At 41.0% G+C, this 137,643-nt stretch overlaps 2 protein-coding genes across 2 annotated transcripts; both read left to right on the top strand.

The window, feature by feature from the left end:
• Positions 1-29,843: 29,843 nt before the first annotated feature.
• Positions 29,844-47,911, top strand: LOC307122430 (uncharacterized protein). Its single transcript, XM_079846415.1, has 3 exons — positions 29,844-29,909; positions 33,840-34,062; positions 45,959-47,911. The coding sequence occupies exons 2-3, from the start codon at positions 33,903-33,905 to the stop codon at positions 46,786-46,788; spliced, it is 990 nt and encodes a 329-aa protein (XP_079702541.1). The 5' UTR covers positions 29,844-29,909; positions 33,840-33,902; the 3' UTR covers positions 46,789-47,911.
• Positions 47,912-70,979: 23,068 nt separating this feature from the next.
• Positions 70,980-98,684, top strand: LOC307122429 (uncharacterized protein). Its single transcript, XM_079846414.1, has 10 exons — positions 70,980-71,081; positions 82,373-82,448; positions 84,115-84,239; positions 84,350-84,440; positions 84,652-84,755; positions 85,394-85,477; positions 85,557-85,624; positions 85,740-85,823; positions 86,020-86,074; positions 96,952-98,684. Exons 2-10 carry the CDS (start codon positions 82,373-82,375, stop codon positions 98,011-98,013), a joined length of 1,749 nt encoding a protein of 582 aa, XP_079702540.1. The 5' UTR covers positions 70,980-71,081; the 3' UTR covers positions 98,014-98,684.
• Positions 98,685-137,643: the final 38,959 nt, after the last annotated feature.

The following is a 137,643-nucleotide window of genomic DNA, read 5'->3' on the forward strand; positions in this document are numbered from 1 at the left end:
GCTCTTCGGCTTGTTAAAGACCACTCTTTCTGCAGCATACTGGATCAGTTGCTGAAGTCTGACAGTGATGCTGAAAGGCCTGCCAAGAGAGCATTACAATAGTCCAGTCTGGATAGAAGAGAAGCTTGTACAAGGAGTTGTGTAGAATGCTCTGATAGGAAGGGCCTGATTGTTGTAAGATTGTTGTAAGTACAACTGAAAGTTGTAAAGGGAAATCTGATGGACCTGGCAGTTCTAGCAATGTGGTCTGTGAAGTTCAACTGATCATCAATCACAACTCCAAGGTTCATGGCTGTTCATTATGCTTGATGAACCTAGTTTCGGGTTGGTCGAGACCACAAGGTCTTTGCAAGGTTGAGTTGATTCAGCAAGAAATGTCTGTCAGGCAGGCTGAGATGCATGCAGTTACCGTTGGATCATCTGATTGGAATGAGAATTAGAGTTGAGTGTCATCAGCATAGCAGTGATAGGAAAAAACATGTTTCTGAATGAGAGATTCTAGTAATGACATGTAGATGGAGAAGAGAAGTGGTCCAAGCACTGAGCCCTGAGGCACCCCAGTATCTAGATGTTGCAACTTAGACACCTCACCCCTCCACGACACCCTGAACGACCCACCTGAGAGGTAACCACTAGTGTGGTTAACAAATAATATTTTGGTCTAAACATTAAAACATTTAAAATGAATAATATTTAGAGGTTTAAAGTGCTGGAAAAGTGTGAAGCATTTAAAAATTGCTTGAATTTAAATCTAAGAACCCTGAAATGAATAATGTAAAAACATTTGACTATTTCCACCAAAATACCATGGTTACAGTTATCGTTTTGTTATTAAATCCATGGTGAATGTTGGTGAAAACTTGCATTTTATACTTCTTATACCTTACATATTTCTTATACCTCTTCATAGGCTCAACATTTCATTCAGTAACGTAAAACAGCTTTGCTGCATAATGTTTGAGGATTGCGGGAAAGATAAACACCTCAATCGGAATAAAAATGCCCAAACCGAATGAAACCGTAATCGGCTTGAGAGGGGTGGGATAAACCTTTCCATGAACTGATCAAACGAAAATGGCGGGAAAGCATTGTGTCATTAATGATAGAAAATGTCAGGAAAAGGCAGGAGTTAATCACTTCTCCTAGGTAATATAGATTTTTGATTAAAATTTTAAAAATTGATTTTTAAATTTAAAAAATAAAACAAAAATACGATCTGAAGTGTGCCTTTTGACTGGTTCATGTCTGGTTTATTTGATTAGTGTGATCACTCCATAACATGCCCTGGCCCGCATGTAGAGGTGGGACGGTTCGCTTGTGCGATATCGCCTCAAAATGATATCACAGCATTTCAAGAATATTTGCGATAACAATATTTATGACGATATAGAAAAAAATATATGGAACAAAGTTTTATTGGTTATTGCAGCTGTAATTCCACCATGTAAACGACCTGATCCAATTACTTTGAGTGTACGACTTTCTGTGATATGATATACAGTACACGCCTCCACCACTGAAGAGTGCACACTGCACTTCCAGTAGGCTATAATGTTGACTGAAGTGTTAAACTTTTTATTTCGTAACAAGTTATGAAGATAATGTTGGATCTCATCTGAAAGCGTTTGTCCAAGGCACTTTCTACTTCACTTTACTACTGCGCCTGACAGAAGAATTTAGTTTTCTGAGGTGTTTCTTACAGCAACACCAGATCAGTTTAGATAACGACTCATGTAAACTGCCCACAGAATCGTTCAATCAGAATGATTTTAATCGGAATGACATAAAAGTGTGCATGTTAACAGGGCTTTTGAAGCGCACACTCATACACGCGTCACTCGCATACAGAGAGCGGAGATCGCGTTGCACATTCAGGAGCACAGAAACTTATTATCAACGCCGCCCCACGACTTTTAGCAATAAAAAAGCTAAGTTACTGGATCACTTCATTATATTTCTCAGCAACGATGGGGTTAAGGCTGATTTATACTTCTGCGTCGGACCTACGCCGTATTCGCTATGCCGTTAGTTACGCGTTGGTTTTGATTTATACTTCTGCGTTTTTGTCCGCAACAATGTGCAATTACACATGCAGACCGCTAGGAGGCAGTGTCCACGGGCATGTTGATGGTGACCCACAGTATCAATGTAAAAGCTGAAGAAGAAGCGGCTTGTTTACATTGTCATTGCATGCGTCTCAATCAGCTTCCTGGTTCAGTAGTCAGGGCACTGATCAGGACACAAGTCAATGGGCTGACTCCCTGATCAGTGCCCTGTCTACTGAACCAGGGAGCTGATTGAGACGCACCCGAAGTATCAGCAGCAGTGATGGCGGCAGATAGCGGCTTTTCTTGAGTCTTGAGTTGTTGTATGTAATACAAATTAAGCATCTCTAACGTTAGTTGATTAGTAGAGTAACATAAGAGGTGATCTGGCGCAGGAATGCGTTTGTGAAATCATGAGTGCTTGTGGCGCTGTTTTCAGTTTCGGTAGCTTGTGCACAGACTAGCGCTTCAATCGATTGCTGTTGCGGAGACTATTTGTTCCGTTGAAATCACAAAACGAAATGCACCCATTGTGATGTGTCCCTGTTCTTGATATACAATCACTGATTAACATCTTTGGTTTTAATGAGAAAATAAACTATACACAGCGGTTCTATGTTTTTATTCACTAACATAAAGAATCTCTGCACTACAAAATATTGTGTTATATAGCAGATGTAAGGATTAAACTATCATCCCATTTCTGGACACACTCCTATCGCAGATTTTTTTATTTATTTATTGATCTGAGGGAGGGTTCTGGCAGACCAATCACAGCACTTGTGGTTCGTGTAGAATTGACGTGTTGTTACATTTTTGGAGAGGTGCGCATCAGGGTACGTTGTAGGGTACGCGCGCATCACAGCCTACGGCGTAGCTACGGCGTACACTTGACGCAGAAGTATAAATTGGCTTGGCATTGAACTTTGAGCTTTATAATTTTACAGGTATAAATTATGCTCTAACAGCAACATTAGACACTAACTAAAGTTTGAAAAATGGGATCAGGAAGAACAGGACCTTTAAATAATTTTAGAGTTATTAACGTAGGAAACCCAATTGTAACAATTCAACAAGTCTCCTTTCACTGCACCACAGCTGCGCCACATAAGTCATATAACAGAAGCATCGATCCGCTCCGGGTTTTTGTAGTAGGCTAACGTTACCTTTTGTGTTCTTCGACCACGGAAAGCAAATTGTGCGTTTTTTTTGTGCATATTTTACACGAAAGAAAACGCAACAGCCTAAATGGTTCTCGAAAAAACTTACCAACAGTATGACAAATTTATTTCAGGTGAGGTTCAAAGATAATACAAAGTTGTTTTACATTTAAACCCCACAAAACTATATTTTAATAGTATGAAAATGTTGTAAATAATATATTAATAACGAAAATAATAATAATGAAAAAAAATCGATCATAAATTTACAAGAAAAAATAAATCACATTCATCACAGATAAAAACGGGGCACGGATTAGCCAGCCCAGGGTTGACTGTAGGATATAAAAAAATAAAATAAAATGTATTATAGCTTAACTTACTCACCAAAATAGGCTATGATTTTTACACAAAACATGCCAATGTGTGCAGTGAATTTACTGCTATTACCCATCCTCACAAATAAATCAAGATTCGCTGGACTTCAAAATCAGCTGGTATACATTACAGTCCGTTCGTTTTTACCCGGGACAGATCGAGTAGCGTTCCGTGACTGTGCGTTAAGCTGGAGAAGGCAGTATGCGGGAATTTTGAGAATGGCTTTTTTTGTAAGTATGTCAATTAATGCATTAATTTCTTCTCCTCTGTCAGCCATTTGGGTTTGAAAAAACGCTATTAAAACTACAGATGCGGTTTGCTGGTTATTTTGACTAGGCTACTAGTACGCTCTCTGTTCATCCAATCAAAGGATGTGAAAATGCAGACGTTATTGTACGCCAGCTAGATGGCCCCGCTGTCGCCAACCCGAAATCTGATTGGCTGATTAAATCGGAGTGATTATCTGATTGGTTAAAGTGCACAGTTTCATTGCCATTCATTTAAGCTAGCGGTGCCCGCGATATTGATTCTGAAGGCCTCAAGGCAGATTTATTTGACCTGGCAACACATGATGACTGAATTATGATTGGATAAAAGCTCTAGGATAAAGCAGTGCAACCAAGAGTAAAGCGATGAAGTTTTATAAAATAGACTATTGGGAATAATTTAACACATATTCATGGAAAAATAAGTCTGTGATTCTGATTTAGCCAGCAGAGAAGGCCCTGACAGCCCACCACAGTATGTAGATGTTTAGTGATTGGAAATGGATTGTTTCTGAATGTCCGTTTGCTCTTTTGTGTCCACATTACGTTGTCTGTTGAAGCGTGTCTTCTCAGGTCACTGATACACTTGCAGTTTTATGCACTTTTGTTACCTAATTTTCCTTACATGCTCATTAATGAAAATTATATTTTATTTAATAACAATTGTTTAAAAAAAGTTAATGCACTGTAAAAAGTGAATGTCATTTAATTTCAATAAAATATGCGATGCTTGATTTGGTTTACATTTGCTTGTTGCGCTCGCTTGCACCCTCTTGTGGCCATAGGAGACAATACAGTACATTTTCCATCTAACATTTAAAAATTGCCTTTAGAATTCGAATATAATTCGAATTTTGCTAATATTTATGAAAGAATTTCGAATTTAGCTTTTCAGACATTTTAACAGCCCTAAAGAGCCACAGTAAAAAAATATATAAAATGATTATTAAAAAGCTTTTTTTTTTTTCAATAAAATGTCAACAGTAGTAAATATTAGGTCCATAACTAAAAACAAACAATTATGCTGCAAACAATAAATAAGATGCAATATGGAATTAATTGTGCAGGGCTTTCATTGTGAGGTTGACCATTGATGAGAATAAATCATCTTTGTGTTTGTGAACGCACACAGTGCTTACATCTACTATGTTTATGTGAATACTCGACTTGGCATTTTGATATATTTCTGTGTTTATTTGGCCATTTAGGTGCGCAACCGAAGACGAAGGCTAGTATATTTGTCCGTGTTGCGCTCGAAGCTTGTGCACCGCATCCTGTCAGTAATTTAGTTCTCTTTCATGAATTATCATGCTTTTATTATTTATTTTATCGTGACACTCACGAACAACACTGAACACACAACTTGAATATTATTATCATAAACTTGTCATTAACTTCGGTAGGCTGTACAACAAGGGAATTGTAATTGGCTGCTTTTTTCTACAGAAAACGGATCTCTGTTGATGTGTGTCTAATCTTTTTATCGATCATGTTAGTAAATGTTAGATTTGTTGGTAAAGTGTGAGAGACCTGGCGAGCCATAGGTTCCCGACCGCTGCTCTAGCCGTTCATGGATTTCCATGGTAACTCACTGTTAGAATTGTGACGGTTTTACCTTAATGGCTGTGGACACGGTGCTGAACCTGAGAACGCAGTGATTAATGGTAAATGGTAAATGGACTGCATTTATATAGTGCTTTTAACAGACCTACGGCCATCCAAAGCGCTTTACATTTTTGCCTCACATTCACCCATTCACACATTCATTCATACACCGACGGCGGTGTCAGCCATGCAAGGCGCCATCCAGCTCGTCGGGAGCAGCTGGGGTTAGGTGTCTTGCTCATGGACACCTCGACACTTGGTCAGGTGGAACCGGGGATCGAACCACCAACCTTCCGGTTTGTAGACAACCTACATGAACCACTGAGCCACTGCCGCCCCCATTATTATTTATCAGACTATTATTATTAACCCATTATTAATTATCAGACGTCATAATGCATTATGACGTCTGATAATTCCATGTAGCCTGTATTTGCCAGGAGACGAACAATAATTAAAGTCTAATAACAATATTTTGTGCTGAAGAAGACCAAGCTGAGCTCCAGCAGGGTGTGTTATGGACCTGAGGAGGCGGAGCTGCGCTCCGGCCCAATTTAACCTCTGGGGCTGACCTCTTGTAACCAAGTAGCTCCCTTTTTAGGTACTAAATCGTAATCGGAGGCTGACATGCTGCTCTCAGACAGGTGTTGTTGTTGTTGTGCGCGCTAGGGAACGTAAATGCGCCAACTAGGATGGGTTATATATCATACTACCCTATACCCTGCTATTGATGCTTTAAATGTCTAAATTGTTTTATGTCTGTTTCTGCCTTAGATCTCATGGCATTGAAAGAGACAAGTCATGAACTCAATGAAAGGGAAGAAGAGAAAGACCATTATGATAAACATCATTTCATGACTGGAGAAAGATCAACACAGGCTAAAAAGACAGGAACTAAAAGTAATTTCCCCTGCCAACAGTGTGGAAAGGGTTTCAGAAATAAAGGAAACCTTAACGTCCACATGAGAACTCACACTGAAGAGAAGCCTTACACCTGCCAACAGTGTGGAACGAGTTTCAGACGTAAAGAAAACCTTGAAGTCCACATGAGAATTCACACTGGAGAGAAGCCTTACACCTGCACTCTGTGTGGAAAGAGTTTCAGACGTAAAGGAAACCTTGACAGTCACATGAGAATTCACACTGGAGAGAAGCCTTACACCTGCCAACAGTGTGGAACGAGTTTCACTCAAACAGGAAACCTTGAAGTCCACATGAGAATTCACACTGGAGAGAAGCCTTACACCTGCCAACAGTGTGGAACGAGTTTCAGACGTAAAGAAAACCTTGAAGTCCACATGAGAATTCATACTGGAGAGAAGCCTTACACCTGCACTCTGTGTGGAAAGAGTTTCAGACGTAAAGGAAACCTTGACAGTCACATGAGAATTCACACTGGAGAGAAGCCTTACACCTGCCAACAGTGTGGAAAGAGTTTTGCTCCAGGTATAAGCCTTAAAAGACACATGAGAGTTCACACTGGAGAGAAGTCTTACACCTGCCAACAGTGTGGAAAGAGTTTTGCTCCAGGTATAAGCCTTAAAAGACACATGAGAGTTCACACTGGAGAGAAGTCTTACACCTGCCAACAGTGTGGAAAGAGTTTCAGACGTAAAGAAAACCTTGAAGTCCACATGAGGATTCACACTCGAGAGAAGCCTTACACCTGCACTCTGTGTGGAAAGAGTTTCAGACATAAAGGAAACCTTGACAGTCACATGAGAGTTCACACTGGAGAGAAACCCTACACTTGCCAACAGTGTGGAAAGAGTTTCAATGAAAAAGGAAACCTTAAAGTCCACATGAGAGTTCACACTGGAGAGAAACCTTACACCTGCCAACAGTGTGGAAAGAGTTTTGCTCTTGGTGAAAGCCTTAAAAGACACATGAGAGTTCACACTGGAGAGAAGTCTTACACCTGCACTCTGTGTGGAAAGAGTTTCAGACGTAAAGGAAACCTTGACAGTCACGTGAAAGTTCACACTGGAGAGAAGCCGTACACCTGCACTCTGTGTGGGAATGGCTTCACACGGAAAGTAAGCCTTAGGGAACACATGAATATTCACACTGGAAAAAAGCCGTTGACGTGATCAATTTTGAATTTTTTGGGAAAGAGTTTCAGATTTAAAGAGAACCTTAATGTGGAGGTCAGACTACACGATTTTCAAACTGGTCGGATCACTGCTCTTTTCACACTGTGGTAGCATTTAGTCTCTGCTGTGTTCACACTGCACATTGGATCTGCGACAGGAGGTTTCACGCTAGAACACTGTTTCATGACTAGAAACAATATCACCTATTAGAACATGCAGAAACCAAGACATTATTTTTTCTAGGAAAATGACTGGAAAAGGGTAAGGAATTAAAAAACGTGAAGTTTTTGTTTGTTTCAAAAAACCCTTATGCAGAAAATAAAAACAAGGACCGTGACGTCGACCGGTACGGCGAAGCCGGGGCCCCACCCTGGAGCCAGGCCTGGGGTTGGGGCTCGTATACGAGCGCCTGGTGGCCGGGCCTTCCCCCACGGGGTCCAAAAGAGCGACGTGGGGACACCACTCACCACCACCCCCGTGGGCCCACCACTCACGGGAGGGACCGTAAGAGGCCGGTGCCAGTGAATCGGGCCTAGACGACCCGATCCCTGGACACGGAAACTGGCTCTTGGGACATGGAATGTCACCTCGCTGGCGGGGAGAGAGCCTGAGATTGTGCGTGAGGTTGAGAGGTTCCGACTAGAGATAGTCGGAATCACCTCCACGCACGGCTTGGGCTCTGGAACCACACTCCTCGAGAGAGGATGGACTCTTCACCACTCTGGAGTTGCCCATGGTGAGAGGCGGCGGGCTGGTGTGGGTTTGCTTATAGCCCCCCAGCTGTGCCCGCGATATTGATTCTGAAGGCCTCAAGGCAGATTTATTTGACCTGGCAACACATGATGACTGAAATATGATTGGATAAAAGCTCTAACATAAAGCAGCGCAACCAAGAGTAAAGCGATGAAGTTAATAAAATAGACTATTGGGAATAATTTAACACATATTCATGGAAAAATAAGTCTGTGATTCTGATTTAGCCAGCAGAGAAGGCCCTGACAGCCCACCACTGGTATCCACATACGCTCAGCACTCGCTGCAGGTCAAGTTGACTGTTTGGTGTTTTTCACCAACAATATGTAGATGTTTAGTGATTGGAAATGGATTGTTTCTGAATGTCCGTTTGCTCTTTTGTGTCCACATTACGTTGTCTGTTGAAGCGTGTCTTCTCAGGTCACTTGATGCTCTTGCAGTTTTATGCACTTTTGTTACCTAATTTTCCTTACATGCTCATGAATGAAATTAAATATTATTTAATAACAATTGTTTAAAAAAAGTTAATGCACTGTAAAAAGTGAATGTCATTTCAATAAAATATGCGATGCTTGATTTGGTTTACATTTGCTTGTTGCGCTTGCTTGCACCCTCTTGTGGCCATAGGAGACAATACAGTACATTTTCCATCTAACATTTAAAAATTTCCTTTAGAATTCAAATATAATTCGAATTTTGCTAATATTTATAAAAGAATTTCGAATTTAGCTTTTCAGACATTTTAACAGCCCTAAAAAGCCACAGTAAAAAAAAAAAAAAAAAAGATTATTAAAAAGCTTTTTTTTCAATAAAATGTCAACAGTAGTAAATATTAGGTCCATAACTAAAAACAAACAATTATGCAGCAAACAATAAATAAGATGCAATATGGAATTATGGAGTTGCCCATGGTGAGAGGTGGCGGGCTGGTGTGGGTTTGCTTATAGCCCCCCAGCTCTGCCGCCATGTGTTGGAGTTTACCCCGGTGAACGAGAGGGTTGTTTCCCTGCGCCTTTGTCTCAGGGATAGGGCCAAACGGCAGTGTAGAGTACCCGGCCTTCGTGGTGTCCCTGGGAGGGGTGCTGGAAAGTGCTCCGACTGGGGACTCCGTCGTTCTACGAGTAGACTCGCCCATCACCCAAGCTGAAGTTACCGAGGTGGTCAAGAAACTCCTCGGTGGCAAGGCACCGGGGGTGGATGAGATCTCGACCATCACCCATCACCCAAGCTGAAGTTACCGAGGTGGTCAAGAAGCTCCTCGGTGGCAAGGCACCGGGGGTGGATGAGATCTCGCCCATCACCCATCACCCAAGCTGAAGTTACCGAGGTGGTCAAGAAACTCCTCGGTGGCAAGGCACCGGGGGTGGATGAGATCTCGACCATCACCCATCACCCATCACCCAAGCTGAAGTTACCGAGGTGGTCAAGAAACTCCTCGGTGGCAAGGCACCGGGGGTGGATGAGATCCGCCCTGAGTACCTCTAGTCTCTGGATGTTGTGGGGCTGTCTTGGCTGACATGCCTCTGCAGCATCGCGTGGCGGTCGGGGACAGTGACTCTGGGATGGCAGACCGGGGTGGTGGTCCCTCTTTTTAAGAAGGGGGACCGGAGAGTGTATTCCAACTATAGGGGGATCACACTTCTCAGCCTCCCCGGGAAAGTCTATGCCAGGGTACTGGAGAGGAGAATTCGGCCGATAGTGGAACCTCGGATTCAGGAGGAACAGTGTGGTTTTCGCCCCGGTCGTGGAACACTGGACCAGCTCTATACGCTCTACAGGGTGCTGGAGGGGTTCATGGGAGTTTGCCCAACCAGTCCACATTTGTTTTGTGGATTTGGAGAAAGCATTCGACTATGTCCCTCGCGGCGTCCTGTGGAGGGTGCTCGGGGAGTATGGGGTCCGGGGTCCTTTGCTGAGGGCTGTCCGGTCCCTGTATGACCGAAGCAGGAGTTTGGTCCGCATTGCCGGCAGTAAGTCAGACTTGTTCCCGGTGCATGTTGGACTCCGGCAGGGCTGCCCTTTGTCGCCGGTTCTGTTCATAATTTTTATGGACATAATTTCTAGGCGCAGCCAGGGGCTGGAGGGTGTCAGGTTTGGGGACCACACGGTTTCGTCTCTGCTCTTTGCGGATGACGTTGTCGTGTTGGCCCCTTCTAACCAGGACCTTCAGCATGCACTGGGACGGTTGGGATGGGGATCAGCACCTCCAAATCCGAGGCCATGGTCCTCAGTTGGAAAAGGGTGGCTTGCCCACTTCAGGTTGGTGGAGAGTTCCTGCCTCAAGTGGAGGAGTTCAAGTATCTAGGGGTCTTGTTCACGAGTGAGGGGAGGATGGAACGGGAGATTGACAGACGGATCGGTGCAGCTTCTGCAGTAATGCGGTCGATATACCGGTGTGTCGTGGTGAAGAAAGAGCTAAGCCGTAAGGCGAATCTCTCGATTTACCGGTCAATCTACGTTCCTACTCTCACCTATGGTCATGAGCTTTGGGTCATGACCGAAAGTACAAGATCCCGGATACAGGCGGCCGAAATTAGCTTTCTCCGCAGGGTGGCTGGGCGCTCCCTTAGAGATAGGGTGAGAAGCTCAGTCACTCGGGAGGAACTCGGAGTAGAGCCGCAGCTCCTCCACAACGAGAGGGGACAGCTGAGGTGGCTTGGGCATCTGTTCCGGATGCTTCCTGTACGCCTTCCCGGGAAGGTGTTTCAGGCATGTCCTACCGGGAGGAGGCCCCGGGGAAGACCAAGGACTCGCTGGAGGGTGTCTCCCGGGTGGCCTGGGAACGCCTCGGTGTCCCCCCGGAAGAGCTAGAGGAAGTTTCTAGGGAGAGGGAAGTCTGGGCATCTCTGCTTAGACTGCTGCCCCCGCGACCCAGCCCCGGATAAAGCGGAAGAAGATGGATGGATGGATGGATGGATGAAATAAGTTTTTGTCATGCTCTAACAATAAAGGGACCCACTTTATATTAGGTGGCCTTAACTACTATGTACTAACATTTTAATTAATAATTTTATACATTGCACTTATTGTGTACATACATGTTTTTACATTGTAATTACATTTGAAAAAATACCTGCATGTAATTACATCTGTAATTAATTTCTGTAGTTACATTTGTAATTACTCAGTTGGCACTTCCCTTACACCTAACCCTACCCTTAAACTTACCCGTACCACCACACCTGTCCCTAACTCTACCCGTAAACTTACCCATACCACCACACCTATCCCTAACTCTACCCTTAAACTTACCCATACCACCACACCTGTTCCTAACTCTACCCGTATCCCACCTCAATAACAGCAAAGGTGTTTTGCAATACAATTTGAACACAGTAAGTACATTGTACTTATTTTTTTTATGTAAGTACATAGTAGTTAAGGCCACCTAATATAAAGTGGGGCCCAATAAGGAGTAGTTTAAAACCACAATTAACAGTCTGGTTTCTACAACTTTCACTTGGCAGGAAAAATCTGCCTTTAAATTTGAAATAAAATAAATATTTATATTTATCGTAATAATTATCGATATCGAATAATTTTATCGAGTTCACTTTTTGTCCATATCGCCCAGCCCTATCTTGAACATATGCATCAGTGGAAAACATAGAGAAACTTGTTCATGTTCAAAATGGATGTCTTGTTGAGAACTTGTTTTTCTTCTAATGCTAATGACACAAGTCACAACACGCTACACAAGTCTTCCTTACAGGGATCTTCTGTCACATGCGTAATTATGTGTTCAAAATGTTCTCCTCTCTGTCTCTCTCTCTCAATGTAATCCTCACACTCCTGTGTTCAGGCACACTCTGGCTGAATAATAATACAAATGATTATGAATATTAATACTGAAAATAATAAAATGTTAGTCTTCAAACTGTTTTAGTTTCCATAAGTGTGGAAAGAGTTTTACAGATAGGAAATTATAACTCACACAAGAGAGAAGTTCCCATGTCTTCAGTGTGAGAAGAGTTTCCCATATCAAAGAGACCAGAAACAGCATTTGCAAACTTATTCTGGAAAGAAACTGCAGTGTTTATCAGTGTGACAAGGTTTAAAGAAGCAGCCATTTCAAAAATCACATCACGCTTACAAATACACCTGAAAAGTCATGCAGATCTGAGGCTCTGCTATTTCAAATCGCACCAGAAAATATATATCTGTGTGAAATTAGGGCTATATTAAAGGTGCCCTAGAATGAAAAACTGAATTAACATTGGCATAGTTGAATAACAAGAGTTCAGTACATGGACATCACAGATACAAGATGGCGCCGCGGATGGCAGCCTCGGTACGGAGCTCTTCAGCTATTGTGTTGTTTTTGTTAGTTTGTTCTGTGTTTAGTCATTCTTTTCCGATCAGTTTCACCAAAGACAAACTACTAGACATTAGGAATCACACACCAGACAACATTTCTACAGTTTCTGACTATTCAGACGTTTTGTTTGATTTTCTTGTCGGAGCCGCAGCTGTGTGTTTACTACGCGCGGCCAGACGTAAACAGGGAAAGCAAGCCGGTGCGCTGGTTAAACTCCACGCATGCGGCCTCCGCTCTGCACTCCCTAGTATTCATCTTGCAAATCTCCGATCCCTTCCTAACAAACCGGACAAACTTCTTCTCCTCACCCACATTAACAAGGATTTTTCAAACTCTGCTGCACTGTGCTTCACTGAAACCTGGCTGAGTGAAGCCATCCCGGACAACGCACTATATCTGCCGGGCTTCCAGCTGTTCCGAGCTGATCGCATCGCGGAACTAAAAGGGAAAACGAGAGGTGATGGATTGTGTTTCTACATTAACGAAAGTTGGTGTTCAGATGTAAATAAGCTGAAGAAGATGTGCTCTCCTAAACATTCACAAGAATGAACAAGGAAAACTCCTGCGGCGAGTAGAAAGGTTTACAGTTTATGAAGGCGCACTTCATAAACTGTAAACCTTTCTACTCGCCGCAGGAGTTTTCCTTGTTCATTCTCGTGAATGTTTACATTCCTCCAGACGCGTGTGTGAGCGCGGCGCTACAACAGCTGGCTGAACAAATAGCTGAGACTGAACAAAGGTACCCAGACTCTCTTTTAATCATTCTTGGGGATTTTAACAGAGCAAATCTCTCCCGTGAACTGCCAAAATACAGACAGCACATTACATGTCCCACCAGAGACAGTAAAATACTGGACCACTGTTACACAACAATAAAGAATGCATATCACTCCGTCCCACAGGCAGCTTTGGGGCTCTCTGATCACTGTGTGGTTCATCTTATACCGACCTACAGGCAGACACTGAAATCAGCTAAACCTGTAATAAAGACTGTAAAAAGATGGACTAATGAAGCAGAGCTGGACTTACAAGCCTGCTTCGATTGCACTGATTGGACTGTTTTTGAAGCTGCTACCACTGATCTGGATGAGCTCACAGATACTGTAACATCATACATCAGTTTCTGTGAGGATACATGCATTCCTACCAGGACATTCTTATCATTCACTAATGTTAAACCATGGTTTACTCGGAAACTCAAACAGCTCCATCATGCCAAAGAGGATGCTTACATAAGTTGGGATAAAGTCTTGTATAACCAGGCCAGAAACAGACTGACAAAGGAGATCAGAGTTCAATTCAATTCAATTCAATTCAAATTTATTTGTATAGCGCTTTTCACAATACACATTGTTTCAAAGCAGCTTTACAGAAAGTACATTTCATAGATGAACAGTAAAAAAGTTAGAAAGACAATGTTAAAGAATAATGTTCCAAAAAGTTAATCAATCGTGTATTCACGAGTTCACACTTACATCAAATTAAATAGAGTAAATATTATGCGTATTTGGCGTGCTGTCCGGGGGAGGGCTCCGGGCTCGGAATTTTGCCCGAACCCAGAGTACCCCCCCGTGATGGAAATAGTCTAGAACTAGACTACATATATTAATTTGATGTCTTATGTGAGTTTAATTAAGTGAGGAGAAGGGGTGGTGGAGGGATGCTAAGAAACTGTCAACGACAGGAAGGTAAATCGGCAGTCTATATACACCTCCTATCGTTGATTTTTTAATGAGCTCCTCTTGTGTTCAATTAGGTTTAATTATCTGGGTCTGCTCCACTTAACAGTTTTAATTTCCTGAATGTGTTCCTCCCGAAATTTGTTTATAAAACATCAATTCACGAGTTCACACTTACATCAAATTAAATAGAGTAAATATTATGCGTATTTGGCGTGCTGTCCGGGGGAGGGCTCCGGGCTCGGAATTTTGCCCGAACCCAGAGTACCCCCCAAAATGCAAAAACAGAGGACAGCCACCAAATCCCCCCCCAAATACGCAGATAATTGGTAGGCTGGCGTTTTGATGAGCCTGGTTGCTTGGCCCGGAGGGCCTGTTGCTTCAGATGGGAGCTGCTCGCGGCATTGGGCAGGCGAGCCCTACTGGCTGATGGCTGGAAGCAGCCTTAGTTTTGAACGACTGGTCAGGAAGGCTCTTGCAACATCCGATGGGAGGCCAATGCTCACTGTATCAGATGGAAAGCTTTAGCGGCTGATAAATGAAAACAGCATGGTTGGAACTACAGTTTGGGAAGGCTCTTGCAACATCCAATGGGAGGCCAATGCTCACTGTATCAGATGGAAGAACCCTACCGGTAGATAAAATAGGAGCAGCAAGGTTTGGAGCGACTGGACGGGAAGGCTTTGCAACATCCAACGGGAGGCCAATGCTCACTGTGTCAGATGAAAAACCCTACCGGCCGATGATGAAAAGCAGTATAGCTTGGAACGACTGGTCGGGAAGGCTTTTACGACATCCAATGGGAGGCCAATGCTCACTGTATCAGATGGAAAAAACCCTACCGGCCGAAAATGAGGAGCAGCATGTTTTGGAACGACTGGTCGGGAAGGCTTTTACAACATCCAATGGGAGGCCAATGCTCACTGTATCAGATGGAAAAACCCTACCGGCCGATAATGAGGAGCGGCGACTGGTCGGGAAGGCTTTTACAACATCCAATGGGAGGCCAATGCTCGCTGTATCAGATGGAAAAACCCTACCGGCCGATAATGAGGAGCGGCAACTGGTCGGGAAGGCTTTTACAACATCCAATGGGAGGCCAATGCTCGCTGTATCAGATGGAAAAACCCTACCGGCCGATAAATGAGAAGCAGCATGTTCAGGAACTACCTGGCCGGGAGAACCCGTGTTGCCTCTGATGGGAACTCATAGCACCTGGCGGAACGGGCCCTACTGGCTGGTAAGTGTGGAGCAGACAGAATTTGGGGTGACCGATCGGGAAGGCCTTTGCGTCATCCAATGGGAGGCCAATGCTCGCTGTATTGGACGGGGAATAAAAGCCCTACCGGTCGAAAAAGAGGAGCACATGATTTATTCCGCCCAACCAGAGGGACACCCTACTGGCTGTAAACGGAGGGCGCGTTGTTTGAAACGGCCGGTCAGGAAGGCTCAGGCCACATCTGGCGGGGAGATCAATACTCGTGACGACAAACAGGTGAGCCCTACTGACCGATAGACGGGGCGACGCAATTTAAAAAGAAACGACTGACCGAGGGGGCCCACCCAGCCTCCACCAGGAGCATTTTCTGGCTTCAGGGGAGTGGGTCCTATCGGCTGACGGCACGGTAAAGGAGAATTGGAACACCCGGCCAGGAAGCTCTCGCCGACATCAGATGGGAGCACAATACTCGCTGTATCAGATGGGTAAGCTTCGCTGGCAGACAGGTGGAGGGTAAAGCATGCAAGTTCGCCCAGGAGAGCTTTTGCAGCATCCGAAAGGAGATCAATACTCGCGGTTTCGGGTAGCCTCGCTGGACGGCGGAAAGCAAAGTGGATAGACATAGACCTGGAGAGCTCTGTGGTGTCCGAAAGGAGATCAATACTCACGGTATCGGACAAGCAAGCCTCGTTGGATGGAAGAGAAAAAGATTGATAGCGACTTGGAGGGCCCTCGCGGCATCCGATGGGAGAACAATTCTCAAGGCATCGGAAAGGCACCCTCGCTAGTCAGGGAAAGAAAAGATGGAAGCTGGCCTGGAAGGCTTCCACGGCATCCGAGGGAAATCAGCTCGAGGTGTCGGATGAGTGGGCCTCGCCAGATGGAAAAATAGGGAAAAGGAAATAGCCACTATCAAGGAGAACTCTGCGGTGTTCGACAGGAGATCAAGACTCGCTGTATTGAACGGGTGAGCCTCGTTAGTTTGAAAAAAGAGAAAGAAAGGATAGGGCTTTTTATAAGGGTTGTTAATTAATAAGGGTTTGGTGAGCTTTCTTGATGTGGTATCGGTCGGTCCTAATGTAGCTTTGAAAAGCGTGAGAAGACCATCTCCCGAGAGCTTGGATCTGCTGCTGGGAGAGTCCTTTTTGCGCTGCAGTTGTTGCCGCCCCAATGCGGAAGGAGTGGCTAGAAAAGTTTTGCGCTGAGATGCCTGTTTGCTGGAGAACAGATTTGAGCTGTTTTTGGAACCAGAATCGTGTGATGGGTTTGTTAGAGGAGTCTACAAAGAGGGGTTCGGACAGAGATTTAGCCTGAAATCTCCTCATTTGGAGGTATGCAAGAACAGTTTGAAATGGTTGAATTGGGGAGGAGATGTTGAAAATGTAGACTAAATGGCCTTTTTTACTTTGGTCTGTCTTGCTTCGCTTGATTAAATATGATATGGTTTCATCGTCAAGTACTGATAAGTCTGAGACAGTGGGGTGGACTTTGTGGTCGAATTTGGAGGTGATTGCGATTTCTGAGCATCTAAGAAAGCCAAAGAAAGCCAAGATAAACATGGTATCCAGAGTGCGGGCTGTGTCAAGGGGTTGATATCCTGTACGAAGGGTATGAATGCATTTTGTGAGTAAATCTAGAGTTATGGGTTGTCTACTGTCAGGGCGGGTGGGTTGTGATCGCTGAATTCCTTTGATCAGGAGGGAGGTTTGGGAGTTTTTTATCTCCGGAGATGAAGTGCCGTGAATTAATTTGTGGAAAAATTGAAGACCGCTCAGGTAGCCTTTGATGGACCCAACTTGGAAACTCTTAATATTGTTGAGATAAGAGATAAAAGAGGTAATTGAGAGGAGAGAAAAATCAGGGAACTGCAAGCTATACGAGAAGTGGAAAGCTTTAAAACATCTCCAAGCTGTCACATATGATTGGATTGTTCTGGGGGAAACTGCTTGGAGGATACTGTTGAGCGATGCGTCCAAGAGGGGTTTTAGCGGGTGATTTATGGAAATATCAGTTCTGAATAGTGAGGTACTGGAGATGGGAAAATATCCGCCTCTGGAGCCAATGTCCTGAATTTCTGAAACAGAAAACGAGACAGAGAGTCAGCAATTAGGTTTTCGGACCCTGGGACATGTTTTGCAGTAAAAATAAATTGATCACAAGCAGAGATCCAGATGAGACGTCTTAGAAAGGGCATTAGAGCAGGTGAATGAGAGCGGCCTTTATTAATGCACTGGACTGTTGCCTCGTTATCGCAGTGCACAAATATGCTACTAGCCATCCATTCTTTCCCCCACAAAAAGCCGCGACTACAAGAGGGTAAAGCTCAAACAGAACTGAGGACTGTAGCATATCTTGGAACTGTGGTGGCCATGGAGACGCGAACCAGCGTCCTTGATAGAATCCCCCAAAGCCGATTGAAGAGGCTGCGTCTGTGAAAAGTTGGATGTCAACAGGGGAAGAAACGAGATTGTTATAGAAAAGACAAGCCGTTCCGCTGGTTTAGGAATGTTATCCATAGCCTAAGTTTGTCGCGACACGCCGTGGTTATTGGAATTTGGTCCTCCAGCGCGTGAACCGAAGATGCAAGTGAGAGAAGATGTGAGATGAAAGGGCGGCCTTGCGGAATGATGCGCATTGTGAAATTTAAGTGACCTAGCAGTGATAGGAGTTCGTGTTTAGAACGGTGGGAGTCATCTAGAAAAGTCGGTGCGATGAGAATTATCCTATCTATTTTCTCGATAGTATGTCGAAAATCTTGGGGCTGCTTTTACAACCGAACGGCGAAGTAGAATTTCTAACACATTGTGGAAATATGTTTTCATCATTTCAAGTTCATCTTATCACTGTATGAGGATGTGATTGACTATTTATGATTGAAGTATTTATTTATTTTATTTTTTTTTATTTAATGAGGACACATTCATAGTTCAAATAATACACACATATTAAAAAGAACAATTGCTGGAAAAGTGCACTTACACACTGTAATTGTCTTACACACTATATTTAACAGGTATTGCCTGTTGTTTGTAAATGAAAAAATTATAGTGCTTTATCCAAAATAATTAAATAATGATAGCAAAAACAAGGTGCAAAGCAGTTTTAGACAGAGGTTAAGTTACCATATGCAGCTTGACTGTCTCTTATAATAGGTTTGAATTTAGAAAAACACTCTGCCTAACTTTGTTAGGACTCCATTGTATTTAATTTGTAAACAAGGTGATAAAGATAAAAATGACGTAGCCTAATCAAACTACAGCAAAGGTGAAGCAAGCGACTCCTTTTGAATCGCTCTAGCGGTTCTCGAATCTCAATTTCGTTCTCGTTGTTGAGTCAAGAATCGGTTGCTGCGGTTTTCGGATCAGCAGTACACTGAACCGAGAACTGTTTATTTCGGACATGTCCGATTGAGAACCAATGAGCTGATGATACTGAGCGACTGACTGCACGGCGAGTCTCTCTGAACCGAACGAACATCAGCTGATATGAGCGCGTGTCTGTGAAACGACTCCGACATGAATGAGAAGAAAATCTGGCGAACCGTATTTATTTAATTACAAAAACATAGTAAGTGGATCGTGGTTTCTGCACTGATGAAAACTGATTTATTGATTTTATAACTGTAAAGATCGTTTGCAACACTGCATGTGTTTGGATGCTTTAGATGTAAAACTTTGTAATAAACTATCAGATTATTTTATCTGACTGATGTTATGATTACTGACTTTATATATTTTAATGTGTAAAGTGTGTTTATCCAGCCCGCAATAGACATGACGTAATTACGTCCTTGTGAAATGACGTAATTACGTTTGAGCGCAAAAGAACTGGTGAACCGATTTTGATCCGATTCATTGGACGAACTGTCCGAAAGAACCGGTTCGCGGAAAAGAACCAAACTTCCTATCACAACCGGGCAGGGAAGGGAAGGGTTAATCTTAGAACATAACACAGTAGCATGTGCTACAGACCTGCCGACTGCACGCGAAATATTCCTGCAGCCTCGAACATCCTGCTGTGGAGGTCCGTGTCGAGAGCGACCCAGTAAGCGCACTGGTTCCACTGGGTTAGCCGCACGGCACACTTCTCAGAGAAGAGTTTGTGGTATGTGTAAAAATGACCTCCCCCATAGGACAGCGCGAGCTCGGCTATGATTGCCAGATAATCATTCAGCTCGCGGCGCCTTTGGGGTAAAACTGAACAAATGATGTCCGTGAAACGGAAAAAAGCAATCGAAAATTCAGGAAAAGAAAGTAAGCGGGATGAATGTGGGTTGGGGTTTTTTAAAGTGACTGAAAAGTCCCCGCAGTCTATTTGACGGTTTATGTCTGCCACAGGAAACAGAGAGAGTGATGACAAATCAATGTCCAAACCTGCCAGGATCTGTGCCCTGTTTTGGGCCACTGGAGGCAGCTCAGAGGAAACAGCGTTAGCTGGGACAGGCATCAGTGTTGCTGTGAGGAGAGAGAATGAAGATTTAGTTTGCAGAAGGCGGTTGGAAGAGAGAGGAACCGGGGCTGCGTCTGGAGCTTGGAAGGAAAAAATGTTAGGGGCATGAGAAAGAGAAGGATGCATCTGAGACGTATGCTCTTGTGCTGCTGGTAGAGGTAGCCCTGCGTTTGCTGGAGCTGCAGGCCACTGAAAAGAATGAGTGTTAGTAAATTGTTGATAGCTTGGACCGCTAGCAAGCTCGCGCTAGCATCTGCGGTGGGAGCTGGAGGCCACTGAAAATGCAAAGGATTAGGAACTGGAGGAGGAATGAGCTGAGAGGCTGAGAGGAGACCGGTGGGCCCAGCCCCAAACATCTCTGAGCCTGTAGAAGTCCATGCTAAGAAACTGTCAACGACAGGAAGGTAAATCGGCAGTCTATATACACCTCCTATCGTTGATTTTTTTAATGAGCTCCTCTTGTGTTCAATTAGGTTTAATTATCTGGGTCTGCTCCACTTAACAGTTTTAATTTCCTGAATGTGTTCCTCCCGAAATTTGTTTATAAAACATCAATTAATTTAGGCCATAACAACGCTGGCGTTGAGTCGTCTCTTCACAGGCGTGGACTAGTGTCCCGAGATGATAACAGAAAAGCTGATGGGAAATAATTAGCGTAGCTGCTGTTCAGAATATTATATTTATGCTTTTGTTCCGATTTAACTGTAATATAAAGGGTAATTATAATGTGAATGCTTGGCTAAAGAGATGCGTCTTTAATCTAGTTTTAAACTGGGACAGCGAGTCTGAACCTCGAACAATATTAGGAAGACTATTCCAGAGTTTAGGAGCTAAATGTGAAAATGCCCTCCCTCCTTTAGTGGACTTAGATATCCTAGGAATGACCAGAAGCCTAGAGTTTAGTGATCTTAAAGAGCGCGATGGATTGTACGGCAATAGAAGATCCGTTAAATACACTGGAGCTAAACCATTTAGGGCTTTATAGGTCAGTAGCAATACTTTGTAATTGATACGGAACTTAATAGGTAACCAGTGTAGAGATGATAAAATTGGTGTTATATGATCATATTTTCTTGACCTAGTAAGCACTCTAGCAGCTGCGTTTTGGACTAACTGTAGCTTGTTTATTGACGATGCAGGACAACCAGCTAATAAAGCATTACAGTAATCTAATCTCGAGGTCATGAATGCATGAACTAACTTTTCTGCATCAGGAATAGATAGCATGTTGCGTAACTTAGCAATGTTTCTAAGGTGGAAAAATGCCGTTCTTGTAACATATGAAATATGATTTTCGAATGTCAGGTTGCGGTCTAGTATAACACCCAGGTCTTTTACTGTAGTGGATAAAGTGACAGGACATCCTTCCAAGGTAAAGTTGTATTGTGGGCAGTTTTTTTGACCAATAAGTAATACCTCCGTTTTATCTGAATTTAATAGCAGAAAATTACACGTCATCCAGTATTTAATATCTTCAACACACGCTGTCAGTTTAGATAATTTAGCGTTTTCGTCCGGTCGTGATGAAATATATAATTGAGTGTCATCAGCATAACAGTGGAAATTAATTCCATGTTTTCTTATAATATTACCAAGCGGTAGCATATATATTGAGAATAGCAGAGGGCCTAATACGGATCCTTGCGGCACCCCATAGTCTACTGACATCATCCTGGATTTTTTCCCATTTAGACAGACAAAATGGTAGCGGTCTGATAAGTACGATCTAAACCAGTTTAATGCCTGTCCCTGAACACCAGTATAATTTTGAAGTCGATCTATGAGTATTTTAAGATCTATAGTATCGAACGCAGCACTAAGATCAAGTAGAACTAGTATTGAGATACAGCCTTGGTCAGAAGCTAGAAGTAAATCATTTGTGATTTTAACGAGCGCAGTTTCTGTGCTGTGATGCGGCCTGAATCCTGATTGAAATTTTTCATAGATATCATTTTCTTGCAAGAAAGAGCACAATTGAGCGGACACAACTTTTTCTAGTATTTTAGACATAAATGGAAGATTTGAAATTGGTCTGTAATTTGCTAAGTTATTATGATCTAATTGTGGCTTCTTAATGAGAGGTTTTATGACTGCCAGCTTGAATATTCTTGGAACATGACCTAAAGATAAAGACGAGTTAATAATATTGAGAAGAGGCTCTTCCACTACAGGTAACAACTCTTTCAGTAGTTTAGTGGGTATTGGATCTAATAAACATGTTGTTGGTTTAGATGCAATGATAAGTTTATTTAGCTCTTCCTGTCCTATAGTTGTAAAGCGGTGTAGTAGTTCTTGAGGGGCGGTAGTTGTTGTTGAATCATAAGACATCATTAAAGATTGTACATTTACAATTTTGTTTCTGATGCTTTCTATTTTCTCAGTGAAGAAATTCATAAAATCATTACTACTAAACTGTAACGGAATATTTTGCTCAGGCGATGCTTGTTTATTTAGCCGCGTTTCCACCGAAATTACCCGGAACTATTTGTACCAGGAACTTTTTTCTCCCCCAGACCTGCTACTATCTGCGTTTCCACCACGGCCTAAAGTACCGGGAAGATTAGGCAAATTAGTCCGGTGACGTGGGAATGCGCGCGACTGCTCCTCCCAGTCACCAACGGACAGTAATCACTTTTGCGTGATACTGTCTGCAACAATAACAAGTGGAGGAGATGCAAGCAGCGCTGCTTTTGCTGGTTATGTATACACATTACCAACACTGCTTATTTAAACGTGCACTTTCACCTGGTTTGACCATTATAATGCAAAGTGGGATGATGGGCAATCCAAAATCTGAATGTGTTTATAATAGCTCAATTCCAAAACAAAAGATTTTCTATAAAAGGATAATGAGGTTTCAGTCATTCATGACAGATGTGTGAAAAGTTAATTGAATGAAAACAATTGACTGAATTAAGCGGTTGAAAGATTAGGTACTAGACTGCAAGTATTTTATATTTTATCACAATAACATCTCTTAGCATTCACAAAAAAAAATCCAAAAAAAAAAATCACATGACTAGTATTACAATATGCTTCATTAAATGTATAATTTTAGAGACTTCTTCCTCAAATTTGAAATGAAGCAGGACCACACTTATGGATTCACTTAAGTTGTGGTTATAAGTTATTATACTACATTCACATAGTTATACATTTAAAAATATAATATTTGGGTTTTCTAGATATGTTTATGTGCATATTCAGAAAGACTTGAGAGCAGCAGCTCTTTTATTTGCTTCCTACACTATATGAATACAATTAGAATGTGGTTATATAGTTAGAATGTGGAAATTAAAGACACAGTGACATTTTACACATTTGACTTTATTTTAGACAGATTAGTTCTTACAAAATTAAAATAAAAGTGTGCAAAGACAAATAAATTACTAGAACAATAAAATGAAGATATAAAATGTGAAAACAACAATATTAAAAAAAGTGTATTTTTCAGTAACCTGTCCAAGAGCTGTGCCAACACGTACAATATATAAAGTACAAATGCGGTAGTGCAAATGCTTCATTCAAGCGGCTGGTTGTTGTGGCTACTTCTTGAACAACTGGACAAACTGTCCAAGAACAGACAGAAACCCGGTCTGAAAGTCCCTCTGCTGCCGTCTGCTTTCTTCCGCTTCTGACTGGTGGAATGCCAACTCTTGCCTCCTCATCTCTCCTCGGTCTGGCTCTCAAGTAACAGCTGAATATATTGGTCACGCTGTTCTTGTCCATGCTGCAGGACGGCCCGGTTAGCATCCTCCATGTCCCTCAGTGCATCAAGAAAGTCACAGTCCCTTTTCCTTTTCCCTAAGTAGAAACATTGCACATAAACACATGGAAATTAATACACAAGGCAACCATGAAACAATAGAAACCATCAATTAATTATTTAAAGTGTTTTCACCACAAACAATGAACGATTGTTTGCCCAGCTTGAACAATGCCCAGTGTGCAATTTTTATCATGGGCAATTTAAGTTTACAATTAAAAACAACAAAACTACTCAAAACCATTAAGGATTACAAATCAGTTTTTAAATATATACACATTTTTGTCAGCTTTATACCTCGGCGTGTGTGCGGTTCGGCAGGAGACACGGGACGTGGGCTAACGTACTGGTGACCGCGGGGGAAAACACGCTGGTCTCCGTTGCCTGCGATTCATTGGGGCCACTCGTTACGTCTGGAAAACCATGTTGAAAAAAGTTACTGCAACGTGTTTAAACACTGCAACGAGTTTAATAGATGATACCAAGATGAGATATTTACCTTCAACCCACTCGAATTCCTGGATGGTTTCCAACAACGCACTAGCCGAGTCTTTCGTTACCGCTGCACCAGAAAAGGACGGTCTGTGTCCCAACAACGCGTCCAGGCAGTCATACCACTTGTTGATACGCCGTTCGGAACCGCTCCGGTTGTTATGATCCTTTAATTTCTTGTAATCTAGTCTTAATTTCTTAAACTTCTCTCTGCACTGTTTTCCAGTGTGACTGGAACCGAGTCGATATCTTCAGGCATACCTTTTCATTGCGGGTCGCCGTTTCCAGTTCCCGCTGGATGTCCTCCTCCGCATATATGCTCAATAAAGCCTGAACCTCGTCGTCAGTCCATCGGTCGAATTTTTTGTTGAACTCCATTGTTGCAAAGAAAATATTTACTGAACGCAGAACCCACCTCGCAAAAGACTTGTAAAAATGGCGGTTAAAAAAAAAATGCTGCGAGAGCTCAACCAATCATCATGTTCAGCGCCCAAGCCCCACCCCCGAAAGTTCCCGAACTTTAAAAAAGTACCACCTTGCAAGCAGGGCCGTTTGGAGGGGGAAATATTTACCCGGAACTTCATTTAGACCCTGGTTCCTGCGGTCGAAACACACAGAGTTCCACCCCAAAGTTCCTAGTTCCGGGGGAAAGTTTCTGCGGTGGAAACGCGGCTTTTGTTAGTCTAGCCACGGTGTTAAATAAAAACCTTGGATTATTTTGGTTATTTTCTATTCGTTTGCGGAGATGCTTAACCTGGCTGCTTTTAGGGCCTTTTTATAACGTGACATACTATCTTTCCACGCGATTCTAAAGACCTCTAAATTAGTTTGTTTCCATTTACGCTCTAAGTTACGAGTTTCTCTCTTAATAACATGTGTAGCACTGTTGTACCATGGTGCTTTAGTTTTCTCTCTAACCTTTTTTAATCTAATTGGTGCAACAATTTCTAATGTACTAGAGAAAATGGTGCTCATACTGCTAGTCATTTCCTCTAGTTCATCTGTTTGTTTGGGTTCACTGAGCAGCTGAGACAGATCAGGTAAGGTATTTGAGAATCTATCTATAGTGGTTGGAAGGATTGTTCTGCCTGGTCGATAACGTGGCGCAACATGACAGATTTCAGCAGTACGCAGTATGCAAGTTACCATGTAATGGTCAGTGACATCATCCCTTTGCGGTATAATATCTATATCGGTTGGGTTGGTTCCATGTGATATAATTAAATCTAGTGTGTGATTAAGACATTTTGCTTGACCCCAAAGGAGTTTAATAGATCTGTAAATGCAGCCCCTAACGCATAATTTGTGTTATCTACGTGTATGTTAAAATCTCCAACAATTAATGCTTTATCGACGTTGACCAATAGATCCGAGAGAAAGTCTGCAAACTCTTTTAGGAAATCAGCATAGGGCCCTGGAGGTCTATATACAGTAGCCAAGGCTAGAGACAATACGGATTTCTTTCTTACATCTAAGAGCGTAACATTTAGCACTAGTACTTCAAACGAATTAAAACTGTGACCTGTTTTATGAGTAACATTAAGAAGATCTCTATAGATTGTTGCAACACCGCCGCCACGACCAATCAGACGGGGCTCATGCTTATAACAGTATCCTGGTGGAGTAGACTCATTAAGAACGAAATAATCATTTGGCTTAAGCCAGTTTCAGTAAGGCAAAGTACATCGAAACTATTATCTGTGACTATTTCATTTACAATAACTGCCTTAGGTGTGAGCGATCTAATGTTTAGAAGACCTAGTTTTAGAAATTGTTTTTGTTCACTTATATTGAGATTTTCTGGTTTAATTACAATTAGATTTTTCCTAGATCCTACAGTAGATTTAATGTTTGACCTCACTAAACGAGGAATAGACACAGTTTCTATATAATGTTCTACATTGGTACTTATGTCAATTAAGTTAGGACAGCAAAGACTGTGATTTGGACTTTGACTTACTAGTCATATGGTGGTGTGTAACGCCCTGGAGATGTTGTCCGACAGAAGAGCCGCTCCGATTCTGCTGGGGTGAAGGCCATCAGGACGGAAGAGCCTAGGTCGCTCCCAGAACAGATTCCAATTATTTACAAAGAGCAGCTCCGATGCGCTCGTCACCGTTCAGGATCTCGGGAACCTGCGCAGCGACATCGAGAACACGAGCACCAGGAAAGCAGTGAGTGATAACCTTGCCTTTACCTGAGGTAGCGTGGACATGCCGGACGATGGAAGTACCGATGACCACAGCGCCGCGTTCCGTCTCGCGAAGAGGGGAGAAGCGGTTGCGGGGGGAGATCTCGAAGACCGGGAGGGGTGGAGAGGTCCTAACTCTGGTCCTGGCTCGCGTCTTCCACTGTGGAAACACCCAGGGTCCATGGTGCTGTGTCGGTGCCGGAGTGAACGAAACCAGGGATGATGATCGCGTCCTGGGTGCTTGGGTCCTGTGCAGAGAAACACGCGGAGTAGACGAAGTCGGAGTCAAAAGGTTACTAACCACTGACTTGAGAACATCGGTGCGTGATGTTTCAAGCGCTGTTCGCCGCTCTCTCAGCACAGCTTGTCTGTCTAGAAGGCCGCAAATCTGCTTCTCCAACGACTCCAACTCCAACTGCACCGAATGCAGCTCGAACGTGTCCTCACCTGCACTCAAAGGTAACATTAGACACACATCCGAGTTATTCGCCATTGTAGCAGATGTGCTACGATGGCGAATTGTAGGTTTCAGTGGTTACGGGTGTAAATAAGTTACCACGCGTGCAATGCTAGTGGGCTACGGCTAGTAGCGGAAGTTCGGATATAAGTAGCGATATCAAAGCAATCCGATTGTTTTTTATAGAGAATCGTATCGGAGATATGTTCACACGCTGTAAATAATAGAAAGTATTCGCTTGTGAGTGTTAAGAAGAAAATCAAGGATTATGAATCAATTCGACGGAGCTCCAAACACAAACAACGCGCTCACAACCTGTGCATGCGCCGTCATGGTGTTCACCCACGGGACTTGTCAATTTTCCCTGGAAGGCCCGATCTCCACCAACGTCTCTGGGTGATGTCAGACAGCACGATGATCATCTGAGGGAAACGCTGATGGAGATGTTGCAGATCCTGCTTCATTGCTGCGACGAGATCGATGCTCTTCCTGCATCCCAAGTCGTTCCCGCCGCAGTGATTCAGCAGGACATCCGGGGCTGCTCTTCCTCTAAGGGACCGGTAGAAGAAAGGATGGAGTCCATGCCATCGAAGTCCACCACAGCCAATCCAGTGAACCCTCTCTTCCCCATGACGAATGCAACTGCTGCCCATAATCCAAATCACTGGACCTGTTAATAGCATACAGCAATCACAATCAAAACATTGTTTAGTCAGTCAGTACACATATTTTAACACACACAAGTAACTTGTTTCTGGCCATTGATTTCTTTCTATCCAAACAAATCAGAAAAAAGTCTATGCAGATACACACAATAAAACACAAATTCATTGATAATAATATGACAATATAGGTATTACACAAGGTTCATTTATTATTTTATTCTCTCTTACGGTCAATGTGTTGCTTTCCATATTTGACTTTAATCTAAATGATACTATAGCTTCATGGCTTACCTTTGTTGTTATCCATGGTGTGCAGCTAACGTCGTTTCTGTTAGAGGTTTATTTTCATACCTATGAGGAAAAAAATTAAAAAGGGCAACCATTAGTTATAGATGTTATTGGGGACATTCGTTATTGTCCATTTATTATCTATATGTTATTTAACAGGCCAAAGCAGACATTTTTGTCCAGAGCGATTTACTGAATAACTTTTTTATATGACTGATTCGTCCATTTCTCTTGCGATGTAGATAACAGTTAACGGCATTTTTTGGTTATATTGGGCGACCATTAACATTATACAACATCCTGTGCATCAATTAACCATGTTAATTATGTGGCCAGCAAGCATATCTCCTTATTGGGTATGAATTCATATCACAAGTTCTTAAATATAATTTTACATAACTTCTTAAGATGGCGTACTGGCGTTCAATTTTAAAATAAATACTATGCAAAATGACAAAATAATTCATCAGAATACTTACCAAAAGTTGCCCTTGCTCACACTCTCCATCTCTGCAAGCAGATTCGGTCACTAAAAACTGTCAGACTGGTTTCTTACATCACATCTACGTGGTCAAGCTCAGTCTGAGGCTGCAGTACATCAGCCATCAGGAAGTGAGAGCTTCTAACTGACTTCACTTTCCTCCGTTGAAGTCTATGGGGTCGCTCTGTCCATTTCTTTTACTGTCTATGTTTTTACAATGGAGCGCGCAGACTCTATGACTGACACTTCTCATCAACTAAATGAGTTTTTTACACTTGGTAATTTATGTAAATAGTTGCTTTAGTTTTTCAGTAACTGTATATGCATTATAATTAGCAGTATATAGCAGATTTATTCTCTCTACTCTTTACAAATGTTCTGAAATAAATGGCCTTTTTGAAAGGACGCCTAGTCTTTTCTTGACATAAAAGCTCACAGAAGCTACATTTTTGACAGTATTATCCTCAAATTTGAATCAAAACATGATTAGACATTCAGTTTTATAAGTTATTTTCAGGCTAAAGAAATTAAATAAAGTCTTAGTCACTTACATTTATATTTACATGTAAATTACTCTGTTCTCATGCTACTTAGAGTTATTATGACTCTTGGGTAACAAAATATCAAGTGTCTAGTTTAAAATAAGACCAGATTTATGAATATAGATCATAGGGTTTAAGAGCTGTTGTTTTCAGAAAATTCTAAAAAATAGGGGTGCAGATTAAGAGGTTAATTAGGGGAAAAATGCCCTTTTATAAAGGTAAAACAAATGCCCTTGGGGTAAATATCACAAATATTCAGATTTAAATATGCTAAAGCTGACAGAACACTGATGAGAATATTTCTTCAGAATAAATTATATTTACACCACACACAAAACAATCTGGACAATAGCACAGGACAAGGCTTAATGACAGGCCCTGTATTTTGTATTTATATTCTCTCTTTTACTGGTTATATTATTCCTATATTTGATACTGTCACAAAGGAGAGAGCACAGAAACATTACTTTATAAAGTTTTAAATGTGGATATTCTTCTTACACAAACACGTCGATTCACTTCGGAAGGCCTTTATTAACCCCCAGAGATGTGTGGAGCAGTTATATGACTGACAGATGCATTTTTATTCACTTCAAAAACAGAGCAACTATTACTGCTATTATAAAGCTGATAAAGCTTGTATTAGCCAGGACTTTTTTAAATATAACTCTGATTTTATTCGTCTGAAAGAAGAATGTCATATACACCAAGGATGACTTTAGTGAGTAAATCATGGGATAGTTTTCATTTTTGGGTGAACTATCCCTTTAAGAAACACAAAAATGAAGTGGCTGCATTGTTATTGCTTTAACTCTTAACTCTTATTTTTTAAATTCTTAATATGAACTGTATTATTAACTTACTATTGTGTTCTTAAATGTATTTCACTAATACATTCAACTCTGAATTTTGTCATCTTTTTATTTTATTTTTTAATGAATTTTTGTGATTTTTTTTTTTATGCTGCTGCTGTAATCGGGACTTTTATTTTGGAGCGGTCGGTGAGGTGACGTCATAAGGTCGCGCCTGCTCCTGCATCTGTTCTGATTCGGCTGGAGAAAGGTTTGTGGTTTAAGCGTTTAAAGTGTTTAAATTAATTATGTATTATTATTATTATTAAATGCAACACTGCATTGCTTTATCTAACATTTATCAGCGCTGTGTGAGTAAAGTAACAGAATAAACTCATGAGTAACAGAAGGAGCTGCTCATTTCACTTTTTCAAACATGAATACTCGTGTTGTTCCGCTCGACAGGGTCCCTAAGCAGTAAGCACTGTTCGCTACTAAAGAACATCAAATAACTAAAACAAAAACCAAGCTTATTTAAAGAACAAACACTTGAAATGAAATCACTCACTCCTCCCACGCCTCTTGCTCGCCCACCAACAAATATTATTGATTTGTTTTTGTTATTAGGGAAATTTTATATTCAGGGCCGGCCCAAGCCCTTATGGGGCCCTAAGCAGAATTTTATTTGGGGGCCCCTCTGTGCCTCCAATACGATTGACTATTGTCAATTCTTGATCATTCGCACACCCAGTATCACTGACTACGTTTACATGGACAGCAGTAATCTAATTATTGACCTTACTCTGAATAAGGCAATAATCTGATTAAGGTGTTTACATGAGTTGCTTTTAGAATATTACGTTCATGTTCCCGTTTTACATGTTACAGAACATAGTTTGATTAATGGTACGTCATTACGTCCCCATGCCACGCTACGCTGTCCGGGGTCCAATCATAGCGCGACTTTCGTGGGTGTGTTCAAATCAATGGGCTCAGGCAACCCGCTGTAACTTTACCTGCGGGTGTCGCTGTTGGACAGTGTGACTTTATAAAAACGAGTGATTTTTATACTTTTTTTATGATATTCGGATATTATATATATATATATATATATATATATATATATATATATATATATATATATATATATATATATATATATATATATATATGTTTTATTTTGTGTAATATTAAATATTGTCTTTCAGGTTTTTTTAAGAGACACTGCCCATCTTGCCTCCTTCTTGACAGCCTACATTTCGAATAATAGTTTTGATAAATGATGAAAATGTGATGAAAAGGTTTCAAAATCGTGATTGTTTGGATTGTTTTTTTTCTGCCATCGAGCCACAAGCGTTCACTGAATGGCATATGGCTCGCAAGCCTAGAGGTTCCCGACCGCTGTTGTAAGCAGACAAATATGAATCTGGGATTACAGATACAAAACGATCGTATTTTACTTTTAAAATGAGCATTATTGCAACACAAAGAAAAAAAATATAGAGGAGGCCGTGTCCGAGTGAGCAGAGTTTTTACGGTCTATGAGCAAGACACGCAGTCACGCACCATAGCAACATCATGGCAACGACATTAACATTTCAGACTGAAAGATATTTAAACGGGAATTTAAGCGCATTGTTTTGTACGTGTGGTTATATTAATTATAATTCAAATTCTGTTTTATTTGTCACAATATTATTGATGATTGTTTAGAGGGGCACTTTATATACTTTTGATTCGAGCCCCCAAAGCCCTCCCCTCTGCACTTGCCTGGTGTGTGTGTGTGTGTGTGTGTGTGTGTGTGTGTGTGACCTGTCACAAAACGCGGCGGAAACTCCTTCACGACGTTAATAGTTAGATTAAGGTGTGTACATGTCTACAATGCACTTAGATAATGCGACTAAAACAGGCATACTCCACATGTCTTAATTCGATTTTTGTTTAATTCGAGTATGGCTTTAACCGGATTAAGGTAATTAGAAATCGCTGTTTACATGGTAGTTTCTTAATCAGAGTATGGTCTTAATCAGATTAATATCGGAGTATTGTTGTCCATGTAAACGTAGTGAATGTTAGTATTTGTAGCTGTGTTGCTTACATCATGTCTGCCTGTCATGTTTTTACCCTTACACAGTTTTCTTAATTGTAACAGTAGCAAACCCACAAGAGTGGTCAGGTGTTAATAATCAAAGCCTTATAGTTCAGACTGGGATATGTGGCGACTTTTTTTTTTTTTAAGTAGCCTCTTATGCTGAATATGCTCACTTTTCCCCAGGATTCTTTTATGAATAGAAGGTTCAAAAGGACAGCATTTCTCTAAAATAGAAAGCTTTCTAAGAATCCTAAAAATATTGTAATCTAAAAACTGATAATCTTAAATGTGTCTTGAGCATCAAATCCTCAAAAGAAAATTATTTGTGAAGGATCATGTGACACTGAAGACTAGTAATGATGATAAATTCAGCTTTGATCACAGGAAGACATTACACTTTACTATATATTCACAAAGAAAACAACTGTTTTACATTATAATAATATTTCACAATATTACTGTTTTTTTATCAAATAAATGCAGCCTTGATGAGCAGAAGAGACTTCTTTTGAAAACAAGAAATGTTGATTTCTTTCAAACATTAAACAGAGCTTTTATTTTGGCGAAAATACAATTGTATTTTTTGCATTCCATTCGATTGTGTAGAAAGATCCTTTTTATTTTCTAAATAAAAACTTCCGAAATGTAGGCTACACAACTTATAATTCCAAGGGGACGATATAGCAGAAAAACGTTTACTGAGAAACTGGAAGCTATGCTTTAGCCTACTCCAAGACATTCAGCACGTCAGACAAGATATTCGCACTAGGGGTGTAGTGATTCGATATTTATCTCGATACTGAACTCATGATACGATATGTATCCCAATATGTAGCCAAAATAAAGAGTGTTTTTTTAAATGTTGTACTTTTTTATTACTATTAAAATAATATTATTATTAGTGTATTGTTATCAGGACCCAACAAATATTTACCCATTGCTTTATTATACATTATATTCCACATTATATTTAGTTGTTTAATGTAATAATGTCACAGAAAACTTTTCATTTTTTCCCTCACGCATTAGGCTCTCCCCATGCTAGCTATGTCTCACCTCTCCCGCTACTAATGCACTATACATATAGAATAAACCTTCTAAAATGCTTTGAATAATCATGCTAGTGAAACTAAATGTGATCTGATGATTTAAACGCTTTCACTAAGGAGTGCCGCTTTAAATGGTGTTTCCGCTTTAGTAATGTTTGCACTCTCACGTTGAAGAGTGCCGTTCCGGCAGCGCGTGCACTTCAGATGATCAATGCAATCAGTCACAGTTCTCATCACAAGAAAGCGTGTCAAAATGACCACTCAAACTGTCAATGTTTAGCTCATCCAAGAATTTTAATTCTGCATTTACTCCCTCTCATGTTGTTTTCGCGCGATAAGCAATCATTTGAACGTCCCTGCTTACAGTGTTTACTACAGTCCGTGTTTACTAAATCCATCCATTCCATTCATAAAAAGGTTACCGGGTAAGTTAACTGACGAGTAGTATGTTTTAGCGCTGATTTTCTCGCACTTTGGACTTTCAACCCTGGCTAACAAGCAAATATAGTGTCCGGCCGATGGCGCCGCGAGCTCGTGCAGTGCTGTCAGAATCAATCCGTGCATATATTAGAAGACTTAACATTTAGCAGTTTATTTAGTAATTGTTTAAGGCCATTTAGTGATTTCAATAATCATAAAAATAACATACATCAAAAAGTCATTTAATGTGCTCTTGGTGGCCAAGGGGGCCCTAAGCAGCTGCTTAGTTCGCTTATGCCTTGGGCCGGCTCTGTTTATATTCATCAAACTAAACGGTGTAAAGTTAGCTCAAAAGCCAATTTTGCTCATTTTCAAAAAAGTGTGAAATGAATTTAACATGTTTGTGATGCCCTTTAAATTAAACTTTTTTTCATTTTATTTTAATTGTTATATTTCAATTATATTACAATTGTTTTAATACAAAATTTGAAAGCAACTTACCTGTTGAATTCTGTAATTTTGAAAGTTCAATAAAAATAAAACAAACTATCATTCCCTTGCTAGTACGCTGAACTACTAAACTAGGAGAGATTTAGTGTGGATTTATTTTTCTTTCTGTTATTATTCTCACCTTAAACAGGACAAACACACAGAAAAACTCCTGGAGAAGTGACTGAGATCCACGTGACACACTGATATAAATATGGAGTTTATTAAAGAAGAGAGTGAAGATGTGAAGATTAAAAATGGATTCAGTTTGAAACCGGAAGAATCTGAGGAACACACAGAGAAAGAGGAGAGTGAAGACGTGAAGATAGGAGACGAATTGAGAGTGAAAGATGAAGAAACAGAGGAACACACAGGTTGGTCTCATTCTCAAAGCTGAATTATGAGCTAATATTGTGTTGGTCCCCCTTTTTGCTGCCAAAACAGCCCTGACCCGTCTCTGATGGACTCCACTAGACCCCTGAAGGTGTGCTGTGATATCTGGCACCAATATGTTAGCAGCAGATCCTTTAAGTCCTGTAAGTTGCAAGGTGGGGCCTCCATGATTTGATGATCCAAGTGAAAACTTGAAGCTTAAAACAATGACGCTTCTCTTGTAAAATGCTTTAAATTGGCTAACAAACCTGCACTTAACAATAGCCATAGCCATTTACATGCGCACTTTTTTTTTCATTCCGATGAAAATCATTCCGATTCAAAGATTCGCTGGACTGTTTACATGAGACATTATCTAAACCGATCTGGTGTTCACATGTGCTGACTTTCAGTCGGACTCATTTTGTGACATGCACACACAGTTTGTCTGTCACATAGATTCGTAGCGTTGCCAGTTATAATAACTGCGACGTTCGTGGATCAATAGTTCTGTGTTGTTAATTTTTATATTTATTTATTTTTCTGTGGGCGGGGATGCAGTAGTTTAACCTAATTTATATCCTATACAATGGCTATTTCAACAGCTGTGAATGATGAATGCGGACTCTAAATGAATTCAATTAATTTAATTTGAAAAACACAAAATTAACAATAAAATGCACCCAAATTATTAATAAAAACATAGGATAATGGTGAAACATGAATGAAAGCATTCAAGACGTGCTCAGCGTCATTACTAACGTTAGGCTAGATGCATAAATATTTCAGATGATTAAGGAAAGATACCATAATCACAGAGGTATAAATATTAACAAAAGTAATTAAAGACTGTGGGTAATGTTACTTGACCAATTTGAAGCAGTTGTTGAACTTTTTATATAAGCTATATAACTTACAAGAAACAGAGAGAAATGTCGACACGTCCTTTCCAGCAGCTTGAATGTTCCCTGTTGCCATGGCAACTCTCAACGGCCCCCAGGACATAGCTACTTAGCTGTAGCCAGGCTATGTCTGTGTCATTATTCCAACATCATGTTCATAACTTATGAACTAAAACAAGTTTAATACCTCAGAAAAATGAACTTTCCTCTCTTGTCAACATTAGCCTGGTGTGAGCTCTTCAGTTGAGGAGGCGCGCGCTGTATATCACGTCACAGAAAGACGTGCACTCACAGTAATCGGATCAGGTCGTTTACATGGTGGAATTTTTCGTTTGACCGGTTCATGAAAAGGTTTATCCCACCCCTCTCAAACCCATTACAATTTCATTCGGTTTGGCCATTTTTATTCCGACTGAGGTGTTTATATGGAGCATTTTCATTCGGATTGGACTTTTAAACCGATTACAGTGCTCCATGTAAACCTAATGTATAATTTTTGGTAAAAGATGGACTACGGATGCGGAGGTGGCATAAAAATAATACTACGAGCGTAATATTGTTCATCAGGTTGTGGTTCAGCAGGTGCTGTCATTGGCGTGTAGCGACTATGAGTCAGATAAAATAATAACTCAACGGGGAACTGAATTAAAATGAAAGACTCGAATGACACTATATATTATAAATAATTCAGAATTAATGTTTACCCCTTAACTTATTCGTCCGCCGATATGTAAGAACTTAAAGGGGGCTCTGTTAAAGGGAAACATGTATATTTAGCTCAAATGAATGAATTTAATGAATTCATAGGGAATTTTGAGAGTCTATTTTACAGCCGAGCAAATGACTCTTCTAGCGTTCATTTGAACGGGCCGTAAATATCAACTCTGCAGCGGATATTAATATCCGAACAATAGTGAAACACTATTTAACAGCCAGGTAACTTAGATCGGCAGTTCAAGACATTAAATTGATAAGCACATAACACAAGAACAGTTATCTTTGAATACAAACGGAACTTTATTGATTAATCTAACACATCAAACTAATATCTAACATAAACACACACTCGCACATTCACACGTTGCAGAAAGGAAGAAGGTGAGGAAAGAATAAGTTCTAAGAGAGAGAAATTATGAAATCCTAAGCAATCTATGCATTTATGAAACATGACCTGAAGAAACCATTGATCAGTAATTTAACCTCCTATCGTTTTTTAGGCAGGGTTATTACATTTGATCTAATGCACCAGTTCAGCTTGGAATCAAAAAGGCGTTACTTGCGTTTGTGTTTCGCGTGTCGTCTGACAAGGGGGAATTCCCTTCTCCTGGCTGAACAGGGATTTTCCCGGATCTTTGATTCGCTGAAGGTCTGGTCGACGTCTGGGGAAGCCAACCACGTGGGGTGTTGGCGGCTGGGTGGGAGTCTTGTGGCCGTTGTTTGAAGTTGGAGCGCGCTGTTAGAAACTCGTTGTTGAGAGACTTTTGCGGCGAAACTTAACAGAACCCGAGACTTACGGCAATAAAATAAACTTTAAGTAAAAGAAAGGAAAGTGAGAGAAAAGCAGATGGCCTGAATGAAATCGTTGTTAACCCATTTTCTCTGTATTGGTCTGTCACGATCGTCAGATCGTCTCCTGGGAGCTCTGTTCAGAACTCACTCTGGTCAAACTGCTAGGACTTAGCTCATCTCTGAACTGCGAACAGGCCGCGAACCAGCTCGAACCGAACTGGAACCGAACTTGAGCTGGACTCTGCACTGCTTCTGGTCTGAACTGTACAGAACTGTAGACAGTAGACAGCAGACTGAACTTTTCGTTCGTGTTCTGAGATTAAACTCAAACATTTGCCCATCCCCTGGATGGGTTCTGGCCAATTAGGCTTCAGGGGTGACTGTGTCTCCACCCCTCCCACAAAATTGGGTTATCTATAGAATTTAGTTTCCTGCTCTTAGCAGAGAGTAAATTTAGACCTAATTTCTTACTATAAGGACATGATCAATTCTATAAAGATTTCATTCAGCTCATCTGTTGGATTATATCCATACGAACACACCGGTATCAAACACAATGCTTTTTCATCCACTCATTCAATAGTTACATAATTGCATGAATTGTGAGTAATATACATGCCTAATAGTCTAGCTAACGTGTATTAGTTGTAAACACACTAACAAGCTACGTCGAAGGCTATTTGAAATGGAAAAAGTCCAATAATCCGTGATTTGCTGCACTCCATATGTGACAGTTTCTGTGAGCTTACTTGGAGTTTTTAGCGGTGTCGTGGAGTTCATTTACCGGTCATTGCAAAGACAGAGGTCTGGTTGGTGGCGAGTCCATAGGAAGTCAGAACTAGTAGCTCCGGGGCAGAATCAAGCCCCCATCTCCCTCGTGATGATGATGATTTCCTGGAGCTGAATTGTGCTTTGTGAACGGGGATGTTCATTTGATCGAATCATTGGAAGATTCGTTAACTATGTCTGCACCCATAATTGCTACAGGCGCATGATCATTTGCTGTCGGGACTAGTGTTGCACGATTTACCGCTACTAGAAAAGTACAAGTACATTTTATTAGTACCGGTACTTTAAGAATGACAGCCCTCTAATAAAAGCAGTACTTCTTACATTTACATTTAGTCATTTAGCAGACGCTTTTATCCAAAGCGACTTACAAATGAGGGCAATAGAAGCAGCTAGAGCAGTCGAAGGGCAACAATATCAGCAATATGCAAGTGCTGTAACAAGTCTCAGTTAGTCTAGTACAGAACAAAGTTTTTTTTTTTTTTTTTTTAAATAAATTAGACAGACAGACAATGAATAGAATGATGAATAGAATGATAAGTGCTATTCTCGATCGGTCAGGTGTTGCTGGAAAAGATGTGTCTTTAGACGTTTTTTGAAAATGGCCACAGACTCGGCCGCACGAATTGAGATAGGCAGGTCATTCCACCAGGTGGGAACGGTCCAGGAAAAGGTCCGTGACAGCGATTTCATGCCTCTTTGGTATGGCACCACAAGGCGTCGTTCACTGGCAGAACGCAAGTTCCTGGAGGGTGTGTAAGTCTGAACGAGCGAGTTTAGGTATATTGGTGCAGAGCCAGTGGATGTTTTGAAGGCGAGCACCAGTGCCTTGAATTTAATGCGAGCGGCTATTGGTAGCCAGTGCAGACTGATGAAGAGAGGCGTGACGTGTGCTCTCTTCGGCTCACCAAAGACCAACCTCGCCGCTGCATTCTGGATCAGTTGCAAGGGTTTGGCAGTGCATGCCGGAAGGCCCGCAAGAAGAGCATTACAGTAGTCCAGTCTGGAGAGAACAAGAGCTTGGACCAGTAGTTGTGTGGCATGATCTGATAGGAAGGGTCTAACCTTCCTAATGTTGAATAGTGCAAATCTGCCGGACCGGGTTGTTGCAGTGATGTGGTCAGTGAATTTTAGCTGATCATCAATCACAACCCCAAGGTTCCTGGCTGTCCTGGACGGAGTTATGGTTGATGATCCTAGCTGAATGGAGAGATTGTGATGCAGTGCTGGTTTGGCTGAGACTACAAGCAGTTCTGTCTTTGCAAGGTTGAGTTGCAGGTGATGTTCCTTCATCCAGGCTGAAATGTCTGTTAGGCAGGCAGCGATACGAACACCAACCGATGGATCATCAGGTTGAAATGAGAAGTAGAGTTGAGTGTCGTCGGCATAGCAGTGATAGGAAAAGCCATGTTTCTGAATGACCGATCCCAATGATGACATGTAGATGGAGAAGAGAAGTGGTCCAAGCACTGATCCCTGGGGAACTCCAGTAGCTAGACGATGTGACTCAGACACTTCACCTCTCCATGACACCCTAAAGGACCTACCTGAGAGGTAAGACTTGAACCACTGGAGAGCAGTTCCTGAGATGCCCATCTTCATGAGAGTTGCCAGGAGGATCTGGTGATTAACTGTGTCAAAAGCAGCAGACAAATATTCTTAATTTGCGTTGATGTGTGACAGCAGGAGTCAGGACGTGAGTGTGTGTGAGCTCTGCTTCCCCCCCCTTCACTAAACATTGGAAGCAGAAGAGGAATATATATGCGCAGCGCATGACAGAGAAAGTAACAGAAACGCACGCAGGAGAAAATAAAGCTGCCAGACTCTGACCTGAAGGACACGCCTTTCACTCAGATAGCACGCGATCTCGACGTCAGTTTCACGGATTATTGGGTTTGAATGGTCAAAAAGATGTAAAAATGCACGTCTGGCGAATATTCGGCTAAACACAGTCGGATATGTCTTTAGTGAACATATACAGAGTTGAGTGAGAATTCGGATGTGTAACAATGAATTTGGCCCGTGCAGCTCTTAAAGGGCCGGACCTAATATTCTGTGTGATTAATGTTCATCCAACAACAAAAGAAAATAGAAAACCGCCCCATGCTTGACTGAATAACTTTAATATAATAATTAAGAATCAGTGTATAGTTAATTTACAGAGTGAAGACTATGAAGTTTTTTTTAAACATTTGATTATTTAATTTCTTTCTTGGATGCTCCAGTTAAATAGACCTACTGTAGCTTAAAGGCGGCATGAAATCAAATTTTACAATTTGTATTTTTATATTAATATTGTAGTGTTTACTATAACTGATTTATCTGTTCACTTAAAAATTCATTTACCCTTATAATCTTTAATCAAATATGTTAACTTTCCCTCCCCCATGAAACGACCTCTCTTCTCTCCCGGTCATGTGCTATGGCGCGAGGGTGGGGTTATCGCCCCGTCTCGTTTCTGCACCTCCTCTCAGAAACCTGTCACTGATCGTGGTTAGGTGCATTTTTCTCGGTATTAACACAATACCTTCTTCAAGAAGGACTTGAGGCAAAAAGAGAGAAATATATGAGAAATAAAAGCTTTTTTTTAATGTAAAAATTACTCAATATAGTCGGACGAACAGCTTATCGTGACGACTCGCACAGAGGAATGCAGCGTGTGAACGCGCTTACGGCGCGCCCCCCTTATAAGGGAGAGCTGAGATAAAAGCTTTACAGAAATAAAGCCAAAAAAGGCTTAAAATAAGTAAAATCTGTTGCATAAACCAGCGAAAAGTGAGGAAATATGCTCAGTAACATTATGTAGAAAAGATTTAGAAAGAAAATACATTTATTTAAGAGATAGATTGAGTTTTTCTCCACAACTGAGTGCAAACTTCAAATCTGCCTCCATTTTGTTAGCAACGCCCAACTTCCAAAGATCCAATCAATTCCCGAAGGACGAAATCAAGCCTCGCCCTACATTTTTTCTAATTTCAGAAGCCGTTTCACTCGGATATACGTCACAATAAGGAGAAAAAGACAATCTCAACTTCCGTTTCATGCCGACTTTAAAATAAAGCATGGTTTTGGTCATTGTTTGTAACTTACATTTTTTTAAAGATTTTTTTAATCTATATTGTAATTAAAAAATATAATTTAAAAATATTAAATTACTCATTAAACTTTATGTTGCGTTCACACCGGACGCTTGAACATTTTGAGTTTACTCGCTTCATTCGCGTGTGACATTCACTTCACAACAGACGCGAATTCGCCTCATGGGTGGGGCTTCTGCCAGCAGCTCATCTCGTTGAGAAATGGCTGACATGGGCTGTGTTTACACATCTTTTTTTGTTAAAATCTACTGTTAATGTGTGACAAAACGTCACACCAGATTTTCTCCTTATTGTTGTCACAACTAGAGCAAGCTCCTGATTGGTTAACGTGGCGCGAATATCCGCCAATGTTCAGATTTTTCAACTCAGGCGAATCACGCGTCAAACGCTCAATTCGTGCCATTCGCGTCACATAATGTCTATTCACGTCTTTGCATTGACTTAACATGTAAATCACTCGCGCAAATCGCGTCATTCGCGTCCAGTGTGAACGCACCATTACTGTCATGAAATAAGATTTTGGTCATCCCAACCTGTTCGGAATTGTGAAAGGTTAGTGAATGTTAAGATTGAAAATAATGTGATTGATGCAAACATCTCTGTAAGAATGTTCACACTGGCATGTAGTAGGGCTGTACGATTAATCGAAACTTTCGAAAATTAATCGAATTTCAGAACCTCTAACTGACGTATTTTTCCAAATGCCGGTTATTTCGGTTTTAGTCATGTGACTCCGCCCTGTCAGTCACATCAAGTGCAGTTTGCAGGCACACAGAGAGATGCAGGAGCAGTTTTCTGTGTTTATAGAAGCCCAGAATCACTTTAGTAACTGCATGTTTTACACAGTTTATAGAGGTAAGTTAATCGCCGTTCTTATAGCCTACGCGCTGACACACACAGACAGCGCACGCAAGTCCCGAAGCCAGATCGCTTTTGCTTGCGTCCTCATAAAATTTGTCAAATAAATGTGTTTAAAGGCTTGCCAGTTTGAACATTTAAAGCGATTGTGCACTATTCACAAACAACAATACAGAAAACTTCTCCGTTCTGTGCTCATGAGCTTTTTTCTGTGAGACAGAGAGCCGAGCCGTGTCGCGTCTCTCACAACACGCGCCCTGAAGGCAGATCACTTTCACCTGCGTCCTCACAAAGCTTTGTCATTTGTATGTGTTTTAAGGCCTGCCAGTTTGAACATTCAAGCGATTTTCGGCCATCAGATGTGTATTATGTTGAACTAATGCCTGATATATTGTGACAAATGAACACTCATACAGTAGCTCGCACATCACGTGAAGATCGCGTGCAGAAACACACTTTTTCATTAGAAACAAAAGCAAAATAATAATTCATTAATCGTAAGCGAGGTAAAAAATTAAATTAATCAAGGTTTTTATTTTTGGTCAAATTGTTACAGCCCTACTGCATAGCCTTGCCTATGGGCTGGGACTTGATGAACGAATGACTCAAACCTGAAGACTCGAGAGATGAACTAATTAATTCTGTTAGGCTGCATTAACTAGTTCAGCCACACACAACCGGGTCAGCAATCAGAAGAATGGCATCTACGCTAATGATAGTCTCTCTGTTAATCCCGAGGTTTACTGCAGTCAGCCGGATCCGGGCCGGATCCAGATCAGATGGTGGGCCTGCGGCTAGACATGACCAACACATGACCCTGAAGTGTCTGCAGAGACTGTGTCAATTAGACTCCCCCTGAAACTGCCTCATCGACACGGCATCCTCAATAAACCCGTCTCCGGCGTGATGACTCCGATCTTTTGAATATTCCAATCTATTATGACCTCTGACCTGTACAGTCGCCAGAATAAAAATCATACGCTGTTTGTTAATTGGCCATAGGAGAACTGGCCCCCCGACTGAGCCTGGTTTCTCCCAAGGTTTATTTTTCTCCATTAGGTCACCTGATGGGGTTTTGGTTTCCTTGCCACTGTTGCCTCTGGCTTGGCTTGCTCAGTTGGGGACACTACATTTTAAACTAAATATCCAAATAAATGTAATTACTAAATTAACTATATTAACTAAATTACTGATCTGCCACATTGTCACTGTATGATAGTTGAAATGAGCTGATGACATCACCGTTTTCTCCGGAGCGGCTGTACGGCCGAATCAAATTCTGTTGCATTATTTTCCTGTTTGAAGGCCTGTTCACACGGGACGATTTTCGCGCGCGTTTATCGCCGACGTTTAACGCCTCGTGACTAAACAATGGGCGCTAATGTGAGTGTTCACACCGACGCGTAAAACGCCAGGCGTAAAAGCGTCATTTAAAAAAAACGCCTCGGGTTCGTTTTTTTATTTTGCCGCGGCGCGTTAAAAACTGGCCGACCAATGAGATCAGCGCTTTTGTTCACGTGCCTGGAGCTGCTGAAGTGACAGTAAAACACGACTGGGTGGCGCTCAAGAACAAAATCGGTCTTGCCGAGCACACATTGATACGACGAAGAAGTAGTAAGTAGACAAAGAAGAAGATGGGCTGCTAATGCTGCTTGCCAGTTAGCAAAAAGTGTGTGAATGGTTTTGCCATAGACATAATATATCTGTGGTTTTGGCAAGCACGTAAATACTGTCTCTCCTCTTCTTCTGTGTGACAAGCGAGTGTCAGAAGCGTAAGTGCCGCAGCACCACCTTGTGTACCGGGAGCGCATTTACTGAATGTGCACGTTCACTCGGCGCATCGCCAGTGGAAATCGCTTGGGTGTGAACACTCAAGACGCGCCGAAAAAAGTCACGAAAAATGCTGGCGATAAGCGCGTGCGATATTCGTCCCGGTGTGTACAGGCCTTAACACTGTGAAGCTGCTTTGAAACAATCTGCATTGTAAAAAGCGCTATATAAATTAACTTGACTTGATCTGAAAAATTACACGTTAATTCGTACAAATAATTTTTTTTAAATTTAATTCAGCATTTCTTTGTGTGTGTGTGTGTCTGTGAAATGTGAAAACCTTTGGCCTAGGCTATTTCATTATATTTTATCCAGATAATGCATAATTTTAATTATTTGTTTTAGTTTTTCCCAGCCTATTATTTCCTTTTTCTTTCCTTCAGTATCAGAACTAATACTAAACAAGTGTCAGAATAGCTGCTACAATTAGCAGGGATTCAACTGGCTAGCTAGGCTAGTTCATGTACTTTTGTCAAACTGTAAGCTAACCTACCAGCTGCCTGGACACATATATTCCCCAGCAATGATGAGATGTCCAGGGCTGGACACATGCTTGTTCTTCGGACAAGTAAATCTGCCATGTACTTGTCCGAGTAAAACATTTGCTTGTGTGGGCAAAAAAAAAAATTGTTTTTGTATTGCAAATAAAATTTATTCTGAAGCAATATTCTCACCAGTGTTCGATCAGCTCTTACATACTTAAATCTGCATATTCGTGATATTTTTACCTTTTATGAAGGGCATTTTTCCATAATCTTATTGAATATCGGCTATGCTTCAGCTTTCATTGTATATGCTTAGATTTGATCAATAAATTAAATTAGAATAAGACACTATAGGACTGTTGCCAATCAATTTTTCATTCTAGAGTCCGCCTAGTGAATTTGGGCCATTTCCACCACTGTGAATATCTAAATCTTACCCGGATACAGCAATGCTATTTTCTGATTGGCTGTGTGTGGCAGGGCCCTCTGAACTGAATGGGGGACTCACTTAATTCCTCTAATAGGGGTTCAACTTGGTGGGCGTTATCCTATTAAATGCAAGGTGTGGCATGTGAGCAGGTTGAAATGCGCATCTCTCACACCCAATGCGTGAGACTTGAGAGCCCGGCGTGTGTTTGCTTGTGAAATGTAGTTTGCGCACCGGAGAGAGTTGTCGGGGATTGTTCCTCTTGTACAGTCATGCAGTGTGAAACCTCCTGTCGCCGATTCATCTGTCAGTGTGAACACAGCAGTGACTGAATGATACCTCAGATAGTCATGCAGTGAAAAGAGCAGTGATCCGACCAGTTTGAAAATCGTGCAGATATTCAATTTTCCACTGGGCCATTGTTGGAGAATGTGGTTCATCCAATTAATTGTTATAGTTTTTCGTGCACTTAATTAGAGTACATGGAAAATATCTCTTGTTTTTACTTCTCCAATCTTGGGGTGTCCCTTCAAGCTAGAAAAACAGGGGAGTAGAAGGCACGTCTATGCAGAATTTTCATGATCTCAGCCTCAGCCCGTTGCCAAAATGTGGATATTTTCAGACAATCCCAGAATATATGCGTGTGGTCTCCTAACTTCCCACACCCTCCAGCATTTCTCTGCTTCTGGACCATTAACAAATTTTGATTTCGCCAATGGTGTTCTAAAAAATCTAATTTTTGTTTTCTAGTCAAACTCTTTCCAGTTGTGACTATTGATTCCCTTATGACATTCTGCACATATACTTCCCCATGTCTCATCCTCAATTTAATTTAGTTCAGACTCCCACTTTTTCTTTATATGGAGTGTATTATCTGTGGAGTCAAGTAATATTCTGATATACATGTGCGAGATATGATTTTTATGTAAAAGACATTGCTTCTCTATATCAGTAAAATACTATTCCGCATCAGTTGGGGCTTCCATAATTATGTCCTTGTCTTTATGAGTTGTAATATAGTTTCTTATTTGCAGATGCCGAAAGAAATTACTCAATGATAACATAAATGTTTCTTTAAGATCAGAGAATGAATGCAATGTACTTCCCTTAAATAACTGATCAATTATGATAAGACCCTTCTCAGTCCATCTAAAAGTACCATCCCACCTGCAGGGTAGAAACTCAGGGTTATCTACTATAGACATGGATTTTTTTTAACTCTTGTCCAAACTCTCAAAGTTTGCTTAACCCATACATTTTTTATTTCAATATTTTTCTGAGATTGGGGTGTCATAAAGGCTAGTGTTGACAATGGGGCATTTGGTACAGAGCACTGTTACATGTTAACCCATTCTGTTTCAGCATCATTGTTAATCCATGGTTTTTATTGACGATTATGTGCACAGATACCAGATACCTGGAAGCAATTCCACTCCGAAAAAATCACATCCCGAGCAGTTGATAAAGCTTTAACAAAGGTCTTTAAAACTTTTGGTCTACCAAGAATTGTCTAGACTGATCAGGGGGCTTATTTTCTATCTAAATTGTGTGCTCAAGTTTTTTAAATCGCTCAATATTACACATCGTATATCCAGTGTTTATCACCCAGAGAGTCAGGGGTCTTTGGAAAGGTTCCATCAGACCTGAAAAGCAATGATTAGGAAATACTGCATCGAGACATGGGTGCATCTCAATCAGCTCCCTGGTTCAGTAGTCAGGGCACTGATCAGGACATAAGTCAATGGGCTGACTCCCTGATCAGTGCCCTGACTACTGAACTAGGGAGCTGATTGAGACGCACCCATGGTCTGAATGGGACGAAGGTGTTCCTTTGCTTTTATTCTCAATCTGTGAAACGGTGCAGGAGTCTCTCAAGTGCCCATGGGAATAGGATCTAGTTGTATGTTGGTTTTGATACTTTACATGTCTAAATGTTTTGTGGTCTGTTGCTTTGTACCATTAAACTGGTGTTCATTTGCATTTGTCTCTTTTCACCTTAGACCTGACGGTGCTGAAAGAGGAGAGTGAAGTACTGAATGAAATGGAAGAGAAAGTTAAACATAAGAATAATTATTTCATAACAGGAGAAAAAACTTTTAGTTGCTCACAGGCTGAAAAGACTTTGTCACGAAAAAAGTCTAAAAATAAGGGAACTAGAAGTAATTTCACCTGCCAACAGTGTGGAAAGAGTTTCGCTTCAGGAGCAAGCCTTAAAAGACACATGAGAGTTCACACTGGAGAGAAGCCTTACACCTGCCAACAGTGTGGAAAGAGTTTTGCTAGAAAAGTAAACCTTAACGTCCACATGAGATTTCACTCTGGGGAGAAGCCTTACATCTGCCCTCAGTGTGGAAAGAGTTTTGCTGAAAATGGAAGCCTTAACAGGCACATGCAAATTCACACCGGAGAGAAGCCTTACACCTGCCAACAGTGTGGAAAGAGTTTCGCTCCAGGAGCAAACCTTAAAATACACATGAGAGTTCACACTGGAGAGAAGCCTTACATGTGCCCTCAGTGTGGAAAGAGTTTTAGTTATAAAGGAACCCTTAAAGTCCACATGAGAATTCACACTGGAGAGAAGCCTTTCGTCTGCCCACAGTGTGGAAACGGATTCGCTCTAAAAGGACATCTCACAAAGCACATGAGAATTCACACTGGAGAGAAGCCGTTCATCTGCCAACAGTGTGGAAAGAGTTTTGCTGACAAAGGAAACCTTAACATCCACATGCGAATTCACACTGGAGAGAAGCCTTACACATGTCAACAGTGTGGACAGAGTTTTGCTGACAAAGGAAACCTTAACCGGCACATGAGAGTTCACACTGGATAGAAGCCGTGTACATGTGGACACTGAGAAAAGTGTTAGGTATAAAAAAGCGCTGGAGTACCACATGAGTATTCACGAATGAGAGAACTGTTGTCACTTTTGTGAAAAAATCCTGTTCGATTTTTGAGACATAAGTGTTCATTGAATCGATGAAGGATGAATGTAACAAGGGCACTTAAGACACATGTATTGACATGAAGTTTTGTGCACAATGACAAAGGCAACATTCTCTAAAAAATATTAAGCAGGGTGGACTGCCATAACGTCAATGAAAAACATTTCTGCAGGCTTTAACATGGCTGTTTATGATTAGAAATGCCAAACAAACTTCGCCTAAGGAGGCGATGGTAGCCCATGAAAAGAGGTTGAAAATACCATCACAACAACATCGGTCCCAGGGAGCAGGTGGATCCTACAAGGACTTGAGAGACTCATCACCTGGGCAAGGATGAGGTTTAAAGACTGCCGCCATCCAGAACTCCAACAAAGAACTTGGGGCTTGGCTCACCAAGGTTGACTAGTCCAGTCTGCTTGGTAGATTTAAAGCTTGGATCTACCAGCATTCCATCCTGCCCCGAGTCCTGTGGCCCCTGCTGGTCTATGCAGCAATAACAGAGGCACGACACAGATATATTTACAGCAACTCGTCTTATTTCATCAGGACTTTGTGGTAGCGCAGCATGATTGCTTTGAAGTATTTGAAAGGGCAGCCATGAATGTGTCTGGAGTTTCTCAGTGTTACGAGCGTGACGTCCAGCGCGCAAAAAAAAGAGAAAACATTGACTTCACTTTTATCTTTTTACACATTCATTTCCCACATATAATTGAATGAGGAAAGGAAAAACAAAAGAAAACTGCAACAGGGTAGTTGACGTGACGTGGCTTTTTCACTGTCACAGAAGATAAAACATAATTTATTTCACATTTTCATTATTTAGAATACTGTAAATGGTTAAACTTTTTCTTGTTTTACATGAATTTGTTGTTTTAATACCCAAGTTATTTTTAGTTTTTTTTTTTACAACTTTGAGCCAAATCTCAAAATTGTCCTATGGTGTGACGGTAGACAACATTATTTAATAAATTTTACATTTGATAAATAAAGAAAATAATGTTTAAAAATCTTAATGAACACTCCTGGCATAATTGTGTAAGTGTCTATTTCACTAAGTGGCCATCACTTTTCCTATACATACATTTCTAAAAGTGTAGGAATTTCATAAAGTTTGTCACAGAAAAAAATGTCCTTTGGTGTTATGCAAAAACCTGATATTAATTTGGCCAATATCATGGACAACTACATTTAGTTAAAAGACCCCATTCAAGGTCATGTGACTGAAGACCCCTATGAAGGCCATGAGCAGTGCACATGGTAAGTATTTTTCTCAGAATTGTTTAAATATTTAACTATGTTTTCAGACCACTGAAGTTGTTAAGTTTTTTTGTCCTTTGGTGTGACACCCCTAAATTTCATTTTTTAATTAAAATTAGTATTTTTAACAGCAGGACTATGTAATATTAATGCAAATGTATAGGGGTGTCCCCGACTAATGATTTACACATTCGAATCAGAATTGTCGAATCTTTCTATAGTCGACCGATAGTCGAATCATCTATGTGTGTGTGAATGGATTGGGACTGGGAGGGGCACGACAGTCAGCAGGAGGGTAAAACTATTTTTATTTTATTTTACACACTCCACACAGCAACAACTTTTAATAAAGCGACCAAAACTGCCTGCCAACTGACAGACGAACTGACAATGGCTTTCTTATTTAGGTTTAAATAAAAGGTAATGTGGTGGATAAACATTCGTAAAACGTTTGCTCATAACATTTTAAAGCCGCGATCGAAATACAGAACATCACACAAATATATAAACGAACATTTTGATAAATAAACCTAAACAAAATACCTGCCTAGAGAGGAAAAGAACACACTGACTGCAGACAGGATTTGCATTTCACATTTTGCGAAATTAAATTAAATCGGCAAAATTGCTGTGCCAGCATGCTTTCAGTGCAGCTGCAGCGCAACATCGAGACAACGAAAAACAATAAAAAGCATTAATTTACAGAATTAAATTAGAACAGAATATACATTACTAATAATAAAAAAATAGATAAAAACGAAATCAAGTCACAGGGAGCATAATAAATGTGTGCAAAATGGCAAAGTGCTGGGGAACATATGAAGACTTCAGATGCAAAAGCCTAGTCCGTCTGACACCTTTCTTTAAAATAAGCATTTTTAACAGGTTTCTATGTATAGGTTTCTACCCAAGTACCGGTACTACTGAATGGGCTGAGGCTGGGATTTAGTGGGTTTGAAGTGAAAGTATTTTATGAACGTATACTATATGCGGAGAGCATTCACTCAGTGCATCTGAAACATCTGAACTCTTCATATATAAAAAAACACAAGCCACAGTTAAATTAAGTAACCCTGAGTGACTAATAAATAAAATAAAAATAAATAAATTATTAAAACAAAGAAAATTTAGCCAGAATTGTAAAATTTTTCTTTTTAACTGCCACAACAACAATAAACGCTAAACTGGCAGGTTTTTTTAGCTAAACATGTTCCCAGCAAATTAAAATTAGAAACGGCTGAAATGTTTGAAAACACTTGTACCCTACCCGATCGAAAAAAATCCATTCTTTCACTCTGCTTGTGTGCGTTTGAGTCTTTTCGAATTGTGTGCGGGGAAAACCGACTTGTTAACGTTGGCCGGCAGCAGAACGCTCTTAAACTTGCCCGTTTTAAGTGGAAAGCCATGTTTGTTGTTGATGAGTGCTAGGACATGAGCTGTTGGCACAACTTGCATTTAACTTTTTTTGGATCATCTTTTACTATTTCAAAGTGCATCCACACTTTAGAGTTTCTTATTCCAGACATTGTTAAGTATTCCCTGCCGCCAAGATGCGCCTCGTCTGTCACGGATCAGGGAAAGTGAAACTTAAAATCTGTCACAGGGGTGGTTAGATTTATTCACACACACACACACACACACACACACACACACACACACACACACACACACACACACACACACACACACACACACACACACACACACACACATGTTAAAAATATTTATCGAACGCTTCTTTCTTTTCACGTTTATTTTTACAGCATTATCATAATTAAAGGCTATATATAACTTAATATAACTGTACAAAACCAGTAGTTCTGTGTGAAATTAGACATTACGCACCCCCCATATTGCCAAAATGGTATGATCCTCATTTCATAACACCCGTGAAGATTCCACTGTGAGATCGGTGGTCGAATCAGGCTACGCATATCGATGCATCGAATCTTCGACTATTCGGGGTCACCCCTACTTATTTGGTAGGTAGACATTTAATAAGCGTTTCACGTCCGGGTCCCGATCAGCCTGTCGGGGTTGTATTCGCTATAACCTCCCTTCCTTTAATGGTGCTGACAAGTGGACGGTAAAAAAAGACGGAAAATCATTGTTATGTGAACAGTAATGGTACATTTACTGGAAAAGACACAATTTTATAAGAGGTGTATATGTTCATCAGGTGAAAGCGGCATTTATTTATCTCTAGCAAAGACTAGGGACTTATTTGACTCTCATTCATCTTTACCCTGGCCTGAGTATAACGTTATTTGACTGTATGAGCCTATATCTTAGTATTTGACTTTCTTCAATGTTAGATACCATTTACTTAATGAGCTCATACGTTTTAAAAGTACTTTACCTTAAAAAATAAATAAAAATACTTTACCTCTGAAAAACTAGCAGTATGGGATGTTAATGGCAATTTGTTAATAAAACATTGATTAACATTAAGAGAGCTACAATTAGAAATAGCAAATACGTTTTTTTTACTTACTATATTTTATTTACTTGTCTACTAAAATATTATAATTATACATAAGTAGGTAATATTTGACACAATTAGCTCATAAACACAATGACCTTTTTTAACCTAATTAATGTGACTCAACTTGTGATCTTGCATCGTGCAACTAAACTGCATATTCTGCACTCTAGTTGCTTGTACATTTGATACACTGTCTCAACTGTAGCCTACCCCCCTGACCACCTCTAACATTTCTCTTGTATTTTACAATGTTCTTGCATGACACAGTCATATAATGAAGGTTTTCAGAGCACAGAATAAGGTTAACCAAAATGTAAGTTAACTTTAACAGTCCTGTAAGGATGAGATGCTATTCAATGTGGAAGGGACGTGAAGTGAAACTTACCTTAGAAAAAAAAACTTTAGGCGATATCTTCGTACTGGAGAAGCGCATGTATTTTGCACATTATGATGATCATTATTGTCATTATTAATTTAATTTCCGATCATTATTTTACAGGTGTTCGTTTAAAGATGTCCTCATTTGGCTAATTTGGAAGGACCAAGTGTCAGCATTACAAGAAAGACACAGATTGGTGAAAGATGAATGACACACGAGTGTTTTACTCCAAAATAGTCCCCCCCCCCCCCCTTTCTCTTTTATTGGTCCTGCTTCTAAAACTATTTGCAGAGTTATTTATTTTTTAATTCTGTAAAAATCTTTGTTCTGTTATTCCTATTTTAATAAAACTTTTAAAGCCTGTTTGTGTTGCATTGTTTTATTTAGTCATTACTTTATGACAATGTTGTGTGGACGTCGTGGTAAAGTTCCGTTTTCTTATAATCTTGACTAACGTTCCAGAAACGCTGTGGGCACGTCCTCAAAAGACGTCGCTAGTTTATCCCATGAGAACGTTGTAGAGACGTGGTCAACTGGTCACCAGATAACTTTCCAGAAAATTGCGTACAGTATTATCCTAGTGATGTATGCCATTTGGATATATGGGAAAGGTAGCCCACTTAATTAATTAAAGATTTTATTAAGTTATCTGGTGACCAGTTGACCACGTCTCTACAACGTTTTCCATGGGATAAACTAGCGACGTCTTTTGAGGACGTGCCCACAACGTTTCTGGAACGTTAGTCAAGATTCTAAAAAATGGAACTTTACCACGACGTCCTCACAACTTTGTCATAAAGTAACGTCACGCGGACCAAATGACGAATAACTGATGACGTCGTCACAACGTACTGTGTTAGCTGGGTATATGTATATATATATATATATATATATATATATATATATATATATATATATATATATATATATATATATATATATATATATATTAGGTCAAGAAGGAGGCATCAAACTTAAAAATGACATTTTAATTTTACACCCTTATTCTTATTCTTTTTCATGTTTATCCACTCTTCTGACGTCTTCTGACTGACATCTAAAAGTCACATACACAGAAACATGCATGTATATAAACTAATGCTTTGAGTAACATTCTACATAATGTTCTACACAATATAGAGTTCTACACACACAGTTTGTGTATTTAGTTTACACCTTTTGTTATATATTACACTTTACATGATTTCCTGAAAATGATATTCTTTTTGTTTAAATTTTTATAACCCATTGCATATTAATATGGTATGTTGAAACTTAATGATAATTGAAATTTTTCTACATAACATTAGGTTACATAACATTTCCGCATATAACTATTACCCAACACTCAGCCCCCCCCAAAAAAAATCATACTGTATTCTATTTTTACTATATTAAATATCTTATTAGTTAAATCTACACAAGCTAAGGTCTCTACTACCATCAAAGAAAATTCATTTAAAGCTACACTGTGTAACTTTTTTAGTTTATTCTTTTAGTTTATATATGTGCTCATTAATGTATATTTACTTCTTTAATAAAGTAATAAAGTATTCTCCTAAGTTTATAATATGCCATTGTAAATACATACGGGTGAGGGGTTCGAATGCCGGTCGCCATGTTGCCCCTCCATCTTCATAGTACATTAGCCAAAGAGGGACATACCCGTAAATTCAAGCTTCGCCTTTTGTGTTTTAACACTCAATGGCACCGTGTCGAATGTGGACGAGGTCGAACTGGAAGCCATGTTAATCTTGGACTAAATCGGCCACCGTAGGAGTTAAAACTAAATCGGAATTGAGAGGAAGAGAAACTATTATTCACTGGATGGTCATATACATTTTCACCGCTAGATGGGAGAAAATATCACACAGTGTAGCTTTAAATAGTAATTTTACTTGTTAAAGAGTAATGTTAAAACAAAAAAACAAAGAGAACTGTTTTCTCATCAAGCATTTTAACAACTGATTGGAAAGACATCACAGTTGATGCCCTTTTCATCTCTTGAAATGAGAAAAACATATCTGTTGTGAACAGCATACTTGCAGGAATGTTGCCAGGCCGGTAACAACTCCTCTGAAGTTCTGACAAAGACATCACAGTCTGCACAAAGGAAAGGGCAAGGGAGGCAGACCCTACAGCACACAAAAGCTGCATTTGTTCTGCACTGTTGGCAGGATGAGGTACTTGCTGCCTCTCCTTTCAAATTTGTAGACTTGAATAAAGCTTTGTCTCTGTTATGGTTGAATCCAGTTATTTTTATTTGTCAAGACATAGGAGAGAAACTCAAAGAGATATTGTCTTCATGCCAGCTGTCCACGCTTCTCTAGGGCGGTACACTAAATTTGAACGTTATATACCACTGACCAATGGAACTTACATGTTGATTTTAGGATGGGGGTAGTCTCCTCAACCACTACCAATGTGCACCACCACCTGGATGATGTGATGGCAGCCATATTGAGCGAGAACGCCCACCACACACCAGCTTGTGATGAAAGTGTGATGAAGCCAATCAGAATATGTATATATCAGTATAAAAGCATACTTTTTTTTTTTTTTTTCCTAAGGACATCTTGGGATTTTTAATGACCAAATTGAGTCAGGACCTTGGTTTAATGCCTCATGTTTTTTGAAAGTATAGTGTCCCCATCACTATACTGGGGTGTTAGGACCCACACAGACCACAGGGTACCAAGATGTTTAACATTAACTAAAACAACTTACAGAGCTTTTACTTTTACCACCTGACATCTGCAGAATCATTTTTGTCTTTATAGTGTTGACATAGAAACACATAATCCGTGTCTGAGGATGTGAACAGCTCCAGGTAGAATGTCACTGGTGGTTACCCTCTCGTAATTACGGTAATTACGACATGGTGTGAAAACAGCATAATCTTGTTGTTTCGGTTTAGAAGGAACTGTAAAAAAAACTGAGGCTACTGTTTGTTTTTGGTGCTCGGTGACGGTCTGTCTACAACTCTGCATAGCCTCTTATATATACTTGTATACTTTTTTATGCGACAATTCAACCATTTAAACATGGAGCCACATTAAGATACCTACAGTATATCTATGGGGTCGAAACATATAGGGCCTTTAAAATCAAGATTACAAAAGAAAATGTATTAAGAATACAAGAATATGGAAGGATATTGAGATATCCTTAATACTTTTAGAGTTACAGGCAGACAAACTTGAAGAAAAAAAATATTTATGGCACTCAGACAGGTATGCAATTGTGTTGATAGAAAAATAGTTTCAACATTATTAGTTCTTTAGAAAATGAAGAAACTGATTATCACTGCCAGCTGCATCTGATTTACCTCCCTATATAAGGTCTCATCACCCACCCTGTGTTTGTCAGATGGTTTGGAGTTCTGTGTTTCGTCCTAGTCCTGGCTGTCTCTGTATTTGGTGTCTGGATCCAGTGTTTGTCTTCATGGTTGTTCTGTTCCTTGTATCTTCACGGAAGGCTGGTAGCCCATCTGCATCCCTGCGCTGCCAAGTGTGGACTACCGTGTACCTCTTCTCATTTGACCCACTGCTACTGCTCTTATTACTGAAACTATTCAATAAATACTGTTTCACACTCGCTACTGAATCCTCCGTTATTATTCATGACAATATTAACCACATTAGACATTAAAAAGTCATAAACCAAATGAAAAGTTTTTTAAAGAATTAATTAGAATCTAAAAGGATATTATTTATCTTTAGATAGACATGCAGACTTTAATAATAATGAATTTTATTTGTATTGCACTTTATATTTCAGCAATCTCAAAGTGCTACAGAGCATCTAGAAATACAATAAAAAAAATCAGTTAATTTAATAGTAAAAATAATAAAACCTATTTAAAACACATTCAGTGCAAAGCTTTAGTAAAAAGATTTTTTTTTTTTTTAGGTTTCATTTAAAAACATCTGTAGTCTGTGGTAGGGATGTCCCGATCAGGTTTTTTTGCCCTTGAGTCCGAGTCATTTGATTTTGAGTATCTACCGATACCGAGTCCCGATCCAATACTTCTATAATATAAGTATATACTTCTATATTCAATTCAATTCAAATTTATTTGTATAGCGCTTTTCACAATACACATTGTTTCAAAGCAGATTTACAGAAAGTGCATTTCATAAATGTACATTGAAAAATGTTAGAAAGAGAATTTAAAAAAAAATCTTAGAAAAAGTTAATCAATCATGTATTAATTTAGGCCATAAAAAAGCTGGCGTTGAGTCATCTCTTCACAGGCGTTGAGTCGTCTCATCACAGGTGTTGGGGCATCTGAAGTCTCCATGAGAGGCTGGATACAAACTGGAGCTGACGAACTAGTTACCTCGGGACTAGTGTCCCGAGATAACGACAGAAAAGCAGATGGGAAATAATTAGCATAGCTGCTGTTCAGAATATTAATGCTTTTGATCCGATTTAATTGTAGTATAAAAGGTAATTATAATGTGAATGCTTGGCTAAAGAGATGCGTCTTTAATCTAGTTTTAAACTGGGACAGCGTGTCTGAACCTCAAACAATATCAGGAAGACTATTCCAGAGTTTAGGAGCTAAATGTGAAAATGCCCTCCCTCCTTTAGTGGACTTAGATATCCTAGGAATGACCAGAAGCCTCGAGTTTAGTGATCTTAAAGAGCGCGATGGATTGTAGGGCGCTAAATACACTGGAGCTAAACCATTTAGGGCTTTATAGGTCAGTAGCAATACTTTGTAATTGATACGGAACTTAATAGGTAACCAGTGTAGAGATGATAATGTCACGAGGTGACAATTTCCAACTTTAGAGGCGGAACTAATGTTCGCCGCGATTGCCTCCCGCTGGACCAATAACAACGGGACACCGGGCTAGTTCCGGGTTAGCGGAAAATCCCAGCGAATGGGGTGATCAGCGGAAATTGCTGGCAGCTGTGCACGATGGGAGACGTTGCCCTTAGGGTAGGATAAAAGGAGAGAGGTTGCACAAAAGTGGGGTTGGTTGGGGGCTGTGAATCGCGGAGGAAGTGTGAGCTTTGGAGAAGAGGAAGTGGGGCTGGCAAAACGGGCATGGCATTGTGAGTTTGGGAGAGGAGCACGCCGACTCGACCGGAAGGAGGAAATCGTTGGACAAATAAGATCGTTTGTGAGAGACTGTGAGTAGGGCAATCTGTCTCATCCCCTCTCTCTTGTCTATGGGATTCCCTGACGTGAATGCCAGGTCAGAAAATGGGCAACGGCCATTGATATATGTATTTCCCACTGAGTGTTGAATTGCAGTGATGAAGTGATGTGATGCACTGTGTTGTTGTCTGAAGTGTGAACTTAAACCCGCCGGATGTCTACTACTTACCTGAGTTTTTCTGTCATTTCTGAGGAAGAGGATTACGTACCTGTGTACTCACCTGTCTGCGTTGCAGTGAACTTTTCCGTTACAAGCTCTGTGTCTGCCAGTCCCTCCAGAGGAATTCATACCTGAACACTCACCTGACTGCTTTGCAGTGATGCCCTCCAGCCTGAACTTCTCCTGTTGCGAGCTCTGTGTCTGCCAGTCCTTCAAGAGGAATTCCCACCTGAACGCTCATCTAACTGCTTTGCAACGAAGCCCTCCAGCCGTAAGTCCCCTGTCTGTCAATTCTGAGGAAGAGGATTACGTACCTGTGTACTCACCTGTCTGCGTTGCAGTGAACTTTTCCCGTTACAAGCTCTGTGTCTGCCAGTTCTTCAAGAGGAATTCATACCCGAATACTCACCTGACTGCGTTGCAGTGAAGCCCTCCAGCCTGAACTTCTCCTGTTGTGAGCTCTGTGGCTGCCAGTCCTTCAAGAGGAATTCATACCTGAACGCTCATCTAACTGCTTTGCAACGAAGTCCTCCAGCCGTAAGTCCCCTGTCTGTCATTTCTGAGGAAGAGGATTACGTACCTGTGTACTCACCTGTCTGCGTTGCAGGGAACCTTTCCCGTTACAAGTTCTGTGTCTGCCAGTCCTTCAAGAGGAACTCATACCTGGATACTCACCTGATTGCTAGGCAGCGAAGCGGGTCCGCAGGACGGAACGACCCTGCCTAGAAGACTCACCATTTTAGATCCCCCTTTCCACTTTTATAGTTAATAAAATATTGTTACTTGAAGCCTTGTCTGTCGTCCTTGCCGGGCCTCTGTCCGACTCCCCAAGGGTGGTACGGGTCTCAGGGGTGGGTGCAGCCAGATTGGCCTACCCCGTGACAATAAAATTGGTGTTATATGATCATATTTTCTTGATCTAGTAAGAACTCTAGCAGCTGCGTTTTGGACTAACTGTAGCTTGTTTATTGATGATGCAGGACAACCAGCTAATAAAGCATTACAGTAATCTAGTCTCGAGGTCATGAATGCATGAACTAACTTTTCTGCGTCAGAAATAGATAGCATGTTACGTAGCTTAGCAATGTTTCTAAGGTGGAAAAATGCCGTTCTTGTAACATATGAAATATGATTTTCGAAAGACAAGTTGCGGTCTAATATAACACCCAGGTCTTTTACTGTAGTGGATAAAGTGACAGGACATCCTTCCAAGTTAAAGTTGTATTGTGAGAGGTTTTGTGGGCAGTTTTTTGGACCAATAAGTAATACCTCCGTTTTATCTGAATTTAATAGCAGAAAATTACACGTCATCCAGTGTTTAATATCTTCAACACACGCTGTCAGTTTAGATAATTTAGCGTTTTCATCTGGTCGTGATGAAATATATAATTGAGTGTCATCAGCATAACAGTGGAAATTAATTCCATGTTTTCTTATAATATTACCAAGTGGCAGCATATATATTGAGAATAGCAGAGGGCCTAACACGGATCCTTGCGGCACCCCATAGACTACTGACGTTATCTTTGATTTTTCCCCATTTAGACAGACAAAATGGTAGCGGTCTGATAAGTACGATCTAAACCAGTTTAATGCCTGTCCCTAAACACCAGTGTAATTTTGAAGTCAATCTAAGAGTATTTTATGATCTATAGCAGTGGTCACCAACCTTTTCAAGCCAAAGATCCCTGACCTCAGCCTTGATGAAAGGCAAGATCTACCTATAGATTTTTCATGGCCGATTCAGAGGTTTTTTTTATTTCCGAGACCATTTGTCGTTTTTTTATTTTTTTTATTTAAGCAAATTTATTTGTTGTTTATTTGCTCTATAACAGGCCAAACTGACCTTAAAAAAAATTGCCATTTGAAATGTGAGGCAACCACTGCATTTTAATTACGATCCAAACAAAGATACACATACAGTCCCTGACAAAAGTCTTGTCGCTTGTGTACAAATTGACCTGAAGTGCTGCTGAAATATATTTCTAATCAAGATTTTTTTACAAGAAATGGCTCATTTTAATCCCAACAGCTTTTGTCATAATGTTTCAGTGCAAAACAAAACTGTCAAAAAGTATTCTAATATTCACAGCTTGGTAAAGCCCATTGAGTCAATTTTTGCAAAGACATAAGTGTTGTCGCCTTGTCATATGAGCTTCACCGTTGACTAATAATGGATCAATTAGGTCTCAGGTGTGTATAAAAAGAACCCCAGTACACTAGACATTCACATCAACTGCAACTAGACCTCTGCAAACATGCCTAAGATTCACCCTGAGACTAAAGTTTTGATTATCAAGAGGCTGAAGACCAGATCCACTGCTGATGTGGCAGACACCTTCAATGTGTCTCAGCGTCAAGTACAGAGGATAAAAAAAAGATTTGAAGAGACTGGAGACGTTTTTGACAAGCCCAGGTCAGGCAGACCCTGCAAGACAACTGCTCGAGAGGACCGGTTGTTGGCTCGAAAATCCAAGGCCAGCCCATTTTCACTGCAGCAGAGCTCCATGAGACCTGGTCACCTGTGTCAACCAGAACAGTTTGTCGGAGTCTGTCTCGAAATGGCCTCGATGGTCAAATCAGTGCCCAGAAGCCAGCACTAAACAAAAGACAATTGAAAAACCGTGTGGCATTTGCCAAGGCCCACAGCCTGCTAAAAGGATGGACGCTGGAAAAGTGACAGAAGGTGGATTTTTCAGCTGAATCTTCTGTTGAATTACACCACAGTCGCCGCAAATATTGCAGGAGACCTACTGGAGCCTGGAATGTTGTGTTCACCCAGAAAACAGTGAAGTTTGGTGGCGGAAAAATCATGGTCTGGGGTTACATCCAGTATGGGGGTGTGCGAGAGATCTGCAGGGTGGAAGGCAACATCAATAGTCTAAAATACCAAGCATCTTAGCTACCTCTTATATTCCCAACCATAACAGAGGCCAAATTCTGCAGCAGGATGGTGCTCCATCGCCTACTTCCATCTCCACATCAAAGTTCCTCAAGTCGAAGAAGATCAAGATGCTCCAGGATTGGCCAGCCCAGTCACCAGACATGAACATCATTGAGCATATGTGGGGTAGGATGAAAGAGGAAGCATGGAAGACGAAACCAAAGAATATTGATGAACTCTGGGAGGCATGCAAGACTGCTTTCTTTGCTATTCCTGATGACTTCCTCAATAAATTGTATGAATCCTTGCCAAACCGCATGGATGCAGTCCTTCAAGCTCATGGAAGTCATACAAGATATTACATTTGGATCTCACAGCACCACTTCTTAATTTGCTGACATTTGTTTGTATTTGCAGTAAATTTGTTAAATTTCTTGCCAAAATTTGCCCTTTCTGTCTTGATTAAATGATAAATATTTTTTCAGTGAAACTCATTTATTTCAGTGCATTAAACATCATTTGGGAGGGTTTAAGCTTTTCATATAAGCTATTTCTAACACCAATTGATTAATTAAAAGTCAGGTTAATAGCAGGTGTTTCTACAAAATAGATAAGCGACAAGACTTTTGTCAGGGACTGTATGTAGCATGAGCAGTTGTTTTTTATTTAAATTATTGCATAATTTCAAGACTTAGAGTAAATACAGAATGCTCTGACTTTAGCTTTGTGAAATTGTAACGTAAGACACACCTGCACAAAACAAAAACAGATGGACTGAATAAAAATGCTAATTCACTCTCTGACAGTAGGAGGTGCTTATGGAAAACAAGCGTTTATTTGGGTACCGCTGTAAAATGCCATAGAAATTATTCTGAAGACAGTCAGTTTTGTTCAGGGATACATTCATGTAACCCCCCCTCCCCAATTCAATATCTATATTGTTCTTCCTATTTTTCAAGCTTCCAAAAGAGTGATCTTGCTGGGCCTATTAGGCTGGTCCACTTCATGTGTTTTTACAGATCAGATATTTATCTGATTTATCAGAACCATTCCATTTACACTGGGCCACATAAAGTGTCTCCACAAAACGGATATAAATCCAATCTTCAATTCCCACGCTATGTGCCTGTTCACATCATCACGTATATGAGTTCACATCACCAACATTTTATTGATCAACAGTTAATTCAAGGACCGCGAAATGAGAGAGAGAGTGGCATAAGAACTGATCAATTAGTTTCTTTACCTTTAATGATGATGATGATTGTGTATTGAGCCTCTGCAACTTTTACTTTAATTTGCGTCAGTTTGCTTAAGAGATATTCAGCTGATCGTCTGCGGCGATGCGTGCTGCAGCGCTGTCATATCTAACTATAACATCGGTCGATTTGTGCTGTGCGAATTTTGAGGTTGCAGAGAATACATTTTGGGAGCATACGTAGCGATTTCGTGCCTTGATAATGTGTTTGTAACGCTCGTACACAGAGAGGTCGGATAGCTGGCCTGAAAGGTTGTAGCCAAGTGTAAGCAAAACTCACGTATCTGATATTTCACAGGGGTTTATTATCAGCGTCGTCGATCCCACGCACACATGGGGCAGTTTGCAAAACACTCCACTAACAACAGCATTACTCAACAGAAAATAAACAGTGCAAAGAGCAACAGAAATACACGCATACATGCGATGTTCACAGCTCGCGCTCCATCCACGAACTGCCCACTCATCAGCGAGTGAGTGAGTGCATGCGTTCTGCCTTAAAGGAGCAGTACCTAATTCTACTTGTTACATGTTGTTAATTATTTTTCGGTTATTTATCGGGAGCTACCGGGACAGTGATAAAGATCGACCAGTCGATCGCGATCGACGGGATGGCGACCACTGATCTATAGTATCGAACGCAGCACTAAGATTGAGTAGAGCTAGTATTGAGATACAGCCTTGGTCAGAAGCTAGAAGTAAATAATTTGTGATTTTAATGAGTGCAGTTTCTGTGCTGTGATGCGGCCTGAATCCTGATTGAAATTTTTCATAGATATCATTTTCTTGCAAGAAAGAGCACAATTGGGCAGACACAGCTTTTTCTAGTATTTTAGACATAAATGGAATATTTGAAATGGGTCTGTAATTTGCTAGGTTATTATGATATAATTGTGGCTTCTTAATGAGAGGTTTTATGACAACTTGAATACTCTTGGAACATGACCTAAAGATAGAGAAGAGTTAATAATATTGAGAAAAGGCTCTTCCACTACAGGTAACAACTCTGTCAGTAGTTTAGTGGGTATTGGATCTAATTAACATGTTGTTGGTTTAGATGCAATGATAAGTTTATTTAGCTCTTCCTGTCCTATAGTTGTAAAGCGGTGTAGTAGTTCTTGAGGGGCGATAATTGCGGTTGAATCATAAGACATCATTAAAGATTGTACATTTACAATTTTGTTTCTGATGCTTTCTATTTTCTCAGTGAAGAAATTCATAAAATCATTACTACTAAACTGTAACGGAATATTTTGCTCAGGCGATGGTTGTTTATTTGTTAGTGTAGCCACGGTGTTAAATAAAAACCTTGGATTATTTTGGTTATTTTCTATTAGTTTGCGGAGGTGCTTATATTATTTTCTAACGTGACATACTATCTTTCCACGCGATTCTAAAGACCTCTAAATTAGTTTGTTTCCATTTATGCTCTAATTTACGAGTTTCTCTCTTGATAGCATGTGTAGCACTGTTGTACCATGGTGCTTTAGTTTTCTCTCTAACCTTTTTTAATCTAATTGGTGCAACAATTTCTAATGTACTAGAGAAAATGGTGCTCATACTGCTAGTCATTTCCTCTAGTTCATCTATTTGTTTGGGTTCACTGAGCAGCTGAGACAGATCAGGTAAGCTATTTGAGAATCTATCTATAGTGGTTGGAAGGATTGTTCTGCCTGGTCGATAAAGTGGAGCAACATGACAGATTTCAGCAGTACGCAGTATGCAAGTTACCATGTAATGGTCAGTGACATCATCACTTTGCGGTATAATATCTATATCAGTTGGGTTGGTTCCATGTGATATAATTAAATCTAGTGTGTGATTAAGACGATGAGTGGGACCAGTGACGTTTTGCTTGACCCCAAAGGAGTTTAATAGATCTGTAAACGCAGCCCCTAACGCATCATTTGTGTTATCTACGTGTATGTTAAAATCTCCAACAATTAATGCTTTATCGACGTTGACCAATAGATCTGAGAGAAAGTCTGCAAACTCTTTTAGGAAATCAGCTTCGGGCTCTGGAGGTTTATATCCAGTAGCCAAGGCTAGAGACAATACGGATTTCTTTCTTACATCTAAGAGCGTAACATTTAGCACTAGTACTTCAAACGAATTAAAACTGTGACCTGTTTTCTGAGTAACATTAAGAAGATCTCTATAGATTGTTGCAACACCGCCGCCACGACCAATCAGACGGGGCTCATGCTTATAACAGTATCCTGGTGGAGTAGACTCATTAAGACCGAAATAATCATTTGGCTTAAGCCAGGTTTCAGTAAGGCAAAGTACATCGAAACTATTATCTGTGACCATTTAATTTACAATAACCGCCTTAGGTGTGAGCGATCTAATGTTTAGAAGACCTAGTTTTAGAAATTGTTTTTGTTCACTTATATTGAGATTTTCTGGTTTAATTACAATTAGATTTTTCCTAGATCCTACAGTAGATTTAATGTTTGACCTCACTAAACGAGGAATAGACACAGTTTCTATATAATGTTCTACATTGGTACTTATGTCAATTAAGTTAGGACAGCAAAGACTGTGATTTGGACTTTGACTTACTAGTCATATGGTGGTGTGTAACGCCCTGGAGATGTTGTCCGACAGAAGAGCCGCTCCGATTCTGCTGGGGTGAAGGCCATCAGGACGGAAGAGCCTAGGTCGCTCCCAGAACAGATTCCAATTATTTACAAAGAGCAGCTTCTGTTCATTACACCATGACATTAACCATTCATTTAGAGCAAATAATCTACTGAACTTTTCATGTCCTAGTCGGTACGTGGGAAGGGGTCCAGACACGATGATTGTTGCTTCAGGCGATGTTCTGCGCACCGTCTCGACCAGACTCCTGTAGTCCTTCTTCAGAACATCCATCTGCTGCAGCCTGGTGTCGTTCGTTCCCGCGTGCAGCACGACAGCTCCGATGCGCTCGTCACCGTTCAGGATCTCGGGAACCTGCGCAGCGACATCGAGAACACGAGCACCAGGAAAGCAGTGAGTGCGCACCTTACCTTTACCTGAGGTAGCGTGGACATGCCGGACGATGGAAGTACCGATGACCACAGCGTCGCGTTCCGTCTCGCGAAGAGGGGAGAAGCGGTTCCGGGTGGAGATCTCGAAGACAGGGAGGGGAGGAGAGGTCTTTGCTCTGGTCCTGGCTCGCGTCTTCCGCTGTGGAAACACCCAGGGTCCATGGTGCTGTGTCGGTGCCGGAGTGAACGAAACCAGGGATGATGATCGCGTCCTGGGTGCTTGGGTCCTGTACAGAGAAACACACGGAATAGGCGAGGTCGGAGTCAAAAGGTTACTATCCACTGACTTGAGAGCATCGGCGCGTGATGTTTAAAGCGCTGTCCGTCGCTCTCTCTCAGCACGGCTTGTCTGTCTAGTAGGCCGCGAATCTGCTTCTCCAATGACTCAAACTCCAACTGCACCGAATGCAGCTCAAACGTGTCCTCACCTGCACTCAAAGGTAACATTAGACACACATCCGAGTTATTCGCCATTGTAGCAGATGTGCTACGATGGCGAATTGTAGGTTTCAGTGGTTACCGGGTGTAAATAAGTTACCACGCGTGCAATGCTAGCGGGCTACGGCTAGTAGCGAAAGTTCGGATATAAGTAGCGATATCAAAGCAATCCGATTGTTTTTTATAGAGAATCGTATCGGAGATATGTTCACACGCTGTAAATAATAGAAAGTATTCGTTTGTAAGCGAGTGTTAAGAAGAAAATCAAGGATTATGAATCAATGCGACGGAGTTCCAACACAAACAACGAGCTCATGTATATGTTAGTGGGCAGTAGATTATCTGTCATACCTCCTCTCTCCTTTTTTCATCATTCTCTAATTTCTATAAGCCTCCTCATTTACATCACTCTTTCTTTTTGTCTCCTTCTCTTGCCCTGTCTCTTCCCCTCCTAAAGCTGAGCTCTGATTGATAGTCTTTTCATTGTTTAACATTTTATATATTAAAACAGCTGTCAAATACGAAATGTTAAGTTTGGCTACTTGCATCTCGCACTGTTTACTGAAGCGTGTTACTCGCACAGCAGCTTTAGCGTATAAAGCCTGCATACTTTAATATGATTGGTCATCTCAAATATTTTGATATTGATGAGCGGTGACGGTGACAGACCGCAGGCAGGGCAGCTCAGACAAGAATATATCCTTGCAGCACTAAAGTAGTGTTAATACTCTATTAGGCAATTATTTCGCAACATTTATTACATTTAACACATATTAACACTTTGTTACCCTTGACTGTTCTAGTTGCTTCTATTGCTCTCATTTTTAAGTCACTTTGGATAAAAGTGTCTACTAAATGACTAATGTATTATGTACACCTCGTAAAAATACAGAGGTCCAGACCTCATAGCTGGCTACGGCCATCATGTAGGCAGCCTAGTTTACCTCAACACTTCAGTTTACATGGTCGGAGCTATTGAGTCTTGTTCAGCTAGTTTCTCCACAGAGCCTTTACTGTACAGTGTACACAATATGTTACGCTTGTATCAAATTCAAATGGATAAAGCAACTGGTGCTCGTAACTCGTTATCACTTCAATAGAGCGGCAAAAACGGAGAATGAGTTCGTCAGCGCTGTGCGTGAGATGATCCAGCTGCTCTCGCGCTTCGAGTCTGTTGGATGCGCACGCGGTTTAATCAGGTAATGCCGTTTCTTCACCTGGCTTTTGATGCTTGTTCCCAATCCCATGCATTTGCAGCACTCGAGTAAATAACAGTGCTTAATATGTGGGGGCGTGGTGGGGTTTGGTGAGCGGCGCTCCAGGAAAAGTTTAGGTTCTCCCGATCGACTGTCAATCATTTCCTCTGCCAATCACGCTGTGTGCTCAGGCCCTGAGGATTCAGCCCCAGCTAACCCTTATGTTAATCCAGCCCTGTACATATATACATCCGAGTCCTGATCAGGAGGTAACGTCTGATTCCGATCACATGATCGGATCGGGACATCCCTAGTCCGGGAGGGCATTCCACAGCCTCGGAGCAGCCGATGAAAAGGCCCTACCACCCATGCTGCAAAGCTTTGTTCTGGGAACTTGGAGGGTGTTTGTGTTAGCAGAACGAAGGGTGCGTACGGAAGTTGGGTGGGTGAGAACTTCCTGTAGGTAAAGGGGGGCATGTCCGTGAATACACTGGTGAGTGAGGAGGGAAACTTTATCTTCAACTCTGAGCGGGACAGGGAACCAGTGAAGAGATTTAAGGATGGGGGTGATGTGTTCATGCTTGTGCACCCTCATCAGGATCCTGGCAGCGCTGTTTTGGATGTATTGTAGTCGCTGTATGCTTTTGCCAGAGATCCCGATGAGGAGTGCATTACATTAGTCCAGCCTGGAAGAGACAAAGGCATGGACTAGCTTCTCTGCATCTGCCAGGCTGAGTGTTGGAAGGAGTTTGGCGATGTTCTTGAGGTGAAAGAACGATGTCTTACAAAGGTGTTTGATATGGGTGTCAAAGGTGAGGTTAGGATCAATTTTGACACCCAAATTATTGACAGGAAAGGGAGATATTTTGGCCAGAGAAAGTAATACTGGTGATGGTTGAAGAGTGAAGCTGATGTAGTGTACCAATTAAGATAGCATCTGTTTTGGAACTGTTTAACTGAAGGAAATTGAGCTTCATCCACTTCTCTATTCATGCAGGTGGTCAGTGTGGATGTTGGCAAGGGAGCAGAAGAAGTGGGGGTTGTCTTGAGATACAGCTGTGTGTCATCAGCATAACAATGGAACGATATACCATGTCTGCTAACAATTTTGCCAAGGGGGAGCATGTAAATAGAGAAAAGTGTGGGACCCAGTACAGAGCCCTGAGGAACACCGCAGGTGACATTATGGGTGAGTGTGCTAAGTTCTGCCAGTCAGGTATGAAATAAACCAGCTATGAACATTTCTTGAGAGTCCATTGGTGTATTTCAGGCGGTGGAGGAGAATTTTGTGGTCTACTGTATCAAACGCAACTGTTAGGTCTAGTAGAACGAGTAGAGGTGGGGAACCAGCATCTGCTGCCATCAGGAGGTCATTGGTGATCCTGACCATGGCTGTTTCTGTGCCATGGCCAGGGCGGAAACCCGACTGAAACTTTTCAATAAGGTTATTGTGATTGAGGTGAACTTGAATTTGTGCTGCCACAATTTTTTCCAGAACCTTTGATAAAAATGGCAGATTTAAAATGGGCCTATAGTTGGAGAGAACATCTGGATCCATTGTTGGTTTTTTCAGTAGAGGTCTGATGACAGCTGTTTTTAACGCAGATGGAATATCACCAACCATAAGGGAGTGGTTAATGATTTTGGTGATGAATGGAGAAACAACAAAGAGGTTGGCCTTCAGCAGAGTAGAAGGGAAAGGATCCAGATCACAGGTGGACGGCTTCATTCTCGTAATGACATCCTCCACTTCTTCCTGTGTGGCATCGAAGAAATAGCCGAGATGCTGGACAATCTCAAACGGTGGGTCAGCTGTTGGAGGAGGCAGAACAGCAGTGGTATTATGGTGATTGCGGATATTTTTTACTTTTTGTTTGAAAAAAGTGATGTGCATATTACACCTCTCTCCAGTGGTTTCAGAGTGGGAGAATACAGGGGGTTTGAGAAGGTGGTTTATTGTTGAAAAAAGTTGTTTAGAGTTGCCAGGGTTGTTATTGATGATAGTGGAATAATACTGTGACCGTGCGGTCTCTAAGAGCTTCTGCATAAGCCCTCTTCTGTTCCCTGTATGCATGTTTGTGAACAGTCAGTCCAGAGGCCTTGAACTGCCGCTCAAGGACACGCCCAGCCGCCTTCATCTTACGCAGCTCGCCGGGCGCTGACCGCAAGAATGAGACTGACCTGGATATTAGAGGGGCGTGGAGGTCCAGGAGACTGTTCAGGGACTGGTTATAAAAATCCACTGAGTCAGCAACGGATGTTTAGTCAGAAAAGCCGGAGGAGAGATGTTGAAGATCCTGGGTCAGGACATCCGCATTGATGTTTTTCAACTTTCTGTATTAGATATGTCTATTTGGCTTGGAGTGTGAGGAAGGAAAAGGCAACTCCATTGCCACAACCTTGTGATCTGAAACTCCAAGATCATAAACCTGTAGGTTACTGATTAGGGCTGAGTTCGAAATGACCAAATCAAGTGTGTGTCCCTTGGAATGTGTGGGACATCAACATGTTGTTGTAAGTTGAGGGAGTCTAACAGCTGAAGATAATCAGCAGCAGAATGACTTGAGGGGATGTCAACATGAATATCTATATCTCCCAGGATTATGGTATTGGCAGAGGTTGTACAAAGTGAAGTGAGGAGATCAGATATTTCCGGGATGAAAGCAGAATTTTGTTTAGGGGGCCGGTAGATAAGGAGAACAGTCATTGGAAAGGGGGGCTTGCATTTAAATGCTAGTCACTCGCAGGAAGATATTACAGGCAGCGTGATCGGGGACAACTCCAGGTCCTGTCAGTAGATGACAGCTAGGCCACCACCGCGGCCAGTGCTGTGAGCTGCCTCCAAATAACTGTATCCAGGGGGACAGGCTTCATTTAGGGCAGAGTACACCTCTGGCTGGTGCCATGTTTCTGTCAAACACATGAAGTCAAGTCTTTTCTCCCTAATGTGTTCTTCAATAAGTGCAGATTTATTATTGATGGATTGAGTGTTAAAAAGTTCGAATTTGACCAATGACTGGGGTGAATCTCTGTACCGGTCGTAAAACATTTAAATCCACTCCGCACAGACTGGAATCCACTCCACAAAATGTATCCAACTCACAGTGCGGGGATCCCATGCTGGAGTGCAGAAGTCTCGCGATATTTCCAGTGTTGATGGTAACTGGAGCAACGTTACTCCGATGACGCGTCAGGCATGCGACAGATGACCAGAGAGATGGAATGCTTTTAGCAGAGCAGATTTGCTGGTTATTGGAATATGAATTTTTTTAATATTTATATGAATTTTCGACCAGAGCCTCTATGAATATAACGACGATGGCGAAGAAGAGCAAGTTCTTTAATAATGGGAATATTAAATCCAGGTGTGGTTGTGAAATTAAGTTGACGAAGTTGCGCGCTGGAATAGCAGAGCGCAATTCTGTCCAAGGATGCCAGCCAGGCAACGCTAGCAGATAACACCGGCACCAACACCGGAATAGCAGTGAAAGGGAGAGAATATTTCAGAATATTTTTGTTCTAATCCCAAATAGAACAAGGCTGACAGCTGAAAGTCGTCTGTAGTAGGTAGGTGCTTCTTGCACAAGGCTCGTAGAATTATAAGCACAGTTTAAAAATCGCGGGCGGGCAGAGCGGAGAAGCGGCGAACAGACAGTGTCAGCGTCCTCTCCCTCTCCCAATACCAGCACACTTGACAGAAATAAGTTTCTGTCAAGTTGATTCTCAAATTGATCTTTCTCTTTCATTTCATCCAGATCTTGACTCTCCTCTTTCAGCGCCAACAGGTGTGTGGAAAGCGGAGGTTTGGTGCTGTCTGGGCAAGAAGCTGCCCTTCTGTGGAGGTCCGTTCAAATAAAATAACACAAAAAAACAAAAAACACTTTGGGAAAAAAATAACACAAAAAAGTGCTTTTTCCCTTTTTTGAACTGTCACCGTTGGGATATAAAGTGAAGTAAACATATTTTAATAACTGGTTGGTCAGTTATTAAAATATGTTGACTTCACTTTATATCCCAATGGTCTCTGTATAAAAGACATTCTTTTTTTCTCTGTTAGTTTTGGGTTATGTTCGTGATGTAACTCTTGTCTGGACAATTTATCTGCTCATGGTTTGGATTATCTGTGACTGCCTTTTGCAGAGAAACTGTGTGTGCATTTGTATTCGCCCTCATCTCATCCCTTTGCACCTGTTAACAGTGGTACATTTTCAATAAAACGACCACACCGTTGTTTTGATTTTCTTAGTAATACAATCATTTCGTTCAGTTAGAGAATAGATACTACAATTAAAGACTGAATGTGTCTTTTCAATAAAGTGTGAGTGAGCCGAACGAAAGTCACGGCACAAATGCAGCAGGAGTCAGATTTCATTCATCACGAGAGTGAAGAGCTGAGCAGAGCTGAGGTAAGCGCGGCTGTCATTCACAGCGTGTGTCCAGTCTGGCGCGTTTCAGACCATGCCTATAGAAGCTAAACTTTAAGAGAAATTCATTGAAAAGTTGAAACACTCACTTTGCTCTGCACCGCCCCGGTATGAATCCCCAAGCCGATCGGCCGGGCGCATTTACATTCTGTGAGTTGGATCCCACCCCTGTGGGCGGGTTGATAACATGCAGAACTAGCTCCTACTACTGGCTGTAGTCTCTAGCCTCTGGCCAAAAAATCCTCTGATGACACAAAATGACGATATTTGCGTCATCGGAGGATTTTTTTCCCAGAAATAAAATGCATAATTCTCTCATCTCAGGGGGACATGAGGGGGGGAAAGTACCATAATTTGAATATACTATCGGGTTTCTACTGATAAAAAGCTTAATGCTAATCGCTAAAGTAACTCTTTAACTAGAGCTAAATCTAGTGATGGGCAGGCCGAGGCTTCGTGAAACACTGAAACAGTTGAAGCAAATGTGCCGTATTGTGTCGAAGCTTCGAATCAATCCAACACCCATCTTCATGGCGACCCCTGCTGGTCAGAACAGTGTAAATGTAACAAAAACCCAGACCAAACATGCATAAAATCACCTTTTACAAATCTATTGCAAATGTTTTATTGAAAGTAAAATCTTTCAAATGCAACTAACTTAACATGTAATAAAATATTAAAATGTCTGTTATTTTATCTATTGTCAGGGCTTGTTTTGTTTGTTCTATGGATGGCTCAGATAAACAGGCCAATAAGAGGCTATTAACTAATATTGTTGCATTTAATTATACTAATGTCTAATTAAAACTTGTATAAATGTATAAAACTGATCAGAGATCAGGTAAAACCCACAGACACTTGTTCAATGGTTCTCTGTTTCTTGAATGTTTGAGACTTCTGGTGTCATCCACTATTTTTAGCTGTACAGAACAGCCAGATTTCTGCATTGCAAAATAAGGTAGATAGGCCTACACAACATTTTTTCTTTTCTACATTTTAAAACAATTTATGAAAAAAAAAAAACTTATTTTTTTTTCTGTCATTCAAAATCATTCTTGATTTGTTAAAGTTTTTAAAGGCTAAATGTCTGACCATTATCAAACGTCAAACCAACTTGATCTCAGTAAACATGTCTGACGCATTGAAGCATATTTGTCTTCCCTTTGACTATGAGGCATTCCATAATCTAACAAAACTTTTTTTCCCTCTCTGCACAATAAAACAGGTCGAACCGGTATTTATGTAAAGATATGGATAAGTATATATGAAGAAAAAAAAAAGGTAACATGAGGACAAGTGATGCACTCATGTACCTGTTATGGTCCAATAACAGGTGTCTGCTGTCAGGATAGACCAATCCCTTTTGGATGATTCTTCTATTTGATCCTTCACAGTCAAGAGTAAAAATCGAAACCATTAGTTTGAATTCTTTGCCTGATAAGACACCATTTAAGATTGCTGTAAACCAAAGCTTACAAGTTCAGATTTATTGGTAAGTCATAACTTGACTCATAACTTTCATAATGTTATATAAATGTCTTGACTTTAGATGTGTGTGTTCAGGTATGATTATACTTGTGAGGTCCAAAATATCCTCACTATTCAAATATTACCTCACTAATGTAGTGAAACCAGTTGAACACTGTCCTTATATTCCAAATTATGTTTCTATTTACATTTAGTGTTTAGCACAGCTTTCTGTAAGGGTTATATTTCAGGGTCGAGTGAGGACATTAACCTGATATAAAAACAATGGAAGTCTATGAGATACCCTCACTAATATAGTCAGTGTGTGTGTGTGTGTGTGTGTGTGTGTGTGTGTGTGTGTGTGTGTGTGTGTGTGTGTGTGTGTGTGTGTGTGTGTGTCTCCCCACAAAGATGGCAATATCCGAAATCCTCGTCCTTGTGGGGACATTTTTTGGTCCCCATGAGGAAAACATCCTATAAATCAGACTAAGTGATGTTTTTTGAAAATGTAAAAATGCAGAATGTCTCCTGTGATGGGTAGGTTTAGGGGCAGGGGCAGTTTGTGTGTGTGTGTGTGTGTGTGTGTGTGTGTGTGTGTGTGTGTGTGTGTGTGTGTGTGTGTGTGTGTGTGTGTGTGTGTGTGTGTGTGTGTGTGTGTGTGTGTGTGTGTGTGTGTGTGTGTGATGGGTAGGTTTAGGGGCAGGGGCAGTGTAGGGGGATAGAAAATACGGTTTATACAGTATAAAAACCATTACGCCAATGGAAAGTCCCCATAAAACATGAAAACCAAACGTGTGTGTGTGTGTGTGTGTGTGTGTGTGTGTGTGTGTGTGTGTGTGTGTGTGTGTGTGTGTGTGTGTGTGTGTGTGTGTGTGTGTGTGTGTGTGTGTGTGTGTGTGTGTGTGTGTGTGTGTGTGTGTGTGTGAGTGTGAATTTGGTATATATACACAGTCAAAGTGAATTAAGAATTTACTGCAAGGTATACTTGAGGCGTCAGGCACAATTAATGAATAGATAATGTTTATTACATAATGTATTTTATACATTTCTGTAAAATTTGAATCAGTACAGGTTTTAATTATGTTTTTTCAACATTCATATCGAGGTCAACACTTGTTATACATTTCCTCCAGTGTTCTAGCCACAGGTTGGTTGGGTCCTTTCCAAGAAACGGCATATATACGATTCCTTACAAGTTGTCTCTGTTATCTGCCATCATGTTTTCTCTCCTGGTTAGTAGTGAAGAGTATATTAGATGAGGTTACTGATTATAAACAAATGATGGCACTTCTGGGTTACTTTTCACAACTCTGAAAAGATCTGCATAATATACTGTACTATGGGTGGCGTTTTATTGTGGCCAGCCTTATACCGGGTGCACACTGTGCGATTTATAATAGTCCTTCATGGTTGTTCCTTGTCAGACTGTAAGAGCATGATCTCCGCTGTAAGCCATGTCACACTGTAAGGTCTCAGTTGTCATAAATGTCAGACTGTACGATAGTCAAGGCACGGTAAAACGGACGCACGCAAGAAAACTCGTCCGGAGTTTTATATCATCAATCGTTCGGTGACCGCGAGCTGCATTACACGCGGGGTTGAAATGGTGGTTACAAAGAAATCTCTAGCGCTCATTTTGGTCAGTTTGTCTTGAAAATCAAAGATAATTTGACGGTCGTCGTAGGAGAAGTCACACTGCAGGATTGTGCGGCAAATCTTCTGACACTGCCAGAATTTGAGGTCAAATTTGATCACAGCGGACATTAATCGTCTGCCAGTGAACATGTCAAACTAACGATCAAAGACTTCAGATTTTAGACTTCAGAGGAATCTTTTAGGATTTGCAAAATTTGTCTCAGGCGGCTAAATCGTGGCCAAAATCGCACAGTGTGCACCTGGTTTAAGGCTCACCTGTGCAATAATCATGCTGTCTAATCAGCATCTTGATATCCCACACCTGTGAGGTGGATGGATTATCCCGGCAAAGGAGAAGTGCTCACTAACACAGATTTAGACAGATTTGTGAACAATATTCGAGAAAATTTGGCCTTTTATGTGCAAAGAAAAAGTCTTCGATCTTTGAGTTCAGCTCATGAAAATGGGGGCAAAAACTAAAGTGTTGCGTTTATAATTTTGTTCAGTGTTGTTGAGTGTATTTCATATTTTTTTATTATGTGATAAATAATTAGCACACTACACATAAGCAGTTATACTTTTATATTCAACTTTTAATTTACAACTACATTCCCTCAACTACATTTTTACATTTACAATATTTAAAGATTTTAAAACTACAAAATTGTAATGTTTTATTTTATGATTTTAGTTAACATATTTAACTTATTAATTAAATTCAGTTGATACACTTGCATTAATATAGATATTATTTGCTCTCCATGTTTTGTGTAATTGGCTGTTTGCAGCAGATGTCATCTCATGATTTCAATAATCATGATGAAACCAGAGCAAATTCAGTCTTTAGTGTCCTCCCACAGTTTATTTTTCCAGTTCAATGTTTTAATAGGATGAATTAACGTATTCTCTTACTGAAATCTCTCAGCTCAAGTGAGGGTCTTAGAACTCAGAAACCAATAAAAAATAAGGAAAATATATCTTAATACCACATTTTACAGATGTATTTAGCAATCAAACTTTTAGTATGGTTGCATTCAAGTCAAGTCACCTTCACTGGAAAAACAGGAAAATAACAATCCAATGATGCAAACAGAATTCAATTCTGCTGTAAAGCAGCTCTAAAAGTACAATAGTAAACAGTCATTATTCAGCTGAAATCAGCTCAGTGTTGATTCATTTCAATAACTGTGTAAAACTCATCAGTCATTTCAGCTATAAAGCAGCTCTACATAAAACAGTGATGTCATCATCCAGTTAATTTGAGTTCTCTTAAAGTATTAGGTGTGCACACATTTTCTTTGAACCAATATAGTGAGCTTTACACGCTATAAACACTTCAGCTCTGACTTAGAGACTGTGAGGTCCGCCCAATCGTCCCAATGAAGGCTTTCAATTAGTGGGTGAAGGTCTCTTGCATGTTCTGTCTTTTCAGCTGGGCAAAGTAATTGAAATCCAATGTATCTTTATCTGACTCCATTTTATCAAGACCTCAAATTTAGGTTAGAATCCAATTCATTATTGACCATTTATCTTGACATCCGATTTTTTTATTTAACTCTTTACTCTTATTGAACTCGTTCATTCGGTTCTCAAGGTCGCACAGGGTCCTCACAATGGCCGTTATGCAGGCCCACGATCACAAACCCGCCAGTCTTGGTCATGTAGACAGAAGTAATTGACTATACTATTTAGAGGGTTGCTGCCATGCTCACTCCCTCTAAAATTATTTTATTTAGTCCCCATAGATCTGTGTACACTTGAATGAATCAACATTATCTCTAGTCAGAGGTCATGACCACTACTTCAGATATAAGCCGACCAATACTTTCTCTAATTGTAGTTTTGGTGGTGGTCATGCCATGGTTTCCCACGTACACTTAGCTAGAGTAACTTTACATTAAACAGAGGTAAGGCTCACCCTATTTAGGTTGGCCGATCAACATTATTGTTGTCCTAAACGGAAGTTCCCTTTTTAGCCTTCACAGTCTAAGTACACTTTACGTCATGCCAAGTGTTAGGCGGAGCTATAAAGAGGGCCTCAATGGCCCACTCAAAACTGGGCTATAGTCCGTCACTAACCTGACACAGCTTTGCGGTAACAATGGATACAGCGTAATCTACTAAAGTCAATAATTTCAAAGTCAGAATTAAATCAAATGTAACAATTTATTATTAGTCAGGTAAATGTATCATGCCAATTACATAATCAATACATAACATCAAATGCTCTGAAGTAAAGAATATAAGATGCATACCTGACATCTGAAAATTACATACGGCCTGATCTGGTTACAGAATCACACCTAAACCTTCTGTAACATATCCTTAAATATCAGACCAAAGACAGAAAACTCTTTCAAATGTAAACATGAGTTTACAATGGAAATGACCATTAATCAAGTCCTATAGACCTGTATTGACGACAGGAGGTAGAGAACATTTGGCCGAAGACACACCCCTCATAACAGGCAAAATAGCTCTAAACCCTTAAAACCTTTGTTACCTTTTGTTTTACTTCTGTGAGGATGAGACCTTTGTACCAGTCTCACAGAGACATTTCAAATTATATCAAACATGTATAACACTGCATAGTCCTTGTTCACATTAAAGGGCATATTGCAGGTTAGAGACTCCAGTGAGTCAATGTATAGAAAAATAATGCTTTTGGAGTCGTTTTTGTGAGAAAATTTTACTTTCGCATCTAAAAATGCCAAAACTGGACGTGACGTAACGAGAGGGAGTGCAGTGAATTTCAGCTATATGAAAACAATTAATCGCAATGACAGGTCGGACGCTGAAGACATTATAAATGTTTATTAATACTCATATGGCAGACCACAGCCATACAATTGTGACACACAATTAGGGACAGACCAGGATTAGACAGAACAACGATCAGAGGAGACATATTGAGTTGTTGTGTGAGGAGAAACAGTGGAGAACAGCGGCAGGTGTCTCGGAGAGAGACCAGTGTTTGCTTATAACTAATAACGTTAGGTATATATACGCTAGCTAACGATATGAACACTGTGCTCAGATTACAATACTGTACTGATTATTATCATGTATCAGGCAATAGCTGTCATCTAGTATTGATACTTACCAATAACAGAAACTAATAAGCTTTGACCATCAGGAAAAGTCACACTCGTTAATATCCGTACACACTAAACGTTATGTGATATAATGTTAGCGGTTTCACATCACGACTGATTTGGTAATTAGCAAATGTTTAAAAAACAAGACTCACGTCACGGTGCACAGTTCACGTTTTCTCCGAGCTGCATCTCTGACGGATCTGTGACCGTCACATCTCCTGCCGGTGGCTGAACCACAGACACTATAGTGTAATTGTGTTTATCCTTTATTCATTAATTCTGTATTATGGGTTTATTTCGTGCCGATTCACCGATAGTGTGAGGATGCATATGACGTTATGAGTATGCATTTGAGTGAACTTGAATGTACATACATGGCATGAATAAAATATTTACATTACCAGCACATAATTTCAAACTTTTTTTCGAAAAAGTGTGAGACTGTATTAATTTGTGTTAATGTACATACTTTGTATTCATCAATGTAAACACGACGGCAAAGAAGCATTGCGTGTGGATGTTTATTCATTTAATATTATCCTTTAGGCAAGCTACACACTCGTCTTTTACTGTCAATGACACGAGCCGCGCCGACAGTGCATGCTAGAAATAGAATCGACTCATATTTTTCACGGCATGCAAGCGTGTTGGAAACGTTTCCAGGCAAAATAGAATAGGAAAAGCTGTTTGTACATATTAATAAATGACATTTTGATGTTTGAAAGTCTCTAGGTTTTGACATAAATGCAGTGTAGTGATGTTCGTAGGATGGTAAGGAAGAAGACAAAGGGGTCGGCTTACTGGGACTCGTAACTGGGTTTTAATAACTCAATTCGCTCAGGTTACAACACTGTGCACATTGCACAAACAAAAGTCACTCATAAATTCTCAGTATCAATCGTCGGTTTTCTTTCCAGCAGTTCCTCTCTGCTCTGTGGCCAGCCGAGTCCCAGTGTGTCACTCCGTCTCCAGCTCTCTCTCCTTCTCTCTCGTTTCCTCCTGCGCTATGTACTCTCTCCACGGCAATTACTGCAACAAGAGACAGGTGTTCATCATTTGTGCTTGATCCACTTACGTGCCGCTCGTCCTCTGACTCTCTCTCCCGTCACAGACTTTGCTAAACCACGCCCCCCTCGCCACATACCCCCACCGCCCGACTCATCGTCTCTCTCTTTGAGAGCTTGCGACTGATGTACAGCACCGGCCGCTCCTCACCCTCCCTCTCCTGGGTTAGGACTGCCCCCAGCCCCCTGTCTGACGCGTCCGTCTGTAACACAAAAGGGAGAGAAAAATCAGGTGACTGTAAGAGCGGCCCGCCACATAGAGCAGCCTTCACCTAGGTAAAAGCCTGCTGGCACAGCTCTGACCACTGGACCGGGTCTGGCGCTTCCTTTTTAGTGAGGTCAGTCAGCGGGCTGGTGAGGTCCGAATAATTAGGAACAAATCTCCTATAGTATCCTGCCAGCCCCAAGAACTGCCTCACCTCCTTTTTGGTCTTGGGTCTCGGGCAGGTCGCAACTGCAGCGGTCTTGTCAATTTGTGGACGCACCTGCCCATGACCCAAGTGGAAACCCAGATACCTCACCTCCACGCGCCCAATCGCACACTTCTTCGGGTTGGCCGTCAGCCCGGCCACCCTCAGCGACCTCAGGACCGCGCGCATGTGCTCCATATGCCGCTGCCAATCGTTACTATAGATGATAATATCATCCAAGTAGGCAGCGGCATTTGCAGTGTGCGGCTGGAGAATTTTATCCATGAGGCGCTGAAACGTGGCCGGAGCCCCGAACAACCCGAACGGAAGCGTAACAAATTGGTGTAACCCAAACGGCGTCGTGAAGGCTGTTTTTTCTTTAGATAGAGGCGTTAAGGGGATCTGCCAATATCCCTTCGTCAAATCCAGTGTCGAATAAAATCGAGCGGAACCTAGCCGATCGAGCAACTCGTCAACCCTTGGCATTGGATATGCGTCGAACTTCGACACAGCGTTCACCTTGCGATAGTCCACACAGAACCGGACCGAGCCGTCCGTTTTAGGTACCAAAACTATCGGGCTGGCCCAGTCACTGTATGACTCTTCTATTACTCCCAGGTCTAGCATTGCCTCTAATTCGTCCTGAACCACCTTTTTTTTGTGTTCTGGCAAACGATAGGGCCGGCTGCGAACTGTCATGCCCGGCTCCGTCTCAATGTGGTGCTGAATGAGGTCGGTTCGGCCGGGTAGAGGCGAGAACACATCAGAAAAACTTTTCTGCAACTGGGCTATGTCAGTGAGCTGCAAGGGCGAGAGATGATCTCCCCCCGGGGCCAGAGCGATAGATGTGCTCTTTGTGCTCGCCTCTGGCCCGAGATCATCCTCTCCACTCACCGCCGTTGCTAGCATCACTGACTCCACCTCACTCCATTTTTTTAGGAAGTTAAGGTGGTATATCTGATGCGCTCCGCTCCTATGCGACCGAATGACCTCATAATCGAGATCCCCCACTCGCCGTGTGACCACAAACGGCCCTTGCCACTTGGCGAGTAATTTTGAGCTGGAAGTTGGGAGTAATATAAGCACTTTATCTCCCGGTGCAAATTCTCGGAGTTTAGTTCCCCTGTCATAAAGCCGGCTTTGTTTGTCCTGAGCCTGTAACAAATTCTCCATAGATAGCCGCCCCAATGTGTGGAGTTTTGTTCTCAGGTCCATGACATACTGAATTTCGTTCTTCGCCGGCGAAGGTCCGTCCTCCCAAGCTTCTCTGAGAACGTCTAACACCCCACGGGGCTGACGTCCATAGAGGAGCTCGAACGGGGAAAACCCTGTGGAGGCTTGCGGGACCTCGTGCACGGCAAATAACAGGGGATCCAACCATCTATCCCAATTTTTGGCGTCTTCCTGTACGAACTTCCTAATCATTGTCTTCAACGTGCGATTAAATCGTTCCACCAAGCCGTCCGTTTGTGGGTGATAGACGCTGGTGCTAATCGATTTAATGCCCAATAAATCCTAAAGTTCGCGTAATGTACGTGACATAAACGCCGTGCCCTGATCAGTGAGGATCTCTTTCGGGATCCCCACTCGGGAGATTAAGCGAAACAACGCGTCCGCAACACTTTTAGCCGAAATGCTGCGGAGGGCAATTGCTTCGGGATATCGTGTTGCATAATCCACCAGGACTAATGCAAAACGATGCCCTCGTGCAGATCGTTCTAATGGTCCGATGAGGTCCATACCAATTCTCTCGAAGGGGACCTGCATCAATGGAAGGGGGCGCAATGGCACTTTTGGTACGGCCGGTGGATTTACCATCTGACATTCACGACACGACACGCACCACCTGCGCACATTCTCGTGAATGCCCGGCCAAAAGAACCGGACCATTAAACGATTCAGTGTCGCTGCTTGCCCTAAATGCCCTGCCATCGGATTAGAGTGAGCCGCCTGGAAAAGCATTTCCCGACGGCTCTTTGGAACTAACAACTGAGTTGTATCCTGTTTTGTCTGAGTGTCTTGGACCACTCGATACAACCTGTCTTTTATTATGGCAAAATAAGGATAAGAGACCGGTTGGTCAGGGTGGATGCACTGACCGTCAATCGCTCGGACCTGAGCAAACGCATTTTTTAGGGTCTCATCCTGGGATTGTTCCAGAGGGAAGTCATCAAGTTCGGTGAGGTTTAGCCTCTCCACAACGCTCGGTCCCTCTGAAACAACCCCCGGGGGTCCTGGTTCAGTCTCTCCCACCTGCACAACCGCTCTCTCTCCCCGCCTTGTTTCCCCCCAAGAAACATCCGCACATAAAACCACTAATAATTCTCTAAAAGCCGGCCAATTAGTTCCCAAAATCAGCGGATGTCGGATGTGCGGGCTAACCGCCACCTCCACTCTATGCTTTTGTCCCCGAAATTGAACGACGGCAGTCATCAGCGGATAATTCACCACATCCCCGTGCACACACCGTACCTTAACCATGCGGCTCCTATTCAATGCCAACGGCTGTATCAGGCTTTGATGGATGGAGGTTTGGTTACATCCTGAATCCACCAAAGCCGGATAGGTACCCCCCTGGATACTCACTGGTATCTGGTACAGCCTGTCTCGATCGAGGGCAGCCTGTGGCGCCCCGGTGGCAGCAAGCGGATCAATGAATTGGCGTGGAGAGAGGGAGGAAACGGGACCCGCAGACAAGTGCCGCTCCGTCGGCTCCACGCCCCTGGGTGGCGCTCGTGCGCCCAAGAACCGCTCCAGGAAACCTTCAGCCCTTCCCCGAGCTGCACCCCGGTTCTGGAAGCCCCCCCTCGTCCTGGGAGCCGGAACCGGCCTGTAAAGAGACGGGGAAGAAACAGAAGGGGTGGGGAGAGAGAGTGAAGCCGCCGGAAGGGATTCGCTGACCCCCGGGCACGCCACCAGCTGGTCCTCCGCCAGTTCGATGGCCTTCGTCAGCGACGCCGGCCGGTGGCACTGGACCCACCGCGCGGTTTCCCTGGGCAGCCGCGCAATGAACTGCTCCAGCACCACTCGATCTACAATCTGGTCGACGTCGCCCTGGTCAGCCATCAGCCATCTGCGGCAAGCATCCCGGAGCTGCTGGGCCATCACGAAGGGCCGGCCGCTCTCCCCCAAGGTCAGCGATCGGAACCGCTGACGATGTTGTTCGGGCGAAAGACCGACCCGTTGGAGGATGGCCCGTCGAAGGTCGTCATATACCAGGAGGTTCTGGACTGGCAGTTGCTGGGCGGCGATCTGTGCCTCCCCTGACAGCAGCGGGATGAGGCGAACTGGCCAGTCCAACCGCTGCCACCCACACGTTTTAGCGGACCGTTCGAAGAGGTCCAGGAAAGCCTCCGGATCGTCCTGCGGTCCCATCTTGCTGAGCTGCATGTGGGTGGCCTGGGCCGGGGTCGATGGTGTTCCCCCGGCCGGAACCTCCCGGTCTATCCAGCTCCGGATCAGCTCGCGGTCCTGCTGCTGGGTCAGGAGGAGCGCCTGGAACCGCCGCTCCTGCTCCTCTCTAACCTCCAGCATCGTCTGGTGGTGTTCCTGGTGCAGGCCCGCGAGTGACTGGATTATCTCCGCAAATGGCGTACCTGACGTGGACGGGACTTGCATGGTGGCGGCTCTGGTCTTCTTCCTTCCCGGGTTTCGGCACCAGTGTAGTGATGTTCGTGGGATGGTAAGGAAGAAGACAAAGGGGTCGGCTTACTGGGACTCGTAACTGGGTTTTAATAACTCAATTCGCTCAGGTTACAACACTGTGCACATCGCACAAACAAAAGTCACTCATAAATTCTCAGTATCAATCGTCGGTTTTCTTTCCAGCAGTTCCTCTCTGCTCTGTGGCCAGCCGAGTCCCAGTGTGTCACTCCGTCTCCAGCTCTCTCTCCTTCTCTCTCGTTTCCTCCTGCTCTATGTACTCTCTCCACGGCAATTACTGCAACAAGAGACAGGTGTTCATCATTTGTGCTTGATCCACTTACGTGCCGCTCGTCCTCTGACTCTCTCTCCCGTCACAGATTTTGCTAAACCACGCCCCCCTCGCCACATGCAGATATAATTGTAATTAAGAAAAAATATATATTCTCGATTCTCAATACTGCCGACATTGGGTGCGTCTCAATCAGCTCCCTATTTCAGTAGTCAGGGCACTGATCAGGGAGTCAGCCCATTATGCCCTGATCAGTGCCCTGACTACTGAAATAGGGAGCTGATAGAGACGCACCCCTGGTCTTTGCTGTATCAGTAGGCTATATATTTATGTTTAACATGAAGTTTAGCGCTCCCTGTACCTCACCTAGCAGCAGCAGCGCCGCGTCAGACACACTTCTGGTGTGTAAATGCATAGAAAACGCCATGACAACAGCCAGTGTGTAGCCGGCCACATGAGTATAACAATGTTTGACTCCAAGCACTATACACACCACCGCGTGTTTCGAAGCAGATGCGCCGCCACCATGCAGAATTCCTAACTTTTTTTTTTAAGGAAACCTGTGGACTCGATGTCCTTAACCTTTACTCCTAGAATTACTTTCTAGTGGGTTTCATAAGAGATGTAAGTGACAGAGGTTCTTCATGCCACTGTCACGGTACTTCCCACAAAGTATGGAGACAAGGATGCAGAGGTTCAAATAAAGATATTTACTTAAGCAAAACAGGATCAAACCCAACAGTGTGCACAATACACAAACAATAGACAGCAAACTGACAGGAACAGAAAGCTTAAGTGGAGTGGAGACGAAGGAGACACAGAGACTAGGAGACAGGAGGAGAACACTGGAGACTTGGAGAAACACAGAGAATGCAGGTAAGTATCGCTGGAGAGTCCTTGAGGTGAGCATAAGCAGACCTATGTGCAAACAAGACCGGACAGTGAGTGAAAATGAGCGTTCATATAAAGGCCACATTGTTCAGCTTTGTGTGTGTTTGTAATAATATTTCACACCTGTAGTTGATTTCTTATTGGTTAACCTGAATGGTACAACCTTCCCTGATCTGTCTTATGCACTTTGAAGATGTTAAGGAGGACAAAAACACCTGTTCGGTCCTTTGTGTTTGGCAATTAAACAATACTTCATTAAGATTTAGTTTTTTCCCCCTCTACAGATGGATCAGTATCGCAGACTCTCAGATGCCAGTGCGGACAGCAGTGCCTCAGATCACGTTTCTCCTTGTGTGATCAGTGAGTATAAATTTCACACTGAATTCGAGCAACATTCATTTTATGTTAGCATAAATCATCAAATCTCCTTTAGAAACTACAACCTGATGGCTAAGGTAGTGGACTGCAGACATGGGCGGGCTGAAATAATGCATCTATTAAGTTGAAAATTTCAATATATTTATATATGTCAACCTACTTGTATGTTTTTGCCTCATTAGACATATAGGGCCCTATTTTAACGATCTGAAACGCAAGTGTCAAAGCGCGAACCGCAAGTAACTTTGTGGGCGGGTCTCGGCGCTGTTGCTATTTTCCCGGCGGGATAAATGGCTCTGAAGTAGCTTCATTATTCATAGGTGTGGTTTGGGCGTAACGTGAATAAACCAATCCGAGCGTCATCCAACATTCCCTTTAAAAGCAGGTGCACAAGTTCCATGGATTGCTATTATTATGGCGTATTTACCAGGCGCACGCCAGGAGCGGTTCACAGCCGAGGAGACTGATGTGCTTGTAAGAGCAGTGAAAGACAGAGAAGTGAAGTTGTAATGTTGTACATTATGGTAAAGGTGATTTCACAGTCTTTTTTTTTTCAGTCTTTCAGTTTTTTCAGTTTTTCAGTCGATTTTTTTTCCTGGTTCTTGACGGACAAACCAATTTGTCAGATGTCCTTATATACATAGGCTATATGTCTTGCCACTATTGGGCAAACAGGTCTTATCCTTAATTATTACAATTAGCCTGAATCATTTGTAAGCTAGATTTATGCCTATTTTTTCACATCTTCGTGGCACACCACAATGATTTCCGTCATCTCATGTGTTAATATTTTTTTAGTGTAACAATTTATGATTTGCAAAAATAACTGTTGCATCTGTGTAGATTACATGAGCAAAGTGTATGCGCGTTGTGCACGCTATACATTATGGTCAAGCATGCGCCCTTAAAATAGCATAATGAACAACGCGCAACGCGCCACTGACTTTAGACTAGTTTTTTTCTGGTCAGTGGCGCAATTGTTTAATGGAACAGCAAAATAGCACCAGGGATTGTTTGCGCCGGAACACGCCTCCTTTTTTGCGCTGAACCGCCCAGGGAGCGCAAGTGCATTCACTAGTTTAGCGACGTGCTTCTGTGGAGGGAAAAGCGCGCTTTGCGCGGGTGCAAAATAGGAATGACACATGCGTCGGTGTACAAAGTCAATTGCGCTGGGTGCAAGATAGGGCCCATTATCCAGTGTGGTGGCTACAAGAGTCTTGTTGTTGTTGTTTGGCGTAACACAATTTAATTGCCATAGAAACCAATGCAGATGTTGCAGAAAATGAAAAAGTGCCATGGGACAAACAGATTTTGGAATGACAGAGTGAACGAATAGTTAATTGTCTCTTATTTGCCTATTAAACTATGCCCCCAATAAACACACAAATCAAACCCCACAAATAAAAGAAATCAATTAGTGTACAGAAAAATATACGTAATAATATTTGATGTACTGTGCATTGCATTTATTAGATTACACATTCAAGAAAACATTTGAAGTCATTTTGTAAAAGTTTTGACCAGCAGGTGTCTTGTGGTGTTTAAATAATAATAATAATTTTGCGAAGAAATTGCAAAGAAAGCTTTGTTCCTCTTATCTCTAGTGTGTACAGTATTTTGTGGAAATTATTGTAAATCTTGATTATAGAAGTGCTAAAAGATCATGGATACACCATAAAGGAAGAACTCGGAAGAGGGGCTTCAGGAATAGCATTTCTGGTGAATGACACAGATGGAGATCCTTATGTGGTCAAACAGATGAATTCCAGAGATGTAAGTATTTACTAAATATTACTTGAGTATTTGATCATAGAAATCATCTTTTTCTTTCCAATAAGAGTGTCGCTTTTAAATGGAAGTCCTTTTTACTTTCTTCATTTTAGAGCGAGGAGCTGGATACTGTCAAAAAGGAAGTTGAGATCCTGAAAAGTCTGAACTTTGGATATATTGTTACTTATGTGGATTCATTTGAAGGTTTTTTTCTTTGTACACTAATGTTCCTTTATTTCTAATTAAACATGGTAGTGTTTTGTTGCATTTATTAAAAATGAAAAAGAACTACTAACCATCATAGAGAATGAAGAAGGATAACGCATTTATCTAAACAAAAACTTCAGTATAGCTGTCGGAAAATGAAAATATTATAATGTTAAATTATTCTCTGACTGGATGTTAATTTATTCAGATAAAGAAGCGGGACGCATATATATTGTGATGGAGTATTGTGAAGGAGGTGACCTTTCAAAAATCATGGAAACACAGATAGAACATTTTGTTGAAGAAAAACAGGTGAGTTTCTTATGCAGGGATACATACAGTACATACTGTATATTCTATTCTCTATCATTTAAACAACCCTCACATAAAACTTTTTTAAATTTTTGATTTAAAAACATTCTTTAGTATGCTATGACCTATAAAATACAATCCTTGTGGGGACATTACACACACTCTCTCACACACACACACACACACGCACGCACGCACGCACGCACGCACGCACGCACGCACACACACACACACACACACACACACAAACACAATGGTATTCATATCATTATGGGGACTCTACATAGGCGTAATGGTTTTTATACTGTGCAAACGGTATATTCTGCCACCCCCACATGAACCATACCTATCACACAAAACTTTCTACATTTTTACATTTTCAAAAATACATTGCTCTATATTATTTATAAGCTTGTTTCCTCATGGGCACCTGAAGAATGTCCCCTTAACATTTTACTTGTGAGGACAGTACATACACACACACACACACACACACACACACACACACACACACACACACACACACACACACACACACACACACACACACACACACACACACACACACACACACACACACACACACACACACACACACACACACACTCACTGACATTGGGATTTGTCCATGTGTGCAGATCCTTGACTGGCTGGTTCAGATTTGTCTGGCTCTGCAGTATCTCCATGTGAAGAAAATTCTTCATAGAGATATTAAACCTCAGGTATGCACTGATAAAGCTCAATAAATCATATCACAATGTCAAAGCAGTGAGACTTATGTGATCGCTATTGCCATTGTAGAATGTCTTTCTGACTGAAGATGGTTACATCAATCTAGGAGATTTTGGATGCTCAAAAGCATTGGAAAGGTAAAAAAACAAAAAACATAATGGGACCTAGTGATGGATCAAAATGAAAATTCTTTGCCAAAACCTAAAGTCCTGGACTTTTATAGGTTTGAGTTTACATTGTTTTTCCTTGCAGAGCTGATGAATATGCTAATTCAGTTGTGGGTGCAAAGCTCTATGTCAGCCCAGAAGTTTACCAGAAGAGATATAATTCCAAGAGGTATGCTTTTGGACAACTGAATGCATGTAAAATATTCTTATGTTCAGCATTATGAAATGCTGGCTAAAATGGCAATCAAAGTTTCAATTTTCTTGATAATGTCTTATTGATTGATTATTTTAGTTGTCTAAAATGTATAAATTCTGTACAGTACACATACTTCTTGATTTTCATTGTCATGCATCGGCTGTTTTAGTGACATATGGTCATTGGGATGGTTGCTCCATGATCTTTGCATGCTTGACGTGTGGGTGAGTATTTATTTATATTTTCATTCCAAAAAGCACAGTATTACTGTGCCACGGTTGGTTTCGGGTTTTGTTTTACATTTATGTTTTCATGACTTTTTATTTTGTAATTTCATAGTCATGTTTCATTTCCTGGTCTTGTCATGTGACTCCCTTCCCATCATTTCATGTGCTTCTATAGTCTCATGTGTTATGTTCCAATTGGTTGGTTTAGTTATGTATCATATTCTGATTGGTTCCTTTTTCATGTGTCTTGTTCTCATTGGTTGTTTTTGTCATGTGATCCCATGTGATTCTCTTCACCAGCGTCTTTGTCTGCTTCCACTAAGGGGCTGTTTACACTACAACTAAAAACGTTTGGCATTTACATGACAACAGTGTTATGGGGGGCCTAAAAACGATGCCTCTATCGCAGGGGTCGGGAACCTTTTTTGACCAAAGAGCCATTTTTTCATTTTTGGTTAATGCATTTGCACAAAAAAATAATATATTATTATTATTAATAAAAAAAAATGTTTTTTTTTTCTGCAATAAGATTTCAACAGTAGTAATTATTATTTCATAGACAACTAAAAACAAACAAATATGCAGCAAACAACAAGTTGCAATGTGGAATTACTTGTGCAGGGCTTTCACTGTGAGGTTGAGTTACCAACTGATGAGCATAAATCCTCTCTGTGTGTGTGTGTCTGTGTGCGTGCGAGAGAGAGTGAACACACAGTGCTTACATCTACTGCGTATATGTGAATACTCGACTTTTTATTTGGCCATTTAGGCGTGCAACCGAAGAGGCTACTATGCTTCTCTGTGTTGTGCTCGGAGCGCGCGCACAGTATCCTGACAGTAGAATTCAGTTCTCGGGGTCCTTAAAAAGTCTTAAAATGTCTTAAATTCAGATTCGATGGGTCTTAAATATTTTTGGCCACATTACCGTGAAAATTTCTCCAGTCTGACAGACACAGTGACTGTTCTCATTGGAAAAACTGCAGTTCCCTTTCAAGGGAACTCGCGCTGCGTCGAAACGCCGTGAGAACGCTTCTGCGTGATTGCGTCTTGAAGCACTTGTGGAATCAGTCCAATGGACAGACGGAACGTCATTGGCGGGTGACGTCATAGACCGGAAACTATAAAGCACTCATGAACACAAACAGATACTAGCTTCTTTACCTTCAGAAGCGCTCTGTGTGAATCTTGTCTGTAAAAACCATAGACCGTAAAAAAATATGGACGACTTCATTGACTTCCAATGACCATAGTTGAAGCTTTCGTAGGCCCGCTCACGGCACTGACATCTTGGGACAGAGTCTGCGCAGTAGCGATCTCGGGACCGGAGTTGCGCAGTAGAGAACAGGAAGTAGAGGCGCGATTATCAAAAGCCCGCCCACACTCTTGCAGATGCAGAATAATTCATTATGTTGGTGTGAAATAAACAGTTATGGAAATGTAGAAATGAAAGCTAAAGCTCCAATCTCCTCCCAAAAATCCCGAAAAAAGTCTGTTAGTGCCTCAGTTACAACTTCACTCAGAGAAGCCGTCAATCTCAGCTGTCAATCATGACGTCACACCCCCCGTTTTTTATAGCATCACATAACTCACTAAAACTAAACTTATTTAAAAAACGAACACTTGAAATGAAATCATCGTAATAAAAACTGCCTAAAATGACAGAAACCATCTTTAGGAAACAATTATTTGAAGTGTAATTGAATTGTTTAGTGTGTCTGGCATCCATTCTAAATACATGGAGGGGTGGGGTTTAGGAGCTATACTGGGACCGGCCACCGGGGGGCGATCGAGGCGCGGAAGCTTCAGTTTCTGACAGGAGCGCTGCAGGCTTGGTAAAAACTGGTGTTTTTGTCTGTCTTTAGAAAAAGTTAGGAAGGAGTTTTCCACCTTTGTTCTTGTAAAAAGAAAAACATAAAAGTAAAATGAATGTGACAGCAATTCACTGGATGTGTTCATCCCTGCCCTTGTTTCATTACGGGTGGGGATGCATATTCTATGTGTGTTGACTGTTTGTTTAAACCGCCGGGCGCTCTCCGAGGAGGGCGCTTCGGCTCGCGTTCCCCGCGGCTCAGGTCGCTTCTGCCAAGGCAGAGCTGCGGCTTCAGTCGTGGGGATCGCAATGGGTCTGGCAGAGGGGTTAGAGACGGGCATCGCCCTTTCTCTGCCTTCACCTGGCGGGTTCAGTGTTTCATCTCAGGGTTGGAGCAACGCTTGCGGTTCCTTCCGCCCAGAGTGAAGCGCAGAGACCGTGCATAAGCATATGTATGTGCGTCAGCTTTCATAAAAAAGGAGTGTGCAGACATTCATTGATAAATTTCTCAAATGTGTAAGAACAGCACGTACAGAAGAGAATATAACGGCTTGGATCTCGTGTTTGCCGAGGCAACATGTAGATTACAGTAGGGCTGTAATCAACCAAAGAAAATCTTGGTCGACTGAAGTCCTGAAATTTTCGACTAAAAATCGACTAAAATGACGTTAGGAAAAAAAACGTTAAATGAATTAGCTGCGCACTGTGCGCAGTACTTGGTAGCCTTGTTGTCTGCCTAAATGAATTATAAATAAACATAAAAAACTAGTAGGCTATTTGCAGTATATTAAATCGTTTTTGAGCTGATTATTTTGCACTGAAATGAGTCTGAGACACGAGTCTGACGGCTCTGACAAGCGTTGCATCGCGTGCACCTGCACAATATCATAGCCTATGATTTCCGAAAATATAGTACTATATGTTGTCAACTAGATATCATCACAAGAACTTTTGAGGAATATGCAACATAATTTAGACAATTGTTTTTGTCATATGTATTATAATAACTGACAGACACTATCATTTCAGCCGCTCTGTGCAGCTCAGCGAATAGACTATTAACTTAAAGCTTTTACTCTTAAACACAAAAGGTACGTCCACTTAATAAAAAAATTATATTTATTAAACAACCCAGATCAAGAGCAGAAAAAACGCTCTCACAATTAAATAAATAATATTCAGGAAAACTAGCCTTCTTCAAACTGTCTCTCTTCTCCAGTGGGTTGGGCTAATCCAAAAGAAATGGAAACAAGGGGGTGTTCTGAAGACAGTCTGTTACCTGTGAAACAGGGGTGCTCTGAAAACACCCCCATTAGAAATTAGTGCTTTCCACCTGATGAAAAGAACGCGGCGCGGCAAAACTGATGAAATGAACGCGGCAAAACTGACAGTACAGATCCACTTAGCGCGGTGTTGTGACTCTTCCCCTCGTGTATGTTGATGGGCGTTCCTCAAGTTTACCGCTATGGGCGTGCGTTTGAGCCAGCGGGAATGAAAAACAATGGACCAGCGAGAGACTTCTCTTCGCCAGTGGGTTGGGCTAATCCAAAAGAAGTGAAAACAATGGGGGTGTTCTGAAGGCAGACTGTTACCTGTGAAACAGGGGTGCTCTGAAAACACCCCAATTATCAATTAGTGCTTTCCACCTGATGAAATGAACGCAGTGCGGCAAAACTGATGAAATGAACTCGGCAAAACTAATTAAATGAACGCGGCAAAAAAATTGACCAATCAGAATTTTGGTCGAGCTAGAACGTATCGACTAATAATCGACTAATCGATTGGGAGATTACAGCCCTAGATTACAGTCTGCAATATAGCACTGCATCTCATGTTTTGCTGAGGCAGCGTGTAGATGCAGTCTGCTAAGAATGTAATGGACGGAGCTCGTGTTTGCCGAGGCAACACATTGATTACAGTCTGCAATAGTATCTTTTGATCTTGCGTTTTGCAGAGGCAGTGCATAGATCACGGTCTGCTAAGAATATAATGGACAGAGCTTGTGTTTGCCGAGGCAACACGTAGATTATACAGTCTGTAATATAGTGGCTTTTTGATCTTGCGGTTTGCCGAGGCAGCGCATAGATCATGGTCTGCTGAGAATGTAATGGTCGAATCTCATATTTGCCGAGGCAACACGTAGATTACGGTCTGAAAAAAAAAGGAATCAATAGATCTCGTGTTTGCCGAGGCAACACGTAGATTATGTTGCCACAGTGCATTTATAAATGGGGGAAAGAAGAAAGAGAAAAAGAGAAGCCCTTTCTCTCTGTTCCTATGTTTGACTCCTTTTGCATTTTCCATGCCAATATGAATATTCAGCCTGTGAAAAGCTGAGTGGTTTTGAATGTATTTCATTTTGACAAATTAAATCATATTTCTTTGTGGTTTGAGAATTTTTTATATATGAAAAATATATACATAATTCTAAAAATCCATGGTTATGGTAAGAGCACGCGCTGAGTGCTTTGTGCCCTTTCTAATTCCAAAATGTGGAAGCAGAGTGAAGTTCTCTTAAGGCAAAGCGGTTTTGAAAAGACAGTTATTGTCATAAAGAGGCCTTTGTCAAAGTAAAACGTCATCAATGTCAGGTTTCTGAGGGAAACCCTCCGTAGGAAGGCGGTGTTCACAGCACTATACGGTGCCCGTCTCCCTTCGGTGCCCTCAAGGGGACCTTTCTGCCAACCCTGCCACCTCGTGTGTTTCGGGGCGCAGTGGTCCGGGACGAGCACATATCTCAGGGTCCACCCGGAAACGTAGTAGTCCTGGGATGCACGCCCCCTCTGAGGAGGGTCCTAGAGCAGTCAAGCCAGCTGTTCCCTGCCGGTTTGCCTCTTCAGGGCAGTGTGCTTGGTGTTTTTGGTTCTGACGGCATCAACGTCAGGTTTCTGAGGGAAACTCTGTGGGAAGGCAGTGTTCACCTCATTATACGGTGCCCGTCTCCCTTTGGTGCCCTCAAGGGGACCGTTCTGCCAACCCCGTCACCTTGTGTGTTTCGGGGAGCAGTGGTCCCTGACGAGCACATACCTCAGGTTCCACCCGGAAACGTAGTGGTCCTGGGATGCACGCCCCCTCCGAGGAGGGTCCTAGAGCAGTCAAGCCTGCTGTTCCCTGCCGGTTCGCCGCTTCAGGGCACTGTGCTTGCTGCTCATGGTGCACCAAAGGCCAGTCTCGAGAGACTGGTATCTTTAATATTTCTGACGATATCAATGTCATGTCTCTGAGGGTCCCCTCCATAGGAAGGCGGTGTTCACCTCATTATACGGTGCCCGTCTCCCTTCGGTGCCCTCAGGGGGACCATTCTGTCAACCCTGCCACCTCGTGTGTTTCGGGACACAGTGGTCCCTGACGAGCACATATCTCAGGTTCCACCCGGAAACGTAGTGGTCCTGGGATGTGCGCCCCCTCCGAGGAGGGTCCTAGAGCAGTCAGGACAGTTGTTCCCTGCCGGTTTACCACTTCAGGGCACTGTGCTTGCTGTTCGCAGTATGTCAGAGGTCAGTCTTGAGGGACTGGTACCAATAGAGATTTGTTGGTAAAAACTAGGCATGTGCCGGTATCAAATTTTCATGTTGCGATTAATTGCTGAAGCTTTTATCACGGTATACGGTATTATCACGATATTGAAATAAGTTGCAAAAAAAGTGTTGTCATACTATAACAGGTTTAATAACTTATAACAAAAGAACCAAACATTTAAATACAATAAAGAAATACACAAAAAATTATAAAGTAAACAAATATTTAAAACAAATTAAAGTGCAAAAGAATTATAAAGAACAATAGGTAACACTTTACAATAAAGTCTCACCAGTTAATGCATTACATCAACAAAGAGCGAATAGCTAAATTTTTACAGAAGTTATTCTTCTTTGATAACGTCAGTTAAAAAAAGCAACTGTTAGTGTTAGTTCAGGTCCATTAAATAATAGTTACAACTTTTTATTTTAATAATGTGTTATTAAATGCTGAAATGCACATTTAAATAAGATTAATACATGCTTTAGAAGTATTTTTCATTGTCATTTTGTTAATGAATGAACTAATGTTAAATAATGGAGCCTTATTGTAAAGTGTGTGATTAAACAACAGTCAGAACATATTCAAACAATATCTAGGGCATGTAATTTAGTCCAGATTAAAATATAAAATGTTCAAGTTTGAAAATGAATAGCCTTAAGTATTAGGTTATGTGATGAGTGGGGAAATGGCTGCATTTCTGCTGTTCCGTCAGCGCCCTCTGCTGTCAAAGAGTGAATGTGCACTTCAGCGCACTCGTTCCGCCATGTGCTTGGTTCATGCGCAGTCTATTTACATCAGTGCGCGTTCCTCTTTGACTTGTTGTTCATTTTAAACGGTTGATGGGTAAAGTATTCTTAAAATTAATTCTAAAAATCGGAATAATTCGTAATAAATAGTTATTCACGGAATTTTGAAGTGCCCACGATAACAATATTGTGCATGTTCATTATTGCGGTATATCGTATTACCGTTTACCGGCACATGTCTAGTGAAAACAAGAAAATTTGATATTTATATTTTGGTCTGTCCTGCAGATGCAGGCTCTGGTTTGGCACAAGAAGTAGAGACTCTTCTGCAAAAGAAGGCTATAAAAAGGGACCTCTTCCCTGCAGGGAGTCAGGGTTTTACAGCTACTTAATTTCTTCTTTATGGCAAATAATTATCTATAACGCAGGAGGTCTCTGAGGCTCGCTTTTGGGGGAGAAGCACACCAATATCGGGTACTTCCATTCGGTCTAGTTTTGTCACCCCATGGAGTATGGAGGTTATAGTAGTGCTGCGGGGGCTACAGAGCACCCACATACTCATTTATGTCAACAATTGATTGATCTTTTGCTTAGGGAGCAGAGTAGAAAGCAGTTCAACATTGAGATGTTGTGCTTGCCCATATGGAAAAGTTGGGGTTGAGGCTCAACGCAAAGATAAGTGTGCTTTCTCCAGTACAGAGAAACACTTATCTGGGCATGATATGGGAGTTGGTAGTGATGTGGGCTCATTTGTCACTTGTACGCATTGCAACGATTCTCTCAGCAAAGCTAGGCCGGCCACTCTCTGTCAAACAGTTTCAGAATCTGTTAGGTTTCATGGCAGCTGCGTCCAACGGAGATACCTTTTGGCCTGCTGAGCATGAGACCATGACAGTGGTGGCTCATAACCAAGGGGTTTTCCCTGAGGGGATACCTGCTCCGCATGATTGAAGTCACGCGGCGATGCCTTTGTGCTTTAGTTATGTGGAAAGATCCTTGGTTTATGTCCCGAAGGCCGGTATTGGGGACTCATGTTCGTCGCGTTACGCTAACGACAGAGTTTTCCTTTGCGGGCTGGGGGAGCGATCATGAGTGGTCGCTCAACTCAGGTTCCTTGGCAGGACCATCAGTTCTTATGGCATATAATCGCCCAAAATTGATGGTGGTGTTTTGGGTTCTGAACCACTTCTGGCCATACCTCAGGGGCCGCCATGTGCTTGTTCAAGTTAACAATGACACTTTGATGGTTGCATACATGTAATTCCAGGAATCAGACATCCTGCTGAGGCCCGGGGAAATTAAGACTCCACACCGAGCTGGCGGAGCGCTTGTGGTTATCCAGCTCCTCCAGGACTGGACACTATGATACAGGCCACCCCTGTACACCTTTACCCGATTGCTCTGCTTCTGGGAGTTCTGGAGAGAGTTCTGGAGAGAGTTCGCCGAGACGGGGCTCATCTGTTATCAATAGCCCCATACTGGCTGGCCCGAGTAGGGCTCAGACCTAGTTTCTCTTCTGGATGGCTCTCCGCTGGAGATACCTTTCAGTAGGGACCTTCACTCTCAAGTGAGAGGTTTGATCATCACCCCTGCCAGGAGGGTGAAACTGGGCCTGGCCTCCGAGGGGGCCCAGCTCATAAGTTCAGGTCTCTCAGCCGAGGCTGTTGAGACCATATATCACTCCAGAGCTCCGTCCACAAGGAAACTGTATTCTATCTAGGGGTGTAATGGATCGCAGTTGATCCGTGATCCGTACGGATCACGACCCACGGTTCGGCACGCACGTGACCCGCGGATTTATTGTGAATTTTTTTATTTTATTTATGGATTAATCTGAATTGTTTAGCGATCGCAGACTAAAAGACAGTTTTTCTGCCGATATTGCTTTTTAAGTGATCTCGTTCCATTAAACTCGATGCTGAGTTTCAGAGAAAAACATGTGTTCATGTGAACAGGGTATGTTAATCAGTCAACAGTGGCTAGTGGAGAAGTAGAAGAACTTGAAAAGCCTCCCGCATCATTCAAATCGCGTGTATGGGAGCATTTTGGCTTCCCCGTAAAATATAATGATGACGGAAGAAGGGTGGTGAACAAAACTGTAACAGTATATGTAGGCACTGTGGCACGAGAAAGCCGTATGAAAGTGGCGCATGAGTCGAAATCCCTCCGCGCGAGGACGATCCGTTTAGATCTGCTCTGACGGATAGATCTGTATAGCCTTGGTGGTAAGAGGAAGGACCGTGTAGATCCGCTCTGACGGTCGAACAAAGTAGAGATAGCCCTGGTGTTCCTGTCCAGGAAGATTTGTCTGTAAGGGTAATGTTTAAATGCACAGTTACCTGATAAATATTTTTTGAGTACTCCCTCCGGTGCGGGGAAGACCCGTTTAGATCTGCTCTGACGGGTAAAACATCTATAGAGAACGCCCTCAAGTTAGGCCAAGAAGATTTGTCTGTAAGGGTACTGTCTAAACGCACAGTTACCTGACAAATATTTTTAAAGTAAACCTGACTCTCCATTTTCTTCCACCCCAGATAGGGGATTTCATCTTTATTTTTATTTCCTTTTAATTTCCTTTTAATTCCTATTATACTATTTATATTTTTATTTTATTCACTTATAACTATTTTAACTTCATTTCTGTGTAAAGCACTTTGAATTGCCACTGTGTATGAAATGTGCTATACAAATAAACTTGCCTTGCCTTGCCTTGCATACATCGAGCATGGCACCTGCTGACGCCCGTTTCACACATACTCCGTTTGCAGTGCGTATGCGGTGCGTATTTTTTCCGTACCCTTGTTAACGGTTACAGCTTTCACTGCACGCGGCTTTGGTCCGTCAGTGCGTTCCAGGAGCGCGTAGCCATACAGCTGTGCTGCGATCCTTTCCGCACAGAGTATATTTTTTGATGTGCTGGCGCTGAATTAAAGTGACAGCGCATCCGCATTAAAACAAACATGTATCGATGCAAAAATCTAGTAATTCCACCACAGATGCATATAAAGTAAAGTCTACTCTGTTTCAAAGTCAACACATGGCTTTTTGCCTCAAGTAAAGCAAGGAAAACGGCCTTTAAGTAAACAAGGAGAAATAATGGAGAGCACCTGTCCTTTCTTGGAGGTGGAAAAAAAAAGTTCTTTATGACCTGCAGGATTTCTTGTAAAAAGATTTAAAAACGAAAGAAAAGCGTAAATTAATTTAAAATGTTTGTTATTTTAACATAGTCTATTGTCTGTTTTGCAATTTGCATGAGCAACGTAATATATACATCTAAAGTAGGTATTAGGCTATATAAATACAAAGTAATGAATTCAGTAAAACGTTGTTTAAGTGTAGTACGTTTAAACATGATATCTATAAAATAGTGTATAGGCCTACAAAGAGAATTGCAATGCTGACAAGTGTGAGAGGTCTACTCGCTCCCTGAGAATGTTGACATCCTCTTTAAAAAAAAAAGAAGCTCAGGCCCATTTTCACGTCTCAGGTTGTTTTTAGTCAAATTTGATTTATTCAGATGGTTATTTATTTATTTTATTTTTGTTAACACCAAAAGTTCCTTGTTAACCTATAAACCATATTGGTTATGTTAACACCAAAAGTTTTCATGTAATAAATGGAAAGCAAATGAAAATGGTCTCCTCCCCGTTTTATTCTGATCCGAAAAATGATCCGATCCGTGACTCATGATCCGTAGTGCGAAGATCCGTGAGTTTTGTGATCCGTTGCACCACTAATTCTATCCACATTGAAGGTGTATGTGGCAGCCTTACTTCAGGCTTTTTCAGAAGCTAGTTTCTGTTTGTGATCACGGGTGCTTTATAGTTTTCGGTCTATGACGTCACCCGCCTATGACGTTCCGTCAGTCCATTGGACTGGTTCCACAAGTGCTTCAAGACTCAATCACGCAGAAGCGTTCTCACAGCGTTTCGACGCAGCGTCTCGTTCCCTCTCAGGGAACCATGGTTACATACGTAACCTGAGGCGATTTCTGGTATCATTGTCGCGCTGCCTGACTGTTTGTGAGAAACTTTCATGGAGAAATCAAATATGCGTAACGGCAAACGTAAAGATATTCTCATCAGAAACATACTGAGGTAAAAATTCAACATGTTTAGTGTATTTATAATATGGTCCTGTAATTAAATAATATACCATGACAAGGGAGCTATTTTGCTGAGTTTTTTCACAAGTGCACATTACACTGATTTAAGTTCAACAAACAAGTAGTAAAGTTACTTACCTTTTAGATACAATATTGACTGTTTTGTTCAGTTTCAGCAACGAAAATTGTTCTAAATGAAGATGAGCGCAGACGTAAGCTATTTCACATTCTCCAAGAAACACAGCGCTTTGAAACAGTCAGTTTAAATTAAGTGACTTACCGCCACCTACTGGTGGTTTAGTGTATTTAAAAGTATATGTTTAAACATTTCTTATTTTGTATAGGCCTATTCAACATTTTATTTAAAACATTAATCTCATAACATTATTTTTTGCAGTTGTAATTTTGCACTGTAAATTATAAAATAGATAAAAAAAAAATTTTAAGCTGATGAAACCAGGGTGGCTGCGGGTCCTTAAAGAAACACTGCATGCCTAGAGACTGAAAATGTAACACACATGCATGATGTCATTGTTTTCTTTGCCAGATCTCATCATTGCTACAATCGTTTTGTGTTATTCTGAGTTTTCATCAAAACTGTTTACAAGTTTTTCCAGCTTCCCGTCAACCCCTGCTGATGCTATCCAGATTCTTATTGTAATTTTTATTAGTTTATTTTTTTCCTCCGCAGGCAAATAACAGGCAGCGTCACATACTTCATGCTGTCAGCATGGCAGGAAACCCCCCTCCCATCTCAGAGAGATACTCAGAGGAACTGAGGGAATTAATCAGACAAATGCTCAGCTGTGAGCCTAAAAACAGACCTTCAGCTGAAGAGATTCTTGCAAAGCCTTTCCTGAGTGATGCAGTGAAGAGAAAAAAGAGAATTCCAGACGTACTTCTAGAGAGTTTCATGAAGTCTGTCATCGCCTTTGATGAGGCCTACAACATGCACTATAAAGACATTGAGGTATTAGTTAGCGAGTGGGGAAGCATAACAGATTCGATGGAGTCTGCACATTACAGCACCACAGTGGGAAGTCTGTCAGGTTCAGTGATCGGAGCAGCTGGAGGAATCACTGCATTAGTTGGTTTAATTTTGGCACCGTTCACTCTTGGGGTATCTCTGATTGTTACTGGTGTTGGTGTGGGAGTTGGTGTTGCAGGTGGAGTAACAGGTGCTGCATCCACCATTGCTAATACTGTACAGCAAAAATCATTCAGAGAGAGCATTGAAAAAATTCAGCAGAAGTATAAATCTGTAAGTGAACCAATTCTCACAGCCCTGAATACACTGAGAAAGCTATTGAGAAAAATCGCAAAGTTCAGTGTTTTTTTCAGCTACTCAGATTTTGACAATGTACACATATCATGCAATTTAGACAGAAGAAATAACTTGTGTGCCACACAACTCATGAATTTAGGCCTGTTGGCAAATGTCAGCAGAATTGCTACTCAGACTGCAAGAGTAGGTCGAGTTGCAGCAGAAGCAATCTCAGGCGTGTTAAGTGGACTGTTAGTCATAGTTGACGTCGCCTTCATAGTGGTGGATTCTGTAGACATTCACCAGATGAATCAGGGGAAAGTAGATGATCCAGAAAAGGTCATATCCAGTGTACTCAAATCCATTGCAGAGATGAGGAGAACACATAATGAGCTCTGCAATGTCCAGAAGGAAATACAAAAAACAAGAGAGGAACTGCAATGCTATATAGACATGGCCTGGGGTGACAGAGAAATAGACAATGATTGAAACATATATGATTCCTGTTAGAGAAACGGGCAACATCCTACTGATTTATACATGAGCATGAGTGAAGGGGAACTTTTTTATTTTTGTAGAAATCGATCCAAATATTTAATATGTTGCTCCAAACCAACCAGAATTCATGTGTGTAGCGGTTGAGGTTGAGTTTTTGTGATTTACGTCAAGTTAATTAAATGATTTGTTTATCTATACAGTAGTCATCATTCAGCTCAGTTCAGTTTTAACATAGTAGTGCCAGATCAATAATATTGTTGAATAGATGTCCCCAACTAAGCAAGCCAGAGGTGACAGCGGCAAGAGCCCAAAGTCCATCAGGTGACAGAATGGAGGGGAGAAAAAAAACCTATATATCAGATACTATAGATGCATAGAGGTGTAGGTTTGTTTATGAATGAGCTTTTATGGATTACTATTTGCTTTATAAGTACTCATTGGTGTTTGTTTTATAATTGTTTTTATTCAAACCTGTATCTAAATAATTCCAAGGTAATCTCACATATACACAAAATGTGACAGTTTATGTCTTATTAATACACTTTTCTGTAATACTCAACTGTATTCTTAAACGTTTTTGTTAACCAGGACACACTCATTAAGGTTTACAAATCATTTGTGACATGATACTTGCTCTATTAAACCAGTTCTGAAATTTAATGTAAAATGGAGGTTTAATACATAATAAGCACAGTAATATATATTATATTACTATATATATTTATATATATTATTATATATATATATATATATATATATATATATATATATATATATATATATATATATATATATATATATATATATATATATATATATATATATATATATATATATATATATATATATATATTTTTTTTTTTTTTTTTTTTTTGTTATCTGTTATTTTCTGTTTTGGTTTCATTTCCTATCCAGGGCCGTTTACGCGGACATTTTCATCTGAAAATGGAAAACTTTTGTTTTTGCCATTAATTTACACAACAACAGTGTTTTACCAGGGTCTGAATATTCAAACTCAATTGCTTTTTGTAATTTTTTTTTTTGTATTTTTTTTTTGCGACCATTCATAACTTGAATGTGTTTGGCTTCCGGTGTCATTCGCTTCCAGTTATTTTACTTGAACAAAAGCAGCCCATTATACAGCTTTATACTGCAAACTTTAAATCATTATCATATTATTGTAGTTTCACTAGCATAATCATAAATAAACCACTTTGAAGGACAAAAGGTTTAACTGTTTGTGGCACTTTGTTATTATTCTTGTTATTTACCCTTAGGCGGTAATGAATTGGTAGTCTCACACATTCATAAAAAAAAGCTTACTTCTACAGTGCAAAATAAGGTGAATAAGCAGCTTTGAGTAGGCGGGGCTAAAGCCCAAAATGAGCTGCACATTCCCCTAGAAGCCTCTGATTGGTTAATTTATCACAATGATAGAAAGAGATGAAGACAGCAAGATGTAGTAAGACTAAACTAAAGACTAAAGAATAAACAGCAGACCTAATGTCATATTTACCATTGTAGTTTAGATGTCATTTAATCATTGAACATAAGAAAAAAAAGGATTTACAAAAGAAGATTTAAGATTTGTTTTGTAATGCCAGTGAAGGACATGTTACACTGGGTACATAGTGAAATAATGTGGGTGTTCCCTGTTCTGCTGACTTCTTGATCAAAGAGTTTATGTTTTTACTATTGTCTTTTTGCTTTGCATATGTTTGGCCACCATTATAGAGGTCTGCACTGGCTTTAAACTGAAGCCCGAACCCTGCCCGTACCCCTAGATTCCTTTAACCCGACCCGACCAATACATTGACATGTTAAGCCCGAATCCGACCTGAACCTGAAGTCCATTTCTAACAGCAAATATCATCTTTGCAATATGTTGTATTTAAAGATTGCTTGCAACGGTACAAACATGTACCGTTATATGTAAGAGAATAAGCATGGACTTACCAATTACGTAACTTTGCTGTGGTTGAACAGGTGTAACGGTCACAAATTTCTCTGGAACTCAAACTTTAAACTTCAATAAGTTCACGCATAATAAGTTAATTGATAAGTTTTCCCTCAGTAATTATTTGCGTTATCGCACTCATAGTAATGTTTGCTTTCTGCCGTCTGCTGTGTTGTGACCAAAATAGCGTGCAAGAGCGGTAGCACATGCGCAAAACAGTTTTGTGATAGAATTTATATAACCTCTTATAATGATAATATATATATATATATATATATATATATATATATATATATGCATAGAGCCTATGTGTGTGTGTACGTATGCATGCATGCATTTCTGCGTGTGCTTTCTCTCTCTCGTGTTCTCTTTCTGTCATAACACAGCAAGCAGGCAAAGCACACGGCGCGCAAACTATATGTATATAGCTGATTTATTTTTTCTTTGTTACAAAACTGAACCCGAGGCTGTTCATTAAACGTTAGCCCGAACCCGACCCAAAACCTGCACGTTTTTCGGGACCTGTCGGGCTTGGGTCAGGAAGCAGAACTCTACACCTTTATATTGTGTGCAAAGGTATTCTGGGTGGTTGCTATGGGGTTGCTAGGTGGTGGGTAGTTGTCACAGATGCTTACTATGGAGTTTTATAAAGTTCTTAGCCTGATTTAGCACTTAGCTAATCACTATTAGCATGTCAGCTATTTACTGCTAGCATGTTGTAGGGTTTTAGGGTTACATATTATATTTAAATCAAAAATTAGCTCAATAGGGAATTGTGGGTATTAATATTTAGGGATTTATGATTAATCATTACGGGTCATAATCTAATCACCAATCTCCAAGATGGGAATACCTCACCTCGGTATTTATGCAATATAATATATATATATATGGTTAACAATAATTTATTGTAATTAACTACAGATATATCTATATTAAATAATCACAGAATAACCTCAAGGGAGTTGATTCAAAATTCCTCTCCGTTCCGTTTAAAGGACGAGCGGAGATTCCTTATCCACTCACCAGGTCTATTGTTCCTACCCAATTTTCGGGAAGTTTGTCCCTCTGGCCACAAAGGACAAACTTTCCGAGTTATGGTATTAATTAAAGCATTCAACGATGCTTATAAGAGCTCGTAGCTTAGATCTGACATTAAAGGGACTCGTGTTCCGTGAGCAAACAATGACAATCAAAACGTGAATATCATGGTTTTAATAAAGATTAATACTACGATTACATATGACTACATAAAGAATACATGTATTTACAGAATAGTGGAAAGTAAAGAGGAGGATGAGGGGAAGGGGAAGGGAAAGGAAAGGAAGGAGGGTAAGATCGTGTCCGATCCGACACCTTCCCAGACAAAACCATTGGAGCCAGCAAGAAATATCACCTTAAACAGGGGTACAATCTTTAAAACGCATCTAAATTTCGGTAGAATTGATACTTGCATGGTTTCTTGGTGTTGTGTAAAGCAAGATGCGTGCGTTGGCGTTTCTCAGAGAGTTTGCGCGATGAAGCGTTCTCTCCGTTTGGTTCTTCCAGAGCTTCGTTGGTCCGCGGGATTTTTAAAGGTGTCGTCTTGGAAGGGAAATTCATCTCGTCCAGCTAAGTGCGTCCGCTGACTGCGCCGCGGAGCGCGTCGATCTTCAAAGGAAACATCAGCTTGGCTGGACCGCGCCGGCTCGCAGGTCGAAAACCCGCGAGCCGCGCTGATGAGATGGGAGGAAAAGGAAATTTGTCTTGTCCGGGGTTCTTGCAAGATGACTGAGCCCGGGTGTGCTCGAGTTACTGTACTTTAAAGTCCACTAACCCCACGCCCACCTTCTCCTCCTAAGATGGCGCCGCCGTGCTCGGTCGCCGTTCAGGTCGCTCCGCTAAGACTTTGCTTTTATTTATTATTCTACTCTCTTTTACTCTCTATTTTTTCCAACGGATCATCTGCTTTGATCTGTTACGACAGCAAAACACTTCTGGAAATTGGTTACCGCTACACTGACCTGTTTCAGGACACTTTCTCCAATCTTCCATCTGAGATTCGCCGGGACGCCGAGTTGAACAATGGCCACTCGAGTCGACGGCGAAGATTCAAAAAACACCGCGGGAAACGCGCTGGGATCCGCAACAGACTGAGAAAAAGAGCATTCAGTCCTCCTCTCCCGAGCATTTTGCTCGCAAATGTCCAATCCTTGGAGAATAAGATGGACGATCTTAGAGCCAGGATAAGTTTTCAACGGGACATGAGAGACTGCAACATCTATTGTCTGTCCGAAACATGGCTCACGCCAGCGGTCCCGGATACAGCCGTGACGCCGTCCGAGAACTTCTCTGTTTTTCGGATGGACAGAACAGCCGAGGCCGGGAAATCTAAAGGCGGTGGAGTGTGTTTCATGATAAACAAGAAATGGTGCGATCCTAGGAACATCTCCATTCTTTCGCGATCCTGCTCGCCTCACTTGGAACATTAAACTCTCATGTGCCGGCCTTTCTACCTACCGAGGGAGTTTTCCTCGGTCATCGCCACTGCCGTTTATATTCCACCACAGGCAGACACGGGGCTGGCTTTATCTGCCCTCCATGATGTGACCAGCGGCTTCATAAACAAACACCCCGACGCTGCTTTCATCGTCGCGGGTGATTTTAACAAAGCTAACCTAAAGAAAGTATTGCCAAACTTTCACCAGCATGTCTCCTGTCCCACACGAGGAGCAAACACACTGGATCATTGCTACTCTCCGTTTAAGAACGCCTACAAAGCTCGTTCACAGCCAGCTTTTGGCAAATCGGACCATGCCGCCATTTTCCTCACACCGGAATATAAACAAAGGCTCGTTCAAGAGCCCCCGGTGAGGAGGGAAGTCAAACGCTGGTCATCCCATTCAGAGATCACGCTACAGGCAGCTCTTGATGACGTCGACTGGGACATGTTCCGCGCGAGTTCTGAAGACGTCAGCGAGTTCACAGAAGTGGCGCTCTGCTTTATCAACACACTGACAGAGCAAGCCACACAAACAATAACTATAACGTCCTTCCCTAATCAGAAACCGTGGGTGGACAGTTCAATCCGCACTGCAGTTAACACGCGCACTATCGCGTACAATGCCGGTCTCCAAACGGGGGATATGAGGGAGTACAAAGCTTCATGTTACGCCCTCCGGCGCGCCGTTAAAGCCGCAAAACTCCGCTATAAAGACCGAGTGGAATCTCATTTCCAACTCAACGACTCCCGGCGGATGTGGCAGGGACTGAGGACCATCTGTGCTTTTGGAACTAAATCCTCTGCAGAGGTGAGAGCTGATCCGTTGCTGGTGAACGAGTTAAACTCTTTCTACGCTCGCTTTGATGGTAATCGCGGCAGCGCGACTCCGGCGAGTGACGCGTCAGAGAGAGTCCCTCAGAGCAGCAACGGTCACGTGATCTCTGTCTCGGAGGACGAGGTTCGGAGGGCACTCAAACGTGTGGATGTCAGGAAAGCTGCTGGGCCGGATGGTATTTCAGGTCGTGTTCTGCGGTCCTGTGCTGATCAGCTCGCAGGGCTCTTTACATCCATATTTAACGAGTCCCTTGCTACATCTGTTGTCCCCACCTCCTTCAAACGATCCTCCATCATCCCTGTACCTAAGATCAGTAAACCCTCTTGCCTAAATGACTATCGTCCAGTGGCTCTCACATCTTTAGTCATGAAGGTCTTTGAGAGACTCATTAAAAACAACATTTGCTCCTCCATTCCTGACACTTTGGACCCTCTTCAGTTTGCCTATCGTCCCAATAGATCGACTGAAGATGCCATCTCTCACGTCCTTCACTCCTGCCTCACTCACATCGACAGCAAAAGTGGGAACTATGTCAGGCTGCTATTTATTGACTATAGCTCAGCCTTTAACACCATAGTTCCCATTAAGCTAACACACAAACTCCTGGATCTAGGCCTGAATTCTTCTCTCTGCCTCTGGATTGAAGATTTCCTCACTGGCAGACCCCAGGCGGTGAGAGTAGGCCAGTTCACCTCCACCTCCATCACCCTGAGTGTTGGAGCTCCACAGGGCTGTGTGCTGAGTCCCCTGCTCTACTCTCTCTACACCCATGACTGTTTGTCCACACACAGCTCCACCTCTATCATCAAGTTTGCTGATGATACTGTTGTCCTGGGTCTCATCTCCAACAACAATGAGACGGCATACTTGGACGAAGTGGAGCAACTGACATCATGGTGCCAGGACAACTGTCTCTCTCTGAATGTTAACAAGACCAAAGAACTGATTGTGGACTTCAGGAAGAGACAGCATCGGTCATACTCCCCTCTCATGATCAGCGGGACACCGGTAGAGAGAGTGAGCAGCTTCAAATACCTGGGTGTGAACATCTCCGAGGATCTGACCTGGACTACACACATCCAGACACAGGTGAAAAAAGCCAGGCAAAGACTGTACCACCTGCGCCAGCTGAGGAAATTCAGGGTTTCACCAGCCATCCTGAAAACTTTCTATCGAGGGGCGATAGAAAGTGTCCTGACTCAGTGCATCACAGCGTGGTACGGGAACAGCACCAGTCACGATTCCAAAGCCCTGCAAAGAGTGGTGCGCTTATCCGAGCGCATCTCAGGCTCAGCTCTCCCGTCTCTGCAGGACATCTACACCAAACGCTGCAGAGGTAGAGCTACTAAAATCATCAGAGACATTAATCACCCTGCAAACTCTCACTTCACCCTGCTGCCATCTGGTAAGCGCTTCCGTAGCCTGATGGCAAAGACTGAAAGACTCAGGAGGAGTTTCTTCCCCCAGGCCATCAGACTCCTGAACTCAGTCACGTGACTCACTTCACCCCCGCACACACATAAACATCCAGTTTAAACATTAACATCCACATACTGCCATTGCACTGCACTTTACTTTCCTATTGTTACTGCGTAACAACCTGTAATAAACCTTGCACATTATACTTCTTTATATATACATATATATATATTTATGTTAACCACTTATTTCTAAGTCTACAGTTTATCTCACTTATCATATCCACATATTTTTTTTTTTATATTTTTATATTTTTATTTTTATATTTTTTTTTTTATCTTATTTCCTATTTTTATCTTTACTTGATTTATTTATAATTCTACTTATGTTAATACTTTTTATTCTAATTTTATTCTATTTCTATTTTAATTTCTTGTAACTGTTATTTGCACTGTCCATGGAGCGGACCTGTTTACATTTCACTGCCAGTTGTATATTGTGTATATAACTGTGTATGTGACAAATAAAACTCTTGAATCTTGAATCTGAGATGACCAATCATAGATGTGGATTGGAGGCGGGAAAATCCCTTTGTTCGGACTTTTATCACTCACTGGAATGTTCTCGCTGGCAGCCAAATGAGTAAGGTTTCGCTCAAAAAGGGCTAAACCTACTAAAAGGTACATCTCATAATCATCTACTTTGCACCACTGACTGGGACAAAGAAAGAGAAACCTTTAGACATCAAACATGCCTGTGTTTAAATGCATGAAAGACAGTGTATCTCTTTTACAGAGCCATTTTGAGCATTTAGGATTAACATCACACACACATACAAATATATGCTTTGTGGTCAACATACATATAACACAAGGGTCATCACATATTTCTGGGATGGTTAAATTAAAGGCTAATATGAAGAGGAATACTTGTGTGTGTGTGTGTGTCTGTGTGTGTGTGTGTGTGTGTCTGTCTGTATGTGTGTGTGTGATAGGAATCTATTTGAAGTTCCTCACAAGGTGATAACGGCACGGCCTACGTTGTCTCTGCTGGTCGTAAGGGTGATAGTGCGGCCATTTGGCCAGCCTCAACTGGCACCACTACACTCATTTATATGCTAATACTAATTCATAGGCAGAGCTGTGCAAAAGATCTGCATCTCTGGTGTTTCTCGAACGACCCACCACTTTGATCTCATGTCAAGAGCGACTCCAGACGCTACAATGTGTAGCATATTGGAAGTCCTGATTGCTAGCATGAGTCAAAAGAGCCGACCCCCATGTTTCTAAAATGTTCTGATGCAGATATATAGGTTTTGATAAACGGTTGCTAGGGTACTCTGTTTGGTTGCTAAGGAGTGGCTTGGCAGCTGCCAATGATGATACTCCAAAGACTGAATGAATGATATAAACCAACCCCCATGCCTCTATGACATCCGGATTAGAAGTTATCCCTATTTGGGTTGCTAGGGTACTTGATATTGGTTGCTAGGGCGTGGCTAGGAAGTAGAGTTGATTTGTGATTGGCTGTTGCTCCCCCGAGTCAAACGAGCCCACCCTCATGACACTTCTGTACAAGGATATCCCTTTGATCACTTTCAATGGAAGACTAAGGGATCAGTGTGTGTGTGTGTGTGTGTGTGTGTGTGTGTGTGTCTGCGTCTGCCTGTGTGTGTGTGTGTGTGTGTGTGTGTGTGTGTGTGCCCGTGCGCGTGTGTGTGTGTCTGCATCTGCCTGTGTGTCTGCGCGTGTGCCCTGTGTCTCCCCTGGCCACTGTCTCTATCTGCCTGGCAGTCGAGTCTGGAGCTGATTCTGACAGAGGACATCAAGCCTCAGGTTCCTGGTGTTCCTGCCTGGATTTTCTCACCATCAGGGCGTTTCCTCCCAAACCATCCTCGAGTTTGTTGTCTCCCTGGACTGGTCTCAGTGGTCATCCTCTCTGCCTGTCATCTGTCTGTCCCTGCCCTGCTGTTTGAACTCTCACGCCTTGTCACTTCCTTGTCATGCCCTGTCTAGAGTTTTGTCGATAAATTGTCTTTTTGTTCACTCTGCATCTGCATCTGGGTCCTCAGTTTCAGAAGTCCTGACAGATGGAGACTCTCTGTCTAGCACATTAGTGCACATGCGCCCAAAATGTCGCTTTTGCGATCAGTGTGCCTCAGCTCAGTGAGCGGGAGCACTGACCTGCATGTCTTTCCTGGAGCGCTGATTGGTTCGCTGGACGGATGCTGCGATGGATGAGTTGTTTTTTGCACATAGCAAAGCAAACTTTTTATATTTCTTTCTTTGTATCCATCTATCTATCTAAACAGATTACGTGAGGTGAGGCGACAATCAAATTGTTTCAAACCTGTACAAGTTTCTTTCTTCTGCTGAACACAAAAAAATTTATTTTGAAGAATGTTTGTAAACAAAAGGTTGATGGATGCCCATTGACTTCCAGGGAGAGTAAATTATGACAGAACTTACATTTTTGTGTGAACTAATATTAATATTGTGTGCCCTTTAATATTATGATTACTTTTTTTATTTTATTTCACCTTGTGGTCTTAAAAAAGGGGCATTAGTACCACACCAGGGTGAATAAATTAATCATTCTTTTGAAGTAAAAATATAGACAAATTTAATAAATAAAAAGTATTTTTTTGTGTAAGAATTTATGTTTTAAATTTGTGCATGTATTTTAACAGTTCAGATGAAGAAATGCGCAAATTACTTCGCCAGATACAAAGAACTACAACTTTACTGGCAGAAAGATTGACCTCCTCCCAAGGATCTCCTGCCAGGGACATCCTCCCCGTCTCTGATGACCCCTATGCCCCCCTCTCACAGTCTTGTTCCATCCTTAACCACACCATGCTACAGGACAAACTCCACCCGCTGGCAACCTTATCCCTACACCTCTGATTCTCAGAGTAGCCAAGAATCAAGGGAAGATGACATCCAGGTGAACCTCGCAAGACTTTTTCACCCATATAATTCCAATCCAGAGTCTATAAGGGAAAAAACCCTAAAAGAAAAAGAGAAGTTCCCTGGAGTCATACTTTTTACTGTCCCTCTGAACCAGAGAGCACCAAGTCCTGAGGAAACAGTGCTCCTTGAGAAATGTGGTCTAGGTCGCAAATTAATTACTTTCTCAAGTAATATGGCCAGCCATTCAGACATAGCGGAATGGCTTTACCAGGCATACCCACTCCTTAGAGATGCAGGGGGGTTTATTTTAGCCAGGAGTGACCGCAGAAGGGAATTTACCAACATCCCTATTCAAACTTCTGGCTACTTAGTAGCCTACTTAAGGCAATACTGTAAAGGGAAGAGGACCCCAATATACATCATTCCAATGCAGAAACATCTTGTTCTACAACCTCCTGAAGAAAATGTTAGTGCAATGTGCAAACCGATAAACTATCAGTTAGTAAAGAAAGTGAGTGTTTATGCTTTGTTCCATTTTAATACACTTCAATAGCCGGTTCCAGCTGTCATGCAGGAGTGTTTCACATGCAAGCAAAACATCATGCTGTCTCAACTGGCAGAACATATTGCGACATACAAATGGTATATTTTGTGTACTGACTGTTTATATCTCATTTTAAATTAATCTTTGGCTATCTTTGAAAAATAAAGATACTGTATTTTTCTTAATCCATGCAAACAGCACAACTAACGAAAATTCTGAACAACTGAATGATTCACTAAGACAATGAGTACGCTACTCTGTGATAGTAAAACAACATGTAAAAATGTCCTTACTTTTTTGGTCAATGTGTTTGTTGTGGGTTAAAATTTAGATATTTGTATTTCAGTTCCAGTGATGACGAAGATGTTCTGATGGCAATCGAGCTATCATTACAGGTTTGTGTGCGTGACATTTTTACTTTTACAAACATTTTCAAAGAAATAACAAATTAGAATTTTGTACACACAAGCAGGACTGCGTTTCCTCAGGACAGTCGTGTCACATGAGGCTGGAGGTGATTCACCTGCTTTTACACTTCAGACTGAAGTTCCACTGTATGTATATTTCCTGTTATTTGTTTTATGACTGGCAAATTCACTGCTTTATGCCTAAATGGCTAAGAGTGTTTTTTTTTACTTGTTTTTAAACAGACCTGAAGTTGTCCTCTCAAGTGAGGAAGAGGACATGCATGATGTAAGTTTAACAGTGTGTTGAAACAAAATACTGTTTGGCATGCATTGTTAGTTATTTGGTAGGCGTTTAAAGGGGTCATGAACTGGTTTTTAAAAAATGTTATACTGTTGTCTGAGGTCAACTTATGACATTTGCGTAGTTTTTACATTCAAAATCATCTTAATGAATAAGTAATAGGCTATTATCTGCCCTGGTTCTGAGCCTCTCTCATGGAGCGGTATGGGCGTGCCACACTGAAGACTTGGAAGTAAACACCCACGGCTATGATTGGATAAGATTTGCATATTCAATTAGCTTCTGCTCCCCTGCATGAGGGATTGTTTTGAAAGCATGTGGGAAACATTATTCGTCCAACAGGGCTCACAAAATGTCTTTATCAAACAAACACAAATTTCATTCACCCACAATTAATATGAATTATTTTTTTATTACTTGGCCCGCCCGCGAATCGTGCATCGCTAACACACACACACACAAGCCAAGCACATGCATAAGCAAAACATCACTGCAGACAAATCAGTATGTTCAAAACTAACGGCACATAATCAGTAGATATCAAACAATTTGTAACAATGCAATACTATCACATATAAAAAACAAGTTTTACTAACATAAGTGTGTTGCACCGTTCCTGTCGGATCCAATATAGAAGGCACAGCATTGTGTTTCAATCTCAATATATCTGCAAATCCAGTCTCGACCTCTTATCTTGTTTACAAACGATTCCGCGGTGAAATGAAGGAACAAACGTGCAATGTCTTACCCAAGTGAGCTGGATCTTCATTAAAAATAAAGTTCAACCACTCATTCATAATATTAGAGTCCTTAGGAAGCTTATGCAGGGACTGTGTTCTTCCAGTTAGTTTAGTCAGAATCTGCATAAATTATAAAAAGCAGGAGATTTGGTTCTACAGACTTATTGAATTATAAATACAATGTGATTAAGAGATTCATTGTGCAGTGTAGCCACTTTTTTTTGTAATATGTTTCATTCACATGTTCCTCATGTTATTGCTATTTGCTTTTCCCCCAGCTTATTAGTAATGTTTACTTAACATTATTTGATGGCTACATGTTTTTTGATGTAACGTACTTATAATTATTATTATTATCATCATGAATTAACTTATTCAATGTATTTAATATTTCTTATTTTCAAACTGTTTAATATTTCTATAGTTTTTGCTATGGTACCTATTTAGTTCAGACAACTGTGAAAAATGAATGCAAAAAAAAAATTGGAGTAGAAAAATTAGAAGTAGATTTAAATATATTTAGAAGTTAATGCAAATAACTAATGGCATTTATTATTGCTTTGGCCCGATCTGAACTACCAGCGAGAGGCTATTTAAATGACGAAGGGAGCAGTGTTTGCATTACACTCGTATTTGTCCTTGTAGCAATGATATTCCCATTCACATGATGCCGTTTCTAATAAGTTAGCAAGTTTGTTGTCAAGTCAAGTCAACTTTATTTATATAGCGCTTTTAACAATGGAGACACCCAATCACTACTGAACAATGTCTGCACACTGCTTTTGTTTTACCCAGCTGTTTTTGTCCGTTGTCGTAATTCACGGGAAACTGATGTGTTCCCGAACAGGAGACCTTAATCATAATTAATGAAAATAAATAGCAACTCAATTTCATAGTTTGAGTTGTTGTTAATGGTAACTGTTCATATTATAGTAATGTGCAAGAAGGGGCTCCTTATAGTTTACAGACAGTGCATTTTAAATTATTTACAGAACAATGACTATAAGTAAAAAAGAAGAAAAATAAGCAATTATGTTTACTTTTCTCCCCCCGCTGTACTGAACCCATACTGAACCATGACTTCAATACTGAGGTACTGAACAAACTGTAATTTCTGTAGGTCAGCATTCTCAAGCAAACCTAATGATTTATGAACCAAGATGGTGGCCAGTCTAATTGCAGTTTTTTATGATTAGACACAATATATGATTGACTTCTGCTTGCCATGTAAAAACAAATAAATAAAAACTAAAAAATAAAATTTTGTCTTATTGCCATATCCCTAAATAGCTCAAGAATGCAGCGGCACTGGAGGGAGCACAGGATGCCATAATTGAAGCTTCAGCTGTGTTGACACTGCTTGGATGCTCCACCTACCTGAGAACTCTTCAAGAGAGAGATGCCCTTGTGGAAGAAGCTGCAAGGGCATACGTTGAAGGACGTGTGAAAGAACCAATAGGACAGTAAGTATTTCATGCTTCGAAAACATTTAGACTTTTTTGTGATACAAATACTTGCACTGCACATGCAGAGATTGAGTTTGTGTGGAGCAGCATTTACTGTGAAAGGAGCCGCTCTGCCCGGAGGCGCTGGAAGAAACACAACCTTCACGTGCAAATAGGCAAAGTGTTGTACTTACTCTGAAAAAGACAGCGTGTATATTTACTTAATAATCATAAGCTGTAAAAAAACATAATAATATAGGGTAAACATACCTATTTGAAAAAAAAAATGTATCATCCTTCCAGGGGCCCGTTTCAGTCGCAAAATGCGACCATTTAGTCGCACTCTGGAGCCCTGCAAGGCCAGCATCTCTGCCTCTTTCTGTAATTTTCCACACATCCTCAAATAACCCCATATGTCTTTCATGCAAACACTTGGACCCTCAAAATTAGATGTACCATGACCCCTAGGGTCATGAGACCCACATTTAGGTGGACGTGACCTCTAAGGTTATGAGCTGGTCACTTTGCTCCTCCTCCGTGGATTTTAACAGTCAAGCATAGCAGAAACACATGCATGATCCTTTGATATATGGATAAATGTGAACAATAAACTCTCATGCATTATGATCAGAATTCATTTTCTTTACATTTTTTCCACCATAGTTATGCTTAGTTAGACACATAATCAGTAGATATCAAACAATCTTTTTTTAATCAAACTCTATGTTGTACTCACATAAGTGTGTTGCATCATTCCTGTTAGATCCAAAAGGCACAGCATCGTTTTTAATCTCTTTCTGCCTGCAAATCCAAATCATTCTGTCTTTTTTTTTTTTTTTACAAATGAATCCACAGTGAAATGAAGCGAACAAAACGCGCAATGTCTTCCACGCATGAGCTGGATCATCAATAAAAATAATGTTCAACCATGCATTCCTAATATTGGAATCCCAATTAATCATATGCAGCATGTTTATTGTTTGGAAGTTCGATCCGGTTTAGCTCCACGTAGGCCTATATTATTTATCTATAACATGTCATGCACAAACTGGTGGGTGGGGCTACAGAATCAGGGGCCTGTTTCAGTAAGGAGGTTCTACCAACTCTGAGTTTAAACCTGAACTCTGAGTTGACTTACTCTGAGATGGGAAACTCTGAGTTTTGGGTTTCAGAACAGCTGAATTGAGGTAGTTCAATCAACTCTGAGTAGACTGACTCTGAGTTAAGCACATGCACTCCAACTATGAAAAGCCACGATCAATGGAGCTCCGAAATTACGATTCACCATGGCAACAGCACCCAACAAAAAGATTTTTGCATACTTCCGGGTCAATATGTAAGTTTGATTCTTAATTATTTTAATTAAGTTTAATTTTCATGGTATCCAAAAGGAAAAAAAAAATAAAGCAGCTAAAAATGAAAAATAAAAACATAATTCAATCAGATAAAGCTTTAAGCATAAAATGTTCATGGGTGTTGGTTTAATGACTTTACAAACATTTGACATATTAATTAAATATCATTCAGTGTCCAATGTGCAGCAGCTTTTCCCACATATACCCTTTTCACAGTGATGACGTGTTTTAATCGTCATCAATATTGTAAATTCTGCAACGTTTTTTGTATTTATTTTTTTTTTTTTAAATGTATGTACATTTATAACACTAATACTTTGTATTATATTACTTTCGCATCAAATTACAAAAAACAAGTTACCGCTGCTGTGAGAGTGATTCTAATACAGCGTCTATGGGAGTGATAGTTAAAATTAACATCTTTCTCTCTTTTCACTTCCGTTATCAAACTCATGGGTGTTGGAACCATTGTATGTGGGTGGGACAAGACCCACCCACTTTTTACGATCATATTGGACCCACTCACTTTTATCGTCTCCAACATTCAGCACATGTCTGTTTACCTACCCCTAATCGATAAAGACTTATTATTAACCACATATTAGACGCTTTATTTCCACTTTTCTAATATTTTCTTAATTTGTATTGAAAATAAATGCCTTTCCGATTTGATATGTGATGGGAAAAGGGAGAAGATTGATTTCGGGCGAAGGCCGGACTCGAACCGCGGGTCGATTTGTGTCAAAACTAGATGCCGTGCGTCTTACCCCTACACTACTGTCACTCTCAATGATATGGCGATTTACGTAATTTTGTCTTTCCGATCTATACGTTTACCAAGTAAAGCGGTATATTTGTACTTAATGTAATTGGCATCTACTCCAGTAAAAAATTTCTGAGGACCCACCCACATTTTTTTTGCTTCCGACGCCCATGATCAAACTCACTCTATTTTTTCCCTCTTTTTGAAAGTAGTTAAATCACTATTGTGGAGTTTTTCTTTTGCTATTTGAGCAAATGGGGACACAAAAAATATATATTTAATTTATTCTTTCATTCACCGCTATGAAAGTTAACCCTATGACGAATTCCGCTCTGAGAAACCCAGAAATGTGAAAAGGGTTTATGCTATTTTCACATAATGAAATGCTCTCTGATCCCACCTGTTACATTTATTAATCAGGGTAATGACATTAAACAGTTTACTTCTACTCAGGCCAGCCAAACTCCAGCACCACTGACAGATGAAGAGGAGATGGAGGAAGAATATTAACACCCAACAGGAAAAAGAATAAAGTGTTTGTAGGAAATAAAGATGACCATAAAAATTGTAAATAAATGTATTTAACAGCTGTGGTGGTGGTGGTTATGCCATATTTCTTGTACTACCATCTGGCAGAATCCTTCCATCCCATACAGTAATCCGTTTTCAGAAAGTGTGATGATGGGAATATGAGTGTCAATGCGTCGAACCACTGGAAATCCTAAAGGAAATTCTAATTATCAGGTTACTTCTAATCAAGTGAACGTCAGGATCCTGTATAAAAGGACATGCCATTTTTGTCAGTTTGACAGTGTCCTCATGATGAAAATATAAGCAATGAATAAATGTACCTCCACTGCAAAGAATGCTTTTCTCAATATGTATTTTTGTCAAGTGGCAGATCATTTCATTTGTTTTAAGTAAACTTCGCTTACTTTAGATTTAGATTACATTTATAATTTGTTGATATTTGAACTTGAAATACGACCAAAATACTTAGTAAAAAAGCATTTGTGCAGTTTGAATGAATGAATAAACTATTTAAACACAGCTGGCGCTTTAAAAAAGGGTAGGAGACTGAAAGAAACTCTGGGTTTACCAAAGAAAACCTGCTCCTGACCAGGTTAGGTTCACAGAGTAATTTACCCTGGAAACTGACTCTGAGTATAAGTTACCTCTCTGTCAGAAACGGGCTTGGCTTACCCTGCTTTCTCGGGTTTGACATACCTCCCATTCTGAAACAGAAAACCCAGAGTTTCCCTTATTTCAGGGTTAACATACTCAGAGTTTTCACTTAACCTCCTTTCTGAAACAGGCCCCTGATGTTTTAACCAATTGATGTGTTTGTTACTAAATACCTACTGTAATTTCAAGCTAATCAGACCATTGCACAGTGAGATATGAGTATTCATGTGTTCACACTGTCTGGTGGCCATTTTGAAAACTTTCACTAAAAGAGTAGCCCCTTAAATGTGCATTTTTTTAAGCCTTTATTTTCGATAAGTATAACTTCTTACTGCAAAATTAAGAGATTAATGTTTAGACTTTTGCATATTATAACCTGGAACCTGGATGTGGGAAATAATTACAGTTAGATCCAAAAGATCGTTTTAGAAACATAGCGCAGATGCTACAGAACATTGTTAGCTTACTAGCTGTATAAGATTGTGTGCTACACTAATATATTACTTCACAGGCATTACTGGCTTGTACTTTTAAATTCATTATATTATAAATGTACAGCTTATTGATGTTCTGTGGTTTTACACTGCTGTAATTTTTAAAGACTTCATATTATTGTGCGGTGAGCTTTAAGGGTCACTACTATGGCAATCACAGCTTCAGTGTGATATCAATAAGAAAAAGTATAATGTCAATTTTCAATAATAGCTGTTCATATTAAAATATGTATGAAACGAATACATGACCTAGATTATTTATTAAGCAAAATTGTCCTTTTAAATTAAATTTAATAATATTTATTAATTAAAAAAGGTTTGCGGTTCCAATGAAGCTCAGTGTGCTCCCTTTAAGCTCATCCACATTAAACGGAAATACTTCATAAACAGACTTTAAACATTCACTCATGGTTGTGGCTAATTGTGTTAATCTTTATTAAAAAAAGTTTTTTTTTTTTTAAATAAACAAGAATTTCCCCCCAAAAAACATGTTGTGAGCTTAATGGCAACAAGGGTGTAAAGGGTACAAACATGTCCCCATTAAGCATAGCCAGATTTAATGATGTATATCTTAATTGAAATGCTTTTGTCATTTAAAATAAAATATTGTGTGAGAGATTCATATTTTATTTTAACATAACTTATTGTACTCAAACCAATACCCTGTGCACTAAAATGTCTTAATGTAGATTTTGGTGAGCTTAATAGGTAAGTTTACCCTAATGCAAGCACTGTTTAATGCTAGGGGTTAAAGGGATCATTGTTGATCTGTGATTCATCAGAACGCATGTGATTTGGCATTTTTAATTTTGCCAAGTTTAATCATCAGTAAAAAGTTTATCATTTGCACATGTTTTGTCTTGACAGTTTACACATTCATGAAATTTTAAAAAGAGAACTCAGTACTCGCTTGCACAGCCTGCACAGTGCACACCCAACGCATGTGCACACAGAGAAGCATGTTTCAGATAGCATGCAAACACTGGACTGATTTCTCTTCAGCATCTCTTTGCACATGAATAGACAAATATAAACAAAATATGTAAAAATAGCTGTCTTGACAACCATTCTTGTAAACATGGCAGTGAAGTCGTTTGTGTCTCTAAAGTGAACATAAACAGTGATCCCCCTCCCCCTGACTCGAGGTTGCCAGATAGGCTGCAGGATCCAGCAGAAACGTAGGAGTGTAGCAAGTGACAAGTCCTACACAGTAAGTTTTTCTTTCTTTCTGTTAATTATGTTTATGCTTCAAGAGCGATGTTATGTGAAGTAATTATGAATCGCAGAAATTTACTAATGGCGATTAGCCAAATATAATCGTAAATATGAACGCTCTTATGTGACAGTACATTCCCACATGAAAAAATACTATAGTATATTAAAGTAAAATTACTCTAGTAAATACTATAGTGTTTTTGAACCATACTGTAGTAAAGATGCTACAGTAAATTGTAGTATATTGTAGTAACGTTATATTATAGTATTTACTACACTTTGTTAATTTACTGTTCAAAAACACTATAGTATTTACTAGAGTAATTTTACTTTAATATACTATAGTATTTTTTCATGTGGGTTGTTAGAACAGTAAGTTAGCTGTTAGTCTAACTTGTAACGGTAGAAGCACAAGCCTAAGTCACTATGTGTAACAGATATCAAAGATACAGCTCTTCATTTAGCTGAAGCTATAAGTGAAAGCGACCAGCTGTATTTTTTAACTTACCCTGCGGTACACGTCCATAACGCTAAAATATGTGATGTGGAAGATTACAGGACATTCTATTATTTAGCTTGAAAAACAAGTAAGAAACAAAACGTTCCAAATGGGCCAAATTATTCACATAATAGGCTACAATGTGCTTTTCATTGGTGTAATGGACGTTACAAAATGTTATTTTACCGTGGAATTGCGCCTAATGCTTCCAAACCAACGCTAACTTACTGCATAGCCCAAAAGGTAGAGAATGTTTATTTTGAGGTAGCACTTGTACTGCTCACTTGTTTCAGCCTGATGCAGACCACAGTTATGAGGTGCCCGCTGTCCTAAGTGAGGCTGATGAGAGCTGGCAAGCTGAGAGGAGGCGCAGACCAAGGAAAAGAAGAGCGAAAGTGAGAGAGACAGGTGACAGTGGTCCAGGAGACACAGAGCAGAGAGAAGGAGAGAATCTAGAGGGAGGAGATGGACCATATGGCAGAGGCCAGAGAGCTGGAAGAGGAGGAGATAATTCAGGTCCAAGTGCTGTAGTTGGCGGCAGAGGAAGGAGAGGGAGAGGAGTCAGAGATGCAGAGTAAGAGAACAGAGTTCAGATGAGCCAAAATGACCAAAGGGTACGGACAGATGTTTGTGTTTTCCAGAGGATGCTAAACATTTGATAGACTGCAGTAGCATTATGGCTTGTAATAAGATGTCACCATTTAAATCAATGTCAGCATCGTTTGTAGTTTTAATCAAATGTAAATGCCAAACTTTCTTTTGTGGTTTGTTTACTTAGGCACTCATTCAGGGCATGAGTGAATTGAGGCTACGAGCAGTAGCAACCCAGGTCTTCTCCCGGAACCCTGGATTAGTTTTTGATGCTCTTCCTCCATTGGATAGCACAACCCCACCTAACGCTGCTCTTCCATGGTTCACCTGTGGGAACTGCAGGGAAATGGCCACAGATGCTGAAAGGAAATGCTGTGGACAGCGTTCTGACTACTGCATCAGAAAATTGGCACATTTTGATCTGTATTGTCTGGAAGATGGTTATTTGTGTATACACAGAGATTACAGAAATGATGTGTTGGTGGGAGCTGAGGTTAGAGAGCCAGGAGATGATAACAGACAATTTAGGTATGCTGCTTTTCGTCAATACATCTTTTGGCAGCATGGGTCACTGGGTCAGGGGAACCGTCGTTATTCCCAGCTGCTGTATATGGAGAATAAAGCCGCGTTTCCACCACAGGAACTTTCCCCAGGAACTAGGAACTTTGGGGTGGTACTCGGTGTGTTTCGACCGCAGGAACCAGGGTCCAAATGAAGCTCCGGGTAAATATTTCCCCCTCCGAACGGCCCTGCTCCTGGGGTAGTACTTTTTCAAAGTTCAGGAACTTTCGGGGGTGGGACTTGGGCGCTGAACATGCTGATTGGTTGAACTCACACAGCATTTTATTTCAACCGGCATTTTTAAAAGTCTTTTGCTTTTTGGTTCGTTCGTTCTGTGTTCAGTAAACATCAGTCTTGCTCTTTCTTTCTGATGGCGCGCGTTCGTCTCAGCAATCTCACGGTCAATGTCGCAATAACTGATAATAACATACGTTGTCTTATTTTAAATCTAGCTTTATGAGCTTTCAGAATACGCTTTAGTATCAGTGCTCGTCTCTTTTCCGCCGTTTTGTTAATGACCTCTTTATTAAAACAATACATAACTACCAAAAGCAGCACTGCTTGCATCTCCTCGTTATAGTTGCAGACAGTGTCACGCAAAAATTATTACTGTCCGTTTCTGACTGGGAGGAGCAGCCACACGCAGTCCTACATCACCGGACTAATTTGCCTAATCTTCCTGGTACTTTAGACCGCAGTGGAAACGCAGACAGTAGCAGATCTGGGGGGGAAAAGTTCCTGTAAAAAAAGTTCCTGGTACAAATTGTTCCGGGTAATTTTGGTGGAAACACGGCTTAAGGGACATTTACATTTAGTCATTTAGCAGACGCTTTTGTCCAAAGCGACTTACAAATGAGGGCAACAGAAGCAGCTAGAGCAGTCCAAGGGCAACAATATCAACAATATGCAAGTGCTGTAACAAGTCTCAGTTAATCTAGCACGAAACAGAATTTTTTTTTTTTTTTAGACAGACAGACAATGAATAGAATGATAAGTGCTATTCTTGATTGGTCAGGTGTTGCTGGAAAAGATGTGTCTTTAGACGTTTTTTGAAAATGGCTACAGACTCGGCCACACGAATTGAGATAGGCAGGTCATTCCACCAGGTGGGAACGGTCCAGGAAAATGTCTGTGAGAGCGATTTCATGCCTCTCTGGTATGACACCACAAGGCGTCGTTCACTGGCAGAACGCAAGTTCCTGGAGGGTGTGTAAGTCTGAACAAGCGAGTTTAGGTATATTGGTGCAGAGCCGGTGGATGTTTTGAAGGCGAGCACCAGTGCCTTGAATTTGATGCGAGCGGTTATTGGTAGCCAGTGCAGACTGATGAAGAGAGGCGTGACGTGCGCTCTCTTCGGCTTATTAAAGACCACCCTCGCCACTGCATTCTGGATCAGTTGCAAGGGTTTGATAGTGCATGCTGGAAGGCCCGCTAGGAGAGCATTACAGTAGTCCAGTCTGGAGAGAACAAGAGCTTGGACAAGGATACTGATACTGAGGAGAGCAAAATAAAAACTGAAGTTTGTTTATTTCAAACTTGGATGTGTTATGTCTGACATCTGACTTGGTGTGTGGCATGTAGCCCAAGGTGCAAAATAAATAAATTGGCATTCAACCTACCAAGACCTCTCCTGACTTGGGTGTGCAGGAGGTCCTCAATGGTTGGAGCTGGCACAGGGGGAAGTGGGCCGCACCTTCTGGGGTCATCAGGTCGTAGTGTCCTCCGTCTGGGCATCCCCTTACAAGCTAATCTCTTTTGAAGGATCATAGCTTGCAGTTCTGGGATGTAGCCATATGTCTTGGACGCCTTCAAAGTGTAAAGCATATACCTGCGAGCATTCTTCTTGTACAGCCTCCTGTAGCTGAAATAGAAGCAGAAAGGGGAGGGAAGAAGACATTTACAGTCCAAGGGCCATATTTTATAGTGTTTCAATGGTGTTGTAATCTGATATAATTGTTCAAAACAATAGCATGTATAAGTAAGCAAGTGACTTACTGTTTGCTGCCATCAGATTTGCACAACTCTGGGCAGTCCTTGTGATAATTATAATCCATCGCTACAAGGAGCATCCTGGCCTCAAAGACAGGAGGGCTAAATGCTGTGCGCTTGCTAGCGTACATTAAAATATGGTTCTGGAAAAACTCTGTGGGGGGTGGTGAGATATTTTGTTGGATTTTGAAAAGCACTTTCTAGCTACAGTATGTGTACATATACTCATTAAATTACCTAAAGTTGAGATATTTGTGGACCTCATTAAGCCACCGCTTGTTTCTAACAATGCTCTTCAGGGGCCGGTTGCACCAGCTGTGCGTAAGTTACAACGTAGCCTAGTTTCGACGTAAATGGGCACTAAGTTACAACTTACGCACTACTAAATATTTTTAAACCATTACACTTAGTTTAAACATAACTATACATTCTAACAAAATATTTACGGAAGCCCCTGTCCAAGAATAACGGTCGAAATAAGATGTCAGCCAGATTAGATCACATCGATGAGCTTGTAATTTATCATGAAGAGCCGCAAGTTCGTCGACGAGTTTTACGAGACAGACATCATCCATTGGATATTTATGATGATGTCGACATATATGCTTGTTTTTCGCTTTAAAAGAGAGGGAATAATGCGGATAACGGGCTTGATAGCGTCTGATATTCAGCACGAAACAGACAGAAACGGCGCTCTCTCTCCAAGCCTTCAAGTGTGTCGCCTTGCGTTGTGATGCAAAATGTAGTAGGCAATTGCATACAGATTCATAAATCTACAGTATGTAGAGTGATCCGCAGGGTGTCACTTGCCTTGTGTCGCCACATGAATAACTACGTGTGCATGCCAAGCATAAACGCACAAAATACCAACAGGCAATAATTCCATGCCATTTCCAGTTTCCCTGATGTACTTGGCTGCATTGATGGGACACAAATCAGGATAAAAGCACCCACAGTAGATGAGAATGCGTTCGTGAATAGGAAGGGCTTCCATTCACTAAACACCCAAGTCATCTGTGACCCAAGTTTATGTTTTTTAAACTGTGTTGCGAGATGGCCAGGTTCAAAGCACGACAGCTTCATTCTAAGAAGATCAAACATCTTTGAAACATTTGATTCTGGTGAGTATCGTGGCATTCTGCTGGGCGATTCTGCCTACCCACTTAAAAAGTGGCTGATGACACCATACTTAAACCCTTCCACACAGGCAGAAAAAAAATACAATCCTGCACATACCAAAACACGGGTAACAGTAGAAAGAAGTATTGGTGTATTTTAAAAGGAGGTGGTCATGTCTTCAAAGGGGAATGTGACAGCAGATTTGAATTTGTTTGATTATTTTTATCAGTTTAGAATGGCTAATATTTCAGATAAAGTACAAGTTTTGAATACTCTGTGCTCGTTAGGAATTGCAATGGAGCCAGAGAGAGCAGCAAAGGTGATAGGAGCATGCATTGTATTGCATAATTTGGCCACAGGAAGACCACTGCAGACAATTTCAAGACCCAGAAATGCAAGAGGGTGTAACTGTCAGGCGTTTCATCACACAGAATCATTTAACTTAAAATACACTATAACACATAATTGTCATTTTTATATATAGTCAATATTAAGTCTATACACAAATTATTATACAATAACTAATCTTTATTTTTTTTAAAGCTGTATTATTTCTTATCTGTATTATTATAGACTATTTTTAATTAATTAAACTTTAACCTCCATTCATTGTAGTAGATATTCCTCATCTCACCTCATTCTTCATCAACACAATGTGTAATCAAATATCTCAGTTGTGAATTAATAATAATAATAATAATAATACATTTTATTTGTAACGCACTTTACATTAAACAAAATCTCAAAGCATTCAATGACATATCCGAAAATATATTTCTAGTAAAATATTTCTTCTTGTCAAATTTATTTCATGGTGTCTGCACACACATATTCAATAACAATACAAGTTGTATTAAAGTACACTAATAAATACTAAAACAAATGTTTTGGTTCAAACAAGTTATTAAATATACTAACAATACTAATAATGAACAGTAGCCTAGGTCTCAACAATTACACACTTTAAACATTAGCCTTAAACAATTGGTGATTAAATTATCAATATGAGTACATTTCAACGATGTTGAAGGAGTAGCCAAGAGGCTTTAACTCCTCTTGTAATTTAATGATTTCTAGGTTTAGTTTCACATTTTCTAGTTCTAGCTTTTTCCGTTCACTTTTTATTTTCAAGATCTCCTCTTCTACTTTCGCACAGTCAAGTTTGATAAGCTTACAGCGGCTATAGTTTATGTCTTCATCTAGCTCATTTGGACATTAACTTTTCTTTGCATTTTTGACTAGCGGTTCTTTGTCTTGTGTGCTCTCTGGACAGTCTGTACGAAGGACAGGCAGATCTCCCGCTGATGCTGGCGCTACAATGTTTTCAGCGCAAGTTTCTGTTGCGAGTTGGCTGACTTGATGCAACACCTGCCGATGAATAAACAAGAACTTGCTTTTGTAACTTTACAGAATTGTGTCCTAATTCACTTTGCATTAAATAATGAATCCCGCCACAGAGTGTATAATAATAATAATAATGTTACTCTGACTTTTTTCTCTCACAACTGCGAGTCAGAAAATACAGATTCGTTTTCATATTTGCTCATATGACTTGCACAATATGTATTTTTAGGAAACATTATAAGCTATGAATACTTTGAGCTATGTCGTCTGTGATTTCACTTCCACTTACAACTCCAGTGATTCCGCAGACGGTGGGTGAGTGGTCGCCAATTATTTCCAGTATAACCGTTGAATATGGGCTAGGCTCAGGTCTCGGACCACCTCCAGTGGGCACATGTTTTGTGTGAGGAAAATCCTTGATTGCTTGTGTCTTAAGGTCACTCCACTTCTTTCTAACTTCCAGCTCCCTCTGCTCACAGCCTTTTGCATTTATTTTGTTTATGTCCTGCCAAATCTTTTTCGGTTTATGACAGATGAGTTCAAGGACTGTTTTGTTTTCTTTGTATCCATCAATTAAAATAAACATTTCTTCATGACTGAAATTTTTCTTCCCGTTTCTTTTCTTTTCAATTAAAAGTGTAATGTTTTGAGTTTGATAACATTTGCTTTAACGTCTTATTTTTTTTTTCAGTTTAGGCCAGTCAAGAATAAGTTTGAAATTGCGCGCTGTTCAGACTATTTCCTGTTTACCTTTTAGAAGGCTTGTGATTGGGTTAACAAAAATAGACGTCATTCAATGCGACAACGCGTTACTTTACGGAGAGCATACGACCTACTAGCTAAGGGGGCAAGCGAACGGCTTTTGAAGCAGGTCGGCAGGTCGGCTGAGCGCGCATGTAAGTTTTGAACATATTCTTTAGTCCTGTTGCGCGACTCAAAGTAGTAGCTTGATTCTCCTACTAATATTATATTTTGTTCTGTGTGATTTTTAGCATTTTATTAGTGGCATAGCAAATTGCAAAATTGCATTTGAATAAGATTTGACTTTGTTATTACCGAGAGAGCTTTGCACTTAAGTTGCCTATATCCAGGCATAAATTGGTATCGATTTAAAGCCATTCACGGCCTATCATCTGCGCGTTGAAGTGTAATTATCAGAGCCAGCTGTGCGAACGAAATAGTGTATATTTACAGTTGTCAGGTGTCTTGTCATTCGGGCAAGCGAACGGCTTTTGAAGCAGGTCGGCTGAGTGCGCATGTAAGTTTTGAACATATTCTTTAGTCCTGTTGCACGACTCAAAGTAGTAGCTTGATTCTCCTACTAATATTATATTTCATTCTGTGTGATTTTTAGCATTTTATTAGTGGGATAGCAAATTGCAAAATTGCATTTGAATAAGATTTGACCCTGTTATTACCGAGAGAGCTTTGCACTTAAGTTGCCCTATATCCAGGCATAAATTGGTATTGATTTAAAGCCATTCACGGCCTATCATCTGCGCGTTGAAGTGTAATTATCAGAGCCAGCTGATCTCACTCAGCAACGAATAGTTTCTATTTAACGAGCATTCCATAGCTGGCGCGGAAGCGTCAGAGGAAGCGTTCAGCCCGTGTTTTCAGCCTCCGCGTGTGAAGACCGACGCGGGTAAAGACATCTGTATTCGACTCTTCCTCTGTGCGACTCCTCCGAGGCAACGACTCCGATAAGGCACCAAGTTATCTCCATTCTTCTCCTTTCATCTTCCTTTCCTCTCTCTAACCATGTGCGTCCACTCCATTCCCGTTATCTCTCAACCACGCCCCACTATTACACGTAGACGGCACCGTAACACTGCTAATCTACGTCCTGTTCCCTCCTCTTCTAATACCCCTCCGTCTCTTTCTTTTTCTGTGGGGCTATGGAATTGTCAGTCAGCTGTCAATAAAGCTGACTTCATTCCAGCCTTTGCCACTCAATCCGCTCTCAAAATCCTGGCCTTGACTGAGACCTGGATCCGTCCAGAAGACTCCTGCAACACCTGCTGCTCTCTCTAATAACTTCTCTTTCTCCCACACCCCTCGCCAGACTGGGAGGGGTGGGGGCACGGGTCTTCTCATTTCTAACAATTGGAAATACTCATCTCACACAGCTCTTTGTAATAACAACACATTTGAATATCATGCTATAACGCTTACAACTCCCACTAAAATATATATTGTAGTCATTTACCGCCCCCCAGGACCACCAATGACCACCTTTGTCCATGAATTAGATGTTCTGCTGTCCTCATTTCCAGAGGATGGCTGCCCAATCATAGTACTAGGCGACTTCAACAATCACCTGGACAAATCCTATGCTTCAGATTTCCACACCCTCCTAGCTTCATTCGACCTCAAACGCCTCATCACTTCACATACCCACAAATCTGGTAACCAGCTGGACCTCATTTACACACGCAACTGCTCTACAGACAACATTTTGGTCAAACCTCTACACATCTCAGATCACTTATAACCTTCAACTTACTACTCACGCACCACCAGTTCCTCCACCAGTTACTTTCAGGCGAAACCTGCGCTCACTCTCTCCTTCTCATCTCTCCTCTGCTCTGTCATCCTCCCTTCCCTCATCCACACAATTCTCTTCTATGGATGTTAACACTGCAACTGACACTTTATGCTCCACTTTAACTTCATGTCTAGACAATATCTGCCCTCTTTCTTTTAGGCCAGCACGAGCTACTCCCTCTAACCCTTGGTTATCTGATGTTATTCGTGAACACCGGACGGTACTCAGGGCAGCAGAGAGGAAATGGCATAAATCAAATCACCCATCTGATCTAGCTAAGTATAAGTCTTTGCTCTCATCCTTCTCAGATGAAGTACATGCAGCTAAATCTGCTTATTTCCAAAACAAAATCAGCAGCACCTCAAACTCACGCACACTATTCAGAACATTCAACTCTCTGCTCTATCCTCCTCCACCACCTCCCACCACCTCCCTATCTCCAGACGACTTTGCACAATTCTTCACAAACAAAACAACAACTATCAGCAATCAGTTCTCACCCCCGCGCACTGTGGATTTTAGATCAGCCACTTCCACGACCGAACATACTCTCTCCTCATTTTCTACACTCACTGAGGCCGAAGTATCTAAACTTCTCCTCTCCAGCCATCCTACCACCATTCCCTCACACCTCCTTCAAGCCATCTCTCCTACACTCCTACCAGAACTCACACACATCATCAACACATCGCTCTGCACTGGCACTTTCCCTACCACTTTCAAGCAGGCTCGGGTAACTTCACTGCTTAAGAAACACACTTTAAACACATCACTCATAGATAACTACAGACCTGTCTCTCTCCTGCCATTCATAGCAAAAACTCTTGAACGAGTTGTTTTCAACCAGGTTTCATCCTTCCTCTCACAGAATAATCAGCTGGACACTAACCAATCCGGTTTCAAAAGGGGCCACTCCACAGAGACTGCACTACTGTCGGTCACTGAAGCCCTGCGGATAGCTAAAGCTGAGTCCAAATCATCAGTCCTCGTCCTCCTTGATCTATCTGCTGCCTTCGACACGGTCAATCATCAAATTCTTCTGTCCACCCTCTCATCACTGGGCATCACAGGGACTCCGCTCCATTGGTTTGAATCTTATCTCACAGGTAGGTCCTTCAAGGTTGCCTGGAGAGGAGAGGAATCCCAAGCGCATCAACTGACCACGGGGGTTCCTCAGGGCTCAGTGCTTGGACCTCTCCTTTTCTCCATTTACACTACTTCATTAGGTCCCATCATACAGGCACATGGCTTCTCATATCACTGCTATGCTGATGACACTCAGCTCTACCTTTCATTCCAACCAGACGACCCCACAGTAGCTGCACGAATCTCCAGCTGTCTGGCTGACATCTCTGCATGGATGAGTAAAAATCACCTACAGCTCAACCTGGCTAAGACTGAGTTCCTCATCTTCCCCGCCAGTCCCACTATGCAACATGACTTCACCATCCAGTTAGGTACATCCCTGATCTCCCCTTCAAAATCAGTCAGAAATCTTGGAGTTACATTTGATGACCAGTTGTCCTTCAGAGAACACATTGCTAAGACAGCTCGCTCATGCAGGTTTGCGCTCTACAACATCAGGAAGATCAGACCGTTCCTAACAGAACACGCAACACAGCTTCTTGTCCAGGCCCTGGTTATTTCTAGACTTGACTACTGCAATGCGCTTCTGGCTGGACTCCCCTCTTGTGCGATCCAAACACTTCGAATGATCCAGAATGCAGCGGCACGTCTGGTCTTCAACGAGCCCAAAAGGACCCACGTCACACCACTCTTCATCTCTCTGCACTGGCTACCACTCGCTGCTCGCATCAAGTTCAAGGCGCAGACGCTTGCCTACAGAGTCACCACGCGCTCAGCTCCTGCATACTTTGACTCGATTCTACAAATCCACACCCCCACCAGAAGCCTTCGCTCAGTTAAGGAGCGAAGGCTTGTAGTACCATCACAGAGAGGCAAAAAATCCCTTTCCAGAACATTTTCATTCAACGTTCCCAGCTGGTGGAACGATCTGCCCACCGCCATCCGAAATGCTGATTCATTGACAACATTCAAAAGTCAACTAAAAACTCATCTCTTCCATGAGCACTTAACCTCTTAAAAAAAAAAAAAAAAAAAATTTCCTTCCCTCTTTCTCCTCCTCTTTCCCTCCCTACTCTAGCCTGTGCTACACTGAGAAATGTACACAGACTAAGTATTTCAGGCACTTGTTGCGCTCACTCGACGCTTCACGACCAATCGCTTATTGTACCCCCAAGTTTTAAGTCGCTTTGGATAAAAGCGTCTGCTAAATGCATAAATGTAATGTAAATGTAATCCTATTCTACCATTATCCAGAATGGCAGCAGAGCTGCGCCCTCTACTGTTCATGTGTCAATTTGCATTTTTACCTCAGCCTGGGGCTTATTATTTCAATTTTGGTATGAAGAGGTCTTTACCGTTGCACAAAAATATAACTTTTTTGTTATAAAAACAAAACAAAAACAAGCCAGCCCAGGTGAGAAAAAGTAACGCAAAAGTAACGTGACGCATTACTTTTCTTAAAAAGTAACTAAGTAACTAAATTAGTTACTTTTTAAGGGAGTAACGCAATATTGTAATGCATTACTTTTCAAAGTAACTTTCCCCAACACTGGACGCCATTATAACGAATGTCCAACTTGGAAGTAGGATATTCTCAGGTTGAAGGCAGCCTACGTTATGTCTGGTCATGTGATCTCAACATGTCTGACCGCTCCATGTCAAATAAAACCACTTAAATTATGACACTCTTCAAAATATCCTTCATTTCTGTAGAGCTGGACATTTAAATAAGAATCAAATGACTGAGTTCAGCTTTGAGAATGAAACCAACCTGTTTGTTCCTCAGTTTCTTCATGTTTGACTCTCAATGTTTCCTCAATCTTCACGTCTTTACATTTCACTCTGATTGTTTCTTCAATCTTCACGTCTTCACTCTACACTTTAATAAACGCCATCTTTATAATAGTGTGTCACGTGGCTCTCAGTCGCTTCACCAGTAGTGCTGCAGTCATCAAGTGTGACTAAAGCAGAGGAACATTGTGGTTTTATAGAGATTTCAGGGGGACATCCTTACAGGTGAAGATAAAGCATGTAAAGGATGTGAGCAGTTATAGGAACAGCTCTAATCCAATCAGCTCAACTATAGCACTGATTATCATAGAGATCAGGAAGAGTCACACCTTCATCCATTCATTCACACTTAACTCAGATATCGATTAGCATCAACAGTCACACCAGTTAAAGTCATGAGGCAGAAGCAGAAGAGCCATTAAAGACAAAAGGTGAAAAGCCTCACTTACCATGATTTTACATTTGTATTCCCACACACCTGAAGCAAAAGACATTCCTTTTAAACAATTGCTGTGAGACACTTACCTGGGCCTAAGAATAATTAACCAAAATCTTTAAATGAATACAGGCCAGTAGCACTTACTTCTCTGATAATGAAAACCTTTGAGAGGATTGTTAAGGATGCGCTTTTGACCAGGGTACGGGCAAATCTAGACCTGCTTCAGTTTGCCTATAGGTCAGGTAGCGGTGTTGATGATGTGATATGTACCCTTTTAAACAAGATTTTAGACCACCTTGATGGCACAAAAACTTTTGTACGTTTAATTTTGATTGATTTTTCTTATATTTCACTGTTTAGACCACTTATTACTAGTGATGTGCGCTTTTGACACATGCTCAATAAATCTTTGAAACCTTGCAAATCTTTTGTTTCAAATCAGTGGTTCGGAGCTCATATCAAACTGGCCAAATCGCATGACACACACACACACACACACACACACACACACACACACACACACACACACACACACACACACACACACACACACACACACACACTATTGACTACAACCAGTGAAAAATCATCTGTGATAAATCATCAGTGATAAATATAAGTAAGGCTTGAAGATTATCCACATGGTATCACGAAATGCAAATTAAAAAATGCAAAGTTTTTACTTACTAGTGGTCAATAGGAGACCATATCACATCCATAACACTGAGATTCAAATATATTTGTTTGAGATTTAATTATTATTCCTGTTAACTTTCATTTATTGTGTTTTGTTGCCATCATAATCCCAGATAGCATGTAGTAATCGGCCCGAGCTCGGCTGCCCCGCGGCGCCTGCGGCTCTGACTCGGCATCGGCGTGTGTTTACCGGGCCGATTCTGGCCCGCAGCTCGCTCTGGCACATGCAGTTTTGTTACGACTGTAAAGCACTGGCCCGATTGCTGTTCACTGTAACTGGCCCGATTCTGGCTATAGAGATCTGGGCCACTTCTGTCAATGACTCGGCTTATGTTCAATCACTGATGGTTACATAATGAAGCAATAATTAACATAAAATTGTTTTAAAATTTACTTAATTTCCTGACAGTATCTGATAATGTGTTAGCTACTCATTTAATGTCATGAATTTGTACAAATCAAAATATCTAAGGTAAAACTTAATCAAAATGATAATAACAGTGATCGTTTTGCACAGAAGGATCAAATCTATTTAGTTGTAATAAAGCATGCAGGTCATTCTTTACGGTGTAATGCTTTTTAAACGTGCTAAATTATGCACGTCATCTCAGGTGACTCGTTCATCGTCACTTACAGTAGTGGGAGGGGTCTCAACTGTGGCGATTGTGGTTGTGTTTGGACGAAAACAAAACAATGGATTATATACCACAAAATACGAATATGGTAAGAAAAAATTGGAAAACATCGATGCGCTTTTATTTCCGAGTATTCTATGAAGCAGACACTCTGAAAAGGACTAATGTTACAGACGTTAACAGCACGCGTGGGACTGCAGCTAACCCCATAACTGTTGCAGCTGCTAGCACGACTTTCTTGCATGGGAATTCGATGACCACGACTTAAATCAACCTAAAAAGTGATAGCAGTGCTCATTTATTAAAAAAGTTCTTTTAAAATTTGTTTTGAAAATTGTTCCGATGGGCCATATTCAGATAAAACGGTTGCCATTCAGCTGTGTTGTTGTTGTTTTTGTTGTTGTTGTTTTCTCTCAATGACGGCTTTAAAACAAACTCGGTAAGTGCCATATTATATTCTAACAGCTTGTGTTATTACCCATTTATTTAATATAAATATTTATTCAAGTTATAGTATAGGCCTACAGCATTTAGCTGAGCTTCGGCAAATTCAAAACTTGCGTAACAATGACGCATTTCCGTAGCCGTAGCTGATTGGATGACGGTCATTGAATGGACAATAAAAGGTGATGCTAAGAGATTCGGTTTCACAACAGTTTGACAACATTTCGACGTTGGATTTCAATCGCAAAGGTATGGTTTTTGCTACTTGATATGCTGTTGATACTGACTTGCTATTTTAAAACATTGTGAATGCTAAATTTAGTTTAGGTCAAGTATATATTATTTTAAGAAACCATGCTGAACAAATTATTTGAAGTAATAAAATAGTCCATATACTATATGGCTCTGTTAACAACACTAGTAAAAGCCGTAAATGTTGTATTTCTGAGCTAACTTAAAGGAAATACGGTAGAGTGTTGACACTATGATTCTTGCTATTTTAAAACATTATTCACACTGTTAAATTATAACTGTGTTTAACTTAAAGTATTTTTAGGTCGTTATTTGGTAACACTTTACAATAAGGTTCATTTGTTAACATTACTTAATATATTAACTAACAATGAGCAATACATTTGTTAATCTTTGCTAACGTTAGTTAATAAAAAATACTGCTGTTCATTATTTGTTCATGTTACTTCACATTGCATTAACTGATATTAACAGAACTTTTGTTTTGAATAATGCTTTAGTAAATGTTGAAATTATTATATTAACTAAGATTAATAAATGCTGTACAAGTGCAGTTCATTATTAGTATACAGTAGAATTTTGACTCTGTGAATAATGTTTTAAAATAGTAAGTCATAATGTTAAATAGTAACATTGTAATTTTCATTGTATGTTGTACAGACTGTTTTAAATGGGTTCCAAACACTTATCCATTTTCATTTAGTTATAGTTTTACGTTGGTGTCAATTGGTTGGTTTATTGGCCTCTGTTAACAGTCCTGAAAATATCTGTAGAACAGATCCTGGTTTACGTATAAAAAGATGCAAATGTAGGTATAAAGAAAACAAAAGTACACATTTTGGGCAATTTACAGCACATCAGTTGATCTGCACAAAGACAAAAGAGTAATGTCAGTGTTTTATAATGAACATGTGAATAGGAATGATATTGTCTGAGGTGTTAATGGGCTATTGCAAGCCATGAACTGCTGGTACTGATCTTTCTTCTGGCTCTTTAAGAGCACCTATCATGGCATTTAAAATGTTCCAAATATTGTTTTAGAAGTCCCCAACAACAGTTTTGCATGCATGCAATGACAAAAAAGACTTTAGTTTTCTTATAATATGCATTTATTTTTACCTGTTTTGACAGCGATTCTCAAATGATTCCTTTAGTGATTCACTTTTCAAAACCCCGCCTTTACGTGACGCTAATCTGCGCTGATTGGTCCAATGACCCAGTCAGTTGTGATTGGTTTAGTCTGTGCAGATATTTTCGGAAACGGAACGCCCATCAAAGTCTTATAGTGACAGTAATTTGTTAATATGTGTCAGGAGTTATGAATATGAAAACCGCGTCGGTACTGTTTGATTGTAATATGAGCCTCAGCTGATCTCATTCATAAAAAAACTCCTCTATTCTCCTCACGAAGACTCGCGACAAATCAACATCCCTCAGGGCTTTTAGTTGAAAAGTGTGCAGATGAGGAGACATATTGATAGATTCTCAAATGTCTGTGTCAAATTTCTAAACAGAGGAGTATTTTTTATTCAATACTTCCTCAAAATGCGCAGATGTAGCCTAATCATGAGCGATTGAGTCTCTTATGTGTTGTTTTCAATTCATACTGGCAGCCGGAGGGCGCTCTGTGCACATGTAGTCCATGTATGGTACAGACAGACGAAGAAGAACCATGTGCCATAATAGAAGTCCATAATAAAAGCTTCCTGAGATCGCGAAACATACATTTGACGACTAATAAACACACAATCGCGACGATGTATGGTTTGTCTTCAAGCCACTTAGTCTTCAAATGCTCATCCTTGGGCAGATGAAAGAAGTTTGCTTTTGAGTGGCACTTCAGAACACAGCGTCTCGTCGCCATGATGTTTTCTAGTTTTCACTGGCGTCTTGGAGCGCAATAAGTGGGCGTATCGTATTCAAATAACTTGACAAGTTGACGTCATCTAGTCAGAGAAAAAGCTTCGGTCTTCTAACGATTCTTAAAAATGACTCAGAGTCGACTCTTACTTTTGAAAGAAAATAACTATATATACGGTGCACTGTCATATTTCAAGCTATCACAGGATGTTTTTGTTCACTTAGATCTATGTTACACACTACATGAAAGGTAAATTTCAAAATTCCATGATAGGTGCTCTTTAAGTGTAAAAAGTGTAAGTCTGTAATGTATGTAAAGATGTAATTTAGTTGATTTCTGGTGTTTTCTGATCTCTATAAATGTATCTATGCAGTATATTGATTTTAACAAAATTAAACATTGTTTGTGTGCTTTTTGCTTTTTTTGACAGACCACAACAAGATCAGTGAAGTTGCCAAGCTCAGCACAGAAGAGGCCATCCTGTGTAAGTCATGTCTGAAAACTATGAGTTTTATACTGTGAATTCTAACATTCAAAAAAAGGCGAGGGCAAGTGTTGCTCAGATTCTAAAGTCTTTGCAAACTCCTAACTCTAAGGCTAGTGATGACACTCCTCATAATCAACAGATGTACACTAGTAAAAATGAATCCTCTGAAGATAATGACTTTGACAATATTGATGTGGTGGTGTCAGAAGACTCTGTTAATTTAGATGATTATGATGCAGTGATGTCGGAAGACTCTGTAAGTGATTCTGAGAATAGTGATGACTATTTTGAGGAAAGTCCTGATGAAGCTTTTAGAAACGCTCTAACTGACTGGGCTATAGACTTCAGAATCACAATGGTTGCATTAACAGCTCTTCTGTCAGTCTTGCGTAGTATGCATCCCAGCCCTTCCAAAAGATGCTCGAACACTGCTTAAGACTAACACAATATATAGGATAGAACAAGTAGCAGGAGGCTCTTTCTATTATTTTGGTATTCTTAATGCATTGTCTGGAATTCTTGAAAAAATATTGCCCCAGTTACCAAACAGACACACACTGAGATTGCAGTTGAATTTTGATGGCATTCCGTTGCACAAGAGTTCAAATATGCAACTGTGGCCTATTTTAGGCTTATTACAAGGCATAGCCAAAAAGCCTTTTCTAATAGCAATATTTGGTGGCATTTCAAAACCAAAAATACTGGCAGAGTATTTAAAAAGCTTAATTGACGAAGTTAAGGTCCTGCAGTCAGGCTTTATTTTCAGAGGAAAGGAACTACTCCTAAAAATGAGTTCTGTAGTTTGTGATGCACCTGCTCGTGCATATGTTAAGGGAGTTAAATCTCATACAGGTTATTCGTCATGTGGTAAATGTGTACAGTCGACCATGTCATCCTGTTGCCCAGATTGTACGCAGGATATCTGAAATATCTAGTGGTGGTTCTAAGATCGACCCTTCCAAAAGTTATGTACGAAAAGAGCATTGTGATGGTCCTATTTTGCAGTTTGTTAATGGAGAAGTGAGACAGTATAAATAAATATATTTCCCTGATTTTTGCCAAAAAATTTCAAAAGGCAATAACTGTGTCAGAATTGGTTCCAATATTGGGTTGGTACAGAACATCTATATTCAGAACAATGATGCTTATATCGTATATGCTGAGTTTGAGTCCGTTCGTAGATTTTATGACTACCCAATTGATTCTTGCAGGCTTGGAGATTATCTCGTATCTGATCTTTCTAAAGAATTTAAATGTGCCAAAATTGATGAGACACTTAAAAAATATGTCATACTTCCTTTTCAAACCAAGTTTGCCTGTCTACCTTTACTGCATTTAAATTGACAACAACAGCAGTCAACTGTGTGTTGGTCTTAGGTTTGTAATGTAGCATAGATATATTTAAACATAATTCACCTAAATCTCACATTCAGGTACAGGCTTGTGGAGTGTAACATAACAGTATTTTTGAAAATAGAAGGATTATTGTGCAATAATAAGCGGAATGACAGCTCGACTTGATTATTATTGTGTAAATTATTGTGTAATGTGTAAAAAATTGTGTACTAATGTGTAAAATGCAACAAATTGCTCTTTTTTGTTTTGTTTTTTTGAAGATTTTTGGGGAAAATGTTCCATATTGTGGAGTTCATCGAGTCATCTGAAGTGGAAGTTGTGCCATCTTCATGGGTGCAGAATGGTACCTGTGCTTGGCCGACTTACAAATCTGTGGCTAAGATCCAGAAGGCTGTAACACTCCATGAATCTCCTAATCGTACTTGGTCTGCCTTCAGGGTGCGAATTATTCACACCACAGGTACTAACATATTAAGAAAACTGTGACAATATTTCATGATTGTAAAATTTTTGGGGAGGTTAACCACCATGTATGTTTTATAGACACGTATCAGGAAGCTTGGCTCAAACTTCCGCAAGCAACTCTGATGTCTGATTTGCAGACAGAAGATGATGATGATGATGATCGTCCAGCATACACAAAAAGAAAGAACAGGTTTGTTTGTATTTTAAGCATTTATTTTTACCACAGGTGTTTTTCATTTATAAACTGTGTAGTTAACCCCAAAATGAAAAGTCTGTTAGCGACAACAGAATGAGGGAATAGATGATTACAGAACTTTCATTTTGGGTTAACTGTCTTATATGTAAATTGTACATATATTGCATTGATACATTATAATCTGCAAGTTTAGCTACATTACTATTTTAACGTTGTTTTTTTCCCTCATGTATACGATCAGGGGAAATAAAAGAAACCACTCTAGTGAGGATGATGAAGATAATTACTTTGCAAGCAAGAGACTGGAAAAAACTGTCAGAATAGAGGATCATTCAAAAGTTTTTGCAGCACCCCAAATGCCGTCACCACCACGGACTATGGTAGAACCTCTGAGAACTCCATCCAGACACACAGATGGTATTGCAAGTCCTACCACCTCTAGGAATAATGTATGTCCAGGTACCAGTGCAGTTGGAGATGGAGACAGAACATGTTGCAGTTCATCATGTGTTTGTAAGCATGAACTTCATTTTTTTTTTAAAGGCCTAATTCAACTAGGGATTTAAGATTTAACTGACTACCTACCAAAACACTATACAAAAATATACAAAAAACAAGCTTCAAGTGCATGTACGCTTATTTATGTTTTTTGTTTTTTTGCAGCCCTGCTGACTGAAGTTTTTAAAGCACAAGAGGTCATCAAGCAACAACTTGCCATCATTCTGAAGAATCAGCAGAAACAGAACAGTGCTTAGTCGGTTGTGTTTTAAGTTGTTTCTTGATAAATGTGCAATTTTCTAAATAAATATAGTTTCTTCATATTTCTGGCCTTTGTTTTTATATCATTTGCAACAATATTCAGATATAAAAAATGTTTTTAAGTTATGTTTGCTTTTTCTTCAAAAGTTTTATTATAGCCTAAACGTTTTGTATCACATTATCCATTTGCTGTCATATCAACACAAAAGTGGTATATAGGTTATTCAATTAACATTAATAAAGGTAGACATTTCATAATAACATGGCAAGAATTAATCGGGCCAGCTTTGGCGGGCAGTACGCATTAGTGGCGGCCCGATTCCGGCTTGATTGCGGCAGCGTCGGCAAGTTAACGGCTGCCGCATCTGGCCCGATTGATTCGGGCCGGAATCGGGCAGTGAGTAAACATGCATACGGCCCGAGTGCGGCAGACGGAAGCGGGCCGCCGGGTAAGTCTCCGGCAGTTGGGAATCAAACCGGAACTGGCCCGAGTGTATTTTGCTATCTGGGATAGATTCACACCTGTGCTACCTGGGCTTCCTGACTGTAAAGATGACCCTACTGTCCATGCAGACTGTAGTCCAGTTCAGTACTTTTCTCATATTGACAACAACTTTTTCAGGAATTTGGCTGAATTTACAAATCAAAGAGAGCTACAAATTAGAGGTGTCTCTAAATACTACTCTACAAGAAATTAAGATTTTCTTTGGCATTTCGATCCACATGGCCTGCCTAGAATATCCCAGAGTTAAAATGTTTAGTGTCAAAAAAACTAAAGTGCCAGTTATAAGCAGCAAAATGACAAGGGATAGGTTTTTCAAGCCGAGAAGCTCACTCAAGATTGTAGATGACCTGGCAATAACCAGTGCCGCCACTCCCACTACGTGCATTACGCGTTGCGCGTAGGGCACCAAGTGCTCAGGGGCACCACAAGAAAATGCTCTCTCTACTAAACTAAATTGGTCCTGTGGTCCACTACAGTGGACATGCTGTAAAATTTAAAAATTCAATAAAATAAAAAATACTCTAAATTGTAGAATTTTGTTACCACAAAGAAGTAGGAAATAACACAAAACAAAAACATTTGATGACACTTTTTTTTCCTTGGGTCTCAGGAGGATATACCCCAATGTTTCCAGATGGAAAGGGATACTGGCCTCTTTCTTGGTAAACTTTCGAAAAATGATGTAAGTCTCCTGAACTACCCTGACAATGTTTTCAACAATGGCAATGTCATCTACAATTTGAAAACAGTTATCCCTAGACCTAGATGATAATGTGTACTTTTCCGTAACAAGCTTACGGTACTGGTCTCCATAACTTAAAAGGTAACTAAACCCTAAACCAACTTTTTTTAGTTAATGATCTGTAATACTGGGGCTTTATTAATGCTGTTCATTGATTCGAGTAAATGTTTTGACATTTGAGTATAAAGGGTTTTAATTCTATAAAATATGGTGTAAAACCGCCAAAGTGCTGCCCTCTTAAGGTTGAACGGTGGCTACTGCAGTTGAATTTTCCTATTGGACGTTGTGGTACATCGTGACGTAGGATGGTACCTCCAACGGCTCACTATCCGCGCCCCTGGCACGAGCTCACCACGCCCTCAGAAATGTTCCCCCCAATCACATGATGAGAGCGGCTTCACTCCAGTATGAACTGTCATGTTACATGAAGTGGAAACATTATGAATGAAACTCACTTGACACTTGCTTTAACATTGTATTGAAGAAAATACGGTTAAATAATGCAGTTGTCAGTACACGTCAGGCTTTTCTTGCGATATTATTGCCGCCCGTCATGTGTACAGATAATTTTCATACATGAGACGCGCTTTCAAACCCTGACACGCAAGTGGTTGCCACGGACGCAGATAGATTAGGTCAGTTCTCTTGCGCGGCTGCTTCACTAGCATCGTCGGCATCGGGAGTTAACGCAGTTTGAGCAGCGACTCGCATTGATAAGGCTCCGGGTTTGTGTCTGTTACAGACAATCCACCCTCCTCCACTTCAGGTGAAGGTAGGAGAAATGACCGCTCTGTTGCAAAGCTGGCGTCACTCCAGTCATTCTCCATCTTTGCGACTCGCGAGTCTGACAGCTGTCAATCAATCCATCACTGCGGGTCTCAGGTGCACGCCCTCCACTCAGCCCCGCCCTCGGTTCATCCCCTCTGTGTCCGCCGGGCTCTGCCCACTTTTCCAGCATTTTTTGAAAATTGCCAGTGGGTGGAGTTAAGCTCTGAGCAGGGGTTTAGTTACCCTTTAATGAAGAAATCAACCGACCATCATAATGAGCATGCATGAATTTTTGTCCTTTCTTCACAGTGTCCGAGGTTTGTGCAGGTGATTCTGAGAGCCTTATTACTACTTGCTGTAAAGGCAAGTGAGGCTTGCGCAATAGACACTTCAGTTGCGCTAATTTTTTTTTTTTAAGGAAATGCAGAAATGTT

Source organism: Gobio gobio (genome assembly GCF_949357685.1).
Source record: "Gobio gobio genome assembly, contig: scaffold_126, whole genome shotgun sequence".
Classification (NCBI taxonomy): Eukaryota; Metazoa; Chordata; class Actinopteri; order Cypriniformes; family Gobionidae; genus Gobio; species Gobio gobio.

What these genes read in the sequence shown, in the direction of transcription:
- LOC307122429 (XM_079846414.1), top strand. Translation starts at nt 82,373, where the DNA reads ATGGATCAGTATCGCAGACTCTCAGATGCCAGTGCGGACAGCAGTGCC. An exon ending in ATTTTGTTGAAGAAAAACAG is followed by an intron (nt 84,756 to 85,393) that starts GTGAGTTTCTTA and finishes CCATGTGTGCAG; the next exon opens with ATCCTTGACTGGCTGGTTCA. An exon ending in TGCTCAAAAGCATTGGAAAG is followed by an intron (nt 85,625 to 85,739) that starts GTAAAAAAACAA and finishes TTTTCCTTGCAG; the next exon opens with AGCTGATGAATATGCTAATT.
- LOC307122430 (XM_079846415.1), top strand. Translation starts at nt 33,903, where the DNA reads ATGGAGTTTATTAAAGAAGAGAGTGAAGATGTGAAGATTAAAAATGGA. An exon ending in AGAAACAGAGGAACACACAG is followed by an intron (nt 34,063 to 45,958) that starts GTTGGTCTCATT and finishes TTTTCACCTTAG; the next exon opens with ACCTGACGGTGCTGAAAGAG.